This window comes from Lemur catta, chromosome 14 (genome assembly GCF_020740605.2).
Source record: "Lemur catta isolate mLemCat1 chromosome 14, mLemCat1.pri, whole genome shotgun sequence".
Classification (NCBI taxonomy): Eukaryota; Metazoa; Chordata; class Mammalia; order Primates; family Lemuridae; genus Lemur; species Lemur catta.
The window spans coordinates 56,649,689-56,771,568 of NC_059141.1; the positions used below are offsets into that span (position 1 = coordinate 56,649,689).

At 50.2% G+C, this 121,880-nt stretch overlaps 2 protein-coding genes and 1 non-coding gene across 3 annotated transcripts; 1 reads left to right on the plus strand and 2 right to left on the minus strand.

Annotated features, from left to right (window-relative positions):
* Positions 1-1,559: 1,559 nt before the first annotated feature.
* On the minus strand, positions 1,560-53,036 carry ANTXRL (ANTXR like). Its single transcript, XM_045569012.1, has 17 exons — positions 52,786-53,036; positions 47,909-47,980; positions 46,643-46,714; positions 44,670-44,751; positions 44,533-44,566; positions 43,494-43,573; positions 43,350-43,418; positions 42,910-42,990; positions 42,757-42,817; positions 39,266-39,364; positions 29,837-29,906; positions 29,175-29,256; positions 27,484-27,564; positions 26,619-26,654; positions 25,503-25,598; positions 23,909-23,989; positions 1,560-2,601 (listed from the first exon to the last, which is right to left on the minus strand). The coding sequence occupies exons 1-17, from the start codon at positions 53,034-53,036 to the stop codon at positions 2,332-2,334; spliced, it is 1,617 nt and encodes a 538-aa protein (XP_045424968.1). The 3' UTR covers positions 1,560-2,331.
* A 10,068-nt stretch (positions 53,037-63,104) lies between these two features.
* LOC123649745 (maestro heat-like repeat-containing protein family member 7) lies at positions 63,105-68,364 on the minus strand. The gene is made up of 6 exons (XM_045567919.1): positions 68,078-68,364; positions 67,524-67,664; positions 67,032-67,205; positions 64,433-64,591; positions 64,058-64,180; positions 63,105-63,256 (listed from the first exon to the last, which is right to left on the minus strand). The coding sequence occupies exons 1-6, from the start codon at positions 68,255-68,257 to the stop codon at positions 63,221-63,223; spliced, it is 813 nt and encodes a 270-aa protein (XP_045423875.1). The 5' UTR covers positions 68,258-68,364; the 3' UTR covers positions 63,105-63,220.
* A 46,539-nt stretch (positions 68,365-114,903) lies between these two features.
* On the plus strand, positions 114,904-115,008 carry LOC123650486. Its single transcript, XR_006739356.1, has one exon. It is a non-coding gene; the product is annotated as a U6 spliceosomal RNA (small nuclear RNA).
* Positions 115,009-121,880: the final 6,872 nt, after the last annotated feature.

Sequence of the window (121,880 nt, forward strand, 5' to 3'; positions counted from 1 at the left end):
AGTCTAGCCTGGGCAACAGAGTGAGACGACGTCTCTACAAAAAAAAATAAGCCAGGCATGGTGACACGCACCTGTAGCCCCAGCTACTTGGGAGGCTGAGGCAGGAGGATCACTTGAGCCAGAGTTGGAGGCTACAGTGAGCTATGATGACGCCACTGCACTCCAACCCAGGTAACAGAGCGAGACCCTGCTGCTAAAACAATAAAATAAAAAATAAACAGCTGTGTTGATTTTAGCCAGGATCACATCAAGCTCCTTATGAACTGAGTGTCTGTCTTGCCCTGCGGGGTTCAGAGAGGCAGAGATGGGCACCCACCACCTCCACGCTTACCCGTGGATGACCCAGGAGTGCAGCCCAGCTTCAGGAAGGTGGGCTTGAGCCCCTCAGGCCAGGAACAGAGCTGTCACCAGTCACGGACAGCCCAAATGTTCCAGCTGTGAGGAAAAGATGAAGTCTCTCCCCACACTGTCTGGTATTTTAACCCTCTGCTGCCCAGTGAAAGGTTTCCCAGGCTTCTCTTGGTGTCACGAGCACCATGAACTTTCACTCCTGAGCCGTGAAAGGCCCAGCGTTCCCGGCACCTGTGTGGCTGCCGGAGGCTGCCCAGGGCACAACTACACGTGACTGCTGGCGTCAGGCAGCTGGGCCTGGGCCACATAGGACCAGTGGGGGCTGCTGGGGGCTGCCCGTCGCACCCCACACCTGCAGGGGCCTGTGACCCGCCTCTCTGGACCCTGCCCCATGGGGCTGCAGGTGGGCCAGAGCCTGCCCTCCAGGTACCAGGCTCCCTTGCCATAAATCGCCACCTGTCCAGCAGTCGGGTGTAAATCCCTGTAGTTACAGGGCAGAGGTGGGTATCCTTTGTGGAACCAAAACTGTATAGAAACCAAATCAAAATGAAAAAGTGACTGAGCTGGGTGTCACATCCCAGGAAGAACGTCAGGAAGTGGGGTGTGCAGGGGCACTCGTTCTCTTCAGCACCCACGGTAGCTCTGGGAGTGAGTCTCCAAATGGGGCAAAACCAAACGGCTGAGTCCTCCCCGTCCCCAGGGGTTGCAGCTCTCTCTTCCATTTCCTGGACTTTGACCCGGCTGATGTCTCTGCAGTGCCTTGTGCCTGGCACCGTGGGCCTGGGAAAGCCTCTGGTGACCCGCTTGGGAGACGGATGTGCTTTTGGGGAGTGCAGAGTCCCAGGAACAGGCCCAGGTCCCATCCTGGCAGTGGGCGGGACCCTGCTGTGATCCAAGCCCTGGCAGGACAGGAAGGTGCAGGACAGAGAAGGGGGCCAGGAGGAGCAGCTCCCTGGGATGAATGCTTTGAAGGTCAATGTCACGTGACCTGGAGAAAGCCCCCAAACAATGCCCCCACACACATATGCAAGGCTTCGGTCAAACCTTTTTATTTTCTTTAAACATGAGGGACAGCGTGGTCACCACTATCCAACCTGATCTACCAATGCTGTTTAAAACCCAAAGCTGCCGTATCTTTAACTTGCAGTTGCCTTTCAAACATTCCACTGAAAAGCATAAATAGTACATTAAAAGAGACGGGGGGGGGGGTGTGGAGAGCTGTTCACTGTTAAGATGCATTAGGGACAACTGGGTGACCTTGGGCAAGTTCCCCCTGGGGTCCCTTCTTGACATATGCAGCAGTCCCAAGTTGGGTGCCTATGGCCTGAGAGCGGTGCCCTGGGCAGTCACACCGGCACTGTGTGCACAGGCGGCCGGGCAAGACACTGCGGCTAAACCCCGCCCCTGTCAGTAACGGGGTTTCTTCTATGGGGCAAATGGCTTACAAGGGGCGTTTATGTTCTCTAGTGACATGTGGAGGATTCCTTTGAATCCTCCTGGGCTTGGGGACACTGTGGGGTATCTGGAAAGAGAAGTCACATTTCCAGAAAGGGCCTTGCCTCCTTCTTCGACACGTGCAGAATTGGGGTAGCCAAAAAATGGAAACCAGGAAGGAGGAGTTCAGAGAATGAGAAATTTAAGGATTTCTCTTTGCAAAATCTAGGGAAGGAGACACAGCATCGTATTCATATTTCAATGAATTTATGAGCTTTTCTCTGCAGAAAATGTGGCGATAAGACCCCATGTGTTTGAGCCCTTGGGACCCGCCCACGCCCTACACGCACAGGACACCAGGCTGGCTGTCCCAGCAGGGGCAGTGTAGACACAGCTCACATGAGGTGCGGGCTCCCCAGGGACGAACTCTGTCTGATCAGCAACAAATTCCAACTCTTCTGACAGTAAACCAAGACTCAATGTATATGTCCAATTTGGCAGACAAAGGCCTGTTAATCGTGGGTGTTTGGTGCCTTAGAGGTCAGGTTATGGGGGTGGGAGGCAGAAATGGGGTCTGCGGGCAGGGCGACAGGGCAGCGGCAGCATCCTAGACGGAGGCCTTGAGCAGCTGGCGGGAAGGTAGTGGCACCTGGACGACCAGGTGAGGGGGCGGCACTCCTGGCTGGGTGGAAGGCAGAGCTTTGAGCTGCACGGTGCCTGCGCTAGCGGAAGGCACTCCTGGCTGGGTGGAAAGCAGATCTTTGGGCTGCACGGTGCACACTGGGGCTGCATCAGGGGTAAGCTGAGGCACCTGCCCTGTGAGGAAGAGAGGAGAGACAGGGTCACCGAGATGGCATTGGGATTGGGCCTGGAAGGCCGTGGCTGTCTGGCTCCAGGGGGTCGGGCTCAGGACCCGTCAGGACTGATGAGGGGGCCTTGCTGGTCCTCCTGCTCCCCCCGGGTGCTGGCCTCCAGCCTCGCTCCTCCTTCCAGACTCAGGTCAGGCATTGAATGTCCACCCTGCCTTCCCCAGGCTGCCCCGGGCATGGTGACTCTGGTTGCCTTTGCTCTGTGGTTGACCTTGTCTGCGTGCCACTGAGCTGGCAGCCTGGGGAGCAGGGAGCAGGAGGCCCCGTTCTCTCTGTGGCCCGGCATTGCCCAGAGGTTCTGGCGAGCGTGTGTGGCAGGGGGAGCCTCACCACAGCCCTTAGGCCTGGCTGCAGGGCCCTGGGCAAGGGCGGGTGGGGGCAGACTTGGGTGGCAGCAGCTCCACGGTTCCCTTGCTTTAGGAAGAGACTGATCCAGACCCCTGGGGAGGGCAAACTCTCTCTGCAGTTCCAAGTGCTTTGCTTTCACGCTGGGCACACACCAGCCAAGGTGGCCAGCACACCACCTGGACAGCCCCAGCCACACACAGGCTGTCTCCTCTGCGTGTCTGTCTGTGATGTCACTTTCTCTACTGTCTCTACAAGCCTGTCTGAAGATTTGATTTGGGCCTTTTAGAAAAGCCCTAAGTGTCACTCTAAGTAAGGGGTCTTAGGCGCTGGGGTCCAATCCTCTCTCTGACCTCAGGAAAGTCACTCAGTCTCTCGGGAATGGTTTTCCCATCTCTAAAATGGGTGCAGCAACACCAAACGCTGATCAGTCACCCCTTCCTGCCTTCCTTAATAATGGACACCTGATTTTGATTTTTGGGGAGCAGGCAATGTGCTCTCAGGTGTAAAATATTTCCCAGTGTGCCCTGCTGAGCAAAGTGGCCCCAGAATAAATGATGGCAAATGGACTATAGATAGGAATTGTTGGTCAGTGCTTTAGAGAGGGCTCCTTTGCCTTTTGCCTTGTTCTTGCTGCCTGGAATATGGATGTGATGACTGGAGTTCCAGAAGCCACCTTGTAAGCATGAAAAAAATTGAGACCTTGGCATGTTCAAGGAGAATTGTTATGTCCCCCCAAGGCTGCTCTCTAGGGGCTTAGTATGCAGTCAGACAAAGTCTTTCTCAGAGCGCCTGAGCACTCTCATTTCCAAGTTCATGTTCCTGGAGTGCCTCTCCTTGTCGTGTCCGCCCAGTGAACCCTGTTCAGCTTTTCAGTCTCAGCGCAAGCATGTCATCCTCCCTGAGGCCCGTAACCCTTATTCCCAGCTAAAGTGACTGCCCTGCCGGGCCACTCCAGTTGTGCTGTGCCATTGTCACGCTTCTCCTCCAGTCCTGTTCCTGAGTCTGAGGCTCTATCTTTCCTCCTCTGTCCCTAGGGACTGTGCCCTGGGGGCTGGGATGGCAGGGCTCCTGCCTCCTGGCCTGTATGACCTGCAGGGGGTCTAAGGAGAGGCCTGTCACACTGCCCAGGGTCACATTGCCCAGGGACACTGCCCCGGGGGTCACATGGGCCAGTCCAAACAAGATGGGACACAGACACAAACCAACCTCTTTCAGAATAATTGATAATTTCTTTCTTCTGTGTACTCTGAACACGTCTTGTGGCACAGGTTAGCGACCATGACATCTTATGCACGGTCTGGGCCTAGGTATGAAAGCTCCCAAATTACACTGGAGGGCTCAGGCCCAATGTGGGAATGACCAGCGTCCTCTAGGAGCGCCTGTCCCTGTTCTGCACACATCAGAGCTGTACCTGCATCACCTCCAGCATCTGCGGCTGTGGGGCTGAAAAGGGCTCCCAGGTTGCCCAGGGGCATGGTACTTTGCCTCGACCTCCCCGTCTGTGAAATGGGCCACCATGTGCACGGAGGGGACTGCAGCCCAGCACTGCCTGGGTTTCCCTGGCCCTGGCGCCTGCTGAGAGCCTTCTCTACTCAAGCCCACTCTCCCCGGGCTGCCGGGATCCCACCGGTGCCCTACTGGGCCAGCCTGGGCCTGTTGGTCCCCAGGAAACCCTCCATTCCCCTAGGTGCTCCATGGAGGGAGCAGACGTGGGGCTTGCCTGGGCCTGTCACTCATGCGCACAGCCTCACCTGGGGCATCTGGAGACAAAGGCCCCGATGCTGCTTTCTCTTACTGGACTCTCTCCATAGACACTGGCCCTTCCCCTCCAGACCCGCCCTGGCACCTGCGCTCACCGGCCCTGTCCTGCTGGCCCCAGGATGATGCTCACCTTCCCCTTGTGCCCCCTCAGACCGTGTCCTAGCCACCTGTGTCTGCAGCAGCCTGGCCACCCTCCTCCTGGCCCTCCTGGGTCAGGGCTTCAGGCTCCCTTCTTAGGACAACTCAAGTGTGTGCCCTGGCCTCCCTGGCTCCGCTCCCACCAATCCAGTCCTTCCAGAACCATCTTCACACCCAGCTCACATCCTTCAGAGATGTCCCCACTGTAGACATGATCCAGTCCCTGTGCCCAGCCCTGTACTCCCAGACCTTCCCCACCAGGCTCTGGGCTGTCCCCACCCTGCCCCCAGGCACCCACAGCCCCAGCTACTAGAAGACCTACCTCTCTAGGCTGTGAGGGTCCTCCTCCTTGCCCCTCCATTTTGCATGTCCAAACTGAGCCATCCCGAGCCCGGGTCTCAGCCCTGATGCTGCCTCTGCCAGGCTGCCTTCCCCAAAGCCCGAGTGTTGGGCTTTTTCCCCAGCAGTAAGGTAGGCATCCTCTCCCCCCACCCACTTCTGGCACAGGGTTGGGGACTCTCTCACCTTGCAGGACCTTGGCCCTCCCTGCCTGAGGTCACACACCAAGCTCAGGGCTGAGCCCAGAGCAAGAGTGACAGAGCATCTACAGGCATGGCCAAAGACCTCAGCCTGGAGGCACAGGGATGGCTCCCTCCACCTCTCCTCAGAGCTCAGAACAGGCTCAGCCACACCACCACCACCCCCTCCCGACCATGAGCTAGCTGTCCCCAGAGCCAGGACACGTCATCAGGATGTATGGGTCACAGTCCAGGCCTCACAGGGATGGCTCTGAAAGGGGGGCCCAGAAGCTCCCACCCCCCACCTCTACTAAGGCCTGGAGAAGGTTTTTACTGCTGGTCACACTCTCCTCTGTCCCTTGGGCCTGGTGCCCATCCCCCTTGCATCTCTGGGCTGTCCCGGTGGCCAGGCTGAGTCCAGTCTGCTTAAGCCCTCCTCAAACCCTGTCTGGCACGGTTGGGAGTCATGACGCGAACTCGAAAGGATGATGCCGTGCCCTGAAGAAGGTGGCCCCTTCTCTTCCTCTCCCTGCCCCCCGCCTGGAGGATCGGTGGCGTTGCTGGGAGGGCTGGCTGTGCTTCTTTCTGTGGGAGGAGGAGCTGCCAGTGACAGGGCCCAGGGTGCTCTCCTGACATCCCAGATAGCCACGTCGCCAGAACTGTCCCAATCAGTGCTGATGGTGGAGTGGGCAAACACTGCCAGGTGCAGGTGACCAGCAGCTGGGCCTGCATGGGATCTGGTGACAGAGCCCCAGGAGCTGCTGGTCATCTGCCTACACAGGGTCACCTGCCATGCCTGCAGCCTCATCATGGTGTGACCTGGCATTCTTTATAACTACATTTTTGGGATGGTGGAGTTTTATGTTATCCTTTTTCTTTTTGACATGAGAAAGATGATACTTGGAGAGGTTAAGCAACTCAACTTGACTGAGCCACGTTCTTCTGTGGCCACCCTCGAAAATACCAAAGGGACTTCTCATCCCTCCACAGATACCCCCAAGACAGATTCCTGTGCTTCGTACACATCAGATCTGAAGTGCTTCCTCGTGTCAGAGAAAAGACCAAAAGTCCATTCACAGAACCACGTCTGACCAGAAGTGATCACTCATTCATTCATTCATTCATTCATCAACAGAGAGCTCTGTACCTGTGAACCCAGACACAGGACAACAGCTGCTTCTGGAAAGATTACTTCTGTCAACACTCCAACCTGCAGGGCTGACACTCGTCTGTCTCTCACACCCCACAAGTGTGTGACACTATGACTACTGAATTGATGGAGACTGTATTTGATTTCCTGCCTCTTGGTTCACCAAGTCCAAGCCAAACCTGGACATTTGCACTGTCTGTTGGAAGGAATTCCCCCTAATTTGCACTCCACTGACTAATTCTTATCAATTTTTTCTGAGTTTAAATGTCACCCCCATCCCCTCGCAAAGCCCTTCTCCCTCAAGGGAGTCCTCTGTGGCCAACCAGGCATTTGCTCACATGCCCATGACTTTTAATTCTCTGGACAGCACTGTCACCATCTGACATTCTCCAGAGAAAATGTAAGCCCTGCTATGACAGGGGGACATTCTTCTTGTGGTTCATTCTGTCTCTCCAGCCTCTGATATAGAATAAATTTTTGCTGAGTTAATGAATATGAATAATCCATGAATATTTTCCTTTGTAAATTCCTTATACTACTTTTATGCTTACCTAGATGTTTATGCTGAAATCAAATATTTACTTGTATTTTATTGCAGTTATCATTAGTAATGCCATACACACACACACACACACACACACACACACACACGTACTTTCTAAACTATTTGGAATTTATTTTAGTATGTTGCGAGATAAGGTGTCAGAATTGGGATCCAAAATAGAACTCCATGAGGTTGGAGGGGCTTCGAGATGGCTGACTAGAGGCATCTGGCACTTACCTCCTCCACAGAGAAAAAACAAAATACCAAGTAGATAATCTCACTTCAAATAGAGCACCTAAGAGAGAATCCTGGAATTCAACAGAGAAATAATGGGAAACACCTGAGACACAGCAGTGGTGGGAAGGCAGCCAGCTGAGCCAGGATTGGTTGGGAACCCAGAGAGGCTCCCCAGTGTGGGAAAAGCGTAAGCGAGAGCTCCCCAGAGCTCCCCAGTGGTCTGCATTCCCACCACAGACTCCTGTAACCCTAGCCATGGGAGAACACCTCGACCCCAGTGGGCCCTGAGACTGACATACAGAACTGCCTGGAAATCATGCAATGACATTGCCCTGAAGAGAGAGCTCACACTGGGTCTCACACATCCCCAAAGTGCAGCTGTAGCACTTTGCCATGTTGAGAGCCCAGTCTCCACCGGACTGCATCCTGCCCTGGAGGCCAACAGCCCCTGTACCTCCACATCCTTGCAGCTTAATTTACATCCCCTTACATCCACCTGGAGGGCTGCAATGGCACAACACCAGTGGAACCACGGCAACAGCAGGGGCCCCAGAACTCTAGCACTCACAGCGTCCTGCACCGCAAGGAATGGGTGGTACAGCACACTGGGGAGGCTGCCTCTGGAACAAAAGCGGCCCAGGTGTGCACTCCTTAGAGTCCGAGAAACATCTGCTTGGGGTGGCTACTGCAGACAGCAACCCCACGCATCCAGCAGTAGGGCTGCCAACCTCTGCTGCTGCTCCTGCAGCTGCTGCCACTGCTGCCAGGGACAAAACATTTGCCACTGGCAGTGACCCTGCCCCCTTCAGCAGCAGAGCCACCATGTATTTGCATGTGCCCTATTACTGGCTTTCCTTGCTGCTGCTACCTATGCTGCTGCCATCACTGCCAGAGACCAAAGCTCATGCTCCCCAGAGCCTGAGAACCACCTCCCTATGGCTGCAACTACTGTTACCCCCCCACCTCCCCAAGCAGCAGGGCCACAAAGCACTTGCATGTGCCCTTAGCATATGCTTCCCACACCTACTGCTACAACTGCTGCAGCCACCCAAGCACTCCACTGGGGGACCTGGCAGTCCCCCAGCACCTGAGTACACTACAGAGGGCCTGAGGACAGGCCCACCCAGCCCAGCACCACCCACGCCAGTGCCCAAGCACATTCCCCAGGGACCAGAGGATTGCCCCACCCTGTCCACTACCATATCTGGGTACTCCTCGCAGGGCCCTGATGATGGAACCACCCAGCCTAGCCTACTACTGCCACCACAGCCTGCACCCATCTGCACACACCTTGGGGGCCTAGGGTCTGGCCCACCAACCCATTGCATCATTACTAACACCATTGCATGCTGCTTTGGAGTCTGAGGGTTGTCTGGCCACTGCTACTGCCATTTCACACTCCACATATGCTGCCAAGGGGACCAAGGACCTACCTACCCATCCAGTCTACCGCCAAAACTGCCAGTGCCTAAGCAAGTCACCTGGAGCCATCTAGAGGCCTAAGAATAAGCCTGTTTGGACCCACTGACATTGGTGCCTGTACACTCCCCAGGGCCTGCTTACCCTGCCACTGCCACCATTGGGGCCTGAGGACAGGCCCACCTGACATCCCTGTTCCAAGCAAAACTTCACCACAACCTCCCCTAACAACTGTAATCTCAGTACTGAGGAAATCATACACCTCTGATGCTGCTTATAGGTGAAGAAATCATGCAGACACTACATTACTTCTCACACCCAGAATCAAAGCTAAAGTGTCCTACCCAATCCATACCATAGATACATCATCAGGAAAAATGCTTCCCTATGAAAGCCAATCCAAACAATTTGAAGAAGCAACTGTAACACCTGATGCCTAGACATTAATATAAAGACACACAAAAAAATGACTAAACAAGGAAACATGACACTTCCAAAGGAACACAATAATTCTCCAGCAACAGATTCCTATGAAAAAGAAATGTACAAAACACAAGAAAAAGAATTCAAAATAATGACATTAAAGAGTCTCAGTGAAATACAAAAAGACAAAAATAAACAATACAAAAAATCAGAAAAGCAACTGAGGATATGAATGAGAAATTCAACAGAGATAATAGATATCTAAAAAAAGAATCAAACAGAAATCCTGGAACTAAAGAATTCAATGAATGAAATAAAATATTCATTCATTCAAGTGTTTTAACAATACACTAGAACAAAAAGAAGAAAGAATCTCAGAACTTGAAGGCAGGTCTTTGAAATAGCCCAGTCAGACAAAATTAAAAAAAGGATTAAAAACAATGAACAAAGCCTATGTAACATATGGGACACCATAAAGTGATCAAACACATGAATTTTGGGTGTTCCAGAAAGAAGATGAGACCAAAGGCATAGAAAATCTCTTTAATGAAATAGTGTCTGAAAATTTCCAAAGTTTAGCAAGAGATTTAGACATTGAGATATAGGAAGCTTAGGAATTCTCAAATAGTTACAACTCAAAAAGGTCTTCTCCACAACACATTATAGTCAAACTGTCAAAAATCAAAAACGAATAGAGAATTCTAAAAACAGCAAGAGAAAAGCATCTAGTCACATATAAGGGAACCCCCATCAGACTAATAGCAAACGTCTCAGCAGAAACCTTACAAGCCAGGAGAGAATGAGATGATATACTCACAGTGCTGAAAGAAAACAACTGTTAGCCAACAGTACTATACCCAGCAAAGTCATCCTTCATAAAAGAAAGAAAAATAACATCTTTCCAGACAAGCAAAAAATGAGGGAATTCATCACCATTAGACAAGCCTTACAAGAAGTACTTAAGGTGTCCTACACCTGGAGGCAAAAGGATGATATCTACCATCACGAAAACACATGAAATCATAAAACTCAACGGTAGAGCAAACACAGAAATGAGGAAGAAAAAGGACTTAAATGTTACCATTACAGAAAACCACCAAATCATAATGATATACAGCAAGAGAGAAAGAAAGGAACAAAGAACATATAAACAAATCAGAAAACAATTAACCAGATGATAAAAATAAGTCCTCATTATCAATAATAATTTTGAATATAAATGAATTAAATTTTCCACTTAAAAGATATAGACTGGCTGAATAGATTTAAACACTGACCCAGCTACATGCTGCCTACAATAAACTCACTTCACCCTTAAGGATACATTTAGAATGAAATTAAAGGGAAGGAAAAAGTTATTACACACAAACAGAAACCAAAAGCGAACAGAAGTAGCTATACATATATCAGATAAAGGACTTGAAGCCAAAATCATTAAAAAGTGACAGAGAAGCTCATATTATACAATGACAAAATAATCAATTCATCAGGAGGATGTAACAATTCTAAATATATATGCACCCAACACTACCACACTCAGATATTTAAAGCAAATATTATGAGATCTAAAGGGACAGATAGATACCAATACAATAATAGTTGGGGACTTCAACACGCCACTGTCACCATTAGTCAGATCATCTAGAAAGAAAATAAAGAAGGAAAAATTGTATTTAAACAACACTTTAGACCAAATAGAGCTAACAGACACCTACAGAACATTACTTCCAACACCTACAGAACACACATTCTCCTCATTGGCCCATAGAACATTCTCCAGGATAGACTATATGTTAGGCCACAAAACAAGTCTCAACAAAGTTTTAGAAAATCAAAATCATACCAAATGTCTTCTCAGACCACAATGGAATAAAACTAGAAATCAATAACAAGAGGAACTTTGAAAACTGTACAAGTACATGGAAAGCCAACAACATGATCCTGAGCAACCATTGTGTCAATGGAATTAAAAAGGAAATAAAAAATTTCTATATGAAAATGAAAACACAATATGTCAAAATATATGAGATATAGCAAAAGTAGTGCTAAGAGGGAAATTTGCCTATCTCAAGCACGTGGAAAGATTTCAAATGAACAATTTAATGGTGCACCTCCAGGAACTAGAAAAGTAAGAACAAACCAAACCCAAATTAGTATAAGGGAAGAAACAATGAAGATCGGAGCTGACTAAATGAAGTAACTAAAAATATACTAAAAAATGAAATGAAAAGTTGTTTTTTTGAAAAAATAAACAAAATCAATAAACCTGTATCTAGATTACACAAGAAAAAAAGAGAGAACCCAAATAAATTGAGAACTGAAAAAAGAGACATAACAACTGATACAATAGAAATACAAAAGACTATCAGAAACTACTATGAACAACTATACACTAACAAACTGGAAAATATAGAGCAAAAGGATAAATTCCTGGACTCCTATAACCTATCAAGATTGAATGAGGAAGAAATAGAAAATCTGAACAGACCAATAATGAGTAACAAGATCAAATCAGTAATAAAAAGTCTGCAAAGAAAAGCCCAGTACTGGATGGCACCACTGCCAAATTCTACAATACTTATAGAGAAGAGCTAACATCAATTCTCCTCAACTATTCCAAAACAGTGAAGCAAAGGGAACTCTCTCTAACTCCTTCTATGAGGTCAGGAAGGCCAGCATTACCCTAATAAGGAAACCAGACAAAAACACAACCAAAAAGGCAAACTACAGGCCGATAGCCCTGATGAACATAGACGCAAAAATACTCAGACAAATATTAGCAAATGGAATCCAACAGCACATCAAAAAATAATACACCGCAATCAAGTGGGATTTATCCTAGAATGCAAGAATGGTTGAACATACTCAAAACAATAAACCTGATACAACACATCAACAGAATGAAGGATGAAAACCATATGAACATCTTCAGTAGATGCAGAAAAAGCATTTGAAAAAATCCAACAATGCTTCATGATAAAAACTCTTAACAAACCAAGCATAGAAGGTACATACCTCAATGTAGCAAAGGCTGCATATGACAAACCCACAGCTAACATCATACAGAATGGAGAAAAGCTTAAAGCCTTTCCTCTAAGAACTGGAACAAGACAAGGATGTCCACTTTCACCATTTCTATTCAGCATACTAATAGATGTCTTAATAGAGCAACCAGGCAAGAGAAAGAAATAAAAGGCATCCAAAAACTCTTAGATCTGATAAACAAATTCAGCAAGTTGCACAATACAAAATAAGCATACAAGAATCAGTAGCATTTATACACACTAATAATAAAATATCTGAAAAAGAAATCAAGATGGCAATCTCATTTACATTAGCTACAAAAAAATGTCTAGGAATAAATTTAACCAAAGAGATGAAAAACCTCCACCAGGGAAACTATTATATAAAACATTGGTGAAAGAAATTGTTGATGACACAAACAATGGAAAAACATCCCATGCTCATGGATCAGAAGAATTAATATTATTAAAATGAGCATACCACCCAAAGCTATCTACTGATTCAATGTAACTCTATATAAAATACAATCCTAAAATTTGTATGGAACTGAAAAAGAGCCTGAAGAAGCAAAGCAATCTTGAGCAAAAAGAACAAAGCTGTACACATCACACTACCTGACTTCAAAATATATTACAAGGCTATAGGAACCAAAACAGCATTGTATTGGTATAAAAACAGACACACAGACCGATAGAACAGAACAGAGAACTCAGAAATAAACCCACATATTTATAGTCAACTGATTTTTGACAAAGGCACCACGCATATGTGTTGGGGAAAGGACACTTTCTCCAATAAATGGTGCTGGGAAAACTGGATATTCATATGCAAAAGAATGAAACTGGACCTCTATCTCTCACTACATACAAAAATCAGCTGACTGTGAATTACAGACTTAAACATAAGACCCAAAATTATAAAACTACTAAAAGAAAACATAGGAGAAACATTACAGTACATTGACCTAGGCAAAAATTTTATGGCTAAGACCTCAAAGGCACAGACAACAAAAACAAAAATAGCCAAGTAGGATTATATTAAACTAAAAGCCTCTGCACAGCAAAGGAAACAATCAACAGAGTGAAGAGACAACCTGTTGAATGAGAGAAAATATTTGCAAACATTCATCCCACAAGAGACTAAAATCCAGAATATATAAGGAACTTTAATAACTTAACATTAAAAGAATATAATCTCATTAAAAAGTGGGAAAAGGACATGAATAGGCAATTCTCAAAAGAAGACATACAAATGGCCAACAGGCACATGAAAAAATGCTCACCATTACCAACCATTAGATAAATGCAAATCAAAATGATGATGAGATATTATCTTATGGTTTTTATTGTTATTAATATTCTTAATATTAAAAGACAAAAAATATCAGTTACTGGCAAGGATGTAGAGAAAAAGGAACTCCTATACACTGTTGGTGGGAATGTAAATTAGTATAATACAGCCACTATGGAAAACAGTATGGAGATTTCTCAAAAAGCTAAAAATAGAACTACCATACAATCCAGTAACCCTACTACTGAGTATCTAACCAAACGAAAAGAAATCAATGTGTCAAAGGGAGTTTGGGTGTTTATCATAGCACTATTTACAGTAGCAAAGATACAGAATAAACCTAAGTGTTGACCAACACATGAATGAATAAAGATAATGTGGTACATATACACAGTGGAACACTATCTGGCCGTGAAAAAGAGTGAAATCATGTTGTTTGCAGCAAGATGGATGGAACTGGAGGTCATTATGTTAAGTGAAATAAGTCAGGCACAGAAAGAGAAATATTGCATGCTGTCATCCATATGTGGGAGCTAAAAAAATTAATTTCATGCATGTAGAGAGTAGAACAATGGTTACCAGAGCCTGGGAAAGGTGTTTGTGCTGGGGGGATGAAGAGAGGGTGGTTAATGGGTACGAAAATACACTTAGGCAGGAGGGGGATTTTGCAGTATTCGATAGTAGAGTAGGGTGACTCTAGTTAACAACAATGTATTGCATATTTTAAAATAGCTAGAAGAGAAGACTTGAAAGTTCCCAACACATGGAAATGACAAATATTTGAGGTGATGATATCCCAAATACCCTGACTTGATCATTACACATTCTATGCATGTGACAAAATACCACATGTACCCCATAAAAATGTACAAAAATTATATATCAATAAAAAATTTTAGAAGAAAAGGTAAAACTGCAGTGACTGACCTCCAGGAACACCAGGTGACCAGGCGAGGTATCTGTGGACTCAGTTGTGCTCACTTCTGTCTCCTTTGTAACTGGAGGTTGTGGGTGAATTTTTTCTTGGATCCTGAGCTCCACTGATTTGTGTTCTGAGCGCTCTGAGTTTATTTGAGCTATATTTAGACTGGACTGGTCTGGGATTGGATTTGATTTGATCATTAACTAAATTGGATACAATTAGAGGCCGTGGGCCTTGCGTAGGTACTTTTTTTAATAATGCATTGGTCTCAGTCAAAGGAGTCTAGGACTCCACCTTCTGGGACTCCAGATAATTTTATATATAAATCTTATGGCGCTGGGCGCCGGGGCTCACTCCTGTAAATCCCAGCCTTCTGGGAGTCTGAGGAGGGAGAATTGCTTGAGGCCAGAAGTTCAAGAACAGCCTGGGCAACATAACTGAGATCTTGGCTCTAAAACAAAGAAAATAAATTAGCATGCACCTGCAGTCCCAGATACTTGAGAGGCAGAGGCAGAGGCAGAGGCAGAGGCAGGAGGATCACCGGAGCCCAGGAGTTTGAGGTTGCAATGAGCTATGACGACGTCACTGCACTCTAGCCTGGGTGACAGAGTATGACTCTGTCTTAAAAAAAAAGGAAAAAGAAATTCAAACTTATGGGCCCAGAAGGATATGTGCATTTTTAGAAACATGAATTAACCTTACTGGAGACAGTTTAGAGCTAAGACGGCCACAGATGCAGAATTTTCTTTTTTAGAGACAGTCTCACTATGTCACCCAGGCTGGAGTGCAGTGGCTATTCACAGTTGTGACCGTAGTATACCACAGGCTTGAACTCCTGCCTCACCCTCCTGAGTAGCTGGGCTGATGGGTGCGCACTGCCGTGTCTGGCTCACAATGGGAAGTTTTAGTTTGGAAAAAATTATCTGTGAGGCATATTAGAAAAAAGGGTATCAAAACCCCACAAATACAATGGGATAGTTTCCTTCATTGGTATTCAAGTCACCTAAAAGACTAAATGAATCAATATATTGTGCCTTTAAAAGATTCTTTGCGAAAAGCAAATGAAAAGCTTTAGCAACAGACTAAGGACCTGACGAGAGAGGCCTGCACTCTGCACTGCCCCTGCCCGCCCCTTCTCCTCATGGTCCCTCTCTGCATCCTCTGAGGCCACTAACCATTTCGCTAAATTACCCTTTCACCCTAAAGATGACAATGCTTAGTTAGGCAGATGCCTTACAAAGTGAGACCTTGTGACCAGCCTTCCTGCCGTAACCACCTGCGCTCTGTGCTCTAAAACTGAGCTTGGAGCCATTGTAGGGGACTTTCCTAACCTCAAACACTTGCTGAGGACTTTAGAATCTCATAAGGGGTTGTGATATAGGACTCCACGACTTAACCCATTTATTCACATATTGGGACCTGGTGAACCTCAACAAAGGATGGCAGCAGCAGAAGCGACAAACCTGACAGGAATTAAAGACCTTCCAAACCAGCCATAAGCAGGCTAAAAGGAGCTAAAAAATGCTGAAAGCATTTTAGATTCAATTTGTAAAATTTTTTCCATAAAAAATTGATTGGTCCACCATTAATCCTGCAGACAAAAAAAGGATAAACCAGTTTCAGATCACAGAACTCGCTTAGAAACACTGTGTGAGACATTCTGGGCTCAAAGTACAGCAAGGACTGTGTCGCGCGGGGACTGAGGCGGCATTCATTGCTCTGAATACAAATGGATTCCATCCTGAACTTAGCAGCTTAATTAAAACTGTGCACCAGGATGGGAAGTTACAGACATGACTGAATTGGTGGCCTTAGCTGAGAATTCTGAGGGGACTTTAGAGCAAGAAAAAACCCAAAAGGCTGACAAGATTACAACTCTCCAATCACCACAGTTAGAGGGGCTGGGACCAAAGGGACCTTCTCGCTCCAGGAGATATTAACTCAGGATAAACACTGACAAGGTTCTGAGGGATCCCCTGGTAAACTGCTCCCTGCAATGCCTTTAAATAAACAGAAAGAAACAAGAGTTAAAAACAAATGGGGAATCTCGTCCAATGCTGGTGGAGACCAGAGCCGCCCTGTTTAAAGCCCACTATAATAAGACAACAAATCCCTGGGAGTATTAATAAAAAGGTCCTTTCTGTGGTGAGGATTTTGAATCAAGTTCCAGAAGTTCCCATATCTGAACCCATCCAATTGGCTACGGGGCTATTAGCAGACAGAGGTGCCTTTTCACTGCATGACACCAATTCAGTCGACTTGCTGGGGCTGGACTCACTTTCAAAGCTGAAAGGGCCTGCACAGTCCTCCTCGGAGGAAGAAATACTCTCAGAGCTCCTGGACTCTCCCGAAGCAGAACCGCTGGGCTCTCTACAGATCAACACTCAGGCCGGTAATATCCCTGACCTTTCTAAAACACCTGGATGTTCGTGGGTCTCTTCCTCATCCGATACAGGAAGCATTAAAAGTGCAGAATCCACAAAGATCCAATTGATCATTCTAAACCTTTACCTAAATTACTCCAATGTCCACTAAAACCTAAAGCAACCCAAGAGTCTCATTAATTGCAGAAGATTTCATTTAAAAAGGACTTACAATTCCATGTATGAGTCCTTATAACACTCTAATCCTACCAGTCAAAAAACCAAATGGATGAGGTTGGAGATTTGTTCAAACTTCATAGACAATTAATAAAATCTTAATAAAAAGTTTCCTGTAGTCCCAATCCTAATACTTTATGATCTAATAAACCCACTGATTCAAGGTGGTTCATGGTAATAGACCACTGCTCAGCTTTCGTTAGCATTCCAGCTCATAAAGAGAGTCAATGGCACAAGAACAGGGACACAGACCAGTGGAATGGAACTAAGAATCCAGATATAAAACCATCCTCATATAGCCATCTAATCTTTGACAAAGCAGACAAAAACATATACTGGGGAAAAGATTCCTTATTCAATAAATGACGCCGGGAAAACTGGACAGCCACATGTAGAAGACTGAAACAAGACCCGCACCTTTCACCTCTCACAAAAATCAAATCATGGTGGATAACAGACTTAAACCTAAGGTGTGAAACTATTAGAATTCTAGAAGAAAATGCGGGAAAAACTATTATAGATATTGGCCTAGGCAAAGAATTTATGAACAAGACCCCAAAAGCAATCACAGCAACAATAAAAATAAATAAATGGGACCTGATTAAATTAAAAAGCTTCTGCACAGCCAAAGAAACTGTCATGAGAGCAAATAGACAACCTACAGAATGGGAAAAAATTTTTGCATGCTACACATCCAATAAAGGGCTGATAACTAGAATCTATTTAGAACTCAGGAAAATCAGCAATAAAAAATCAAACAACCCTATCAAAAAGTGGGCAAAAGACACGAATAGAAATTTTTCAAAAGAAGACAGAAGTATGGCCAACAAACATATGAAAAAATGCTCAACATCTCTAATCATCAGGGAAATGCAAAGCAAAACCACAATGAGATATCACTTATCTCCAGTGAGAATGGCCTTTATCAAAAAGTCCCAAAACAGTAAATGTTGGCAGGGATGCGGAGAGGTAGGAACACTCCTGGCAGGACTGCAAACTAGTACAACCTCTGTGGAAAGCAATATGGAGATACCTTAAACAGATACAAGTAGACCTACTATTTGATCCAGCAATCCCATTATTGGGCATCTACCCAAAAGAACAAAAGACATGCTATAAAAAAAGACATCTGCACTCGAATGTTTATAGCAGCACAATTCACAATTGCAAAGATGTGGAAACAGCCCAAGTGCCCATCAATACATGAGCGGATTAATAAAATGTGGTATATGTATACCAAGGAGTACTACTCAGCTATAAGAAACAATGGTGATATAGTACCTCTTGTATTTTCCTGGATAAAGCTGGAACCCATTCTACTAAATGAAGTATCCCAAGAATGGAAAAATAAGCACCACATGTACTCACCATTAAATTGGTTTCACTGATCATCACCTAAGAGCACATTTAGGAATAACATTAATCGGGTGTCAGGCAGATGTGGGCGGGGGGGGGGGGGGGGGGATGGGTGTATACATACGTAATGAGTGCGATGCGCGCCATCTAGGGGATGGACACGCTTGAAGCTCTGATTCGGGAGTGGGGGGCAAGGGCAATTTAAATAACCTAAACTTTTATACCCCCATAATATGCTGAAACAAAAAAAAAAAAAAAAAGAGAGAGAGAGAGTTACCCTTTTGCTTTCACTTGGAAACATCAGCAGAACACCCAGACTGCAATGCCATAAAGATCTACTGCAGCCCCTTTGTGTTTCCCGGGCATTGCACCAGGACTTTGCACCCCTACAGTTTCCTCAGAATTCTACTATAATTCATCATGGCAATGACCTGCTGTTATGCTCTCCCACCAAAGAGTGTTCTGACATTGACTCAATTTACCTTTTACAGCAACTCTCACATAAAAGTCACAAGGCCTTATGGAAAAAGCTGAGTTTTCAGGGAAAAAATCCACTAGTTGAGACACGACTGATGAAGGAATTTCCTTCTTGCCTGAAAGAATAAAACCTATTCAAAGTTTTCCTTGGCCTGCAATCAAGAGACAATTTAGAGGTGTTTCTTGGACTTGCAGGAAGGATAGTACAGATCCTGGGTCCCAGAGTTTTCCCTCAATGGCCTCACCACTGTATGAGCTCACTAGAAATGCAGTCCCAGAGCCTTTACTTGGGGAAGACAGTCACAAGCAAGCTTTTAAACATGAAATTGGCCTCCAGCTTTAGGACCTCCAAACTACACTTAAATTTTACCTTGTTTATTCATGAGCATAACAATCAGACATTAGGAGTTCTCTCCAGAAAACAGGGGAAACCATAGGCCCATTGCATATTATAGCCTACAGCTAGACCCATTAGCTAGGGCATTCCCCACTTGTTTAAAAGCAGTAGCAGCAGCAGCAGCCTTGGTAGAAGCTTCATCTGAGTCGGTTTTAGGGAGTGAACTTAATTTGCAAATCCCACGTGCTGTGGAAAGTGTATTAAATTTCAACCAAACTCAGCATTTTCCAGCAAGCAGACTAGTATCTTAGGAAATTCTTCTCCTGTCTCCTTCTAATCTCCATCTGAAATGCTGCAACCTACTTAACCTGCTACATTATTACCTCTGCCTGATGGTGAGGAAGACCACAACGGTGTGAGTATAGTACTGGACATAGTGGCCCCTTGTGGTTTATAAGGTACTTGATTGGATAATTCTGAGTAACAACTTTTTTGTTGGTGGGTCCTATGGTAAAACTCAAAGGAAAATATCAGGCATGCTTTGCTGTTACCACCCAAAATGAGTTAATAACCTAACCAGCTTTTCTTCAAGTAAGTCAGCTCCACTTGCAGAGCTTTTTGCTCTCACCCGAGGCTGTCCTATAGCTAAGGATAAGTCAGTAAATATTTATACAGATAGCAGATATGCTTTTGAAGTACTGCATGATTTTGGTATGTTGTGGAAACAAGAGTTTCTCACTCCTAGTGGGACCCCCGTCAAAAAATGGACTCCAAGTAGATGAGCTGCTTTCTGCTATGCTGTTACCATCATAGATTTCCTTTTTTTTTTTTTTTTTTAAGAGACAGGTCTTGCTATGTTGCCCAGACTGATCCCAAACTCCTGGCCTCAAGGAATCCTCCCAACCCAGCCTCCCAAGTCACTAAGATTACAGGCGTGAGCTACCATGCCTGGCTACCATTATTAAGATCGAAGCTTATACCTGTGAAACTGTACTGGAATATCAAGAGAATGCCCTGGTATATTTTTATGCTAAATCAGCTGTTAGGATATTCAGTTTGAATGAACTTCATAAGATTTACCCAAATCAACTTCCTTACGATGACCTATTTAATAATCAGTACAATGCACCTGATTTGGAAAAAAAAAAAAAAAGACAAATTTGGCATCTAAAGAATGGAACTTCGACGTTAAGTATGGACTCACAGAGGCCTGGATGGTTGCCTGGTCCCTCTTGAGTCTCTAAAGCTTCCATTCTTAAAAGCTCCACAACTCATCATGGAGCAGAAAAAAAACGATCCAAATTATCAAAAAATATTGGTGGAGTCACTGTTCCCAAAATTGCTAAAATGATTTATAAGCAATGTTTGGCTTGTCAAACTCATAATGCCAGGAAAACAATTAGAACTTCAGGTGGTGTATTTCTTCTACCTGATGGACCATTTCAACATTTACAGGTGGATTCCATTTAGTTGCTACCCTCAATGGGATATCAGTATGTTCTTGCATGTTTTCCGGTTGGTTAGAGGCTTTCCCATGTACACATGTAGTGCCCTTGCAGTGACAGTAGTGAAGAAATTATGAGAAAATATGTTTCCTTTATGGGGCATCACTGGTGAAATCTCTAGTGATAGGGAAACTTATTTTATTGGGCAAGTTGTATACCAATTCAACAAGGTGTTACGAACATAATAATTGTCCTTATGAGCACTATCATTGTCCTTATCACACTCAGTCTTCTGGAAACGTTGAAAGAACATACGGCATCTTAAAACTAAAATTGGCAAAGTTAACTGAGTCCATTGGGTTGCCTTGGCCAAAGGTACTACCATTGGCTTTAAAGGCAAACAGCCCACTCCCATTGGAAAAATAAGTTGACCTCTTATAAAATAGTCACTGGAAGGTTTACATCCTTCCTTCCTTCAGTCCTTATGAAACATATCAGGGTTTAGGAGACCATCTCCCACTCTCCTAAGTACTGCTTACTTTTCTGCACTAGCTAGAAACACCCTAACTTTTCCAATTAATAATCTGATCATTACCAAATATAGAAAACCTATTTGAGAGATGCCTACAAGAAGTAGATTGTGTTTCCAGACATCACTTACTCAAGACCTGGAAATTACCTATGTGGGTACAAGTAATTGCTTGCATAATGTCACCAGATTAAATCCAGTAGGGCTGTTTTTACTAAACGTGGTTATACACCCTTACAACATGTTACAAGGGGACCACAAAAAAGCAAATTTCCAACTGGACTCTGTTCACAAGCTATGTAGATTTGTGGGCAAAGAAATTTAACTGACCATTCTCAAATGCAAGTAGGTGCCACCTCTTCCAACCCCAGAGGGCCTATAGTGGGGAACCTGCCTATTCTCTTCTGCCTCCCTGCTGGTACAGACCTTGTAGTTCGGCCTGGCTCACTTCTGCCTTTGGAATTGCTTCCCCTGAAAGTTCCCACGTCGGCTCCTATGATCAGGACCCAAAATGGTCAATAACCAAAATTAGCACCAAACTCGAAACAGATGGAGATAAGCTAGTTTCCACTGAGGAAAGATCCCACTAAGGGTGCCTGGGGGCTCACTCGTGGTGGTAGTGTGGTTCTGGTTGTATGAAATTTAGAGCTAATCCATAAAATGGGGAAAATCTTGGGTTTTGTAGCCAATTGGACCTCCTGTGGCTTCAGATGGGTAGAATCCGCTCTACAATTGGTGGATCGTTAATCGCATACGGGTTCAACAAAGCACTTAATGAACCATCATGCAACTCCAGGTCTCCTTTTTGCTCAAGTTGAAGCCTTATGTTTTGTATTGAACAAAACTGAATGCTGTACCTGTCTCTCCCCTTACTTTGTTACTACAGAAAGCTGATACTGCTGTTTCCATAGACACTGCCACCAAATACAGCAAGGAAATCTCTCAAGAGAAAGAAACACAGGATACATTTACAGGAGCAACTAACAGTTGGTTTGCTGGCATCCTAAATGGTGGATGACAAGCTTGGTTTTTCCAAGGTTTTCTAATCTTTCTATTTCTTCTCCAGGTTATTATGATGTGTGCTACCGGCTTAACAATAAAATCAGGCCATTTTGTCATCACACCCTGAACAAGGACTATGACCAATTGGACGCAAATGCTACTGAGCAGCCTGTATTGCCTGTACCTTGGCTTGTTTGATTTGGTTTGGTTCGTTTCATAAGAAATCTTGTTAGAGGACACTTTGGTCTTTCCATATGATCCTCTTGATGGTCATCATAACAGTCCCCCTGGTGCGCTGCACCCTCTGAAAGCTTAAATGTTTGCGTGCAGCCATCCCCATCCATCACTCGCTGAATGGCCTCACCTTGACTAGGTCACCAAGAACTGGCACCAGCGCCATAAGCAAGAAGACATAGCTTTGTTTTTTGTAGTTCTCTTACGTTTCAAGTTCCCAGGCCAGTAACATTTGCTGAGCAGAACTTTGTAACCCTGTTGCACTGACACATTCCCTTCTGAGTCTCTTTTACAGAAACTGTGGAGCCTCCTGTAGCCACGAGATAACTACAAAGCTCACGCAACCTGTTCAGAGAAGGCAAGATAAGTGACACCCCACCACAGATTGTGCCCGAGGACCCACTGAGCCTGCGCGCAAGGCTGAGAGACTGACCAATGTTAACCCCTAGCTCATTATGATATGAAAATCCAGCCCTGGGAGGGCCTTGTCTCCTATTTTTTGATCATGGCATGCATGTACTAGCATGATTTCTCCCTGTGCTTGCGTGCCCTGCACTCCACCCCAAAAACGTAATGACGCTCACTCCCCTCATGCATCGTTCATTTCACCTCCAGAAACACCCCTGACCCTGCTGACTGGGGAAGTGGATTTGAGGCAGTGTATACCTCCCCCACCCTCACGTAGGCACATCTGCTGTAACAGATCCTTTCTTCCGTGGCAGCCCCCCTTGGCTTTCCAGCTGGCTTTCTGTGCGGCCAGCAACAGTGAACCCCGCCTCATGGGTTCATCAACAGAACACAAAAAAGTATTCAACTGGTGGGACCTCATGACCTGTGAGTTCCATCCTGGGACCAAATAACTCATTTATGACAGTGACAGAGAAGGGAATCAACAAAATTGAGAGGCTGATTAAAGGGGTGAAATTGTTCAATTAAACTAAACTTTGGCCTGAGAAAGCCTCTGTACTCACACGCTTGAGTGTTCACGTATGAACCACAACCTACCTTAGTACACAAACAAACTGAAAACCTGATTTAGGAATGTGCTTCTGGAAGCATCTGAGCCCCAGCCAATCGCAGCAGCCAGGCTTCGACCACTCGCAGGCAGTCGAAGGTTTGAACTCAAGCCGTCCAAACCTGCCTGAATAAGGCAAACCCCGAGAACTGTTTCTATGCCTCCCTTCTCTGTTCTCTGCATGGCCCCAAGGCGATGACACAAGGAGGGACTCTGGCACCTTCTAGAACCAGTCAGTGTTGCCCAGACCGCACTGTTGACCACACCCACCAGCACTCCTGGCACCCAGGGACCAGGAAAGGAAATGCAGGATGCCTTATCCAGAAACGGTCGGGGGACCCACGGGCACCGTTTCCCCTGTCCTGGGCGTTCCTGCTTGGCGGGTGCCCTGACACGGCTCTCTGAGCCACAGTCCCAGAGGGCCACTGTCAAGGGCAAAAGCAGTGGCCTCCTGCCCATCAGGAGGGTCCCTGTGCCCGGCTCACCTGGACCCTGCGTGGACACCACATCAGTGGCACCTGGTTGCAGCTGGGCTGAGCGAGGCAGCACAAGGTATCCAGATTGTCCTGAAAAGCAACGTGGCCATGAGGAGGCAAGACGGCCTGGACGCTGCCCCAGAGGCGGCAGGACCCCACTCCCCACAGCTCTGTCCCCTGGAAGACAAAGCTCCAGGCTCCCCTGGGGAGGGGCCCTGGGGGCCTGGTGTGCTGAGGGGTGGTCACCGAGGGTCACAGGGAGGTTTGCAATGTGGCACAAAACAGTATTTTTGGTGTAGGAGGAGGAGAAGCCAGGGGCAGATTTAGAGGAAAAGTCCAAAGTTTGGAGGGACATGTGGTGGCCCAGCAGAGGTCCTGGAGGGGAACCTGGGCACAGGCCTTGGCAGGAACTCGGGGCGGGGGAAGGAGACTGCATTAGGGGGCACACGAGGGGAAGGGGGATGAAAGGACTGTGCCCTGCTTAGGGGGCCACGTGCCCGAGACCAGGGCAGAGAGAAGAGGACCGCAGAGTCTAGGCCGGAAGTGGCCCTAGGGGCACTGTATGTAGCCGTGGGCAGCAGCATGGCCCCAGGGCTCTGCAGTCCGGCCTTCCTGGAGGGGGTGGGGGAGGGGCCGTGCCCTACACGCCAGAACAAGCCGCTGGCGGGTGACTTCCTCCCACTGGATGGCACACTCAGGGGAGAGGCAGGCCTGGCCTCCCCACTGCCCTCTGGGGCGGCAGAGGAGCTGGAGGCTCCCAGCGGGAAGTGGTGGATGCAACCAGGGTCAGAGCCTGGCCCGGGAAGGAAAAGGGCAAAGCTAGGCTGGACGTCTGGAGTTCTCTCCCCCTCACCACTGGCCCCCCAGGGGCCTCTCCCTCCCCGTTTGGGGGCCCCATGGCTGCTGCTTGGCTGGTTCCCCCTCCCCAAGGACGCCAGGGGACTTCCTGGGCAAGGCAGGTTCCTCAGGGTGAATTGCTGTTGTTTGGGCCCCAGGGCTCAAACTCCTGCACAGCAACCTGTGAGGACCCCTGTGTCTCCAGCTCCACCCCTCCTCCCTGCAGCCCCTGTCACCCCATCTCAGCAGGTGACGAGGCCCTCTGGGTGAGCGCATTCCTCACTCTATGTGAATGACTTGCTGCCAGGCCAAGCAGGTGCCACCGTCCTTCCCAGAGAGCTTCCACGGGGGTAAGAATGTGGCTCAGGACTGGTTGTTTCTATTTTTTCCCTGACCTCTGCGAGCCTCTCTGTGGCTCAGTTTGTGGGCTCAGGCACCCACAGGCAGGTGGTTAGAAACCCAAGCCACTGCCCAAGCTGAGTGTGACCTCTGTGAGAACCAGGGACTGGCCAGTGTCACCATCTGCCACTGTCCAGAACTCTGGATGCTTCCAAAGGGGGAACCCCAGGTGCGGGACAGGCCTGGGGCTGGGGGGACAGGAGCCCTCATACTCGTTGCCCACTAGGGAGGGCTGGGCCTCTGGTTTTCCCTCAGCACCGAGTGCTCACGTCCAGCGCCAACAGACCACGCTGCCTCTGGGGCCGGGCTCTGTAATGTGACCCGGCTGCCCCCTGTCCGCCCCTCCTCCCCACTGGCCGCTTCTCACCTCCGACCCTCGCATCCCGCACACTCCGCACAGTCCTTGGCACCCGGAGCAACAGACAATCACTGTGGGGCACACAGGCGGTGGTTTCTCTGGCTGCTAGGAGAAAACAGCTGTCTGACTCCTTGTCTGGCAGACTCTGGGCAGCAGGGACGTGGGGTCCGTGGCCCCAGCACCCGGCACAGGGCTGGCTCCTCAGCAGACACTTGTCACTGAATGAAAGCACCAGGGAGGGGCACCCACCACAGGGGAGCATCCTCCCTGGGAGAAACACGCACACTCCTCCAGGTTTGCGAATATGGCTCTTCCCCTAAACGCCAGCAACTCCATCCTGTGCGCTTGGTGCTTCCTCGGCCACCCATGTTGGCGGAAGCCTGTCCTGGAGGCGGAGTGGCGTCCCCGCAGGTGCAGCGACCGCCCACGCCCACCGCTCTGCCCGTGCGGGCGCAGCTCCCCAGGCCCACGCCACGCCGCCCCACACAGAGGCAGCGCGGGCAGCCAGGCCTGTCTCCGCCACAGCCCAGGCCAGGGCCTCCTGCCTCAGCCACCCACCACGGCCACTCACGGCCCCTGGGGTGTCCCCCGCCCGGGCGAGCCACAGCCGGCTCCCACCCTTGGTCCCTGTGCTCACTGGGGCTGGGTGTCCCTCGCACCCCCTCAGCCCTGCAGTCCCTCGAGGCTGGGCCCAGCCAGCCCCCGGCCCTGCCGGGAGACGGTGATCAGACACCACTTGGAGCCAAACCTCCATGCAGAGCCTGGGCTGGGACCAGGTCCCCAAAACTGGAGGCTCCTTCTCCAAGGCTCATCTGTGTTCTCACATCCCACCACAGCCCTTTGGGGACGTATCTCAGCAGGGGCCCCGGCAGTTGCTGAACCTGGGGGCCCCAGGCGGCACATTCGGTGACAGAGGCTCATGGCAGGTGGTGCTGGGAGCGGGAGGGCCTTGTCTAGGTGACATCACCGAGAGTCCCGCGCCACCCCCGGCCCTGCCCCGCCCCTCTGTGACCCTCTTCTTTGCCCAGGAAGGTGGGAGCTCAGGGGCACAGGCTTCATGGAGCCTCCTGGTGAAGGGCAGCACCCTCCTTAGGCGACAGTGTCAGGACCAGAACCACGACTTACCTTTTCTAGCTTCTGCTCAGGTGGGGGCTTCTTGGTCTAGAATGTTCAAAAGAGATAAATGTGGGATGGGTGGGGGTGGGGTGGGCTCTGCCTGGGCCCTGAACACGGATGGGACCTATAAGGCTGGTGGCGGGCACCCCTCCCCTCCCTAATGGAAAACGAAGAAGCCCACGAGACCTGCCGAGAACAATGCCTGCAGGGCCCAGCTAAGTTAAAGTATGACCACACCTGGGTGGTTACCCTGATAAGGGTCTGGGTTCCTGGAGTCCACACATACCACCAGCCCCTCCTATTTCTCAATACCCGCCCTAAAACTGCAACAAAGAAATTCCTCACTGTTCGCACCAAAACTCTTCATGCCAAAGAAACCCCCATCCCCCAACTCTAAAAAACATATATAAGCCCACTCAAAACTTCTAGGCAATGCGACTTCTCAGGTCTCTCTCTCTCCCGGGACCTTCGGAGCCATCAGTGCTTCATGTGGGAACCTCCCTTCCTCCCTCAACAGGGAGCCCCCTCCTGGCCCGTTTTCCACCTGGGGCTTCCAGAAGACGGCCTTGTGTGAGGCAGCCCTGTTCCAGGTGCTGGGGTCACTTCTCTCAGGACCAGGGCAGGTCTTGGCCCCATGTCCAGGGCATCCTGGGCCACCATCTGTGGCAAGCTGGGGCTGAGGCCTGGCGGAAGTTCAGGCTCTCTGTGGCCTGCTAATGTGGGGACAGAAACTGCCCTCCCCTGGCTCAGGTGATGAGCTTGGAGCCGAAGGGAACCTGCCCAAAGGCAGGATCGTAGGGCCGTCGCATGTTCGTGTTCCTCAGAGGCTGGGCCTGTTTGGGGGCCCCAGGGCTGGCGGGCAGGGAGCACGCACCTTCCTGAAGCACAGATAGCAGAGCCCGCACAGCAGTGGCAGCAGCAGGAGCGGAATAAGCCAGTACCAGAGTCGGGAAAACTGGGGGAGGCGAACATCACCGACAATGCAGCAGATAAGGCTAATGTCAGCAGCTGGGGAGGGCCTGCGTGGCCTCTTCCCCACCAATTGCCCACCCATCTGCCCCTCTCCTTTATCCCCAGACAGCCCCACCTCAAGGAGCCACAGCGGGGCAGGAGCTGGGGCTGGTCCCCAGAGACCTGCAGGCCCCACCTCTGGCTCTGCTCAAAGGCTCTGCCCAGAAGGCCCGGGACACTCCCCGGTCTGACAAAGCCAGCCTCGCTGCACACCTTGGCTGACAGCACAGGGCTGAGGTGAGGACCACAGGACCTACAGTCGCAGAGGGGTGAGGGGCAGAGGCTGTGGCCAGGAGAGGTGCAGGCCATGAGCAGGGGCAGATGACCCCATGCACCTCCCCCAAGTCTCTCTCCCCATGGCCGGGCTCTGCCACCTTGGGCACACGGACTCATGGCTCTGAGCCTCAGTGTCCACAACTGTACAGAGGAAAGGAGCGTCCCCCCTGGTGGGCAGGTAAGAGGTGTAGAGAGGTCAGAGAGTGCTAACTCGGGGCCAGGTCCCTGTGGGGCGTGAGCAATGGGAACTATTTTCCTGGGTGTTCTTCCCCATAAAGGGAGCCTGGGCTGCACCCGTGGGAACACAGGCTGCCCAGTCCTCCCCTGAGTCCGAGGGGACAGGGGAGACAGGGCCTGTGCCGGCACAGGCTGCTGAAGGAGAGGCCCCTCTAGGCTGAGGCCGGGGGCCGCTGGCTGGGTGGAGCCCCAGGGCTGCTCCCCAGGTCCTGCCTACACGTGCCTGGCGTCACCGGGCTGCCAGCGCCCGGATTCCCCATGGCCCATGTGTGCTCCATCTGCTGATCTGCACGTGGATGTGCAGGGACAAGTGAAGGCAGGCCCAGAGGGAGGACTGTCAGCTCTGCTGGGTCCTCGCCAGCTGGGACTGGGCACAGGGCAGTGCAGGTAGGCTCAGGCCTCCCTCCCAGCCCCAGGCACATCCTCCTGTCATGCTGCCCTGGGCCAGGTGCACAAGTCACGTGGAGCTCTGACAAGCAGGCAGCGCCTTCGTGCCCAGGAGCCCCTTCCTGCGCTGAGCCCAGCCCACACACCTGACAGCTTCCCCTCCAAGGCAGGGGACACACTGCAGGGGTCAGAGGGTGAGCAGAGGGACAGCTCAGGAGCCCGAGAAAGCAGGAGAGGCAGAAATGAGCTGAGGCCCCTACACAGCGACAGCAGGTGGTCACCAGGTATTCACCAGGCAGGTTTGGGGGCCGGGAGTCATGAGTGGGCCAGGTTGGCAGTGGGGGCACCAACTCAGTCACACACACCCTGACTGCAGCCAGTGGAATCCTCCCAACGCCCTGTGCCTGGGACGCCCCCGTGGAGGCCCGGGCGCCCTAGAAGTCCTAGACTCTGGCTCCTAGCAGCCAGCCTCCCAGCCCCACTCCTGCTCCAGGTGGAAGCCAGGATGGAGCCGCTCCAGGGCCTGTGAGCTCAAGCTACTCTCTGAGAACACCTGGAAACCATCTGTTCTTTTTAGCTTCCCCAGCATGGGCTCTTTCCAGCGCAACCTCTCTAGACAGTCCCTGCAGGCGTCCAGCCCACTCCGTTACTCACGCAGCTGGTGGTGGTGTAGCTGGCCTCCTCGCTCGAGTGGAAGATGTTGCCATTGTCCAGGCTGACTTCAACAGAGACCTTTCTGATGCACAGAAAGGGCAGACAGTGAGAACCAGCCCTGAGAGATGCAGTTCTTGCCCTTGGCTCAAACCATCATCCACAGCTCTCCTCATGGTAATGACACTGAACGTCCGGCATTCAGGCGCCCAGAGAGTCACGGTCCCCAAGCACTCTGAGGTCAACCTCAGCACTGAAGGCCAAGGGTGTATGGGTCAGGCAGGGAGAGGCCCTGCATGGGGTCTGATGCCATTGTGAACATGGGCTATGTGACCAGGGAGGGCTGCTTGGTGTCACTATCCCAACTCTTCTGTATTTATACTGTGTGCTGGCTGAGATCAAAAAGTGACTTGGAGCAAAGGCACCATTCTTCGAGCACATTGTATGCTGCATCCTGCCTTCCTCAGTAGCCTCTGGGCCACCACATATCCCTGAACACCTTGGGGGCCGCAACAAGGACAGGTGAGGAGGGTGCCATTAACCCACCCACAGAGAGACACGTGCTGCCCCAGCAGAGGGGGCATCCCACATTCTGTACACGTCATGGTGGCAAGTGCTGACCACAGGATCCCCTGCCCACTAGGTCCCCTACCAGGGGCACTCACTCTCCAGCATTTTCTATCTTTGGTCCAGGGCAAGTGATGGTAGTCTTGTCCATACTGATCGGTTTTTCATCTAAAAGGCAATGACATGAGAAGGATGTCAATATTGTGCCCCTCCCCCACCTGCCTTCGGCAGGCAGAGCTGACACTTTGGGCTGTCACCAGCTTCTCCTCTCTGCCATCCCTGTGCAGAGACCCCTGCTGAGCACCCAGGATGCCCCAGGCCCTGTGCAGAGCTGTGGGGTTTGACAGGAGCGAGGCAGGCAGAGTCCCTGCTCTCAAGGGACTTACCTTTTAGGGACTGCAAGGGAGACAGAAAAGAAAACAAAAACAATGAGCAAAACACAGGGCAGAGAGTGCCAAGTGCTGTGCCTGAGCAGCAGGGAGAGGGGACGGAGGGGAGGGGCAGGTGCTTCATTACAGGTGAACTCTTCTATGTTTTAGAGACACAATTTCTGTTTTAGAGAAACTGAAATATTTACACATGAAATGATGTGATGTCAGCGATTTGCTTCAAAAGACTCTGTGGTGAGGGTCCCAGGGAAACCGGATGGTGTGGGTGGATATCGACCGACAGTAGGTGACGGGAGCTTCGAGTCCATTACAGAATTCTCACTCCTTTTTATACTATTCAAAGTTTCCATGAAAAACAAATTCTCTCTGAGGAGGTGACTTTTGAGCTGGGACCCCAAGGATGAGGAGCCAGCTGGGAAAGATCTGAGAGAAGAGTGCTCTGGGCTGTGACAGTGGCACGTGCCAAGGCCCTGGGGCGCTGACTGGCTGAGCTTGTCGAGGAAGGAAAGAGGTGACCCAGGAGAGGCGGCTGGGCCTGGTGGGCCCTGGGAGGGACCTGGGGCTTTGCTCCTATGCAATGAGTCTGTCGGGGGCTGGGCAGATCAGGGTGTATTCTGGACACACAGGCAGCAGGACTTGCAGGGGGACTGCACGTGCGCAGGAGGCTAAGAGGAACCCAGGATGGCATTCAGGTTTCCTACCAGAGTGACCAGGTAGGTGCTGATGCCATTTACTGAGATGGGGAAGCTGAGGAGGGAATAGGGTTTTTTATGTGTGTTTTCATTTTCCAATTTTTATGGTATTTATGTGTTCTCGTGGGAGCTGGGGAGGCTCAGGAGATCCCATGACCTGTAGAGGTGAAGCCTTGTCCCTCCTGAGCCCACACCCTTTGCTGCCTGCTGACCTGTGTAAAGGCCAGGGCCGAGCAGCGCCCCCTGCTGGTTTTGCTCCCAGGTCCCAGGCTTCACCTCTGGGGGAATGAATGGCCTGGGAGGGCCCAGGGGTTCTGAGAGCTGAGATTCTGGGAGAAGGTCCTGTCCCTGGCTTTCCTCATGACTTGGGCTTCCCAGGGCCCGAGCGGCCACAGTCTGTGCTTCCCAGAGGCCAGCCTCGCAGCTCTGCACCTACTGACCCCAGAGCACAGGTGCAGGACAGAGTGAGGCCCCCCCTGGCCTGCACCCCAGGGCTTGGGTCAGAGGGCAGGGAGGGAGCTCTGCTGTCTCAGCGGTGGGGGGGATGCCCAGCGGTGGGCCAACCGTCCAGGGACATTCGCAGGCAACCCCTTCCTAACAGAATAGGTTTAAAATGTGTTTTCAATTTTTTGAAAAATAAACTTGTTTTTCTAAGCCACCAATCAGCAGCAGAGTGTTTGTTTGCAGAGGCGCCCAGGACTGCAGCATGGGCTCCTGCGTGAGAGCTTGGTGGTGGCCCACGCATGTAGAGAAAGACTGGCAGTCTCCGGGATGGGGACCAGCACACCCGCAGAGGAAGTGTCCGAATGCCCTTTCTGGAGGTAGCCTGGGCCCCAACCGCCCCAGCACTGTCATCTCAGGGAGGCAGAAGACACTGACAGGGACACCTGCCCCGCAACTGCCTATCTAAACTTGGACTGGCATCACCCTTGTTATTTATCTTTTTATTCAAGGGCAATGACTTCAAAACAATTAAAGTAATTCTTCTCGTTTTTCCTTTAAAAACATTTAACTTTCTTTTCCTTTCTGAATATGCACATAGTTTACTATGGCATGTGTATTGCCATTGCAATGCTCTATTCCTGAATAAATGTTGTTTTCTTTCTTTCTTTTTATTTATTTATTTATTTATTTTATTTTGAGACAGAGTCTCTCTCTGTAGCCCTGGTGTAGTGGCATCATCATAGCTCACTGAGGCCTCAAATTCTGGGCTCAAGCAACTCTCCTGCCTCAGCCTCCCGAGTAGCTGGGACTACAGGCATGCGCCACCATGCCCAGCTAATTTTTTCTATATATATTTTTAGTTGGCCAGGTAATTTGTTTCTATTTTTAGTAGAGATAGGGTCTCACTCTTGCTCAGGCTGGTCTCCAACTCCTGACCTCAAGTGATCTGCCCGCCTCAGCCTCCCAGAGTGCTAGGATTACAGGTGTGAGCCACCGTGCCCGGCCTGAAAGAGGTTTTTAAAAATAAAACTGCTATGGAAACTGCTTTGCCCAAAATTTTGGTGAACAGCCTTCATTACATTACTGATCAGGGCAAATGAAATTTAGCCAAGTAAACAAGTCTTAATTTTGTCAGAAATATAATTTGGATCCAACTGTCTTTTATTAACTGGTGAGTTAGTATGTTTCACCGTCTCATGACTAACATTCTAAAGTGAAAGCCATAGATCTTTATTTATGTGTACATATGTTTAGGTGTGTTTATGCATTTGTACATGTATTATGTTGTATGTTGTATCTGCGTGGTAAAATCTGACATAGCCAGAAATCCCTTAAGTAATTCTATTTAGATTGGCTTAAATTAATGAGTACTCACATAAAATATATAGTAATTATATATATAATGCTCTTTAGTTCACTTAAGTATATCTTTAATAAATAAGCTGGTTTTAAAATTATTGGGAAAATAAAAATAAAAATGTCCTCAAAATTGCCAGCATACATTTTTGCCTGGGTTTACTGGTCAGACATTTTTATATTTACTAAATATTTTAAGGTGTCAGGGTTTGACACAAAAGTTATAAAACTCAGCCTAAAAATAGAATGATCTTTGTTCATGTAATTCTTTGATAAGTAAGACTAATTTAATATTGTTGATTTAATGAAACTATCTGTATCTTCTGTCAGCGAAATACCCATACATTTAACTTTAAAGTTCTTCCTTAGGTAAACACCTGATATTCGCAGGCTGTAAAAATGGTTGACAGGGAAATTACTTGGAAGGGCTCTAGCTTTGTCTAATATCTCAGTTTTCGTAGGTAATCTAGGTAAATTGTTAAAAATCAATCAGGTAAATGTCAATGAGATAAACACTTATAAATAAACTTTCCACGTAATTTGAAATCTTAAAGTTATGTTAAATTTAATTAATAATACTTATTAAATGTCTAAGTCATTTCCAAATAAGGGTTTTAAAAACTAAAACAAATTGCTGAACATAAATATAAGTTTGTTCCTGGCTTTTCATAAAAAGACTAAATATATTTGTGTCTATTAAAATACATAAAAATTATATTATGGGGAAACATGTTTTAAAATTAGGAAATGGTTCTCATCTATAAAATACTAATGTATGACGGAGTTCAAAATTGCTTACTAAAAATGGAGGTTACTAAGGAATAAAATTCTAAGTAATATACATGATTCTGTACATAAAGTATGCCAAAAAATAAGCTGTTTTTGATGAATAAAATTATCAAAAAGGCATCAAAATGGTTTTTTCCTCAGAAAAAAGAATAATTTTGTGTAATTCAATGGGTATTTAAAGGTTGTTTCAAAATATAGATTCAGAACAAAAAAAAAAAAGATAGAAAAGAACCAATAAGTGAGAGAGAGAGATGTATAGAAAGTTATGGGTATGAAGATGTATTTTTGGTAAGGAAGTTTAAAAAGAAGAGAATCATTTTGTATTATCAAGAATCTTGTGTGGTAAATTTTTGTCCTAAAATGAAATGACCAGTAAAAAAGAGAAAGTATAGGACAAAACAGAAAGTCCCAACACATTGTCAAAGATTTGTGTAAAGTCATGATAATGTTCTTCAAGGGTGAATTTATGAAAAAAAAAAGGATGTAATTAAGTTGGCAATATTTATAAGGGAAGTGTTTATAAGTCTTTCTAGAGATTGAGATTCGATATTAAAAATACAATGTTACAGTACTAAAAACATTGGTCTCCTACGTTAGAACAAGATTTTCTTGAAATACTGATTTGCTCTTAGTTACACTGGAAGAGGTTTTGATTTTGAATTCTGAAATCTGTTTAATAGCCACCTTCTAAACTGAAGACAGTTTCTATTTCTGGCACATTTCTTCCTGAGATCCATTTTATTTCCCTAATTTCAGGTTAAAAATGCTATCTTTTTCATTCAGCATGGTCATTTCATGTCTTGAGGGAGAGTTTTCCTCTTGAAGTTTTTCAGATTCGCATCTCACATGATTCCCAGGTCGTGCGTTCTGTTCTTCAGCGCTCCTGTCTTCCGTTGAGCAGGTCTATCTTTTTGGTCGGCTGGGATGATAACTCTCTCCTCCAACCTTTCATCACCTCCTATAATGTTTTCATCCAGTTTTAACTCTGCTTTTATGGCCTGGCACTGTAATGTTTATTTTTTATTTTATTTTTTTGAAATAGGGTCTCACTCTATTGCCTGGCTAGAGTGCAGTGGCATCATCACAGCTCACTGCAACCTCAAACTCCTGGGCTCAAGTGATCCTCCTTCCTCAGCCTCCCGAGTAGCTGGGACTACAGGTACATACCACCACATCCAGGTAATTTTTCTATTTTTTGTAGAGACAGGGTTTTGCCCTTGCTCAGGCTGTTCTCAAACTTCTGGCCTCAAGGAGTCTACCTACCTTGGCCTCCCAAAGTGCTAGGATTACAAGTGTGAGACACCCTGCCCAGCCTTGTAATGTTTATCCTGAAGGCCTAGAAAGGCAACGTTTTCCTCCAGCATGACTTGATTTTGTACTCTCAGCTTTTCTTGATTTGTCTGAATTGTTCCATGTAACCAGGAAACTTTACATTCTTTTACTTTTTCTCAGAGCCCTGTCTTCCCCCGCTCAAGGTACTAATTTTCTTGTTTACATTCCTCTACAATTTGGGAGTTTGCTCATAACCTTGGACACGGTCTTCACACATCTGATGAAATTTAAGTACCGTTTCAGCAGGTTCAACTTCGAGGTTATCTAAACAGGCTTCCCATAAGGAGAAGTAATTATGCTGCAAGAGGTTTTGCTTTACCTTTTTGGTAACTGACCTAAGAAAACCAACAGAGTTATGTTTTATAAAGATAACTTCCTCTGTCTTTATTAGGCTTTTGATTACTTAAGAAAACCTGAGCTTCGGAAGGGTTAAGGTTTTTAAATTCATGTAACTTTCTGTATTGCTTTTGAAGTCTTTTAATTATCCCTCTGATTAAATGAATAACCATTATTTCACAGTAACCTGTGGTTCTATTTTGAGCAAGTGTTTTGAACCTTTTGAAATCTTTGGCAGCCTTCTCCAGGATAAAAATCCTAAACTGAGTCTTTTGAACTAGAATTAACATTGAGATTTCCAGTTGGGCCCCTGGAGAACCTCAAGGAACCTATTTTTCATCTCGTAGAGATATTAAATGATTAGGCTTATTCGGTAAATTATATGACAAGCATTGTCAAATGACAAGCAAGGCTAGATCTCTTAGTTATATTTATGGGCATGTTATTTACTTGAATGTTTTGAAATTATATAAATTAATAAACATTTAATATATTATCAATCATAATTTTCGTTGTTAAGTCACGTCTTTTTTAAAGTTTTGTTTGCATTGCTGTTATTGATGTGAGTATTCTAAAGATTGTGTGAAATTTATAAAGGTCTGACGGTCCTGAGATGGTGCTGTCAGTCAAGATTCTGGTGGACATCTTAAAAACTTGCATCTAATAGACATAACTAAATATCCTTGTCAATTGTGAACTTTCATCAGACTTTTAACTGTGGCTATTTTAAGTTTTTGTCATCCACAGTTTTTGTTTTGAATTCTATTCTCTAACAGCTGTAGCCCAAAATTAATTTTCATGGAAAAAACTCTAATAAGTAGTCTTGAAGGCAGATTTTGTGATAACTTTAAGATCAATGGGCTAATTAAAAATTTCCAGAACTCTGATAAGGAAACTAACGAGTTCATGAAAATGCTAATCAAGACCCAGAAGAACCAAAATTAATTACCTGAGATTGAGTAACAGATGAAGATGATGTTTTTATGACTTTTATTTAAAACATTCTTGGTTCTTTACTTAAATGTTCTTTTTTTCCGATTTAAGGAAATTTTCTCTCTTAAGCTATGTGTAGTTTACAACAGTTTGGTAAAGTGTACTTCTGTGGACAAAAATGGAAGCTTTTGCTTTTTCTGTACTTGGTTCTTCCAGAATGTGGAAAATGTTTATGAGTATTCTTAATTTTCGTAACACTATGGTTATTTGTATAAGTTCAATAAACACCTGCTCTTTTTTATAACAGGATACAATTGAGACATTGGTTATATTACTAAGGATTTTCCTGAAATGTTATATTTGAGAATGTACATAAAATGCCTAGAGTCAAGGGTTTCTAGCCTGACAGTGAGTAAGTAAAAATTGTCACTTCCTGGCAGGCCCAGGACAGGCACCTTAAGCCTGTAGGTAAAATCTAAAGTCTGCCTTCATCGGGATTTCTAGCCTCAAGGGGTTTTAAATCTGAGATCCTTATGGAATCAGTGTAAAGATAAAAAGTTATGTTTCCTCAAAAAATCTATAATATACCTGTTATTATGTTGTATAGCCCTGTGCATTGTTTTGAAGTCCTTATCTACCTAGAGGCTAGACTAGATCCTGAACTCTTCTGTAGTCCTCCAATCTAACCTTCTTCCGTGGCATTACTAAAAATGAAAAACTGTTCCTAAAGCCCTCTAAGCTGAAACTGGATCAATCTTAAGAGCCCTCGTGCCTGATGTATGGGCCATAATAAAAGTTCACCGAACCACCTTAGGCCATAATCAGAGATAAACTCCAAACCAGAATAAGTGGACCTTTTCCACCGTAGACAGCTTTTCTCAAGACATCAGAACAAGACTCCACATCATAATCAGACTCTTACATTCCTTAATACTGCCTTTTTTTTACTAAGCAGGTTGATGTTGTAATTGAAATTTCACAACCAGTGCCTTTTGTTTGTAACTTCAACAGAACCTGACCTAAGAGATACTTTGGTATCCATTGGTTAACTAAGCAAATATCTGTGCTATTGCTAATACTACATGCTCTACCTGGATAAATTCCTATGGCACAGTTGAGACTCATATAAACCAAATAAGAAACCAGTCCACATGATTACAACAGATCTTACCTAATTCCCCGTGCTCATTTGATTCATTCAATTGGTTGTCTTTAAGCCTAGGTTCATGGTTCGAAACTAGTACACACACTGAGAATATAAGTTAACTTTGTATTTTCCCTTTTTAAAACTTTCCCTATGTTACTCATTAAATTTTTGCAGAAGTACAACTTGTAACAGAATAATGCTGGCCCAGCACTTTGAGATAATAGAAAAAGACTATGAGTCAGACAAAATTGAACTTAATATTGGACTCTAGGTAGATTTAGCCTGAGAGTCACTCTCTACAACCTCCCTTGGTGCCCAAATGTAGCTAGGAGAGTTTGACACTGACTCCGAGTTGCCAGTCATTCCCTCCAACATGGGACAAGACCAGCACCAGGACAGGTCCATCCCAGCACTGAAGGATAATCAAATCCTAGACACGGGATAATTGAGCAGTGATGCTGCCAGAGAAAGCTTTTAATCAAAAGGGAGAAATAGGAAAGTTGTCAGAATCAAAATGGAGTCATACGTGTTAAAAAACAAAAACAAAAAACCTGACAAATTGAGCTGAGGGAGTCTATGCAGAGAGGGTTCTCATGCTTGCATACCTAGTAACAAAACCATCACAAAAATTTTTGCAAAAACCACAAGCTTGCACAAAGCCCATTGCAAACCTTACACAAAAAATACTTCTGCAAGGACATGGGCCCAGCAACTGCCTGTTCAACACCACATTGGTGTCACCCATGTTATCGATCTTTGTAGACAAGAATGATGAGCTCAAAAATTTTGGTAACCCTCCTCATTTTTACTCTAAAAACCTCTTTCTCTATCTCCCTGAATGCGTGCATAGTTGATTATGGCATGCATGTTTCATTCCCACTGCAATGCTCTATTCCTGAATGAAGTTTTCTTTTAGAGAGCCTTTCTCTGTTTGTTATTTAGGTTGACTCATACAAAAACGTTACACTAAGGCTGTTTTGGGAATTCATGGAGACAATGTGTGTAGGGCACTGGGCACAGTGTCTGATACAAGAAGTGCTCAGTAAATGTTACTCTGTAGGAAGGGGTTGCTCAGTCCTTAAGCCACTCCTGAGAAAGTACATTCCAGTGAAAACCTAATTCCATGAGACCATCCACAGGCTCTGCCGAGTGAGCATGTGGCAATGACAGCCCCTGCCCCATTCTCTGCACTCATGGACAGGAGGGGAGATGGCCAACAAGCCTCCTGGGGGACAGGGGTCATTCTGGGGTCAGTAGACGGCCCTGGAATAAAACGTCATGGAACATAATTTAATCAGATCCCATGAGTGTATCAAGGGGCCAGGTGAGAAGGCTGAGGGGGGTGCCGGAAGTCCAGCTGTGCCCCAGACACTTGTGGGCAGCACTCCCACCTCAGCCACCGCTGCACTGTGTGCCTCCTCAGGCCACTGCCCTGTTGTAGAAGTACCCCTCATGCCTGATAGTTGCCAAATTATAGGAGATTTTTTAAAAAGTATTAAGCCCTTCCAACTGCTCGATGCCTGCAATGGTGCCTACTGCAACCACTGTATTGGCTCCATTTCACAGTAGAGAAAACAAGAGTCTCAGAACAGAACACTCCTCTGGTCGAGGTGACACATACAACGTGTGCCTGAGCCAGGGTTCCAGGGCCCAGGCCTGGTGGCTGGCATCCTCTCTCAATCCACAGTAATACCGGTCCCGGGCAAGCTACTGGTGCACCTGGCCAGGCCCAGATCCCGGGCTGCCGCCACTACGCAGGAGCAGACACACAGCCTTGGGGTCCTCAGTGCTCAAGGGGAGGGAGAGCTGGGAACAGGGTGGGCAGATGCGGCTGTGAGGCAGACCCAGCCCCCAACCCAGCCTCGCTGGGAGACAGCCCTGATCTGGGACTCTCTTGTGGCCCTGGGGGATTTATTCCTCTCTGATTCTGCAGATGAAGGGAGAGGTGGCCGGGCTTTCAGCCAGGTCCTCCTTCCACCTGTCCTGACTGCTGTCACCCCCAGTGTCCACAGGGAACCGGCAGCAAGTGCTGGAGGCTTGGCTGGCTGTGGGGGCAGGCAGCGTTGTGTGGGAAATGTGTGACTCAGAGGTACCAAGGGGACAACTTACCGACAACTTTGTCTTGACCAAACTTGAATCTGCAGATAACTTGGTCCTGCCCCTTCGTATTCTGGAAGCCAGTTCCATGAATAACCACTTCGTAGGATTCTGCAGGGCAGCAGGCAGAAGTCTGAGTGAGGGAGAGTGGAGGGCTGTGTGCACTCCCAGCCTGCCCTGCCTGGCAGTCCACCCCGTACCAGACCACCAGCGGCTCCGACAAGGAAGAAGCTGTGTCTCAACCAACATCTGTGTGTCCCCCAGGCCAAGTCCTCCTCTGGTGTCACTGAGGGTCCATGAGGAGGCGGCTGGCCCTCTCGCCACCCTCCCTGGCCCAAGAAGTCTGTGAAAGGCACCTGCACAGGGGCTGACTCAGCCGGGGCTTCCCCACCCTGGGGTCCCCCGGTGCGCCCTCAGCCAGGCCCTCCCTCTTGTAAGGCATGAGAGGAGCTGGGACAAGGCCGCTGAAGACACCCTGTCTCCTGCCTGAGCTGGGCACCGGGCCTGATGTCTGCTGGGCTGCTGCCCATGTGAGGTCTATCCTTCTGTCTTTCTGTGTGCCTGTGGCAGGCTGGGGACCCCAGGGGCAGGGCCAGGACTCAGGTGTGACAAGTGAGGCACCCAGGACGCTGCTCAGGAGAGCCCATCACAGAACAAGTGCTGTCTTAGCTGGGGTTCCAGAGACCTACAGGTGATTCCTCATCCCCTGCCTCTTCCTGGCCTGCCATACCGCACCCCGCCACCCTGGAGTTCAGCAAGCACTTCTTCCCCACAGGGGCTCCTGTCCCTGAGGCAGGCCCCACAGGGAAACAGGGAGGCAGTGAGAGCGCTGTCCGCCCGGGCTCCCGCGGGACTCCAGGCTGCTTGAGTGCACTGGCCTCTGCCCGGCCAGGGCTGGCTCATTCCCGTCCCTGATGAGGCCCGAGGCACGCCAGGTGGTCCCCAAGGAGCACTGCCTCTGGCCCCTGCGTCCAGTCTTCCTGCAGCACCATGCCTCACAGGACAGTCTGCAGAGCCTCTGGCCGTGGGCAGAGCTGGCCTACTGACATGCTCTGTCGGGCTTTCAGGTGTCTTCAGAAATGGGAGCGCACGTTGAAAGCCAGAACATTTTCCCTAACAATGCAGATTTCTAGCTCTTTTGGAAAATGGGAACAGCAGGCATCCATGGGTTTGTGTTCCTCCCTGTCAACCACTGGTTGGGGCCCAGGGGCACAACCCTCCTCAGATGGGGGAGCTCCCAGGGCCACCCTCACTCTAAGGCCCCACAAGGACATCTGACACTGTCCTGGCTGGGCCTGGCCTTCCTCTTGCTCATGGTGCCTGCCTGGCCCCATGGGGACCCAACCAATGGCCTGGACCCTGCCTTTGGTGGAGCCTGAGCCACGTGGAGCCTCGACATATGAGAGGGTCAGACCTACACTAAGGGCTGCAAGAAGTCAGAGGGCCCGTCAACCAGGGAAGGTTTCCAGGGTGAGGTGTCCTGTGAGGGGGGCCTCAAGGGAGGGGTGGGCTCAGCCCCTAAGCTGAGCAAGGGCTTGCAGAAAGCCTGGGACCCCTCAGCCCCGCCTCTGCACAGCGGGGGCCCAGAACACAGACTGGACCCTGGAGGGCCTGGTGGCCCTGCCAAGAGGCCTCAGACACCCCAGCCAGGCTGGGGTGAGGGAAATGGTCAGCTCAGACCCTCGGGCCCTGTGCGGAGGCTGGGCTGGAGGCCAGGCCTGAGGCAGGGAGGCCAGCGGAGGCCTCTGCCATGCTGGGTGCGGGCCCAGAGGCTGAGTGCTGGAGCCGGGATGGCCTGCCCTCCCCTGGCCTCCCTTCCTAGGCTCCCTGGCCTCCCTTCCTAGGCTCCCTGGCACACTCTTTGGTTCTCAGGGCTCCCTGGTGCAACAGCCCATTCTACTTCATGTGGGGTTAGAATGCTGCCTTGGGCTTTCCCTCCACGGGACTGTCCCCCTGTGCAGGGCAGCTTTGCATAAAGCTTTTGACAAGTCAGGGCTGGGACCACTGGCCATGCAGGCAGAGGCAGTGTGCTGAGCCGGTGGGCAGAGGGCACCTGTCAGCTTGACTCAGCTGCTGGGAGGGAGGAGTGACAACTCACATCATCACCTAGGCCTTGACAGGGCTGCTCCGAAGCCACGGCCTGTGTGTGTCCAGGGGACATGAGGGGCTGCAGCTGTCAGGCCGGTTGCACGGCCAGGCTGCTTTACAGCAGGAGCAGCAGGCAGAGACCCTTCGGGGCAGGAGGTCTCTCTACCCACCAGCACTGCAGCTCCTGCCCGGCCCCCACCCTTTGCACGGCACAGGGACGGGGACCAGAGCCCAGGACCAGTGAGGGAAATATCAGCACCAGCTACTGCTTCTCGGGCCCTACCAGCTGCCAGTCCTGCGCCAGCCTCTGCACAGCACACGGCCTGTACATCTCACGACACACCTGGCGGCAGCATCTCTGCTCGCGGGAGGCTCCGCTGGAGCTGGCAGGCGTTTGGCAATTGCTCCAGGTTGCGTGCCCACGGGTGCAGAGCTCGCACTTGAGCATGGTGTGTCTGTGCCCACAGCCTAGTGCAAGCACGCCTTCCAGTCAGGAACACTGAGGCCAGAGCCTGCGGCTGGTCTGGACCCAGCTGCACCCAGCTGAGTGCTGTCCCCACAGAGGAAGGTCGCCCAGGGCAGCCGCAGTCGTACAAACACCCCGCGGTGTGGGGGCCCCACCTGCACCCACAGAGCTCAGCACACAGGATGTCGCCACCTTACACCACACAGGACGTCCTCCCCACACTGGTGCAGGGGCCTCAGCTGGGGAGAGGGTGTCCTTGTCACTTTCCAGACCTCAGGGACAGGCCCTGGGTGTAACCACTGGGGGCTGTGAGCCCTGGTGCCTGTGTGATGCCTTTGTCAGGCCGCGCGGGTCCCTCCTGTTCCTAGTGTGCTGAAGACGTTGGACTGTGCTGATCCCTTTTCTTCACCCATTGAGACAAGTGCCTGGTTTCTCTCCCCCATGTCGTTGATGTGGTGAATGACAGAGACGCTCCAGGTCCCGCAGCAGCCTGGGCTTCTGGGACGGGCCCTGCTGCTCTCGTCTGTTTCTGTGTTGCACATGCACACGTGCACACACCACACACTTTCCCACACATGCACACGTGCACACACCACACACATTCCCACCTATGCACACGTGCACACACCACACACTTTCCCACCCATGCACACGTGCACACACCACACACTTTCCTACACATGCACACGTGCACACATCACACACTTTCCCACCCATGCACACGTGCACACACCACACACTTTCCCACACATGCACATGTGCACACACCACACACTTTCCCACACATGCCACACATGCTGCATCCATACACAGCATACTCACACTCTCCCCATGCATACCCTCCCTCCTATCATACCACACAAATACATACAAACCATACACACAGCATGCAAAGCCATGCCCCCCACACACACCTGTCAGTCCACAGCAGTGACTCCGGAGCTCTTACCTCCTGCACACACCGTGGAAGGCTTCACAGATGTGACTTGAGTGCAGACACTTTTAGTGAGCTGGAACAGAGGGAGGGGGGGGACCAGTGTAGAGGTGTGAGGCTCGCGGCACTGGTGCCCGGCCACGCCCCACTCCCAGTCGTCCTCCTCACCGGTCCAACGATGGATCTCAGGGCTTTGAAGCCATTGTCCACTGCAAACATGTGGGCTTTACTGTCTGCAATTGCTGTTATCTACAGAGAGAGGCGGGGGCTTGGACCTGCCAGCCAGGGCTGAGGATGCTGCGGGTCCCCAGGCCCAGGAGACAGTGTCTTGACCTCATGCCATGGGGACAGTAGGATGGCTGACTCTGAGGGCCGGCCCCTGGCTCTGCCAGCACTCTCAGGGAGTGCAGAGCTTTTCACCCTCCCCTCGCTGTGGGAGGATGAGCAAAACATGTTGCTGCTAGTCAGTTCTGCAGCGGCCATCGGTTGGCCCAAATCCCTTGGGAAGGATTACAAGGGCATCTTTTGGGTAGCCGTGAGAAAGCTGCCTGTGACACATTTCCCCAACAGGGCTCAAGACTGGCATGTGGTTACCTGCTCTGAATTACCTGCCGTTTGCTGAAATCGGCCACACCCACAGTGTAAACAGTTGCCCCCATCCTCCGAGACTTGTCAGCCTAAGAGGAAGAAATCACTGAGTATAAATCAGCAAATACGGAGAGCAAATGCCAGTAATGATGAACTGTACTCACTTCCTTCAAGGTCTCCTGAAATGCTTGTTCCACCAGCGTCCCATCAGTTATAGCGATAATCATGCTGGGAACCTTGTCGGCTGCAGGGGAGGCAAGCAGTGGCCTGGTCGGCTAAGGCACCAGAGTGACCTCCAGAAGCGCCAGGACTGCCCCAGGCTGCCAGGGTCACAGCACTGACACTTCAGGACTTGGCCGGGTGCTCCCCGCAGCTCATCCTCCTGGGCAGAGGCTGCGCAGACCCCAGCACCCACCACCCAGAGACTCCCAGAGTGACAAGGGCCTCAGCCCAGGACCCATTTTACAGATGGGGACGGAGGTGGTTCAGAGCCTTCCCAGCAGGCTGCCTGACCTCTCCCACCTGCCACACTGTACCCCTCTGCCTGAAGGGCAGTCTGGCCACAACCCCACAAGCAGAAGCCCGGGCCATGAGCAGAGGAGGTGAGCCAGACCCTGCTGTGAAAAGCAGGCTCAGGGGGTTTTGTGGGGGCGAGTCCTGCTCCGGCAGAGCCTGCGGGCCTGCTGCTGGCAGTGCTGGGCCCCGTGGGTCAGGACTCCAGGTCAGCTGCACCAGGCAGGGCCCCGACCCCTTCTCCAGCAGGCGCCTCCCTCCCAACAGGAGCTGCAGCCCCACAGTGGACGGACAGGGGTCGGCTGCGCCCTGCATGGCCTTTTGCACCATCTGAGACACAGTCGTGGGATGCAAGTCAGCTGGAGGGGACACTGGACGGGAGAAGGACAAAGGTGCCAGCGAGGGGAAGCGGCTGTTCTCGCAGGGCCCCCGGCTTCCTCCTTTCCTTCTCCCCCGGCCCCACTGCAGGGCCACACCGCCTGTTTACTCAGAACCGGGAAGGGACACACGCCTGAGCTCGGGAGTTCTCAGGGCACCCGGGACTGGCCACGCTCCCTGCACAGGAAGGAGCCTGGAGCTCAGAGCAGGGGCGCCACGTGCTCCACCAGCCACAGGGGTCTCCACACAGACCTCCCTGAGGCCCCGGTCTGTGCCCTGTCCCTGACCACCATGCAGAGAGCAGGCACTTACGTCCGGCATTGGCTTGTTCCATCTGCTCATTTGCCTGCAAGGAAATGAAGAAATATGGGGATGGACGGTGAGGTGAACCCAGTAACGGTAAGACCTTGTAAACTAGCATAGACTCTCTGAGATCTAGGGGTCTATACCCTTTTAAATCCTTCTTGCATGAATGTGTGTCCTTCAGGAACCACCTTCTCAAGTTTTGCAAGACCTTTCCTTATTTGTTCACTGAAAAAAAAAATTAACAAAGGGAGGTTGAAGTAGACAGAGTTGACTGCTAAAAACCAGCTCCCAACCTATGCCAGAGCCATTGTCTACTGTGCAGACCCAGTTGGACAGGGTAGGGGACCAGGCAAGTACTGTGATCTGCCCATTCTCACTGTGACTTGGACAGCAGATTTCACGGCCTTTTGAGCTCCTCCCTGTCTCAAAGCACTCAGGCCTCGGGGACATCACCAAGGGGACCATTCACGGTGAGTGTCAGAGCTTCCCAGGGACGTGCAGCTGTGAGCCAGGCCCTCCCAATGGACAAGCTTTCCGAACCCTGACCCAAACCCTAACCCTAACCCTAACCCAGAGATGTGTAACTGCCAGTCAGGGCCTGGCAATGGGGCCGGCCATCCTAACCCCCGCTCTAACCTAACCCTGTCCCCAGGGACCCTTAGGTTGGCCATGTATCTTTCACTTGAAAAGGCTGAGCGTGGGAAAGGTCACCTGCTAAGCCCCCAGGCCTGCACCCATCCCCCACGGCCTCAGACCCCTGGCCTGACTCCATCTCCCCTTCCCCTTCATCCTGCCAAGGAAGCAGCAAATCTTACTCAGCGCCCTCGGGCCCCTTGGCTGCCTGTGCTCCTGACGCACAAAGACCAGAGGCGGGGAGAGCACCCCGAAGGCTGTGCGTGTGGGCAGCTGAGCTGATCCCCAGGCTGGCTCTGGGATGAGGCCTGTCATCCGCTATTAGAGCGGACAGGACGGGTTGGGGCAGGTGGAGCTGGTTCTGGTGGCAGGACTGGGACAGGTGAGGGGAGCCCAGGGTCAGGCTAATGCAATGTGACGGGCTGAGGCAGCACAGCAAGGCTGAGCAGAGCGTGGACTCTGAGGGTCTCCCCATGCTGCAGGCAGAGACCCGCCAAGGGGGCAGCTCTGCGAGCCCTGCCCCACCCAGCCCAGGGGGGAGGCCGGGCCCTGCCATGCCCCAAGGGAGGCCACACCGGGCTCTGCCCAGCCCAGCTCCCACTGCTCTCTGGCCACCAGCCAGGGTCCTTCCTCTCGTCCTTGATTCTTCCCCCTCAGGCCCACTCAGGTCTCTCTCCCAAACCCACAGCACAGGACACCCCCCCAAGCCTCGCCCAGCCCTCGGAGTCCCACCCCCTCCCTACTCCCCTCGAAGCTGCCCTAGGGGCCTGGGCACCCATCCAGTGCTCAGCGTCCTCACCTCCCTTCTGTGCTGCACCCACTCTGCACCCAGCTCCACATATGGGCCTCTCAAGGGATCCTTCAGCTCCTAGCATATCTGGAATCCTCAGGACACCCACCCCCAGGCCAGGGTCCCCTACTGGGACCTTCCAGGCCCCTGGATACTTGCTTGTCCTGCCTCGTTCTAGCACCCCAGCCTGGCCTGGGGCTCTGGATCCACCCATGGGCTCCCCTGTCAGGACGCACCCAGGACCAAGCTCCCCTGCACTAAATTTCCCAGCACTGCCCTGGGCTCAGACCCTGTCTCCTGTCCCCACTGGCCAGGGCAGAGAGGGACAGGCACAGAGCAGTGCCCAGCACAGGCCGTGTTCGCCAGGACCCACACACCAGCCCCCTGGGCCCGGGGATCCTCACAGCCACCGCCCAGGGGAGGAGGCAGGACAGAGGGAGGGCAGGGACAGAGGGTGGGAGGCCGAGAACTCTGGGGCACAGGACTCTGCAGGTCCAGTGCAGCCAGGGGTCAGAGGGCACGGGGGAGCCGGAGCTAGCGTCAGGGTGCACACTGAGGGACGCCCTGGCCAACTCACCCTGTTCACTGGAAGGTTCTCCACTGTAGTCTTGGGGAACCCCTCAGCTGTCTGGAGCTCCCTGCAGCCCAGCCTACCAGGACTCCCTTGGGAAGTTCAAAGTCAAAGACTCTTACCTGTCTGCGGTGAGTGGCATAATGGTTTCACCGTAAGTGGAGTAGGTGATCAAGGACATTTTCAGATATTGGCTGAGGAGGAAATAGGTGCCGGTGAGAAGCCACAGGCACAGGCCCCAGTGGGCATCAGTGAGCTGCCCGGGAGCGGGTGAGCACCAACCCCCTGCTCCCCACCCCAGCTCTTCTGCGCTGGGGCCCGTGTGGGACGCAGGGAGGCCAGGTGAATTAGTGAAGGAATCTGAGGCCTATGGAGGTGTGGGGCCCCCAGGAGAGAGCGTCAGGACAGCGTCCTGCTCTGTCCCCACACTCCCAGCACCCAGATGCACACATGCACCCACACGACCCATGCCTCCACGAGGGCCTCCCGCCCACTGGCCTCCTTTCTACTGGGAAACTCCTCATCTCTTCACCCCATCTCGGAGAAATCATCCTCCCTCTTGGCAGCCACGCACATCTCCTCCCTGTCCTCCCCTGACCACTGCCTTCCTGCCCGCTGACCCCCGGTGGCCCTCAGAGAAGCTGCTGCCACAGGTCTCCACTGAGCTCCCCACGACTCCTGCTCTTGTCACCACCCACGTCACCCACAGTTATCAGACTTTTCTCCCTGGAGCACAACCCTGATGATGTCACTCCCCTTCTCTGGCTCCCTGTGGCTCCCAGCAGGAATCAGAGGCCCTGGGCTGGCACCACGAGCCCTTACGTCCCTGACCCCAAGCTGACCTGCCCAGCCTCAGGCTCCAGCCCTCCCCTGAGTTGGTCCCAGGCCCCAGCCAAGCCAGACCCCTCACTGCACCACAGGTCACCTGCATGGCTCCTGCTGCTGTGTCTTTTCCAGCCTACAAGACCCAGTGCAAAGTTCCACATCCCCTGGGAAGCCATCCTTGGCTTTGTCCCTAGGAATTCTCTGTTTCCTTTAACCTTCCTTGGCAACTTCTTTGTCCCTTTCCTTGGGCCCTCAGCACGGTGTACCCAGGGTTGTTACTGAGCCACTGGTCTGCCTAACTTCCCTCCCCGGCCTGCGAGGTCCTCGAGGGCAGGCGGTGGCCTCTGCAGTTGGCCCTGGCCCGTAGGCAGGGGCCGGCCAAGGCTGCCGAGACCCGATGGAACCAGTGGGCGCTGGCCTGCTCCTGCTTCGGAATGCCAGCCCGGGCTCTGTGCCCCCGACGAGGGACTCCCCTGCCCACCACATCTAATCAGATGCGCCCTCTGCCTGCCGGAGGGAAAGCTCCCTGCAGCGCAGAGGAGACGGCAGCATGGAGATCGTACTTTTGGAGCCGCTTCACAGTGTCCTCCACAAACCCATAAAGGTCACCCCAGTTGTTGTTCACGCTGCCCGACCTGAAAACAGACAAGACATAAGTCAGAGTGATGACGTGCTGCCACCAGGTGGCAGAGTTTCTGCTGTCCCCAGCCACACAGCAGGCTCTTTACCAAGCCCGTCCCCACCCCAACACAGCTGAGGGCTGGGCACACCCTCAGTGATCACCCCTGTCATCCTGGGTGGGGACTTCCATCCGTTGAGTGGTCTGCCTAACGTGATGGTCCAGACCTGCCTTCCTGAGACTGAGGAGCTCCCTGGGATGAGGGACATTTGGTGGCTAACCAGGATAGCCGGTCAAGCTATGTGGGGCTGTGTGGACAAGAAATGGGTGAGGATTATTTGACTGGAAAAGGCCCTAATAAATAATCCAAACCTAAATTAAGAAACAAATTCCATTTACAAAAGCATCAAACAGAAGAAAATATTTAAGAATAAATTTAACCTAAGAGACAAAAAAAAAAATGTATACTGAAAACTATAGGACATTGCTGAAAGAATTTAAAGACACAAATAAATTAAAAGATATTACATGTTTATGAATTGGAAGACATAATATTGTTTGGATGACAATGTAATCTGTATCAAAATCACAACAGTATTTTCTTGCAGAAACAGAAAATCTATCCTAAATTTCATATGGAATCACAAGGGACCTTAAATAGCCATATAAACAAAAAATCTCAAAAAAGATAACAGAGCTGGTGAACTCACATTTCCTGATTTCAGAATTTATTACAAAGCTACAGTAATCAGAACTGTGTGGTACTGTAACAAGTACTGTCACATGCACCAATGAACAGAATAGAGGGCCCGGAAATAAACCCTCACATCTATGCTCCATTGACTTTCCATCATTGTCCTTCGAGTAATCAGTGTGCAAAAGGACTGTAGTTTCAACCAATGGTGCTGAGAAAACTTGATGTCTGCATGTGAAAGAACGAAGTTGGACTGTTTGCTACATCATCACAGAAATCAACTCAAAATGAACCAAAGTCCTAAATATAAAGCCTAAAACTTTTTTTTTTTTTTTAATTTGAGACAGTCTCATTCTGTTGCCTGGGCTAGAGTGCCGTGGCGTCAGCCTAGCTCACAGCAACCTGGGCTCAAGCAATCCTCCTGCCTCAGCCTCCTGAGTAGCTGGGACTACAGGCATGCGCCACCATGCCTGGCTAATTTTTCTATATATATTTTTAGCTGTCTGTATAATTTCTTTCTAATTTTAGTAGAGACGGGGTCTTGCTCTTGCTCAGGCTGGTCTCGAACTCCTGAGCTCAAACAATCCTCCCGCCTTGGCCTCCCAGATTGCTAGGATTACAGGCGTAAGCCACCACGCCTGGCCTAAAACTTTTAAACTCTTAGTAGAAACTAAAGGGGAAAGCCGTAACATTGGATTTACTAATGATTTTTTTTTTGATATGACACCATAACCACAGGCAACAAAAGAAAAAATAGAAAAATTGGACTTCATCCAAATTAAAAACTTTTGTGCATCAACAGACACTACAGAGAGAGTGAGACACACCTGCAGAGCGGGAGACAGCATTTGCAAATCAGGCATCTGCCAGGGAATTAATATCCAGAATATACAAAGAACTCTTACACCAAGAACAAAAAAGAAACAACAAACAAAAATGTGGAACAAAAAATGGGCAAAAGACATTTCTCCAAAGAAGATATACAAATGGCCAATGAGCACATATGCTCAAAAGGAAAGATGCAACATCACTAGTCATTGAAGAAGTGCAAATCAAAGCTACCCTGAGATAGCACTCTGTACCCATTGGGATGACTATTATAAAAAAAACTGGAAAATAACAAGTGTTGAAGACACTGTGAAGAAATTGGACCCATTGTACTTTGATGGTAGGAATGTAAAGCAGTGCATCCACTGTGGGAAACAGTTCAGAAGTTCCTCAGAAGGCTAAACACAGCCAGATGATCATTAATCCCATTCCTAGGAATGTTCCCAAAAGAAGTGACAGCAGGGACTCAAACAAATAGATGTATGTCAGTGTTCACGGCAGTGTTATTCACAATAGCCAAACGGTAGAAACAAGATTATAAAAATGTGGTGTATCATGTACAGTGGAATATTACTCAGCCATAAAAGAAATGAAATTCTGATAGATGCTACAACACAGACGAATCTTGAAAACATCATGTTAAGTGAAATCAGCCAGACACAAAAGGCCAAATATTGTATAATTCCAATTACAAGAGATACTTACACTAGGCAAATTCATAGATACAGAAAACAGAATAGAGGTTACCAGGGGTTGGAGAGAGAGGAATGGTGAATTACTGTTCAATGGGAACAGAATTTCAGTATTTAATGATGAGAAAGTTCTACAGATGGATGGTGGGAGTTACACTACACTGTGAATGTACTTAATGCCACTGAATTGTACACTTAAAAGTGGTTAAAATGGTAAATTTCTGTTATGTATATTCTACCATAATTTTTAAAGTTGCTAAAAGAAAAATAGCATGGACTCGTTCATTTTCTTCCAGTTCAGTGCAATGAGTGAACAACTCAGTAAGAAATCTCATGAATAAGATGGGCTCGAATGGCCAAAGAGCCTTCCTGCAGGTAACAGCTTGTTTCTGCCCAGAGGACCCCCGCAGGGATCCTCAGAGACCCACCCAGCTGCGGGGTCTTTGGGTGGGCTCTGGAATCAGACAGTCCAGAGTTCCAATCCCAGCTCCACAGCTGCCTGTCGGGGCTGCAGGGGGTCATTCCTGGCTGTGAGCTGCCTCATCTCCTCGTCTCTGCAATGGGGGCGACAATAGCTACCCAGCTTGTTAGGGACACTCACTGAGTAAGGTGCTTTCCTCTCCTCCCTGTACCCCCAGTCCCGGCCGCCCACCCCACATCCCCCCCTCCAACCTGTCTGGGATCCTGTGGCCTCCACCATCACCACAGACCCAGATTCTGGCCACTCCTCACCTCAGCCCTGCCCGCTGGCCCACGCCACTGTCGTCCCCTCCCTGGGTGCCGCACCGGCCTCCTGCCAGCTCTGCCTGCGCCCCCTCAACTGTTGTCCTTTCTGAACAGGAGCCCAATCACACTCCTCCTCTGCCAGCAGACACTGCCATGGGCGGGCACTTAACCTGGCAGTGCAGGCAGCTCCCTCCTCTGACTGCCTCTCTAGAAGGCCCCGCCCTCAGCTCTTCCCACCCTCCTGCCCTGATTTTATCCCCAAGTGACACATGACTTTCCTCTTTATTTATTGCCTGTCTCTCCACTCAAGTGCAAGGTCCAGGAGGGCAGGGACTTGGTCTAGTTTTGTTTGCTGCCTTATCCTCACCGTCCCAAACAGTGACCAGCACTTAGGAGCAGAAATTCTTCCTGAGCTAATGAATCAGCAAGGGAAAGAGCAAACAGCCAAGACGGGCTCTTCACATGGGTGAAAGACCGCAGAGCACCTCGGGAGTGCCTGGCCCGGGTCCAGGCCTAATTGCCCCGCAACGCCCCCAGAGGAGCACTGACCCAGCCAGCCAGAGGCAGAGGGCTCAGGGAGACAGACAGCTGCAACCCTGCAGCCCAGAAGCCAGGCCTGGGGCAGGCCCCTGCAGTGCCGAAAGTTCCCAGCCTGTGACTCTGCCTTGCCTGGCAGTTCACGTCACACACACCCTCGGCTATTGCCTCTGACCTAGGAACTCTCCCTTCTTCCTCATCACACCTGGCAAGGTGGGTATGAAGACACCCTTTTCACAGATGGGGACACTGAGGCACAGAGACATGAAGCAACTTGCCCAAGGCCAGGGGGCTGGTGAGTGGGGTCTGCCTGCCTCCGACACCAGGCTGCCCCTTCCCCAAGGGCAGCCGAGCAGTGGCCAAGCATCAGCGTCCAGGGGAAAGAGAACGTCAGAGGGAGCTCCACCTGGGATGGCGGGAAGAGTGCAGTGCAGGACGCCCAAGTCTTGTCACAACACCTGCCTCTGGGCTTCACCAACCTCCAGGAGCGCCCTCTTGGCCAGGAAATAGGATAGAAAAATGCCTGCGCTCCTCCACAGCCCAGGGGGGATTTGAGGCTGCAGGAGCACAGGCAGGGGCAGGGCTCTGGGTACAGCGAAGCGCTTCAGCACCACTGACAACCGCTCCACTGCTACTGGAGAGTAACCACCAAGTCTGTCCAGCCCAACAGCTGAAACGCAACCAAGACAACGTCGCCAGGGCTGAAGACCCGCCCCCTTTCCTTCCTTGAGAGCTGGAAGGCACCCAATGCACAGCCCGGCTGTCCCAGGGCCACACTGAGACAGACCAAGCTGTTCCTGAAAGTGCAGGAACTGCCACGGGCTCTCCAGGGCGTGGACGAAAGAAGCAAAACTCCTAGAAGCAGCGCAGCAAGGGACTTTCTAAGAGTGACACTATTAGAAGGCCCAACAGAGGCGACAAAGCAATCTCTCTGGGCCTAGTAGAACAGAAATCATTTGGGGACAAAAAACAAACAAAACAACACAAAAAACCAAAAATTCACAGTGAGCTTGTGACAACTGCTGAAAGGCAGCCCCTGGTAATCAGCTATTGAGGGGGCATGAGCGCCACCACAGGGGCCTGGATGGCTCTCTGTTGGCACATCGGGACATGATGACATATGACAGGTGTATTTCCCCCATTCAAGAGACAACGTACCAGGGAATAAATACCTGGGACCTTCGTTCTGCCTCAGGAAAGAAGGCAGCCTAGCTCTGGTCGTCTGACAAAAGATTGCCCTGTTCTCTGGCAGAAGCTCTGGGCTCCAGGCCCTGTCCTGCCCCCAGTGAAAAGGGGATGGCAGCCCCTATGGCCACGCAGAGCCAGGCCTGGAGGGACACTCACTTGTCCACGATGTAGTAGACATCAAACTTGCCCTTGCAAAATGGCTGGGCTTGCCCTTGGCGCCAGTGATGCCTGGTGCCTGGGCCGCGGCGGTGATGGGCCCGTCTGGAGCCCAGGCCCAGGTGGTGGAAGATCCTCCAGTCAGGTCTTGGGTGCTGGAAACTTCCTGCTCTAAAAAGTGGGGGAGGCAGCAGCAGCAGCAGCAGCAGGAATAGCGCCGAGCAGGGTCCCTGGACACCATGGCTCCCCATTTTCCTGGATGTCCCTGTGACCTCAGCTTGCTCTTGGGTTTTTGGGCCAGGGCCCAGGTTCTCTGAGCGCCAGCCACCTCTGGCCACCCTCTTCTGCCTCTGCCTGTGCCCAGGGGCCACACCCCTCCTGCCCTACCACCAGTGCACACTGCGGCCCAATACCAGGTACCTGCCCAGACTGTAGTGAGCAGGGTCAGTGTCTGGCTCTCGGGACACCTGCCTCAGCTACCTGCCTGCCCTTCCCCCACCCTGGGGGCAGAGTTCCCTGTTGTTATGATTGACAGGAAGGTTGACATGGTGACTTTGTGACCTGCAGCTCTGCCCAATGTTCTGCTTGCTGACCATCCCAAAGGGGACTCATAGGACCTTAGAGGGGTGTAAGAAGAAGCCTCCATGTTCCTTGATGCCCTCACAGGTGTCCCTTCAAATCCCCACAGAGCCTGCCTTTTTGTTAAGTGACAGAGCTGCCTGAGGTGGCTTAGGTAAGGAGGTCACTGTGGGTGAGGGGGTCCAGGAACTGGGAGGCCGGAGGGTTGGAGATGGAGAGGGCATTTGTGTGGACACTGATGTCCCCCAGGGGAGGGCGGGACCTAGGAGGTGGAGACTGTGGGACGTCGTCAACATCCTTGTGAATAAGGGACGTGCCAGTTCTCTGCTGCCGTGTACCAAACCACCCCAAGAACCGTTTTACTGTGCTCACAGGTTCTGAGGATCAGACACGCGGAGAGGGCAGGGTGGGGAGGGCTCCACGTGTCAGGGCCCCCAATGGGCAGACTGAGCAGCCGACATGGCTTGAGTGATTGAAGACTGCAATTATCTGGAGGCTTCTCCACTCACGAGTGCCGCACCTGGGTAAGAGGACACAAAAGCTGGGCTCAGCGGGGACTGTTAATGGAGACCCTGCATGTAGCGTCTCCATGTGACTTGGACTTCCTCACAGCATGGTGGCTTCAGGGTACTCAGACTTTTTACGTGGTGGCTCAGAGTTCCAAGAGTGAGTATTTCTAGTGAGCAAAGCAGAAGTTGTAGATCCTTTTATGGTATCACCTTGGAAGTCACATACTGTCACTTCCACTGCACTCTATTTGTCAGAGCAGTCATAAGCTGGTCAATATTCAGTGGGAGGGAACACAGACCCAACCTCTCCGTGGGAGGAATACAGATGAGTTTACTTGCACCCGTGCTTGAAACTGCTGCCTGACCGATGCTTTGAATGGCAGAGTTATACTGTGTGGAGAACACAAGCGTAGACCTGTGGTCCCCAACCTCGGGCCTCAGACCCATACTGGTTGGCAGCCTGTTAGCAGCTGGGTCGCACAGGCTCTGCAGGTACTCCCTCCCCCCTCCGGCCCCCCCCATGGGTGGTAAGACTGGTTTTCCATGAAACTTAGTAACAGGGCCAGGCAGCAGGAGGTGAGCAGTGAGGGAGTGAGCAAAGCTTTGTTTGTATTTGCAGCTGCTCCCCATCTATCGCATCATCACCGCCTGAGCTCTGCCTCCAGCCCCCCACCACCGTCAGTGGAAAAATTGTCTTCCGTGAAACCAGTCCCTGGTGCCAAAAAGGTTGGGGACTGCTGGCATAGGCAACTCTGATTCAATAGGAATTTGGAAAATCAATTGTGCTAACAAATCCATGAGGGGGTTCACTGCTGCTGGCTACACAGAAAACCAATTACTGAGACAAGGGGATTGTCCAGGAAGATAGGATTTATTATAGTGGATGTGTCTACTGGGAGGGGAAGGTATGAACTGTCTCAAATCTGAGTCCCCAATCAACAGGGTCAGGGATGTCTCTGGAGGTGAAATGAACAATGTACAAGGGGAGTGAGCATCATTACATGTTTGGGGCAGAGTGCAGGGCATGGAAGCACAGTGAGGAATCATGCTAGTTCATACATGCCATGGTAAAAAATGGTGGACAAGTGCCTCCCAGGGTGGAGACTTTAGTATTATAATGAGCTAGAGATTAACACTGGTCATTCTTTCAGCCTTGTGCGCAGGCTCAGTGGGTACTTGGGCACAGTCTGTGGTGGTCTGTGGTTTATCCGGTCTTCTCTGGACACACAGGTGGTGTGAGGCTGAGTAGTGATCTCGAGCCTGCAGGGAGGCTCCACGGTTTCTGGGAAGGAAACAGAAGGGAATGTGTCGGTGCAACAGAGTTACAAAGTTCTGCTCAGCAAATCTTACTGGCCTGGGAACTTGAAATATAAGAGAACTACAAGAAAAACAACTATAAAAAACATGTCCTTGCTTATGGCACTGGTTACAATTGTAAAACATTTTTAGACACACCTGGATCAATTTCATTTTCTTTATTTTTCTATGCACTAGAGTGGCCTCTGATTAAACACCTTTTAGTAAGTGTGAAATAGATCTTCCAATATATATAACATAAAAATTGCAAATGATAAGTATTGAGCTGGTGAGGTTTTTTGGTCCTTTTTTTTGTTTGTTTGTTTCTTTGTTTTGTTTTCTCTTTTGGAGTTGTATTTTAAAGTAATGGAATATTTTAAATTATTAGCATTTTATAATCATTGAAATCTGGTATTCTCCCAACAGCATATTAGGGTTCTCTTGCTTCATGTCTTTCATGACACTTGTTATTGTTATATTTTTATATTTTTGCCTACTGGTTAGATATCTCCTTGTTGTCTTAATTGACCATTTCCTAATTACTGTTGGAACTGGGCATGTACTTACATGATTTTTGGTTATTCACATTTCCTCCTTTTCAGAGTGTCTATTCATGCCTGTGTGTGCATTTTCCACTGGGATGTTTATCTTTTTCAGATTGACTCATTAACATTCTTTATATTATATTCTGGATACTATTCGTATATTAATAGTTGCAAATATCTTCTCCTAGTGCGTGGCTTATTTTTTTCACTCCATTTATTCTTTTTTAATAAAGCAGAAGGTGTTAATTTTAACAGAGTTGAACTGTCATTTTCCACCCTCGCCCTATCGCACACTCCAGAGGCGAGTCCTTGGGCATTTCACAGCTGGGGAGCTGGGAAGCGCAGACAGGCAGCGGGACTGTGCCAGCTGGGGGTGGTCCGGGAGCTGAGCCCCCAGAGAGCAGGGCACTGCCCAGCAGATCTGGAGGGGGCTTAAGCCTGGGCAGTGGGTCCCCGGCCTGGGGCACCCCTCTCTGCCCCACCCTGAAGGCCCCCAGGACCGTGGTGAGGGGGGGAGTGGAGGCAGTGCACTTTATCAGTCTCCTATTACCTAAAACCTGGTGAAGACTGCACAAAAGCAAAAAAAATACAGGCTCATCTATCTCCTGATCATAGGTTAAAAAAAAAGATTCTAAATTATTCACAAACTTGATTTAGCATGTTTAAGAAATATCATAGCCAAATTTGGTTTATTTATAACATTTTAAAATTGATTTTACATACATTAAGGTAACTAACCATATGAATAGATTACTGGACAAAAAAATGTGTTCACCACAAAATATGCAGAAAAAAACATTTAGGTAAAATTCAACACTCATTCATGACTTCTAGCAAATCAAGATTAGTAGAGAAACTTCTAATCTGATAAAGGATTTTTACCAAATATCTTCAATAAATACCATTCTTTATAATAACTTGTTAGAAACTATCCATTTAAAATCAAGAATGCCTCCATCATAGCTGCTAATCAACATTTTAGTGGAGAAATAGCATAATTCTTACTCTTTTTAAAAAGAAATTATATTTCACATAGAAACTGAAATGATTCTACTGATAAAATTTTAGAATAACAGAGTTTAGCAATTTAAGTCAATATATCAACATGTATGTACATTTCTTTATAACAACAATACAGAGTGAAAGACTTAATTTAAACTGTACTATTTACAATAGTAGCAAAAATATAGGGTACCAAGTGAAGGCACTGGACCAAAGAGGTCAAGATCTGCACAGGAAAATGCATACGAAAGGCATTGTGAAAGACCTAAAAAGAAAAAGACACATGCCATGTTCACTGAGAGGAGAATTCCACAGTGCAGATTCCAGTTTCCTACAAGTGTATCTGTACGTTTAATGTTGTTGTAATGAAATATCAAGAGGGTTTGTGGGGAGAGGAAACTTGATGAGATGATTTTACAATTTATATGAAACAGTAAATACCCAACAATCACCAGGAGAAAATTAGGTGCTCATTTACCCTATCCCGTGAGACTTGCTCTACAGATTTGTGTATGTGTCAGATCCAGCTGGGTTATCTTCTGGTAACCACCCCCCCCCCAACACACACACACACACACATGATCTTGTAACTGGATCCATAAACTAGAAAACTTTATAGTTTCTTTTAAGTTCTCTCATGTTTCAAATGAATTTTCAATGTTCACACTGTGGCTAGAGCTGGGTGCTCTAAGTAACCTTGAATTAGTGATACCATAGACAATGAGTTTGTCTCAGTGCCAAAGTAGGCAGAAAGAAAAGACAGAGAGCTTAACAGACTCAGTAGGATTTGGTGACCAGAACTTTGTGATTTTCTGTTGCCCAGGCCAGGATGTAACAGAGGCAAGGGCCTGAAAAAGAACAAAAATGTCTTACAAACTGTCTCTTTAAAACCCCTCACTCTTTCTGGGAATTAGAACCTGCATCCCTGCCCAAGGTCAGTAATCAGAAGGGCAGAGAAGTGTTTTTTTTTTTTTTTTCTTTGTTTCTAGTGTCTTAAACCACAGGAGAAGGCTCAACAGAATTGTCTAGAGAGAGGTCACAGGATCATCTTTGCAGGAGATGCTACAGTTAAACAGCTGAAAATCTTCTTTAATCACTCTATATTGCTGACTAAAAGGAGGACAATGGTTCTTTAAGATGAGAGTCTACCGTCCTCCTCTTTTGGCAGCAAATTAAAAAAACTTCTCTTTCCTTCTCCTCAAACCATTTGGCCTCATTTTTTCTTTGGCTGTGAGGACAAATACTAAACTTTCGGCAACAAAATTTGGCATCCCTAAGTGATGTTTCGAGTCCAGGATTCAGGTGACAAATGAGGGGGCCCCGGGCTCCATGCCTCACTAGTGGCTCCAATCTAAATAGACCCACAGAAGCCTTTGGTACAATTGACAGTGTGGACGCAATCAGTGGACTTTTAAATAGACACAGGAGTGCCACCGCCACCAAGCCACATGGGCAGAAATAGTCTGAGGCCTTCCCCTTGGCCACCAGCCTGGCCTCCAGCGCCAGCTGTGCACGGAACTCCACGAGCGGGGCCAGGCACAGGGACCAGGAAGTGACGAGGCAGCCATACTCATCACTGTGGGCCCAGGAGGTGAGGCCCAGGGAGTCACTGCCAGAATTAGCACTGCTCCCGCCACTGCCCCTGCCACTGCCTCCACCAACTCCAGCATTCTCAGTGGCCATACTGGACCTGGGCAAGCAGCAGGAGTGCCAGGAGCTGTTCCATTCTTCAAAATAGTAAAGCCATATATGACAAACCCACAGCCAACCTCATACTGAATAGGGTAAAGTTGAAAGGCATTCCCCCTACAAACTGGATCAGTACAAGGGTTCCACTTTCACCACTTCTATGCAAGATTATATGGGAAGTCCTACCTGAAGCAATCAGGCAAGGTAAAGAAATAAAGAACATCCAAGCCAGAAAAGAAGAGATCAAACTGTCCCTAGTTGCCAATGGTATCATCTTGTATCTAGAAAACCCTAAAGACTCCATCAAAAGACTCCTAGAAGTGGTAAATAAATTCAGTAAAGTCTCAGATGACAAAATTTATATATACACAGTAGCATTTCTATATACTAATAACAGCCAACATGAGAATCAAATCAAGAACTCAATAACATTTCCATATAGCTGCAAAAGGAAAAATAAAGTACCTAGAAATATACTTACCCAGGGAGGCGAATGATCTCTACAAGGAGAACTATGGAACACTGATGAAAGAAATTGTTGATGACACAAACAAATGGAAAAATATCCCATGCACATGGACTGGAAAAAACAATCTTGTTAAAATTCCATGCTGCCCAAAGTGTTCTACAGACTCCATGCAATTCCCATCAAAATACCAATGTCACTTTTCACATAATTAGAAAAAAAAATCATAACTTTCATATGAATCCAAAATGAGCTTGAATATCCAAAGCAATGCTAAAAAAAAAAAAAAAAGAACAAATCTGGAAGTGACATATTACCTAATTTCAAGTGATACTACAAGGCTATAGTAACCAAAACAGAATGGTACCAGTATAAAAGTAGGTACATAAATCAACAGAAGAGAATAGAGAACCCGGAAATATAACCATTTACCTACAACCAACTGATCTTTGACAAAGCAGACAAAAGCATACACTGGAGAAAACATGCCCTATTCAACAAATCATCCTGGGAAAATTGGAGAGCCATGTGTAGAAGAACAAAACTTGATTCCTACCTTTCACCACACCTAAAAATTAACTCAAAATACATTAAAGACTTAAATGGAAGACCTGACACCAAAAAATTTCCAGAAGGAGACATAGAAAAAATTCTTCCAGATATTGGCTTGGCAAACAATTTATGACTAAGACCCAAAAGCAAATGTAACCAAAACAAAAATAAATGGAGGGGACTTAATTAAACTATAAAGGTTTTTCACAGCCAAAGATATAATCCACAGAGTAGACAACCTTAAGAATGGGAGACAATATTTGCACACTCTACTTCCAACAAAGGACTCATGTCCAGAATCTAAAGAGAATTTAAACAAATGAGCAAGAAAAAAACCTCAAATAACCCCACCAAAAAGTGGGCAAATTATATGAACATATATTTTTCAGAAAAAGAGGGAAAATGGCCAACAAAATGTTAAAAAATGTTCAACATCACTAGGCATCAGGGAAATGCAAATTAAAACCACAATGAGAGACCACCTTACCCCTGGCAGAATGGCCATTTTTAAAAAGTCAAAAAACAATAGATATTGGTGTGGATGTGGGAAAGGGGAATGCCTATTCACTGTTGATCAAAATGTAAATTAGTACAAGCTCTATAGGAAACAGTATGGAGAGCCCTCAAAGAATTAAAAGTAGACCTACCATTCAGTCCAGCAATCCCACTACTGTCTACCCAAAGCAAAAGACACATGCACTCCGTGTTTATTGCAGTAAAATTCACGATTGCAAAGATATGGAATCAATCTAAGTGCCCATCAACCAATGAGGGGATAACAACAAGATATATACACACACCCCCTATAGAATACTATTCAGCCGTAACACAGAATGGAAGAACGACGTTCACAGCAACTTGGATGGAACTGGAAGTCATAATCCTAAGGGAAGTATCTCAAGCATGGAAAAAGAAATATTGCCAATATTCCCTTACAAGTAAGAGATGAATGATGGGCATACCTGGTCACACACAGTGCTCTAAGGGACTCTGGAGACTAAGAAGGAGGGAGGGTGGGAAGATGGTGAGGGATCAAAAACTGCCTATCCAGTACAAGGCTACAATTCGGGTGACCGGTACACTGAAAGCCCTGACTTTGCCACTGTACAATTCACCCGTGTAAGGAAGAAACCACTTATACCCCATAAATCTACTTACATAAAAAGTGAAAAAAAGAATGAGAGTAAGATAACATCATTACAAACAAAATCCATAGAGCACACCTCAAGATACCAGCACCGAAGAATCTTCTAAAATATATTCTCCAGGATGAAGACAAATGGCCCCCAAAGGATGTTCAGAAACACACAACAGGATATTGAGGGATGTATGTAAGTCTAGAGCGTTTGTATATAAGAACAGCAACAATCATAGCATCTCAATTCTGAGTTAACAAATGGAACTAAAATACCAGTGAACAAAAGCCTATAAGTTGGAGAGGACAGGGGTTGGAATGAATGTCAAGACAAGAGGGAAGTTTAAAGTGTGGTTTTACTTTACACTCTGTTAAGCTTAATATACATGACAACAGTTTATGGTTTGGTATGTAGCCTGTAGAAACTTTTCCATATATATATATGCTTCTGGTGGTGGTGTTTTAATAGCAAAACATTGGTGACACCTTAAATGTTCATGAACACGGGAGATGATTAATGAATGATAGTATATTAATAGCATGGAAGATTGCACTGAAGTTTAGGGAATGCAGTAGATCTGGATTCCCTAAATACCCACCTAATAGTGGGGAAAAGAGCAAGTTTCAGAAACTGTTCACATATGTACAGAATGTATACACAGAAAAAGAATACGAAAGTCTACAGCGAACAGGTGGGGAAGGGGAGATGGGCAAGACATGGCAGGGCGTGTAAATGGGACTTTACATTTACTGATAATGTCTCTTTTTTTTTTTAACAAAAAGACTTTATTTGTGTATTTCTCCTATAAAACATAAATTAGTGTTTAAAGAAGTTTAATATAATAAAAACAAAAACTACAAGATTTTTAGGGGCGGGGACTGTGTCTGTCTTGAGCACCATCGCAGTGTAAGCTCCTACAGCACACGGTAAGTGTTCACTGACTGACAGGATCTATCCCCAAATATTAGCAGTGTTTTCTCTGATGAGTGGGACAATGGAAAAATGTGTCTCTTTCTACTACTTTTCTTCATTTTCTACTTTTCAATATTACGTCAATCTTGGTAAAAATAAAAGTATAAAACATGTCCTTGGGAAATGTCCCCACCCTGCATTCTCTCCCACCCAGCCCCCATTGCCATGCAGACCCCTGGCACCAGGCCCAGACTCACCAGTCCTGATCACCTGCACGTCCTCCTCAAGGACGAGGCTCATGTCAATGTTTCTCAGTGTGCATCCTAAAGACAAGACACACGTAAAATCATGCCAGAGCTCCCAGACCTTTGGGCTGCCCCTTTCCCACATTCAGTAGTCAATAAGGAAATGTTTAAAGAAGTCCGAGCAGGGAGTGTGCCTCAGAGATGACTTGCAGCCTAGACAGCAGCGTCTTAGTAAAATAACAACGCTCAGAGTGGCTGTGACCCAAACATTGTTGTGAGCACGTGACAAATAGAGCATGGGCCCAGGATGCAAATCTGCATGGGGCTCCCACACCCATAGGAAGATGGGCAAAGGGCACAAGGCTATTAATTAGAAAAAAGGAAATACACATTGACAACAAAAGGAAAAAGATTGAACCTCACTGCTGACAACAAATATTAACAATCAAAACAACTATTTTCACCTATTGAATTGGTAATGATTTTTAAAATACTACCCAGGGTTGGCAGATGTCTGCAGAAATGGATGCTCATGTACAGCAGTGTGGGAGTAGGACATGAGTCAACTACTGTAGAGAGCATTTGGCAATAAGCATCAGGAGCCTTAAAATTGTGCATACCCTTTGGTTCCAGCAATTCTACTTGAAATTTAACTTAACAAAATAATCATGATGTCATGCAGAGACCTAACCACTGCATCCCTGCCTATAAAAATAAGAAACGACACAGTCTGCATATTCAACATTATGATCTGATTTAATAAATTGTCTCATAAATCCAGCCATAAAAATGGATTTAATAACATGTAGTCATTAACAATAATGTTGAAGAATATATCCTGGTATATATTTGTGATCCAGCAAGGGTAAGAAACAGTACACCAAACCACAGTGTTACAAAGTGCTCACGTAGACGTGTGTGTGTGTGTGTGTGTGTGTGTGTGTGTGTGTGTGTGTGGTATAGTCTTAGGAAAAACTCCAGAATAGTAGCAGTGCTTACATCCAAATGGTGAAATTGTGGCATTCTTTATTTTCTTCTTTTTGCAAATCAGATTTTTTTAGTTTTTCTAACATTAACACTCACTACTACTGTAATTCAAATAAAAATATTTTGGAACGCCTATAGGACCCCAGTTAAAGCAATAGTTTTTTTCCCATTTCCAATGCTTATGGCTGTCGGCCCCACCAAGCAGAGCCCAGACAGTGGGGAGACCCCCATGGAGCTGGGGTAAGGACACGCAGCTTCCTCTCCCTCCCCTGAGCCTGTCCAAAGCAGAATTGGAGGCCTGGCCACAGGTCAACCTCCCTCATCAGGTCAATGCTGGGACAGGAGGTGACCTGCGTCATCATGCCATGACCTGGCCTGTAGCGGAAGGTCACGGAGGGTCCCCCTGCTGCAGAGAGGAGGGAGGAGTCACCAGGAGCCCCCGCCTTACCTATGAAATTGAGGGCAGCTGCCTGAGGGAGGTCTGCGGGCTCTCCAGGAACTCAAGGCTCTGGGACAGTCACTGCCCCACCAGCTGGTATTCGCCCTCGTGGACCTGTGGAGCCAAAGAGGGTGGTGCTGACACGGAGAGGGGGCCACTGGGGACTCTACTAAAGACCTTCTAGCAGCCACACCCCACCCTGAGCACAGCAGCAGCAGTCCGTCTCCAGGCATGACTGCGCGACCTGCAGGCTGACCCCAGCCCCTCCCAGCCCAGCAGCAGCACAGACTCAGCGGGACGTTCACAGAGACAAGGCTGTCCCTGCCCCTGACAGCAGAGACGACACAACAGCTGTGCAGCCGGAGACCCAGGTGTCAGTACCGGCCCTGGCACTTCCTGGCTTCACTCTTGTGTCTGGAGACTTGAGGGAAACCCGCCCAACCGCCCTCAGGTAATTGCGAGGCGTCAGTGGGAAATGGCTGTAAAGTGCTGTGTCCAGGGCTCTACCTGTGGGAGGGATTCATAACGTGGGGATTACTGTGTCACCTCCTCACCTGCTTGCTTGGCCCTTAAATGGCTACTTTTCACCCGGGATTCCTGCCCTCTGGCCGGTTCCTGACTGCAGGAGCCTCAGCCCCACGTCTCCCGCCTGCAGGGCTTCCCGCCCCTCTAACCAGAAGACCTCTGTCCTCTGTCCCTCCAGTAACCCGGCACGGTGGCCCTAGGCTCTGAGGAAGGGATCGGGATGCCTTGAGGTTCAAACACAGAGAACCAGGGCCAGGTGAGGGTCCTCAGAGGCAGCTGATGCTAAACAATGAGAATCAGGGAACTGAAGGAACATATCTGTCACCTGCCCCCTCTATCCACTGAGCCCACTGTTCTGTCCCCGGGATGAACGTTGAGACTCTCGCTCACCAGGTACGCGCATGTGTCCAGTAGCACCTGCGGGGGGTCACTGAGGGTGGTGTGCCGCAAGCTGTGGGTCAGAGACGCCCAGCCAGTCAGCTCTGCCCATTCAGCAAGGGCCCCTCCACAGGCCTGTGGGTGGAGAGAGGGAACCCCCGAAGCCCACTCTTAGGACTGCCCAGGCCAGGGGCTGAGTGGGAGCCCACATCACAAAGAGGGTGACAGTGCTCAGGGCCAGCCCAGAGGACGATGCCAGAGGTGGCGGTAGAGCACACAGCCACAGCCAGGCTCCTGAACAAAGAGCCGAAGGGAAGGGGCTCTGCTCTGGCACAAAGGGGACATGAAGCGGGCCTGGGGTTGGCAGGACAGAGACAACCGGTGTACCTTGACCATCTCGCTGTTTCCCTCCTGCATGTTCAGCAGCAACGGGAGCAGAAATGTATACAGTTCCCTTTTCATGGTGGCTCCAGGCTTGTATTTGCTGTCCCGGCTCAGCATGTGGCCCAGGGCAGAGGTGGCTGAGATCCTCACTGGCTCCCTCTCCTGCCAGGGAGCACAAAATGGAGATGAGGAGGCCGTGGTTTCTCTGACCCTGCCTGGCCAGGCTTCCTTCCATCCCCGTCTCAGCGAGGCTGTCCAGAGCGCACTGGCCGCGCCGCGTCCTGCCTGTGGAGACCACGCTGCCTGTGTCTCCGAGGGACTCTCTTTAGATCCCCAGAGCCGAGAAGTCAGTTCATGAAGGCACAGTGCCAGGGAAACCAGCACCAGAGCTTGAATGCTGCCATGGACCATATCAACAGCTCGTAGCTTTCATCCTTCTAAGGATTTAGCTCAAGCATGCCACATTTTAAAAAATGCATATTTTTACCCTAGTTATGCAGTAAATAAAACTGTTGAAGTCTATATTAGCCTATGTGAATTCATAATGACCACAAAGAGCAAAGCTTTGTACACTTTCAGGAGGAAGCTATATATTAGTTGAACTAATATTTCTTGAGCACCTAACCCCAGCTAGGCTCAGCGCCAAGTGACAGAGGCACAGCAGCACAAGACAGACGGTTCCTGAACACAGAGGGAGACTTTCCAGCCAGTGGGATGTGCATGTTACAGCATGATGGCTAAACAGATGATTCCTTATTAGTACTTTAATGACAAAAACAAAGAGAATAATGTCCCATGCACAGTAGCTCACAACGGGCACTTGAGCATTGCTGCAGTCATCCCATCCCTAGCAGAAAGAGTGCAAATGTGTTTTTACAATTCATAATAGACTTGAAATATTAGATAGGGGTTTTCCATTCCCCTCCAGAGGACTAGGGTATCCCTGAAAGGTGAACAGTAGACAGAATTGGAATTAAGGTAGAAATTATAGCCCAGGGTGTGGACAAGAAAATACTACTGCAGGAGGTGGCAGCGGTTCCGGGGGTGCCGTAAGTTTAGGGGCTGTGAACACAGGGAGGGAGGGATGATCCCGGGAAGGCAACAGCTGGTGGTTTGGGGGTGTAGTCAGCCACCTCCTTCGGTTTCTCCCTCCTGATATCCCCCTTATCAATGACCAAGGAGCAGGGGCACGGAACACCCCAGCAGAGCAGGGAGTGTGGTGTCTACACCAGAGAGAGGGGACAGTACCCTGGGTGTCTCATATCCCCCAGGGAGGGTAGGGAGCCCTAGAGTCGAAAGACTGGCTATTGGCACATCCGACTGTCCACTTATCCCGGGATGCTCCCCACGATCCCTGAAGTCGGGCTGCAGTGATGGGCGTTGCTTCCACAGAGGGCCCCCGAGAACCTCTAGCCTAAAAATGGACCCCCAAACATTGAGGAAAACCAACGCTACAAAAGAAAGGGACCACATTCGAGAAATATCATGATGTTTACATCATAAACTACTAACAACTTAAGACAATTATGAGGGAAAATAAAGACATTTTCATACAAAGACTGAAAATGTTTACTGTTTCAGACCCTCACTCAAGGAACCCGAGAGGGAGGGAAAGCAGACCCCAGGAGGGAGGAAAGAGCTGTAAGAAGGGAAGGTGAGCAAGGAGATCTGCAAACATGTGGGTAATTCTAAATAAGTATTGACTGTATACATAAGAATAATCATGATCTTGATGATGATATAAAGACCTCATTTGGAGATCTAATAAGCAGGTGGAATTAAATGCTACACGACATTCATATCTAGCATGGGAAGGTGTGATCAGAATTAAAGCATTCCCATCTTTCTGTTGTTTGGATGGAGGGAAAAGATGTTACCTTTAGGCCTGCTTAGGTCCAGAAAAGTGCGCATGGTGAATTTTAAAAGTCATCGAAATATGGACGAGTGAGACATTGACCCAGCCAATCAGGAGTTTCCAGGGTCATAGCGGAGATGAGACCCATATCAAAATTATTCCAGCACAAGTTTCCAAAGCCAAAAAAGTTACAAATGCCACAACAGGACTACCGTCAGCATGTGTCTCAGGGACATGGAGTTCCCTCCTGCTCTAAGATGCCATGATCTATAAGGAGGATGACAGATGGGGAGGGTTGGTATTGGTCCATTAGTGCAAATTTCTGAGTCTCAGATTTCTCTTGCCACAAGGACCGTGGCATTCTAAAGTCCTGTGTGATGTGGGAGAAGGGTAGAGCCATAAGTTCTCTCCCCTCTTCACTCTGTACGTGGAGTCTGGGTCCTCAGAGAAAAACCCGGCTTCATATCAGAGTGTGAGCTTGCAATTGTTGGTCCAGTGGCTCCGCTGGGGAATTCTCAGGGCAGAGTAAGTGGAGGCGTGTGCTGCGTCTGGATGTAGTGGGAACGCACTTGGGACATGTCCTGTGCACTGCTCCCTGTGGCCAGGTCTCCTTTCGTCTGCCCCTCCATTATCTCAGCCTTGGGCCACAGGCCCTTGGCCTAGGCCAACCCTTAGTTCAGCCCCAAGGTTCACCCCCAGCCCCAGCCCATATTGTTCCCAAGGGCTCCTAGGGCTGCAGGCACATACATCATTGATGAGGGGACGCAGGTGCTGGCAGATGCTGCAGAACATTCCCTGGATGTCCTTGTCCCGCGCGTGCTGCACGATGTTCTGCAGGCTCTCCAGCGCCCGCACGGCCACCCGCGCCTCAGCACTCAGGAAGCCACGTAAGTACGGAACCAGCCTCCTGAGAGCCTTTGACTGATGGGAAGAAGGCAGAGGTCACTCACCACCTGGGGGTCATGCAGCACTCTGGGCACAGGGTTTAGAGCACACAGGTGGTGCCTAAGAAAAACAGACGTGGGAGACCTAGGGGCTGGACCTGCCAAGGAAATGAGGGCTCAGGGGGCTCAGGCAGCTTGAGGACGCACCTAGTGAGGCCCACAAATTGGATGTTGTGATGCCCTCAGATGAGGGTGGGGGATGTACTAACCCTGGGACAACTGAGGGACCCAGGGAGGAAAAGCAAATGCTTGAGGGACTCCCAGGTGGTCCCCCTGGGCCCTCCCCCACTCTTACCTGTCCTGGGTGCAGGGCCAGGTTGCTGATGCCCTGCAGGCCGATTCCCACCATGCTGATGTCACGGTCATTGACCCACTGGGTGACAATACCCAGAGATTTGTGCATCAGGCTCTGGGCCACCGATGGGTGACAGAGGAGCTGCAGGGCAGGACACCACGGTTATGGATGGAGGAGAGGTCACGGGGACCCTGTGCTCACCCAGCCCTCCCTCAGGCCCCTGCTCAGGCAAGGACTGTGTGTAAGGGAGAACAGTGGCAGATCCGGTCACATGGGGTGGACACTACAGGGAAGGGCTTGGCTGGTAATGCTGGTGAGACTTGAATTTGGAGCCCAGTCATTCTGGGAGGACTAGAACTGCTAACCCCTTCCCAGCTATCCTGGCCTCCTTAAACCAGTCCCCTGACATGCCAGGGAAAGGACTCCCATTTGAGATGGCTTGATTCTCTTTTGTCTCCTTCCTGGGACAAGTAAGTTAACATCCCATTAAATAGTCGGTCCCTCAGCTACAGGAAGAGGACGGCTACAGCTGCTGGGCTCTCCCCCGCTCTCACCTGCGCATAGATGGCCCTGGCCAGGATTTTCCGACCCTCATTGATGCAGTGGAGGGAATTCTGCACAAGGGCCATCATTTCATGAAGGAGGGAGGGGTCGCACGTCTTTCCCATTGCTCTGGGATGGGCCACAGGAAGCAAGCAGTTGCCGGGGGTGGGGGAAGTGGCCAGGGCCAGCATGCACACGACAGGGAAGACATGAGGGCTGAGGACTAGGAAGTGTAGAGGGCTGGGAGGTGGGAGAGGGAGGGTGGAAGGCTACTATATTCGAGTGCTGGGACCTGGGAGACTAGGGTCAGGGGTCAGAGTGGTGCCAGGAACACTGGAGAAGTGGTTCCACCTTGTCAGTTCCATGACCCAAGTATGGAAAGACGTGGAGCTGGAAAGAAGCTCCCAGAAGTGGAGGTCATCTGCATGGGACACCACTGCCCCGACCGCTGCTGCCAATACCAACTTGACAACCTTCAGGGCACAACTGAGTTTGTGAAAAGAAAAAAAACAAAAACAAAAAGATGGACAATGCGTTACGCCCTGGGGTGCATTCCTGTGTTGGCAAGTTGGAGACAGTTCTCAGACCTGGTAGCTGGTTCTGCTCTGCAGCTGACAAGAGGTCATGACTTCATGGCCCCGTCTCCAATTGCCTGTCCACTCAGCCCTTTACCCCTGCCCTCCCCGAACCACAGAGTCCTCCGAAAGACACTTCCCTGGGGGTTCCCAAATTCTGTTCTCACACTTCACCGCCACACCCACCTAACCACAGTGTCTCTCCTCCCTTGGTTTCATCTGTTTGCATTCTCATTTCAGATTTCATTGGAATAAAATGTGCTGAGATTAATAAAAAAATACTTCAACCACCTATTTAGGAGTCCAACCCCCATGTCACAGGTGAGAAAACTGAATTCCAGTAGGGACTTGCACAAGATGGGGCAGCTAGTGAGGAAGTCAAGGCAGAGGCCAACAGGGTGATTCAAATGGCCAACCCTGAGTGAAGAGGGTGACACAGTCTTGGCGCTGTCATCTACCATCTAACTGAACCTCTTCACACGTAGAATTATGAACATGGGGACGAGGCGGGGTATAAGTCAGTAGAAGAGTGCACAGGATGAAAGGAGTAATGAGCAATCCGAGAACCGGAGAGACTATTCCAGTGCACAGTGCTGCAGCCCCACACCATGTCCCACCCTTCTCTTCCTGCGTCCCTAAGAGATCAGTGTCTAGTTGTCCAGGGCTCTCAGGAATCGACTCGTTGCATTTCTCCACCACCTGGAGGTGAGGCTTACCTAGTGGGGTCAAAGGACTTGCTCTCGCTGTCCGGAGCCCCCTCTTGGCTGGACACCACCATCTTCTGGGGAGCATTTTGCCACAGCGATGCCCTGTAACAAGGACAGCCCCCGCCCCACCACACAGCTGAGGGTGAGCTGGCCCCTGCTGTGCTTCCAGAACCAGAGACTCAGACAGGGGGAGGAAAGGGCAAGAAAAGACATGGAGGGGATTTTGGCTCTGGGGCCTGAACTGTGTGAAATCCAGATGGAGAAGCAAACATCTGTGCAAGAGCAGATTTAAAAAGCAAGTGATTCCAGATGATGAAAATCAGAGTGACAGATGTGGTAACCTTGGGGGTGCGAGTCGTCGGCTCAGCGGAGAGAACCCTGACTCGCATCAGGAACCCAGGGGAGGGCTGAGGGGGAACGGAAGAGAAGCACACACCCGAGGTGCGTTCTCCCCAGGACCAGACGCCTCAGAGAGAGGAGGGGAGATGCCAAAGGGAAGACTCCAAACAGCGCCAGTGACTCTGGTCTAGGAGGACAGGGCACAGCAGGAGCTCTGATCATGGGGGTGGAGTACAGGGGGACTGTCAGGGGTGGGGGAGAGAACAAGGAGAGTTCTGGGTGTGCCATGTGAGATGCAGGGACAGGACACATCAGTGGCTGACGGGTCTGAAGGTTGGGGCTCCAAAGGCAGATGTGGGAATCAACAACCTGGCAGGAGGCAGGAGAGCAAAGGGAAGCTCGGGGATGGGCTGGCCCCTGCCAGGATCAGCCTTTAACTCAAGCCCCGCCGCCTCCTGCCAGGTGCTCTGGCCTCTTTGTCAGCCAAGTGTGCCTGGAGCTCCGTGCACAGGGGAGCTGAGCACGCAGCTAAAGGATGCTCAGGGCAGAGATGCGGCACCAGGTGTTGGCCACCAGATGGTGTCTTCTTCCCATGGGAGGGGTCACCATGAAGACTGCAGCAGGAGGAGGCAGCGTGGTGACAATGGGGATGGCAATAAGTGGCCCAGGGCACAGGCCTTCAGGATGGGACGAGGTGCCCCTGGGACTTGGAATCTTTTGTCCTCCAAGTAGATTAAGGGAAGGTTTTGCCTAGTTAGGAAGCAAGAACTAGTGGAGCATCAGACGGGGTTCTACTCTGTCCACCTTCTCACAGCCTGCCTTAGCCACGGGCTTCCACGCAGCATGGCTGTCACCATCATAATAACTCGCCATGTGAGTGCTGGCTTTGTGCCACCCTCGCACATGTGATCTCACTGATCCTCTCACTAAGGCTTTGAGGGGACGTTTTCATCCCCATGTCACAGACAGGGAAAATACCGTGGTTCCCAAGTCTAGACGTCCACCTCCATCTGAGATCCACCACGGCGATGGGTAGCTCCCCCTGGCTGTCCCAGGCGACCCCAACCCCTCCTGTCCAAAACTGAAGGCATCATCCTCCTGCCCCCTTTCTCCTCGATTCCCTCACTCAGGGAGAGACACGATGTCCTCCCAACAGAGAAGGCCAGAAACCCAGGACCCATCTCGACACCTCCTCCCTCTTATCTTCATTCCTGCATGCAGTCTGTCCCCAAGTGCTGGCAGAGGAGTCACTGTGACTTCCCCCACAGAACTCTGCATTCCAGTCCAAGCAGACCATGGACTCCCCCCTAGGCACACCCCAAACTTTCGTGCTACTCAGTCTTGGCTCAGAGTGGCACTGTCACAAAGGAATACCTGTTTCCCTCCTTCTCCTACACGACCTGGACCAGCCCAGGCAGCTCTGCATCTCAGTGACTCCCTGGACCCTTCAGTGAGACTCTTCTGAAGGCTGGTGGAGCTGTCCCATGAGAAGAATTAGGAGAATCAAGACTCCGTACGGTGACCCCTCTCCTACTGCCTGATCCTCTTCTCACACAAACTCTCCCATCACAGGGTCCAGACCTGGGCACAGACTGAGTTGCTCCAGTGCCAGCAGCAGGCTCCTTGGGGGCATTCTGTCATCCTTGATGTCATACAACAGCATATGGACAATGATTTCTATGCTGTGTGACCCCAGAGCCAGGAGGAGTGATGTACATGCATCCTCCAGTTCTCCCTGTGGCTTCTGGAAAGAGAAGGACTAGCTGTTCCCAGGCTCATCCCCAAGATGAGTCCCCAGGCTTCTGAGAATCAGCTTTCATCAATAAGTGATTCTCTTCTCTCAAGAAGGCAGGAGCTCACTCACCTCAACCCCACCCATCCAACATTCACCTTCCCGGTGCTGGAGGGCAAGAGCTTCCTTGAGTGTGCAAGGGGATGAGAAGACAAGAAGGGACAAGTTCTCAGCCTGCAATGTCTCTGGCTTGTGTGTTGGGGTGAGGGTGGGTGGGGACTGGCGGTTCCAAAGCACAGAGTGTCCCCTGTAGCTGCCAGTGAACCATCAGGAGGGTCGACAAAAGTGTTGAAAGCAACTTCTGCAAGTCCCTGGGAGGTCAGAGGTCTAGGTCACAAGACAACTGTGCCAAGGGAAGGCAGGTTAACTGGAAGGAGGATACCTCCCAGGTAGTAGTTAACCAAGAAAATAAGATGGCAGATTAAGCCAGCATCAGGAAAGGAACCACAAAACTATGTGGGTAGATAGACAAGTTGATCGCATGAACATTCAGTGTGGAGGTGGGCCAGCACACTGGTGAATGGATTTATATAGGTTAGAAAACTGAGTGGGACAACTAGTTGAGTCACAATAACAAAGGTGACTGCCTATGGTATCCCAAAAGGAAGTGGTGGACTCAGGCTGAGGATCCGGGCAGGTGCTGAAGCAACCAGTCAAAGTGAGCAAGACTGCCTCTCAGTTGCTGTAATCACAGTCTCTCTCTAGTCACACTCATAGTGGCAGCTGGACTCTCAAATATCCCCATTTGGCCCACCTGCAAAGCCTGGAATGGCAGCTCTGCCGGGAAGTCTTTCTGGATGGAATAGGGCACGAAGGGAAATGCAAAATGGATGGCATGAACTTTCTGGGTTCTATCAACCACGGTCCTGGGAAAAAAATCAATAAATAATGTAGCTCTCTCGTGAGTGAGGAAGAATGGCATTGAAGTCAAGAGCAGTCTCTGTACTTGTTACAGAATTTCTCCTTGGTTGTAAATTTCCTTGCAAGCAGAGACCATGTCCTCTCCGTCCGTTGCATGCCCATGTGAAACTACACCAGAACCCTGCAATGCATCCAGGGGACAATAGGTGGCTATAGCAGGATGCAGCCTAGGAGAATCCCCAAACCAAATCTCCACTACCATCTACCACTGCTTGGATACTACTCTAATGCCTCTGTCAAAGGCTTGCAGATGTCCTCTTGAAGGTTTGCACCCCTGGGGTCAGGGAGGGTATCTGTGAGGGCCTTTGCAGCATTCTGCTCCCACGTGTCTGCAGTGCAGCCTTTGCAGCATTCTGCTCCCACGTGTCTGCAGTGCAGCCTTTGCAGCATTCTGCTCCCACGTGTCTGCAGTGCAGCCTTTGCAGCATTCTGCTCCCACGTGTCTGCAGTGCAGCCTTTGCAGCATTCTGCTCCCACGTGTCTGCAGTGCAGCCTTTGCAGCATTCTGCTCCCACGTGTCTGCAGTGCAGCCTTTGCAGCATTCTGCTCCCACGTGTCTGCAGTGCAGCCTTTGCAGCATTCTGCTCCCACGTGTCTGCAGTGCAGCGTTTGCAGCATTCTGCTCCCACGTGTCTGCAGTGCAGCGTTTGCAGCATTCTGCTCCCACGTGTCTGCAGTGCAGCCTTTGCAGCATTCTGCTCCCACGTGTCTGCAGTGCAGCCTTGGCAGCATTCTGCTCCCATGTGTCTGCAGTGCAGCGTTTGCATGCCACGGCTGCTCCACTTCACCCTGCTGTGGACACGTGGACATCATGGCACTCAGGCAGACAAGTATGAGCACAGGTTGTGGGAGTGGCACAGGTGAGCATACACACTGACACCTTACAGGTACCTTTAGTTTGCTTCTTGGTTCACCCTGGCCTCCATTTCCAGTACAGATAAGAGCCCCTCCCGTATTGTTCTGGCCTGAAGAAATAACAGCTTTCTCTTTGGCTCCAGACTGCAGAGTTCTCTTCAAAGACACTGACCTCTGCCTGGAGCAGCTTCCCGATACTGAGATGACCTTATTTCTATTTTCCTGCTAGACCAAGGTCTACAGAGAACTTCTGCTCCATGTTTATATCATATTTTGTCTCCTCTTCTGAACCTATTTTCTCCGAGATGGCTTTTACCTACCCCTTTCCTCCTTCAGCCACCATCTGGAGGACACACTCTACCATCCTGGTCCCCACACCTCTCTCACTGCAAGCTATGTCCAGGTCCATCTAAGCACAAATGCTCACAAGTCTGAAACCAATTTTGTTAATATTAATAGATCCAACACCCATCCTTACTACTCCAGCCACATGAAGACAAGTGACAGTGTCGATCCATTTAGAAGGGGGAAGGTAGTTGCCATTGTGTTCTTCTAATTATAGTTTAGGGGCCACTGAAATGACACGGGTGGAGGGATAACCATAAGAAGGATGACTCCATAAAACTAGGAGAATTCAATACTGAGAGGGGGATATGCCATTGAAAAGCCACTAAAGCACGAGAGAAAGGGGAAGAAGAAAGGGATGGCACACACCCTGAGCACCTGCCGGATGTTAAACCCTCTGCAGGCCCTTTTCCTTTTAGGCTCTCTTTTACTCTCTACAACAAACACCACAAGGATACAGCTGCGTACTGATGCTTAAGCTGCGCTCAAAGTCACAGCTAATACGGGCAAAGCCAGGGATTCAAACCCAGGTCCACATGGCTCTGCTCCAGTCAAGTTCTCTGGTTGTGAGAGAACTAGCAGAAGGAAAACGGAGGTGTGCCGAAAGTATACATGGCATTATTCCTTTTTTATATGAGCAAGGTCTAGTAAAAACCATACAGAACTGCAGCGTGTTTACTAAGTGTGGCTTTCAAAGGCCGGGACTCAGAATTTCCAGGCTGTGTAACAGCCACAGTCCAAACATTGAGCCCTGAGTGGCGTAATTCCGCAGTGCAGACCCAGGCAGGGCCTGGGCAGGGCCTGGGAGCTGCAGGAGGGGCCCGGAGGGAAGGGGCGGAGGGCGGGGTGGCTCTGGGTGAGGCCTGGGGCCTGTTCTCAGCGCCACACCCCACTGAGCAGCCTGCTGCAGCGGCCAGACGCGTGGAGTCTCTGCGTGGAGGTTGATCTGTGTCTCTCCGTCTCCCTGAGAAAGGTGGGCCACAAGGTGAACGAGATGGCCTGGTGGAAAGCTTGGGTAAGTGGGAGCTGGGGGGAAGGCAGGTTCCAGCACGCTGTTTGGTGTCACTCACTCAGGAGGCCCGAGAGAGCATAAAGGCAGACCTCGGCTGTCCCAGGCCTAGACACGCTCACCACAGGGACAGGACCTGAGCTGGGGAGACAGGCAGACGCAGAAAGCTTGAAATGCAACAGGGGAAGCTGAGGGGCAGGAAGATCCAGAGGAAGGGCCCCTACAGGAGTCCTGCCACTTGAAGGAGGGGGTGTCAGGTGGAGCTGTGTGTGCTGCGCGAGTGCGCACGTGCGTTTGGGGAGCATCAGGCAGACTGCTCCTTGCAGGGGAACAGTGTGTGCAAAGGCACAGAGGGTGGGGAGCTGCTCTGGAGGGAAGTGGCTCTGCACAACTTGAGGATCCTGGGTGGGCCAGACACGGACCTGGGGAAGCAGGCAAGGCTGAGTCCTAAAGGCGTTTGCATGGCAGGCTAAGGAGTTGGGGCTTTACCTTAAGGGCAATGGGGAGCCATTGAAGGGCTTTGAGCTCCAGAGTAACCTGATGGAATATACTAATGTTGGGGGCCATCCATGCCCACGCCTCAGAGTATGGGAGTGCTGTGGCCTCCAGGGGTCAGAGGTGCTCATTTGTCAAGACTGAGGAGAGAGGAGAGTGAGCAGGAGGACCTGGCCGGCTGGGGCCTGCAAGGAGAGCCCAGTGCTGGGCAGTTTCCACAGCTGGGCACTGGCCAAGGCAATCTGATACTGGGCCTTGCACCGGTGGAGCAGGGGCAAAGGGGCCTCCTTAGGGGGACCTGGCCAAACTGGCAGGATCACGACAGCATTCACTGACCCCCACCGTGGGCCAGACACGCCTCTGAGCACGTCACATTCAGTGTCTACCTTGAGCCTCACCACAAGCCTGTGACATACTAGATACCAGTACCCTTATCCACAGATGAGGAAACTGAGGCACACGTAGGCTACACAGCTGCCCGAGGTTGCCACACTAGTAAGCGTCAGGGGCTGGGTTAGAATCTGAGCAGCCTGGCTGCAGAGCCCGCACTGTGGCCGGGGCCAGCTACCACCCACGCCGGAGCCGGCTCGGGGCAGCAAGTGCACAGAGAAACCTCACCTGCGACTGCTGAGCTGCCAGGGAAGACCAAACGTCCCCTGGGCACAAAGCCAGGCCAGGAGCAGGACTGGGGGGATGGAAGAGCCACACCCTCCATCTTCAGGCACCCCCCCACACACACTCCATGCCTCTCTTGTAGAGACAAACTCTGTCTCCCGGCTTCTCTGGCAGCCCTGTGACAGGGAAGGCAAAGGAGTGGCGGCTCCAATGTGCCATCACAGAATGTGTTTGAGATGCAGAATCACAGGCTGTCTGGGTCACCTTTTCAGTGAAAATGTGCCTGTCTGGATGGGCCCAGCCCTGGGCAAGACCCAGCTGGAACCTGAGGCTCCTCCAATAGCAGGCGGCTGTGATAGAAACCTCTGGGGCTTCCTTCCCACTCCAGGCTGACATCCAGGGCTCTGATTCCAAGAATATTGCTCCCCGACTTTTTCCTAAGACCTTAGAGTGGGAAGTGGGCCTGAGGCTTCTTGATGTGGGGAGATCAGAACCACCCAGGGAACTGCTTACACACAGTGTCACCTCGGTGACTTGGCCACACGGCCTGGCCAGTGGCTGCTGCACCACAGCCCCCTATGGCCACTTGGGTGCAGAGGGAAGCCCCTCTGGGGGGTCCCCAGAGCCAGGCACTGAGAGCTGGGATGCCCCCACATTCCCAGATGACCCGCGTCCCTGTGGGTAGGGCTTCCGTCCGTGAAGCGTTCCAGGAACACTCATTCCCGGGGAAAGGTTGGGTCCTCGGTAGCGTGGGGACGGTCAACAGAGCTCAGCTCTGAGCCAGGCGTGGGGGAGGTGCCGGCATTACCTCGTGCCAGCTGTGTCACCTGGGCAAGCTCACCGAGCCCTGCGCTCTTGCTTGTAAAACGGGCGTCAGTACTCACCTAGCACAGCAGCTGGAGACGTCCAGGGGACAAGCATTGCACCTAAAGCACCTGGCACATACGATGTACCAAACCACTAACAGGAGGAGCAGCACCGAATGACTCCACAGGCGAGGGGTAGCATGAGTCTGCCCACGTTGGGCAGCATCTGGGAACACGTGGGTTCTCTTTGGATGGAATTTCCACAGGAACTACTTCTAACTATTTCTGCTGTGAAACACGCTGCTAAGAAATTGTAGAGTAGGACTAAAACAATATTTTAGTTTGTTTGATGGTGACTTGTTTTTGCTCTTAGCTAACAGCCAAATTCCGCTTCTGTACACAAAGCTTGCTTGCTTATTGCTTGGTTACGATAAAGAGCTAAAACCATGCTCAAATGCAGTTAAAAAAAAAAAAACAAATGCACCGCAGGTGGCTTCCTGATAGGGAGGCCGGCTGTGCAGGGCGAGTGTCCTTGGGGAGAGAATCTCCTGGGAGGGAATCTCTTGGGAGGGAATCTCTTGGCAAAGAGTCTCTTATCGGAAATAACTAGCAACAGACTCCAGCAAAAAAAAAAGTATAAAAGCTTTGTTTTTATCCCAGGGCGTGGTCCTGGTTCGTACAGAGACCACTGCTTTGGTGCTCTGGGACTTGGACCCTAGCTCGAGCTAGTAAATAAAACTCCTTTGCCTTTGCAGCCTCAGTGACTCTGTCTTTCTGTTCCCGGGCCGAGGGAAACCGGCTCTAACAAAATGAGTCAGGAAGCCATGCCACCAGACATTTGAAAGTCCAGTGAACGGGACAGGGTACAAAAGGTATTTAGCTCTTACTCAAAGGAAAGATCCTTACAGATAGATCATAGATGGGAATCTGTTCTGTATTTCAGGATGTAACCTGGGGCTTGGCTGGCTGGATGGGTGGATGGGTGGATGGACAGATGGACCAGTGAGCAGGTGGATGGGTGCGTGGGTCTGTGGGAAAGTAGATGGTTCATGGGGGTGACGGAGCTGATAGGTGAACAGGTGAGTGGAAGACCAGACTCCATGTGACTATAAATTCCTTTCCATTTGAGGATCTCTGAGTCTTTCTCTAATTCAGTGCCCATGTCCAATCTCTGTCTACTCGCTACCATCCCTCCTCCAAAACGTACTTACAAGGGGTCACCCATATAAGCATCTGAGACATTGCGCAGGTCACAAGTTTAAAGATTCCTCGGGCAAGCCTTGAATTGCAGGCTTGGAAGTCAAAGACCCAGGTACTCCAGCATCTGGTTTATGTCACAATCTGCAGAGCATCCTGCGGTTCTTTCCAAACCTAATCCTCTGCGCCCCATGAGCCCCCCTTGCAAACACCCTGAGCTGTCAGGATGCTCAGCTGAGCCTCCCACCCCCCGAGGTCCTGTAAGCCCGCACTCCTCAGGAGGAGGGCAGGCTGGGCTCAAAGCATTCCTGAGGAGAGAACCGTGCTGGCCTCCCAACTCGTCTGTCGGCTCTGTCTCACGGCAGCCCAGACCAGTGCCCTGGGTGTAGGGGGTGGTCACACTGTGTACCCCTGCAGTGACCAATGAGCAGGCCATCACCGATGTGGTCACCAGGAGAAGCAACATGCAGAGGCAACAGATGGCCAAGTCCTTCAAGGCTCCAAAAGTTTGGCAAGGTAAGGGGGGCTGGGGCATGCCTGGGTGGGGAGAGGGCTGGGGAAACAGCCTGGGATGCAGCTGCACCTGGAGCAGGCCTTTCTCTGAGCCAGCCCACTGGAAACAGGGGCACAGGGGACCCGCTTACACCAAAACCGGTCTCCTTTATTTATCAGAAATTCCAATCTAATTGGCTGCCCTGTGTTTCACCTGGCAGCCCTGTTGATAGCTGCCCAGAGCCCTGGCCTGGCATCAGCCCCCTGGCCTGGCCCCACCTTCCTTTCCCACCTCTCCCCCTCCCTCCCTGAGCTCCCTCATGCTGCCCCAGGGGCCCCAGTGGGAGCTGCTTCCTGCCCCAGGCTTTGCTTGTCCTGCTCCCTGAGCCTTGTCCTCCCTTCTCTTTCCCCAGCCCAGACGTGCAGGCTGGCTCCGTCCTGTGCTGTGGCTTGGGCGCTCTCACGTTGGCGCTGCTTGTGCCCATGCCCCGTCCCTTCTGCCACCATGAGGGGAACTGTAAGGGCAGGGAGCAAGCAGGCCAGACCCTTTGTCTCTCCTCCCAACTGCCCCAGCCCTAGGACAGAGCCTGACACGTGGGGACTCAGCTAGCACAGGAGTGAACATGCGCACAGCCACCGTTGCCTGGAAGCCTCTGCGGGCTCAAATCGTTAGTTTGGAGATTTAACGAAGGAAGGTCAGTGATGAAGCCCAAATATCCCCTTGGAGAAAGCCACCGGCATTTTAGTTTCTCTCTCAGTCCTCGCAGCTTGAGGACACTGATGTTCAGAGAGGTTGAAAGTTGCCCGAGATCCCAGAGCCTGCAGCAGCAAGGTTGGGATTTAAACCCGGGCCTGGCAAAGCCCTTGACCTTGCTGCTGCTCTGTGCAGACCAGCTGGGCTGCGGCTCCTCGGAGGCCACGTGCTCTCCGGAGACACACGTGAGATGGATTCTTTCATTCGTCCTTGCATTCACTCACTGAGTGCCTGTGGGCCAGTGACAGGCACATAATGGCGATGCCACCTCAGAGCTTGCAGTCTGGTGAGCAATGGCAATTCTATTTTACTGGGGGCTGATGGCGTGCCCAGCACTGTGTCGAGTGCTGAGCTGAGTCACACACGTCTCCCCATCAGCCCCGGAGCAGCGGTAGAAGCAGGGGAGCCCTTGTCGCTGTTGAACAGGGGAGGGTGTTGATGCTCAAAGGGAGGAAAGAGCGAGCACGTGGCAGGGCCCACTCGGGATCCAGCCCGAGCCCTGGGCCCGGCCGCTGCCCTGCTGCCTGCACTCAGATGTGCCTGGCTTACGACCGGTCCCCACCTTTCCTTTTTCCTGCATCAGGATCTCACCGAGACCTTGAAGCCAGAGCTGAGTGGCCAGTCTGAGAGGCTCATCGTGGCCCTCACGTACCCGCCACACAGATACGAGGCCAAGGAGCTGCAGGATGCCATGAAGGTAAGTAGGCCAGTGGGGCGGGGGCAGGGCAGAAACGCTCCCAGTGGCTTGGGGGTCGGGGGCCAGGCACTGGCAGCTCTGGGCTCCCCTGAGTGACATCTGGCACAGCCTCCTGGGCCCTGCCCTGCTGCTGAGACTGCCACCCAACACCAGGACGTAGTGGCCCCCGACTGACACCTCCAATGGCCGTGATACCGCCAAAACCCTAACTCCCCAGAACCTCACCAGCCCAGGTCTACAGTGGAATCGGGACCCAGCCCTGTAGTCCTGTGCGCCCCCTCAGGCTCCCCTTTACTTCCTGCCACTCCTTTTGCTTCTGCAGATTAAGGGGAATGGGGACCTAGTAACAGCAATCAGGTCCGTGGAAAGGACACGTCCCGTGTGGACATCCGTGATCTCCAGTCACAATCTCCAAGGCTCCCTCAGGGTGGGGGCGGCTTCTTATCCCCATCCCGGGTGAGGCTGCTTAGGCTCCGGGAGGTGGAGCGACCTGTCCGAGACCACCCAGCTGCGGAGGGGGAGCAGGCACAGAGCTCCTGTGCCACGGCACTTGCCCGCAGCGCCCATCGCCGAAGACCACCCTGTGATTTCCCCCGTAACGCCCTCCAGCCGAGGCCCCCATCAGAGTAGGGCAGAGCAGGGATGGTCCTCCCTGAGGCTCAGGCCTCTTGAGGAAAGAGGGTGTGGACAGCACAGGGCCGCGACAAGGCGCTCCGGCACGCAGAGGTTCCTGTCCACAGGGCTCAGGAACCAAAGAGGCGCCATCATTGAGATCCTGGCCTCTCGGACCAAGACCAGCTGTGGGAGACAATGAAGGCGTAGGAGAAGGGTAAGGGGGCTGCCAAGGGGGAGGGACACAGGGCCTGAGGTAAAGCTCCCCTTGGGGGTGGCCACGAGCGCTGGCAGCCTGGCAGGGAACAAGGGTCATGCACTGATCTGGGCCACATCAGCAAGGACCGTTTGGGGTCCATGGTGCTGAGTGCCCACTGAGTGCTGAGACCTGTGCCTGACAGTGAGGTTGGGCGTGACTCAGACCCCATCTGGAGCTTGGTTTGGGGCCTCTGAATATGCCCCAGTTTGCAAACTTCCTCCTAAATTGCAGCCCTGAGGCGAGAGGACATACCCAGGAGCCAGGCCCATCGGGGGATGGGAGCAGTGAGGGCTCTGAGCTCCCGCAGATGGGAGCAGGTTCTGGGTCTGCCCTGTGTGGGCTCAGTGACCCTGTCCTAGTCACTTGCGCTCTCTCTCCCGAAGCCTCAGTTTCCTTACCTTCCCATGCAGAGTGGGGTCCCAGCAATAATTGCTGCATTTCAAACCACCCCCGAGCTAGTGGTGTAAAACCATCACTTTACAATGCTCACAGGTCCTGTAGGTCAGGAACTCACCCAGGCACCGTGGGGATGGCTTGTCTCTGCTCCAGTAGGTCTGGGGGCTCTGTTGAGAAGACCTGAAGGTTGGGGTGACTCTGCGTCAGGGGCTTGGAATTATCTGGATGCTCCTTCACTCACATGTTGGGTCCCCAGAGGAGACGGCTGGGCTCAGCTGGGACTGTCCCTGGAGTTCCTACATGTGGCATCACCAGCATGGCGGCCTCAGGGTAGCAGGACTCCTCATGCAGCAGCTCAGGGCTCCATGGTCTTCCAGTGGACAAGGAGGACACGGCTTTGCCTTCTTCGAGTGTCAGGAGTCACGTGGCATCACCTCCACTGTGCCCTATTGGTTGAAGACATCACGCGCCACCTCAGCTTCAAAGAAAGGACACACAGACCCCATCTGTCAATGAGAAGAGTGTCAAAGAATTTGGAGGCTATTGTTTTTTAATCCACCACAGCATTACTCAAAATATTTAACAACTGGTGCAGCCCCACCAGCTCATCTGCTGTCTGCAGGGCTGCGGCACTAGGCCTCAGCCCTTGGTGCTGGATTGTGGGGCTTCTGTGGGACCCCAGGGGAGGCTCCTGGGTTTTGGTGGGGCAGCAGCTACATACCAGCATGTCTCAGTCTGCCCGGGCTGCCATGACAAAATACCATAAATAGGTGGCTTCAACAACAGACATTCATTTCTCACAGTTTTGGAGGCTGGGAGGTCAAAGGTCAAGGTGCTGCCAATTCAGTCTCAGGTGAGGGCTCTCACAGACAGCTGCCTTCTCCATGTGGCCTTTCCTCTGTGCTCACATGGAGGGTGGGGAGAGAGAATTCTCGTTCCCTCTTCCTCTTTTTATAAGGGCACTAACCCCATCATGGGGGCCCCACCCTCATGACCTCATCTAACTCCAATTACGTCCCAAAGGCCCATCTCCAATTACTATCACACTGGGCCTTGGGGCTTCAACGACGCACATTCCATCCGTAACACAACAGTGCTGAGGCTTCCCAGCAGTTCGATAACAACCGTTCAGCAAGCACATCAGTGCACATCTCCTGGATGCCAGCCCTGGGTGATGACTCCGTTTCTCTTCTTCTTTTTTTGTTTTTCTTTTTAGTTTCAGTCATCTCTGGACTTCCCTGCAGTGCTGAGTCACCGTCTAACCACTCACTGCTTTCTGCCCACACCCTTTAGGAAGGACTCAGAGGATCCCTGTGCCCTGCAAGCCCTTTCTGACCACCGCTTTGCTGGGCACAGGATTATTTTGCAGCCCACCCCAAAACCTGATGTGGCCAAACAGGAGCTTCAAGAAAAACTGCAGCCAAGGAGACTGCCCAGGAAGTGTCATGCCCAAGTACTTGCTCCACAAGGAAATCTGAGCGGAATCATAAAGTATATTTATCACTACTGATGGGGCAGAATGGACACTGTCCCCTGTCCCCAGCAGAGAAAGCAGGGACAGGGTGGAAGTTATGGGCTCTGGCTCTGGGAAGACTTTCTGGGCCTCCCCAGGCTGCCTGTGGAAGGAGGCCCACCTGGCCAGCCCTAGTCAGCACAGTGTGAGGATCTAACAGGAGAAGGTGGTTTCTCGCAACCCCTTTGGCACCTACTTAACCCCAGGCGCAGTTTCAGGTTCTGATGCTGCAATGACAGACAAGCCCAGCAGAACTGGTCCCTGTTGAAGCCCCTCTGTGAGGGCTTGTGACCCCTGACTGCCAGTCCAGGGGGACCCCAGGTCAATGGCCAGAACGGGGCACATGTCCACCAGTATCGGTCTTATGCTGTCAGGAGGGCAGAGCTAGCAAGTTGGACTTCGCCTATATGGGGTCACCTTCCTGAGGGTTGACTACTTGGGCAAAATCAGAATTCTCCTGGCAAAGAATAAAGGGGGGTGAGTGGATTTGTGGTCAGCAACCCACATTGTCTGTTGCCAGGGCCAGGCGCTCTACCTGCAACAGGCTCCGCAGGGAAGGTCACACTTGAGCAGGATGACTCAGTGCTTATCAGGTGGGCAGGATAGAGAAGAACATTCCAGGCAGAGGGAGGAACTTAGCAGTGAGGGATCTGGTCTGTACCAGACACGCCAAAGGAATGCTATGTTCTCACCAAGGCAGGAGAGAGAGTCAAAAGTTGAAGATGCTGGCAGGGGCCAAGTCAGGGAGGGCTCATGCTGTTGGGCTGAGAAGCTCAAAGGATTTCCAGGGACAAGGGGAGCCTTTACAGGGGACAGGCAGGGGAGTGTCCTGCCTGGGCTTCAGTGAACTTTCTGGCAGCAGTCTGGAAGGTGAGCCTGGAGGCAGGGAACCCAGCTGGCCCAAGTGCTGCAACACTCTAGCAAGACACACGCGCCGATTCCCTCCAGCCTAGCGCTTTGTGGTCCTGGCTTAATTTCCTAGGAGGAGGCTGGCCTCGCCCACCTTCTGTCCTGGTCCTGGAAAGTCTTTCTAAATACTTGCGGTTTATCCCAGGTCACTGCATCTCTGTCCCTGTAGTGAGGAACAGATACAACTCCCACAGCTCCTACCGTGAGATCATAAATATCTGAAATACCCCCATGGGCCCCAGGCCTGGGTGTGAGGTTCTGGCACTTCCATGGCCCCATGCAGGTGTCCACGTTCTCTCGTGGTATTTGGCCAAGGTGGGCCCTGTCTGACGCCCCTGTGGCCCATGACTACCTTTGTTCCTGGCCCTGGCGCTGTCCTCTGCTGGGGTTCTGGGGCCACGGCTTGGTGAGTAAGGCCTGCACTATCTCTGCCATAGCTGTGGGGCTGGACTCCCCTCCGAGTCCCGCAGGCCCAAATCCCTGGGGTGCCTGATACTCAGCCTTGGCTGGCTACTGTCAGCAGAAAAGAAGCCAAACTCTGTAAAGTAATTAAAGAGCTTTATTCTGAACCAAATTTGAGGACCGTGGCCCAGGGCCACACCCAAGAAGCCTTGGGCAAGTGGACTAGCTGTGGCTGGTCACAGTTTGGTTTTACACATTTCAGGGAGACAGAAGTTACAGGTAAGGTCATAAATCAATACGTGGAAGGCATACATTGGTTTGGCCCCAAAACGTGGGCCATCTCAAAGGCGGGGCTTACAGGTTATAGGGGGGCTTAAAGACTCTTTGACTTGTAATTAGTTAAAAAAAAGTGAAACTTTGTATAAAGGCCTGGAATGTTTTGTGTTAAGAAAGTCTGCCAATGGGTGATAAGCTACCAGCCATGTATTTGTTGTGTCAATTGAGGACCTGCAAGTTTGTCTTGCATAGCCTCAGGCCTGTCAAGGAGTTACAAAGGACATCTCCAAGAACAGAGGGGTCATGATGAGGCAGGTCTGACCTCCCTGTCTTGGCCAGCAACTCAGTTTTAGGGTATCCCCTTGGCCAGGAGGGGCTCCATTCAGTCCGCCAGTTGGGCGGGGTGCTGGAGTCTTAGTATTTTATTTTAGTTCACACTGTGCTGGGCTCAGCGTGTGGGCCAGTCAGCTCCTCCTCAGGCCACAGCTCCGAAAGCCAGTCTTCCTGCCCGTGCCGCGCTGCAGGTGACCAGGAGAGCACGGGAACCGCGGCCTCGCCCACAGCCACCCGCCTCTGCTGTCCCTGCTCCTCGCAGATCGCTTCCCCATCCCAACCCCCACCCATCCCACGTCCTGAGTCGATCCTAATTGCAACAGGAAGGGGCCGGTCAGCTCAGCTCTGCCCCTGGCCTGGTGGGGCACAGGTCATCGCCCCCCCAACCTGGGGCCAGGTGACCCATCCCGGATGCCAGACCCCGCTGCGTCCTCACATCTCCCTGTGCCAATCTAACCCCGGACTTGCTGCCGCGGGGACACCTGGGCCCATGTTGCTTTCAGCACCCCCTCCTCTTCCTGGGCTGCCTTTGTTCTGATCGTCCCACTCCCGAGCAGTGTTCTGAGGAAGCACCCTGGCTTTGCAGGGCCCCTAGCAGATCGAGGTCGCCCTCCGCCCGGCCTCCCCGTGCCGCTGGGTGGCGCCAGGCGGGCCTGGAACCCTGCTCCCACAGCGCCCTCTCGTGGCGGCCTGCAGAAAGGCGCCGGGCGGGCAGAGGTGGCCGCGGGCCTTGAGGGAGAGCCCGGCCCTCCTCGGCGTCTGATGCGTTTTCTTCGACAGCAGCTTTCGGGAGTGCCGGGTGTTCTCGCAGCTGAGCAGGTCGTTTCTCCCATCAGGTTTCAGAGCCACTTCACTGTACTGGCCTTCGTGGGTCACTGCTGCATGGCCGTGGCCCACGTTGATCCCTGAGGAGTGACCTGCCCGGACCACCTGGCTGGACACAACCAAGACACACCTGGGGCTTGGAAGCCGGTGCTGTGTCCGCCGCCCCACCTCCTGCTGTGTCTGTGTAATTAGTGCCTGTGTTAAATATAAAGTGTAACATATGCCTCTGGTTAAATTTTTTTTTTTTTCAGAATTAGATCATAGATGTAAACTTAAAAACTTACAGAATACAACAATAACTTCACCACCTTGGAGGAGGAAAAGACATCTTAGGACACAAAAAGCAGTAACTACAATAGAAAAACATTGATAAATTGGACCTCGTGGAAATTTTAAACAACATTACTAAGAAAATCAATAGACTAGGAGAAAATATTCACACAACATATCAAACAAGGGACTCAATTCTAGAATTCCTATAACAATAATAAAAAGCCTAGGTTTTTTAAAAAAACTGGACGAAAGACTTGAGCAGACACTTCATAAAGCAATATATACAAATGCCTATGTGCACCTGAAAATTGAATGTGCATTTAAAAACTTCAAAAGGGCCTCTCTCACGTATTGCTGGTGAGAAAGTAAAATGATATAAACTCTTTCAAAAATGGTTTGGTTGTTTCTTGTAAATTTAAACAAATACCCTAATGTATGATCCAGCAATTTCATGCTAGACTTTTATCCAGAAGAGATGAAAATTTATATGTAACAAAGAAACTTATATGACACTGTTAATAGAAGCTTTATTTATAAAACCCCAAAACTAGAAATAACCCAAATATCCATTAACAAGAGAACAAATAAATTGAGGTGAATCCATACAATGGACGTATGGTAACGGGAAGGAAACGCACTACTGACACACACCGCAACACAGAGAATCTCAGAATCCTGTTGCTGAACAAAAGCAGCCAGACATCAAGGAATATGTACCGTATGTTTCCATTTACATGGAAACTGATACAAGGTGACAGAAATCAGACTAGTAGTTGCCTTGGGGTTTGTCAGTGGAGCAGCAAGGCACAAATTAACTGGAAGGGACACAGAGAAATTTTTGGGGGGGGTGTTAGAAATGTTCTAAACCTTACAACGGGTGGGTTGCAGCATGCATTTGACAAAACACATTGACTTATAAAATTTAAGATTTGTGCATTTCATTGTATGTAAATTACCAATCAAAATATTATAAATTGAGCAGCTGTGAACATTCACGTTAAAGGCCACTCTTTTGTGTGGCCTTAAATTTTAATTTCTCTAATAAATGCACAGGAATGTGATTGCCGGGTAATATGATAAGTGCATGTTTTTAAAGAAACTGCTATCTTTAAGAAATTTTCCAGAGTGGCAGCATGTACCATTTTATATTCCCACACACAAGGTATGGAAACCTGGTTTCTCCACATCCTGGCTAGCACTTGGTTTTATCATTACTTTTTTTTTTTTTTTTGAGACAGAGTCTCGCTCTGTTGCCCGGGCTAGAGTGAGTGCCATGGCATCAACTCCTGGGCTTAAGCGATCCTCCTGCCTCAGCCTCCGGAGTAGCTGGGACTACAGGCATGCGCCACCATGCCCAGCTAATTTTTTCTATATATATTTTTAGTTGGCCAGATAATTTCTTTCTATTTTTAGTAGAGACAGGGTCTCACTCTTGCTCAGGTTGGTCTCAAACTCCTGACCTAGAGTGATCCACCCTCCTCAGCCTCCTAGAGTGCTAGGATTACAGGCATGAGCCACTGCGCCCGGCCTATCATTACTTTTTAAATTTCAGCTTCTGAAATAAGTATACAGTGATTTCTCATAATGATCTTAATTTGCATTTCCCCAAAGGCAAGTGCTTTCCTTGTGATTTGCCTCTGCCATGAAAGGTCTCTTCAGGTCTATTGCCCATTTTCTAATTGGATTATTTTTTACTGTTGAGTTTGGATAGTTCTTTTTTTATTCTAGATATGAGTTCTTTGTCAGGTATGTGGTTTACAAGTATTTTCTCTTTTCATTCTCTTAACGGAATCTTTTGCAGAACCAAAGTTTTTAATTTTGAAGTCCAATTCATCAATTTTTTTCTTGTATGGCTGATGCTTTTAGTACAATGTCTACGAACTCTTCAGGACTCCCAGGGTCCAGATGATTTCTCCTATGTCTTCTTGTAATACACAAAAGCTGGAAAACAATCAAAATGCCCCTCAATAGGAGAATGGTTAAACAAACTGATACACCCATGCCAATCTGCCCAACAAAAAGAAACAAATTATTGATGCACATAATGAAATGTATGGATCTCAAGAGGATTAGGCTAAGTGAAAAAAAATCAGTCTCAAAAGATCACACATCCTATATGATTCCATTTATATAACATTCTTCAGGGAACAAAATTGTGAAAATGGAAACCAAATTAGTGGTTGCCAGGCATGGGGGCTGGGGTTGGTGGGGGTGACTTGACTACAGAGAAATAGTACAAGGGCGATCTTGAGGTGATGATCCAGTTCCACATCTTGGTGGTTACAGGAACCTACACACTTGATACAATGGCACAGAATGATACACGTACCAATGTCAATTTCTTGCTTTGGACATGGTACTATAGAATGTGAAAGATAAACAGTGGTGGAAACTGAGTGAAGGATATTAGTACTTCACAATTTCTGGGAATCTATAATCATTTGAAAACTTAAAAACATAAGAAAAAATATTAAAAGGCAAAAAAAGTTGTGCACACACTTGATAAAAATCAAATAGTGAATGGTGAAAACAAATCTCTATACCACTGCAGGCCCCCAGCCAAAGTCGTCTCCAAACACTCCCACAGTTAGTAAGTTTCCTGTGTATACTTCCAGAAATTCTCTAGGAACATGCAAAGTCGTATGTACTTTCCCCGCTTTAGCTTTTGGCTCACACTTGTCTTGTCTTTATTTTATTTTTACATGTATTTAATATAGTTTAAGAAAAAATCAGTACTTTTTAACAGCAGCATAAGATTTTATTGTGAATATACCATAATTTTTTAACCAGTCTCTGCTCTTTTAGGCTGTTTTTGGTCATTTGGGCTGGTTTTTGGTAATTTTTTATTGGAAATTGCTGTAATAAACATCTTTATATGACTGTATACATATAGTCATAGGATACACTCCAAAAAAATATAGAGTGTGGATCAAAGGGCACGTGGAATTGTAATTGAGATAACTTTTGCCAAATTATCCCCAAAATAACATTCTTATCAGTAATGAAGGAAAGTACCAATTTCCTAACCCTCTCACTAACACAGTGAATTTTCAAAATTTGATCATTGCTAATCTGGTGGATAAAGTATAGTAGTTCAATGTTTTAAATTGTCTTTCTATGATGGCAAATGAAGTTTTAAACATGTGATAATTTTCCTATATTTAAAACTGTTGTATTTGTTTTCCTGTGAATTATTGGCTCAGGTCCCTCCTTTAGTAGAGTTTAGTGAACCTGCCAAGTTTCTCTAATCAATTCTCTCTCCCACGACTAGAATTGAACGCCATGGTTGTTTTTCCATTCATCAGTTGAGGACATTTGAGTTGTTTCTACTTTTTCTGCCAGTATTAATAATGCTGCTACTAACACACCTGCACAAGATTTCGTGCGGACATATGTTTCAATTCTCTTGCGTATATATTAATATCTAGGAGTGGAATTGCTTGGCCATATGATAACACTACACTTCACTTTTTCAGGAAATGCCAAACTGACTGTTTGGCAAAGTGACTGCACCATTTTACATTCACACCAGCAATGTGTGAGGTTGCCAGTTTCTCTACATCCTTGCCAACACTTCTTGTCTGTCTTTTTTATTAAAGCCATCCTAGTGGGTATGTAGTGGTATCTTACTGTGGCTTTATTTGCATTTCCTAATGACGAAGATGTTGAGCATCTTGTCATGTGCTTTGGATTACGTGTAGATCTTCTTTGGAGAAATATTATTTCAAATTCTTTGTCCATGTTTTAATTAGGTTATTTGTCTTTCGTTGTTGATTGATAAGAGTTCCTTCTAGACCCAGTTTTTGAGGCAGCCACCAATTTATTGGTACTGACATGAAGCTGAAAAATATTTCCTTTCCCTCATCACCATAGTTCATAAGATGAGGAGGCTACACTGTGGAACAAATGTAGTCCATCAGAGGTTTCTAGAAAAAAAAATTCTCAATAGTTCTTGAATTTTGGAAATGAGTATGAATCCCAGAACAATCCAGAAACTTCTGGTCTTACGGTCTGATGCTCAGCAGTGTGGCCTTATCTGATAGCACATTTGCAGTTTCATACGGATGAAGTTGATTAAATTTCTTTAGGGTCTGCTGTGTATGTTGTTAAAAATCCTCACGTCTGGTTTTCTGTCAGTCTCTGACTCAGCCTTTGTCACCCGTGAGTAACCCAGGCAGCCTTGCACTGACTGGCTGTCCCACCGGGTGAGCTTTGAAAGTGCCCAGGACCTCTAAGACCAGTGGGATCCGAGTTATCAAAGTGCTTCCACTCACTAAAAGCCTGAAATTGTCCTGAGCGCCCCAGTCCCAGGGACCAAGAAGAGCCCGTCCCTTCAAGCTGTGATCCCAACACGTGTGGCTGCTGTGAGGATGAGGAGAGCAGCCCAGCCCCAGTGGGAGGGTCAGAGTTTGCCCTTCAGACCTCGGGGAGCCTTCAGCCAAGAAAGATGGGTGGAGGGGCGCAGTGGAAGGCAGCACGAGGAATGAGGGATGACGCAGCCCCAGCCCTAATTGGATTCCGGGTTTCCGTGAGGTGTGCCGTCACTGCTTACAAATGGGCCCGCTGCAGAATTGAGTTATCAACAGAGCAGATTCCTGAGGCACAGATCATCCTGTCCCCACAACGTGATTAAAGACTGAGTGCTGCCCAGGAAGGCCTCCGCAGCGGTGGGCTTAGAGGAACGCTTTGTTCCTGCTAAAGCATGAGAAAAAGGAGACCAACAAGTATCATCTCAGGTCTTGCAACATCCTTACTAGCTCCACAAGTATGAAAAGTCAGGTGAGCACGCACACGCGTGTGTGTGTGTGTGTGTGTGTGTGCACACGCCCACGTGCACCATCACATAATGAGGGTGGGTAGGTGAAAGCTGGTTCCCTCTATGTGCCCCCACCCCCTGCCAGGTGTATAAAGAGTGTTCTTTGAGGATGAGAAAGCAGGAAGGAGCCCATCCCCACACCTCAGCTGTCATGCAGTCAATTAGCAAACTCTGGCAGAGCTCCAATGACAAGCTAGGCCCCGGGCTCAGCAGTGCTCAGACGTCATGTCCCAAACCAGGTGGTGGAAGGGGAGGGGAGCAATTGCTCATGGAGGCTCACCATGTGCCGGGCGTGCGCTAGCACTCAGGTTGTGACATTAGTAGGCTGTGTCCGCACCACACACATCCCTCACTGCCACCTTCCACCACATCGGTGATTCCACCGTAAATGATGCGTTCCTTTGGGTCCGTGTGTGTTCCCTTGGAGGAGGGGTGGGAACCCTGTGGCCTTGGGGCCACATGTGGCCTTCTGGAATCCAAATTTTACAGAAGAAATTCTTTTAATAAAGGATTTGTCATTCCTTTGAAGGCTGAGCCCAGAAGGCTGGGGCTCCAGCCCACATGGGGCCTCTTAGCCTTTGCTGGGGCCCCCCAAACCCCCACACCCCCGACTCGGTGCCATAGGGTAGTGTCTCCCCTTAGACCCTCATCCCAACAGGCTGACATAATGAGGAGGGAACGGAGGAGGGGGACAGCCCAGCAGCTCTGCCAGGACCAGCAGGCAGCCTTGGCAAATGTGTCACCTCCCTGAGCCTGGCTTCCTCCTCCTCACTCCCTTGCAGAGACCACTCCTCATTTACCTTACCGAAGGCTGCCCGGCTCCACCACTGTTACTCTCTCTCCATCCCCTGGTTTTCCTCTTTAGGATGGCTACTGCATTCTGTGTTCTTTGTTTATCAAGGGCGGGGGGGGGGCTGTCTCCCTCCCTAGAAGCTCATAAGGGAAGGGACCTCACCTGTATTTCAGGTTTGAGCTCCAGTGCCCAGCACGTAGCGTTCAACGTGCCTTTTCAACACTAGCAGGGATAGAACAGCAGGAACAACAGCCACGTTTCTGCACCACGCCGCATCCTGACCACACAGCAAGGCCTTGCTTTCAGAAGAGAAGCCGTCCCCAGCTTGGACCCACCCGGCTGGGAGGGGCACCCAGGCGTGGCCACTCTGCCACCTTGGACCCAGGCTCATGGCTCTGTGCCAGCCTCACCTTTTCCCTGGGCTGAGCGCTGGCAGCCTGGGCATTTCCCAGCCAGTGTCCAGCACGTCCCTCCCACGCCATTGCCCCCAAATCCCGGCTGGGCCCGCCTGGAACAGACACAAGCAGAAGCAGCTCGAATCCCACCTCTGCCGTCTCTACTGGGTCCCCTAAAGCACTCTCTGGCTGTCACCTGCTCCTCTCGGGCCCCACAGTGGGACGCTGAGCAGGACTTTCCTTGCCACTGGCCCAAGGAGCACCTCGGTCTCACTCGCTCCCGTCAGCATGGAGGCAGGCACGGGGCCAGCCTGGCATCAGCGACTCAGGAGTTGCAGCAGGAGAGAGAAAGGGCCTCGGATGTCTTCAGTCAGAGAAAAAGTCCACGAGCCTCACCCTCCCTGACCAGAGCGCTATCTCCTCTCTCCCTCTCCCTTTGCCGACATGAGAAGGACAATTGCAGCACAAGCTTCCCTCAGTCCTTCTGCACAGTGAGGAGTCAGCGACAAAGTCAGCCTGAGGAGTGTGTACAGAATGCTCCACTTTAAGCAAGACCCGTTGCCCATGTTTGAGTTAAGTAAGAGGTAGCAACCAACAAGCCAGAGCCTGTGGTCACTCTAATTCTAGAAGTCAAAGGACCTTGGCGTGTTTGAGGATCAGAGAGGGCAAGTAACTTGGCTGATGTCACACAGTCTGAAGGCAGCATGGCCAAGATTTCACCTGCTGGGCCCCCAGATGCCTTTCCTGTTGGACCCCACTCACTGGCTACTACCTGTTGTCCTGTGGGGTCATTCTTGCCACTAGTGTGTGCAACAAACAGAGTTGTGGCCCTGTCTCTGTGGCTGGCATCCTAGCTGACACCTCCCTCAGCCAGCCCAGCCTCCACCATCCTCCCAAGAACACTTCCCGGGGCTGTTTTCTCCATTATGGGCCCAGAATGCAGGGCCTTTTGGTTTTTTCAGGGCCTGAAAAATGTTTGAAACATGAAAAAACCGTTGGAGCTCCAAAATACTCAAATAAAATTATATAAATGGCTTGTGAATTAACCGCCTTACAATTTGCAAGCATTTCATTCCATGCCTGCAATTAGTCCAAGGCCTACCATATGTAACACGTCAGCTAGTGAACTAGCTGTTATATAGCAGTTGCATATGCAACTTATGTCATGTATAAATTGCATTTAGTGATGTTGGATATGTGATGTTGAGTATGTGTGTTTTATTGTTCCAAGTGGGGTGGGTAGAGCCTCCAAAAGATACAGGGTGGGGCAGATGACTCTTAAAGTGGCCCTGACCACCCCATACCCTCAGCTCAGCCAGCAGGAAGCTGTTCCCTCTCCAGAGGATGCCCCTCCTTTCCTAAGACACTCCTTGTTGTCACAGGAGGCTCAGTCGGACCTGCTTCCAGAGGCAGCACATCACAGAGCCACCTGGTGGGCCCTGCTCACCGCCCAGCAGCCCCATGTACCCCTCAGGGTGCTGCTGGGGCCCAGCGTGAGCACCCACCCACCTGAGGCCACACGGCCAGTGAGTGAGTGTAAACCCACCACGCACCGGGTCTTCCCAGAGCCAAAGTCCAGGCTCTTGCCACTGCACATTTTTTTTTTTTTGGCAGAGTCCCGCTCTGTCACCCTGCTAGAGTGCCGTGACTTCAGCCTAGCTCACAGAAACCTCAAACTCCTGGGCTCAAGCGATCCTCCTGCCTCGGCCTCCTGAGTAGCTGGGACTACAGGCATGCGCCACCATGCCCAGTTAATTTTTTCTATATATTTTTAGTTGTCCAGCTAATTTATTTCTATTTTTAGTAGAGACGGGGTCTCGATCTTGCTCAGGCTGGTCTCGAACTCCTGACTTCGAGCGATCCACCCGCCTTGGCCTCCCAGAGTGCTAGGATTACAGGTGTGAGCCACCGCGCCCGGCTGCCACTGCACATTTTTAAAACGGTCCTTTGAGCTTTGCGTTCAAGAGGTTTACTCCTTCATTACTCACTTCTTGTTCTTCCTAAGAGATCACTGAAATTTAAGTTTCTAAATTTAAAATGCAATAAATCCATAAGAGAAATGCAAAAAAAAAAAAAAAAGAAGAAGAAAAAGAAGAAGAAGGGAGGGCTATTAATGGATAAGAGCCCACCACATTTCTGGAAGGCAGAAGGTTCCTGGGAGAGTGTGGCAAGAGGGTCCTGGCTGACCCAGGCGGGCAGTGTCACCACAAGGGCCCTGGCGTGGAGGAGGAGCCGCGGGGCGGAGCTCAGCCCGCCGTGGCGGCCACAGTTCACAGGCCAGAAAGGCAGGGACAGGCTTCTCCCCTGGAGCCCCCCGATGGTCACAGCCACCACCTTGATTTTAGCCCAGGGAGACCCATTTCTGGCCTCCAGACCTGGAAGATTTGTGATGTCTTAAGCCAGTGAGTTTGTGGTAATTTGTCACAGTAGCAACAGAAAACCAGTCGGGCAGCCCAGGTGCCAACTGTCCTTCCTACGCAAGGCGATGTGCACAATGTTAGCCCCGTGTTAGTGAGAAAGCCAGTGCTATTCACCGAGGCTGATAGTGACACAGGCTTGTGTCCCTGTGAAGGTCCAGGAGCAACCTCGGCTTCAGTGAGGCGGGACAGCAGCCTTTCTTACCGAGCAACTCAGGCTCTCGTGAACGTCCCCTCCCACCCTGCTGGCCTCTCTCTGCTTTCTCAGGCAGGATCACTCCACAGAGCAGGGCCCGGAGGGACCCCGCAAGAGCCAACTTTGCGTTTCCCTCCTAGAGGTAATCCCAGAGAAAAGGGAGCAGTTCTAGTAGCGAACGTCCTGGAAGGATCCTTGGAGCGTGCGCAGTGCTCAGCTGTCACCGTGGTGCACTGACTGGCAGGCGGGGGGCCCAGGTGCCCGGGAGAGAGGGAAGAGTCCTGCCAGGGAGAGGAGGGTCCGTGTGGGCACAGGCCACGACCCCCACGGAGGTCGGCAAAATGACTAGTTTAAAGTTTAGAAAGTAAATAACAGAAGAACAAAAAGTAATTACAGTAAAATGATAAAACTTTGGGAGGATGAAGGAAAGCAGAGGTGTCTACATGAAGCCATTTCTTATTTTCCATCCTAGGAGGTCAATATGTTTTTACAGAGGAACCCGAGTGCATATACACACTGCTTAGAGTTATGGAGCCACCCCCAGAAGGACTAAAAATGGAAATGTTTGCAAGTAGTTGCCTCTGGAGAGTGAGGCCAGGACTGGGGTGGGGGGAGGCTGGAAACTGTTTTCCTCCACCATAAATCCTCTCTCTTATTTGATTTGTTACTATGTGTTTGCCTTATGTTTATTGCAAGACATACCCTGCCAGTGAAAGATTTTTAAATGTTTGGATGAATGTCCTGAGCTTTGAATAGGAAGTGCCGATCTGATCCATACCTAATACTGGAACTACATTTGGGATGAAATTTTAGGATCATGGAAAAAAAAATTTGGAATCATCTTTATTAATATTTAAGTTCTGCTTTTTAAGGAGGAAATTTCCTTGTTTCCCATTTGCTGGGCTGAACCTCTAGGAGTTTAACCTGCTGGGTCACAGGTTTCAATAAAAGAGAGAGGTCCCAAGCCTGCTGAACAGCAGCAACAAACTTGCCTGCTATAATCAAAAAGCACTTGTGAATGAATGAATGAATGAATGAATGAATGAAACTCTCACCATTGGGCCGGGCGCGGTGGCTCACGTCTGTAATCCTAGCTCTGGGAGGCCGAGGCGAGTGGATCGCTCGAGGTCAGGAGTTCGAGACCAGCCTGAGCAAGAGTGAGACCTCGTCTCTACTAAAAATAGAAAGAAATTATCTGGCCAACTAAAAATATATATACAAAAAAATTAGCCGGGCATGGTGGCTCATGCCTGTAGTCCCAGCTACTCGGGAGGCTGAGGCAGTAGGATCGCTTAAGCCCAGGAGTTTGAGGTTGCTGTGAGCTAGGCTGATGCCACGGCACTCACTCTAGCCCGGGTAACAAAGTGAGACTCTGTCTCAAAAAAAAAAAAAAAAAAAAAAAAAGAAAAAAAAAAAAAGAAACTCTCACCATCGCCTCTCTCTGGGAGACAGCAAGCTGCCTTCTCACAAGACGACCTGCTCTGCCCCGTTTCTCTTTCCCAGGCACGAGGCTCACGCGTCTCCAGTGTTTGTTTGCCCAGAGTGCTGGACACGTCCTGCTTGGCGGCTGTCTGGCCTGCCAGCTCCGGCCCTGGCGGATGACTGACCCCTCCAAGAGAGCAGCCGGCCAGGATCCCACTCGCCTTTCCTTCTCTGGGGACTGGGCTGGAGCTCAGACTCTTGGCCTAGTGCCCAACCTCCACTTGCCCAGAAGTCCTGGGCTGGCTTCCTGGTACCCGAATTTCCCATTGACTTGCAAGTCACAGCCACCCAGAGCCCCAAGGCCAGGAAGCTCCCAAATGCCCTCTGCCCGCATCTGTATCCATCCCTGATGTCTGTATCCTGTCTTTATCTGTCCCGGCCCTCCAGGTGGTCTCGAGCACCTGCAGCGATACCATCCTCAGACACCTCCAGGTAAATCACTCCCTGCCAGGCTTTCCTCCAGTGCTCCCAGGGGCAGCTGCAGAAGCCGCTGGGGCAGACCTCGGCCTGCCTTCCTGTTGACCCCGGGCAGCCGCCAGGCCCGGGCCTGGCACTCAGTGCAGAGCGCCTCTCCAGGCCCAGCTCTCCCACGCAGGGCTGCCGACCAGGCGTTCAGAGTGCGACTCTCCTCTTCCCAGGGGCCTGGAAAGCATTGGCTTAGACTGACACCAAAGCTGGGTGTAAGTCATAAATAACTCAGGAGCCAGAAATAACCCTCGTTGATCCCACTCCTGACCCCACCCCTGCAACATTTGCTCACGGCCCCGAAGGCAAGCCCTGGTCACCCACAGTCTCCCTGCCACTCCCTCCATCCTGCTCTGGGACTCCTTTCCTTCCAGCTCTTACACCACGGCTGACTCCACATCCTTGTCACTGTACCCTTGGGAGCCCCATTTCAGAACAAACAAGCCCTCTGTGTCTGCCATCAGCCTCCGTCCCTCCCAGGGGCTCTCTGAGGACACACTCCTTTGCCTGGGTCAGGGGCTTCTCACTCTTTGGCATCCAGCTGGAATGAAGGAGCCGCTCCCTCGTTCCCTTTGCTTTTCTCCCCTTCTCCGACATCGTCTTCCGCTCTCTGGAGGCCAGGCGAGGCAGCCACCTCCCCAGCTCCTCACTTCCAGGGCCTCCTGCACAGTCACAGCCTCCCTCTCTGCCTGAGGCCTGGCAGTGCCCACGGGGACAGCCCCTCCCTGGCTGGACCTCGAAGCTCCTGGACCTCCCCAGCGGGTGGCCAGTCTCCCAGACCAGGACTGCCATTGGTCCCAGCTGCATCCCCCTCCTTGGGGGACCCTCCATGGAAAACCCCAGTCGAAAGGTGGATTTGGTATCTGTATTATTCGGGGTCTTGGCAGGAAATGGCATTCATTCTAGGCGGTTAAATGATGAGACTTCAGTGAAGAGGGTCCTTGCAGAAGTGTGGCAGGTGACGAGAACACACAAGGGATGCCGAGGAACACAAAGACAGGCAACTCCAGGATGCTGTCGCCACCCATGGGGTTGACGGGACACAGAAGAAACAGTGTCACCAGAGCCAGGAAGAGCTGGGGATGTGAAGGGGCTTACAGGCCCTGGTCTCTCGGAAGGACACAGCCCTGGAGATGGGGGAGGGTGCCTGAGCTCTCTCTTCCTACACTTTTGCCTGCCAGCCGGAGCCTCCCACTGGCTAATTCCAACCTCTGACCAGCCAGCCAGGGAGCACCAGAGACAGCCTGAAGAAGTCAGGTCCCCAGGGCCAAACAGGACAAAGACTGCTGGGAGGGGAAGGAGAGTGGGCGGGCACACAGGCACAAAAGGAGACCAGCAGCGCAGAATCCAGGGCTCCTGAGACAGTTCTTGGAGTCCAACTCCCTCATTTTGCAAATGGGGAAACTGAGGCTGGGAAAGCTGGGTAGTTTGCCTGAGTCACACAGAGAGTCAGCGGCCAAGCTGAGCCCAGCCCTCTGGTCGCCATGTCCCCTGCTGACTCCAACACCCCCAGCTCTGTAGTCTCTCGGAGTGTTTATGCACTAAAAATAATTTTTAAACCATTCTAATCAGGCAAATTGCTTTGAATCCCTTCCCCAACAGGAAATGTGCTGGCTGGTGGGCGGGAGGCCGGGCAGCTGGCCTTGAACTCCCTTGACCTCCGTGCGTCCAGGCTGAGGTTTTCCATCCTGTGCTGTTACTGGAGCCCACGCTGAGTGGAGGCTGGAATTAGACGATAATGGCCCCTCCAGTTATTGCTCTGTAGCCAGCAGCTGGATTGATATTCGGAGACGATTGGAGGAGAAATCTAATTGAATTCAAAACATAATAAATTGAGGCCAACTCATTCGATTTATGGCAGTGTCTTCTGGCATCTTTTAATTCTGCGTCACATTCATTTGGGGCCAATCAAATTAGGGCGCTCATTAGCAGCCAAGGTAGGGAGGCTGGAGCCACACTCCCGGCGGTAATGAGGTCTCTGCAGAGAGATAACTCAGGAGTCAGTAGTGGGGTGGAGGCCACGAGGGCACAGTGGTCACGGCCTTGTTATCAGGGAAGTTGGAGGGAGGAGTGGGAGGTTGATTATGGGACGGGGCAAGGGTGGAGTCCAGCCCGGGCTATTTACTTACGGGGTGACCTTGGCCTTTGCCTCCCTCACTGTCAGACTCGTCGTGGAGATCATAGCAGCTGCAGTGCCTACTTCTGATGGCTGGGTGAGTACAAAACGAGAGGAAGAGGTAGAAACCATCTCTCCCCCAGCCCTCAGAGCCCAGGTTCTGCCCTGTCCCATCACGTCCCACAGCCCCACTGACAAGGTCTTGGCACCAATTCTCACCCACAGACCTCTGGCTTGGAAGGCCACCTTGGACACGGTGCCTGGCTCATCTGGGCAGCCTGGCCAGCTGTGGCCTTTCAGGCAGAGCCAATCCAGGCATCCCTACCCCAGCCCAGGGAACTGGCCCAGGAGACCTGATCTGGAACCTGAGGAGGACCTCAGGCAGCACCCAAAGAAGTGCCTGACACAAATAGGCACCCAGGAAATGTGGGCTCCCTTGCCCACCCCCAGCCCCTGCACAGGGCCGAAGAGGGCAGGCAGCTGTCTTGTCTCAGACACAACCAAACATTTATTTACTAAATACTTCGTACACCCGTGATGCCATGTAGAACGCAGAATGTCACCTCATTTCATCATCTTCACCCTAAGGGAGCAATGAACACCTTCCACTTTGCAGATGAGGAAACTGAGGCCCAGAGAGAATAGGCACTTGCCCATGGCCACACAGCAGGTAAGAGATGGAGCCAGCGGTCAAACCCAGGTCAGGATAATCCCAGAGCCTGCACGATCTCTGATCAGCAGCTGCACAGAACCATGGCTGCCCACACAGGTGACTCCACAACGATCCTGGAGGTTCTGGGACCTGGGCGGGAAGCAGACTGCGGTCCTAGTGACAGTTACGCCCATGTGAATGAGGGCTTTCTGATCCCACAGCCCACAAAGGGAATCACTGTCAGAGCTGAGCAAAGCCGGGGCCTCGTCCTGTTTTTCCAGGCAGGGTCTCCTGGACCAGGGTGGTCAGCCTCCCAGCGGCCCCAGTGGAGCATGGACGTGTGCCCCTAGTCCTGACTGCTCCCTCCCAGGAGGGCTGCATCAGAGTGCCAGGCCAGAGTGCCAGGTGCCCTGTAAGGCATGTGTGTGTGTGCATGCACGTATGTGAGTGTGCATGCATGCACGTGTGAGTGGAAGTGTGCGTGGATGTGTATGCACACGTGTGCACAGGACTGTGTGTCTGTAAGTGTGTGTCTCCATGAGTGTATGAGTATGTGGGTGTGTGAGAGATGCCACGCAATTCCAATCACTAATGTGCTGAAATATCCTCAGATCCATCCAGGTGAAAGAACCTACATAAATGTGTCATCATAATCGCATTTTCTGCTGTTAATATACGTCTTGATCATATTTGCAACAATGATGGTTCACTTTGCCCAACACAGTAGGTGATTCAATTAAACCTCTCCCCATCTGTCCTCAGACAGCCAGACAGGCTGGTGTTTCCAAGTGCAGGGAGAAGAGAAGGCCAAGGTGAGACTCCCCACTGCCGTGTACTCTCTCATCTCTGAGAGCTTTATGAGGCACCCAGGGCTCAGCCAGGTCTCTGCTCATTAGCGTATTAGGCCTGGGTTCAAAGCAAGAGACCCCCAAACTGAAATGGACTCCAGAGACCCCCTTCCCACTCCACAGAGCCATGAACCTGAAACATAGACCTGACCGTGTACTCTGAGTCTTGACACGAACCACCTGCTGTTAGCACAGGTGTCACAGGTTAAGGGCTTTGTTCCCAGGCCACCTGCACTTCTGATCAACGGGGTACAAATTTGGGGCTTCCCACTCAAGACTGTAGGTTCAGTAGTTCACTAGAATGACTCACCAAACCCCAGCCTTGCAATCGCAGTTTTACTGTAAAGGGTAGAAACCAGGACCAGATAAATGAAGAGACGCATAGGAGAGGTGTGGGGGGAATCCCAAATGTGAAGCTTTCATGTCCTCAGGGTGTGTCACCCTCCTGGCATATGGGTAAATAATTACCAGCCAGGGAGGCTCAACCGAGCTACCACGCTCAGAGTATTTGCTGGGGTTTGTTACGTAGGCATGACTGATGAGATCACTGCTCATGTCGCTGTGCTCAATCTCCAGCACCCACTCCTTGCCCCAGAGTGAGGCTAATATCATGTGGCTCAAAGTCCTGACCCTTGATTCACAAAGTTGGTCTTTCCATGGTTGGTCAACCCCCATCCTGAAACTCTCTAGGGTCCCACCATGAGTCACTTTCTCTCATAAATCCAGGTGTGGTCCCAGGGAGCTACTATGAATAGCAAGGACACTCCTACCACTCTGGAAACTCCCAGGGTGTAGAAGCTCCCTATCACGACCTGGAACAAAGACCAGAAAATTTTTCATTTACAACACTGTGGGACCCCTGAGATGTCTAACGGCTTCGCGTTGCCCTCTGGGTACATGCAAACTTCAGCCTTGCCCAGAACGCCCCTTCCTCCTTATCTGCCCCCACCTCCAACCTCTCTGGCCTGCACCTTTTGCTCCAGCCACACTGGACTTCTTCCCTCCAGCACACCAGGTCCTGTCCCCTCCCTTTGGTTGGTGTGAGATCCTCCCTCCTTTCTCCTTTCTTCAAGCTTCCACCATCTGGGCACATGTGGTATCTGCTCACCTCTCCCTCTCCCTAATGAAGCTGTGAGTACCTCAAGGACACCAAGGTACCGCAAGGCACGCTCAGGACCCAGTCTTTTTTGCTCCCCTGGCTGACCTGACACACAACCGACATGTCTGTTAGTCCATCCTCAGGCTCACAGCCCTGAAATCGTTCTCCTCTGGGAAAAGAAAGGAAGTTCATGTTAGAATCAAAGCACAGAGAGATTCATGAATATTCATAAGCTGATGTCAATGGCCTGTTCATTGAAAACCTTTCTCCTCTGAGCACCACCAGACCCAATTAAAGCACGAAAAATCAATTAATCTGATGTTCTAGAACCACTCTTGGTACCAAAATCTGTATTTGTCAGGGTTCTCCAGAGAAACAGAACCTATAGGCTCTACAGGTTATATGGGAGATATATGTCTATATAGATATATATTATACATATATAATATACAATTACATGAATATAATTTTTATATAGCATCTTATATATGTATATATGTGTGTGTATGTATATCTGTGTGCGTGTGTGTGTGTGTGTGTGTGTGTGTATATACACAGAGAGAGAAAATGTATAAAATAAGGAATTGGCTCACATGACAGTGGAGGCTGACAAGTCCCCAAATCTGCAGTCAGTAAGCAGGAAACAGGAGAACCAACGGTGTAGTTCCAGTCTGAGAACGGGCAGGGTCAAGACCCAGAAAGAACTGACATTTCAGTTTGAGTTCAAAAGCAGGAAAAAGGCTATGTCCCAGCTCAAAGCAGGCAGGCAGCAGGAAATTCCCACTTCCTTGCAGGAGGGCCAGCCTTTCTGTTCCACTCCGGTCAACTGATTGGCCAAGGCCCACACATATTAGAGAGGGAGGTCTGCTTTACTCAGCCTACCACTTTGAATGCTAATCTCATCCAGAAACATCCTCACAGTCACATCCAGAATGAGGTTTGACCAAATGTCTCAGCACCCCATAGCCCATTCCAGCTGGCACATAAAATTAAGCATCATGCATAGTTTCTGACAAGAATCTTCAATTACTTTTATCCTCTGTCCTTTGTACATGCTTTTTTTCCCTCTGGTAGCATTTGGATCTCCTTATAACCATTGGTATTTAGCAATTTGATTCTACTTTTCCTTGGTAGTTTTCTTTGTGCTTATTTTGCTTGGGATTCATTGAGCATCACAGATAAGTGATTCTATCAGTTTCATCAAATTTGGGACATTTTGACCATTATTTCTTCAAGTATTTTTTTGTTCCCTCCTTCCTCTCCTTCTCAGCCTCCAATTACAACTATGTGGACTGCTTGATATTTCCCCACAGATTACTAAAGAGTTTTTTAAATTTTTTTAAGTCTCTTTTGACTTGAGTTTTAGTTTTGAGAGTTTCTATTGCTATATTCAAGTTCACTGATCTTTTCTTCTTCACTATCTAATGTTATTCATTTCATCTAAGAAATTTTTGGTTTTCCACTCTAGTATTTCCTTTTTTTTAATTTTTCTCCTTCTTTAATTATTACTTGCATATTTCCTTTAAATATATGAACATATTTATAATATTAATAGATTTTCTCAATTCTGTTATGGTATTTCCAACATCCATCATGTCTGAGTTTGTTTCTATTGACTGGTTTTTCTCTTGGTTAGAAGTTGCCTTTTTGTCCATCTTTACATGTCCAAATTTGTATTTGATGCTGAACATTGTTAATTATATATTGTTTAATGCTGGATTTTGTTGTACTCCTCTAAAGAATGTTAGACATTGTTTTGGCAGGCAACTGTCAGGGTTTTTGCAAATTACCCTGATCCTTTGAGGCTTGTTTTTAAGCTTTGACTGGAGGAGAGAGGCCACAGGGCTCCAGAGTGGTGGACAGGAAACCTCAGCTCCCAAATACCCAGTCCCTGCTTCCCTTATTCATGAGGCCGTTATACACTTCTCACCCTTTGGTGCCATGGGAGGACTTCTTAATTTTTGGTGTCATGAGAAGACACTGCCCTCTTCTAATAAATGTCCCTTTCTTGTAACCAAGAGACCCCTGATTAAGGCAGATACCCAAGGAGCTCCCAAGCTCAGGCCTCACCCAGCATGACACTTGGAAGACTTCTGGATAATGACCCGGGACTCACTGACACTGACTAGAATGGGCAATCACTGTCCCCTCACTCTGCTTCAATCTCCAGTGTCCGTGAAGCCAATCAATAGGATCTGGCCTCAGCTCCCACCTCACAAACCTGGGGACTTAGAAAGAACACTCAGGTGGCTGGAGAAAAGGCTCTCTGGGCTTCTCCACACTGTTCCAGATCAGCTGGGCATCTTCTGCGTTTCCTCCACCTCTTGCTCCAGACCATCTGCCCAAAGAGCACTCATGTGTCCTCTTCCTCACAGGCTCTCTGTCCCTGCTCCTGTGCCACACCTTCTCAAAGTGTCCTTAAAGCATAGTCTTCATCAGTGTGTTCCTAGAGCAGCTTCCCCTCATCATCCCTCCCACCCTGTCTTAGTCCGTTTTGTGCTGCTATCACAGAATACCTGAGACTGGGTGGTGTATAAAGAACAGAGGTTTATATCTTGCAGTTGTGGAGACTGGGGAGTCCAAGGTTACGGGGCCCACATCAGCACCGTATTTCTATAGCATCCCATGAGAGAAGGCAGAAGAGCAAGAGAGCACATAACAGAGAGCAAGAGGGGGCGAGACTCACTTTTAGTTATTCTCACAATAACTAACTCACTCCTGTGAGGATGGCATTAACCCTTTCATGAGGGCAGAGCCCACATAGCCTGCTCACCATTTAAAGTTCCCTCCTCTCACTACTGTTGCACTGGGAGATGAAGTTTCCAACACATAATCTTTAGGGGAACATTCAAACCATAGTAAAGAGACCTGCCACTGATTTCCCATTGCATGGAAATGATATCTCATCTATTTTGCAGGGCCCTGTAGTTTTTCCATCTTTACCTACCCTGAGTGTTGAGATGAGAGTTGCACACCTGCTGACAGGGGCAAGCAGGTGCCACGACTTATTGAAGTGGGCCTGGGGAACTGAAGGGCAACATGCCCACCCACAGAGGCAGCTGTGACCCAGCGCCTGCAAAGGTAGCCATGCACAAATGCAGGCCAGGGGTGCTGGACTTCAAATTGTTCAAAAGAACCTGGAAGTCCAGATTTATATGACAAATCTCCTGTGTTCAAAGTTAGCAACTGTGGGAAGGCAAACAAAGCAGGCTGACCCTGACTTTCAGACTCCTACTTGGATGGAAGGGGCATGAGACCCAAAGACTTTGGCTTGAGAAAACTCCGCTGGGTCACGTCAAAGCTAAATGTGGCTTCTCTCGTGACTTTTCCTGTGTGTTGGTGCTAAACACACCCTCTGGGTCTAGCAATTCATGTCAACTTAACAAATGCTTATTGAGCAATAGCTGCATGCCAGGCTCTAGCCTCGATGTTGGGAATAAGATTGGGCCAGTCACTCATGTCTCTGCCCTCATGGAGGGTAAACACTAGGAGTCCAATATTAATCCAGTTGCCACAAAAATATGTAATTACAAACTGGGATGAATGCCATGAAGAAAAATTCAACGAAGCTAAGACAGTTTATTATAGCAGAGTTTGGGTAGTATGGCTATGATATGTGAACTGAAAGTTGAAGGATGGCTAGGAGTCAAATAATTAAAGCGATTGGGTGAGATTGGGAGTAAAACTTCCCACACAGTGAGCACAAAACATGCAAAGGCCCTCAGGTAGAGCAAAACATAGGCATTCTACAAACTAGAAGAAGGTACGTGTGGCTGAAATGTAGGAAGAAAGGAAGAGAGTGCACTCAGATCTTCAACACCTAAAAAAACTGGTTAGCCACCATGGTTTTCCCCAATGTGACTAAAAATTCATTGGTAAAGAGAGACTCAGATCAAAGCAAGCCCAGGTGTTTCTGACCCCACTGTCTGATGTGGTGGCCCCTGCCCTACTACTCATTCCAAAACGACAGAGCAAAACCAGGGGCTACAGCTTTGATTCTTCAATTTTCATCACAGGTCCTCCAAGTATGAGGACCCTTCCCCATCCATCCCTGGATACTGCTGACGTCATTCCCTGATCGACTTCCCTCTGGCCGACCTTTCTTAGCCATTGAGGATAAGTCTCTCTGCTCTCGGTCCGGTGGTCTGTGCCTGTCACTTGTTGTGCGTCTACCTGGGGCCGAGCCCAGAGTCACAGACCTGGGCTAGAACCCTCCCTAGGGTCTGAAGAGCCCTGGTGTCATCACCCAGCAAGAGGCAGGTCTTCACACAGAAGCAGGGCCAGTGGGAAGGCAGCCTGGTTGCCCTCTCTGGAGCTGACACAGGCTTCTCCTCACCTCAGTTTTGACTTCAAGGAATTTAGATATGCCTGAGGTCAGGGGAGGTTACTGGGGCAGAAGAGGGTGGGCAGAGGAGACCCCAACATAGTGAAGGCACCTTAAGTGGGGTCACCACAGGGGAAGCCTCTCTGAAGAGGCATGAGCTGTTCCCCTGGAGCCCATAACATGGAGTCACCTGGTGCCTCTTGGTCCAATCATTCAGTCAATATTACAGTGTCCACAGCTGAGCCCATTCTCTGTGCTGGAGCTGGGATACCTGGGGGACAAACAGGCCCAGGTGCTGAGGAGCAGACACTCCAGGAGAGACGGATAAAAGGCAAATAACCCCGTGACATGTAAGTACAAACCAGGTTACAGCTGTACCAGAGAATGCAAGGAGCCATGAGAGTCAGACGAGGGACTGAAGCCAGCCCTGGGGGTCAGCAAAGGCGTGGCAGAGGGAGTGCTGTAGGAGCTGTCTGCTCCAGGTTAGCTGGGAATTGGGGGCAGAGGGGTAGAACATTCCAGGCAGAGGAAACAGCATTTATAAATTCCTGGGAGAAGGAGGGAGCACAGAGAGTTTAAGGAGGGAAGAAGTCACATGGAGCCACAATGCGGCTAGAGGAGAGTGAAACCCACACTGGGAGAGACCAGGGAGGAGGGCCCCAGGCCATCAGAAGACTGGGGGACCCTTCCAGCCCAGTCTCTCCTGAACAAAGAGAACTAACTCAGAGCCCTGCATGGGCACTCAGATGGGAGCAGAGCCCCAGAGGCCAGCATGGGGGTCGGGGGATGCTACAGACTGAATGTAGCTCCCCAGAATGTGTGTGTTAAAATCCTAACCTCCAAGGTGATGCTATTGGGAGGCAGGGCCTTCAGGAGGTGAGTAGGTCATGAGGGCAGAACTCTCACGAATGAGATTAGTGCCCTTATAAAAGGGACCCTGGGGAGCTCCCTTGCTCCCTCTGCCATGTGAGGCCACAGCAAGTAGACGCCATCCATGAACCAGGAAGAGGGCCCTCACCAGACACCAAATCTGCCAGCACCTTGATCTTAGACTTCCCAGCCTTCAGAACTCTGGGAAGTAAACTTGTGTTGCTTATACACCACCCAGTCGATGGCATTCTGTCACAGCGGCCTGAGCAGACCAAGGCAGGGAAGGAGCCATGATTAGCGAGGTGCCCAGGACTGTCTGCCACCAGGGGCTGCAGGTCCAGGCACTGCTTCAGGGGGAGGCCTCCGGCCTTTGCCAGTTATGAAGGACGCAGCCTTGGGGCTGCAGAGCAGGCCGGCAGGCTGCCTCGGGGCAGGCAGGAGCCCCCCTGCTACACAGGAGCCGAGTGAGGACGACGGGGCAGATACGCAGCTGGAGAAGCTGCACCCCACGGCCCATTTTGTGGCTCAAGATGCAACTCATATTCTCAGAAACAGGCGGCAGGTCCCCTGCCTGACTCAGGCAGCCTGACTTGCTACAAAAGTATGGAGAGAAACCCACCCTAAAGCCTGCTCATAGCTCAGTGGCCTCCTCCCGGGACACTCCAGGAGCTGCATCAGGGCCTCAGTGACAGGCACAGGGCAGACACAGTAGGGCTGGACAGGCCATCACTGCCCCGTTCCTTCCCCACTTCCTGCTGTATAAGCAGCCATGACTCTCTCTTCCTGGAGAGTCTGGCAGGGCCCGGGAAGGGGGAGTCCCCTTCTCTCCTTTCTTACAAAGTCCTGGGCTTTCTCCCCCTCGGCCTTTGCACTTGGAGGCAGGAAGCACCTTGCCCCACCGTGCCCCCTCGGCCTCCTACGGATGGCCTGCTGGTCCTCGAGTGCATGAGGAAATCATGCTCAAAGTCTGAGCAAGTCGTGACCAAGAACTTGGATTCAGCTCCCAGATTGCTCTTGACGTTGAGGGGAGCAGGCAGGTGCGAGGGCCCCCGTGCAAGGACTGGGGTGTGGCCAGTCTCCTCCCAGCTGGCCTCCAGATGACCCTTGGGCTTTGGGCAAGACTCTCTGTCCTTCTGGGTCTGTTTCTAATCTCTAATTTGAGATGCCCGAACTAGACAGATCCCAATCCTAACACTTTGAGCTCAATCTATGATCCTAAGACCAAAACTAAAGAAAAATTGGAACCCTCAAATGACACTGAGCAAGCCCCGAGGAGTTTTTCCAGATGCTGGGGTCTCCTGGAGCGTTCACGTGGCATCTCCTTATACCAGGACATGCAGAATGGCTGGATGTCCAAGTGGGCAGGACATGAGAACGCATGTCACAGGTAAGGAAGCTGTGGCCGAGGGTCCCCAGGCTGCCCGGCTTCCCACTCAGGGCTCCCTCTGCTGTAGCCTTTGCTTCCTGCCACCCGTATTCTTAGCACCGTCTCAGTGGCAGCAGTGACACCGAGAGTGAGTAGGCCTCCTGCAAAAAACTCCATGTCACCCTGGAGGTAGCAGACTGTGTAGACCCAGACGCTTCCAACCGAGGCAGAGGAGGGTCACCCGCAACGAAAAGACTCGTTTGCTCTCAGAGATCATGCTGCTGAGAGCTGGCTGAAATGTACTTAAGCCTCTTCCCCAAACACATGTAGTTCTCGTCTCTAAACCAGGCCTGCGTGTTTGGAGACAAGTCCTGAGCAGGAGCCTTGGCAACTAGATCAGCCAGCGTGCCGTGGGACAGAAATGCACTGCCACTGAGTGTCACCAGACAGAACGAACGCCTGTCCCCTCAAGACCCAGCTGTCTGCTCTGAACCCTGTGCCTGTCACACCGGCTGGTGGGGGAGAAGGTGAAGCAGCACAGCTTGCAGGAAAGCAATTTTGCAAAAACTGTCAGAGGCTTAGGCACTGACCTGCATCTCCTACGACTAGAACCAGGCGCTATGACAGAAGAGCAAGAACCCAGGGGACCCCAAACAGCTTCCTGGACAGGCTTTTCCACCCAGGCACAAAGAAATTTTTTAAATATCTTTTTTCTGTTTCTGATTATGAATGTAATGTCTGCTTATTGTAGAAAACTGAGAATATGTAAAAAATATTTTAAAAACAAAAAATATTACTACAATGTCCCAATCACTAGGGTATTTCCTTCCAAGTTATTGATATCATCATTTCTGTGAAAGTGCAAGTGCACGTCCAAACACTGGGGGGCATACTCTATGGCTTCACTTCCTAATTTAAAAATATTTAACAGTAATACGTGAGCATTTCCCAATGCTATTAAAAAGTCTTCAGTAGCAGCCCAGTAGCCTGTCATATCAGACTATGTAGCCTTTTCTGATTGTTGGACATGTGATTATTTCTTGTGTTTCACTGCATGCAACAGCGCACAGAAGGGCATTTCTGTGCAGAGATCTTACAATCAGATGTCAATCTCCCCCATAAGCCCTGAGCTCCACCAGGCACCTTTTCCTTCTTTGCAGGGCTGCCTTACACCACCCAGGGCCTGGCACGTAGTAGGTGGCATTTGATGATGTCTACTGAATGCCCCTCACTCACTGACGACACACGTAGTCCATTCCCCGTCATTGCTAAGGGAGGGAGTACATGTCTCTGCCGCGTCCTAAGCACTAAAGAAAATGCCCGCTTCAATGAAGAATGACCCAAAGACGAGGACCAGCCAGTGCTCAAAGCACAGCAGAGAAAACAGAAAAACAGATGGTCCTGGGCACCTGGCCTCCCAGAAGAGGGCACAGCAGCCTGCATCTCATCTGGACTGTGTTTGCTAAATATTTCTAAAAACACTGCCAAATGTCTGCTTACCCTTTTTTGCAGGAGGAAGTTTGCATGTTTGCACAGGAACTCAAGCATTTGTTAATTGGCTTCTGTGTTGACATACACAAAAGTTGTAGATCTGCGTGTCAACAGTTCTGCCTGGGGAAAAGTGGAGGAATTGTGATCAGGTGATAAAGTACTGAGCCCAAGAAAGAGAACTTGCTTCCACCATTGCCCAGAGGATTGGCTGGGGGCAGTGGCCTGCCTCCCTCCCTGCCTTCCTCCTTCTCTCTCTCTCTCTTTTTATTGAGCTTAACTTGTATTATACCATCCTGCTTTCTTAAATACAGGCAGACAAGCCCCATTCTTCTAGACCCCAAAGTGCAATTTAAATGCTCTGTATGGAGAGTTGTTTTCTCCATGCTGCTGCTGGAGACTGCTGGAACCTTGCTTTGCTGCCCCGTAGAGAAGACAGGGTTGTCAGCCTGATTTCTCCCTGGTCCCATCACAGAGGCCAGCTCCACCCCAGGCTTCAACATGTACTTGTCTGTTCTCCACTGTGGAAACCAGCGTACTGTTCCCTCACGGGGCATTGTTCCGGGCCAGGCACTGTGCTGGCTGTCCAGGAGGTAATGGCCCAATCCCTCTGCTTGTGGGGCTACAGCCAGGTGGAAAGACAGAAACACCCTTTCTTCCTTCCAGCTCTGAGACTCCTTAAGTGCCCACAGGGACATGGCAAAGTGCTCCGGGGCTGCAGACCAGAAACAAGGGAGTCAGGGAACATTTCAGAGAAGGCAAACTTGGAATAGGCAAGTGCACAGGGATTCAGCCGGCATCAGGCTGGGCAAAGTGTGGTAGCTGTGAGGGACCAAAAATAAAGAGACTGGCGGATGGGAGCACGGAGGGTATGAGGGGCAGGGAAAACAGGATGGAAAGCTGGCTGGGAGTGAGTCACATGTGGCCAAGGGCCATGCAAAAGCACTGGGACTCGATCCTGTAGACAGCAGGAACTGCCAAGTGACAGTCAAGGTCAGACCTCTGACCGGCACAGAGAGCAGGACTGGAGACAGAGATGCCGTTGAGAGGGGCTCTTATAAGAGTCCAAGCAAAAGGAACAAAAATGAATCAGATGCTCCTAACTAGGCAGTTAGGTGGTTCATGATAGAATAACCATGATGGGAAATCCAGCAGGAATCCAAGAGAGAGGCCCGCATTTTGTTTTGTACTTGAACTTGAGGTATGTGTAAGACACCCAGTGGAGATGTCCAGATGGCAGACAGAGAAGGTGTGAGTTTGGAAACTGCCAACTTTTCAGTGGCAGCCGAAGCCACAGGCACAGTTGCAATTGTTCGCAGGAAAGGTGTGGGGTGGGACACAAAACAAGACAGAGCCAGGAAAAGCCTGACATATGAGCGATGGAGGTGTCTGGGAAGAGCAGCCAGAGTCAGGAGAACCAGGTGCCGTGTCACGGAAGCTGATAGAAGAGGGAATTTCAGTGACATAATGTCAGAAATGAAATGCTGCAAAGATCAAGCAGGACAAGGACCCACACCATATGGCAATGATCATGCCATGCATGGTCGGACAGAGAGCAATTTCAGTGGTGGTGGATGTCTAACTGCCTGTCAGTTGAGAGGCAGGGAGAGAGTGAGAGTGCCAGCCAGGGCCTAGCTCTGCTGCGAAGAAGGTCCAAATGAGGTGTTGGCCAAGCCATGGGAAGGATTTTCCTAACATGGGACTTCACCGAGTTTATAGGCTGCGGTGACAGAGCCTGGAGAGGAAGAGAGAATGAAGATGACTTTGAGGATGCGAAGCTGGGAGGCAACGTCATTAATTATGGGATAAACTCTCCCCGAGGAGGAATGCTCATGTGCTCTGGATTTGTCACTTCCCCACAGGCTCAGATCCTTTGACACTCCCCAGTCCAGTCGAGGCAGAGGGAGGAGACTCGGAGCCCCGCAGAGAAGCTGTCTGGGAAGGCTCAAGCCTGACCCTAGGAGATGGGGCGGCGTCAGGGAACGCAAGGCTGGACCCAGGCCCAGCGCAGGTGCAGGCCCCGGTGGCAATCTGGCAATGCTGTGACCTGGGTCTCCGACCTCAGTCATCCCACATTTTTTCTCAACATTTTGGACATTTATGACTTGTTATCTAGGACCACATGCCCACTGCGCTCAGCAATAATTGAGAGCAATGAGGCTGTTGTCTGGCTTTTAATAGCACAGCTCTGGCATGGCTAATTGCATGGCCTGGAAATGGCTAATGTTAACTTAGATGAATAAAATAACTAACCGAACCATGGAATCAAGCTCTGGCCTGCGTGTGCAGGGCCAGAAGAATCGGGACAGTTCTCATGAAAACGAGACTATGAATTTAACAAAAATCACGCAACCCCCACCACGTATTGTGCTCGTTGGTCCTGATGCTGGCTCTGCCGGCGAGGGCTTCTGCTTCAAAATCACTCTCTTTGCCGCAAAGATAAAGAAATCATGGGCTCTTAGGAGAGCACGGATTCCTGAAAATATTCTGGTCCAAACCCCACATTTGACTAACATGGAAAATGGGACTCAGAGTTAGTGACGTCCAAACCGTTCTCAGTCAGTAGGTGACACAGACTCCATTGAACAACAAGAGGACAGCTGCCATCACCTGGCAAGGCTTCTGTGACCCCCAGTCACCCCTTCTGGACACAGAGCCCTCATAGCTTCGGGGCTAGGCAGACCTGGGGAGGGCATTGTGGGGAGGGGATCTGGCCCCGAGAGAAGGACTAGAACAATGCAGCTCCATCGAGGTGCCCTGCACAGCCCTGTCACCCTGCCATCTGTCACAAACGTCTGCATTCATCAGGACCATGCCGGGGAGTGAGAGCAGCCTCCCTTTCTCAAACTGAAGCAAAGGCTGTGGACTGGCTGCAGGGCCCCCGACTCCTGGAGCAAACACGGGAAAACTACTTGGCACCCCACACACTGCCTGCTGGGTCAAGGTTCACTGGGGGAAACCTACAGAGATAAGCTCAGGAACAAGCATGTTGACCTATTCCAGGGCCGATGTCAGACTCCAGGAAAGCGAGCCTGTACCTTACGCTTACATGATCAGGGCGCAGAGCCCCTCACCTGGTGGGGTCAGAACTTGGGATCCAGTCGTAGTACAGTGTGGCAGAACGAGGGCCGTCTGCCCTGCTCTTCCAGCTCAGCACGGGTGGGTGGGGAGCAGCAGCCCCACTCCGGCATGGTCAAGGGCTGGAGTTCCCACCTGTGACATGGCAGAGTCCTACGAGGACTGATCATCTTCCCGATTCAGCCACAGCCAGCTTCGTTGGAGCTCTTCCGGAAACCAGCTTCCCTGTGTGGCCACCCTGCGGAGAAGAGGGAAACCAGGAATCAGCTGAAGTTTGGCAGTGGCTCACAAAACTAAACAGACTCGTACCATATGATCCAGCAAGGGCTCTCCTTGATATTTGCCCAAAGGAGTTGAAAGCTGTGCCCACACAGAAACCTGCACATGGATGTTTATAGCAGCTCTATTCATAACTGCCAAAACTTGGAAGCCACCAAGATGTCCATCAGTAGGTGAATGCACAAATAAACCATGGCACATCCAGAGAATGGAATATCATTCAGCACTTAGAAGAAATGAGCTATCAAGCCATGAAAAAACATGGAGGAAACTTTTACTTGTCCAGAAGTGAGAAAAGCCAACCTGAAAAGGCTGCACACTGCATGATCCCAACTATACGACACTCTGGAAAAGGCAAAGGCAAAAGGAGACAGTAAAAATGTCAGTGGTTGCCAGCAGTTGGGGAGACAGAGGGCTGGACAAGCAGAGCACAGAGGATTTTTAGGGCAGTGAAACAACTCCGTGTGATACTGTAATGGCAGATTCATGTCATTATACATTTGTCAAAACCCATAGAATGTAGAATACCAAGAGTGAACCCTGCTGTAAACTGTAGGCTTGGGGTGATACAATCTGTCAATGTAGCTTCACCAGTGAAAACAAATGTACCCCTATAGTGGGGGATGTTGACATGCAAAGGCTACACATGTCTGGGACTAGTGTATATGGGAAATCTCTGTACTTTCCACTCAGTTTTGCCGTGAATCTCAAGCCTCTCTAAAAAATAAAGTCTATTTTTTTAAGTAAAAAGAAAAAGGTGATATCAATTTTCAGACTTCATTTAGCCCAGTGTGTCTAAAATATTACCATTTCAACATATAATCAATATAAAATTATTAATGAGATACTTCACATTCTTTTTGGGGGGTTGTCTCTGAAATTCGATGTGTGATTTGCATTTAGCACATCTCAGTTTGGACTAGCCACATTTCAAGAGCTCAGTAGCCACAAGTGGCCAGTGGCTGCCGTACTGGACAGCTCTAGAGCTGATGTTGGTTCAAAGACACACCCCCACGGAGGTCCGAGGGCCCAGCTCCTGGCCGTGTCCGAAGGAGAGAGCTTATGTGGCAAACTGCAGCCACGCAGAGAAGGACGGCTCATCCCAGGAGCCTCTAGACGCTAACAGGTGCGGCCCGCATGGTACATCACAAGGTTAAGGTGAGAGTCCAGATGGATAGAGCTCAGGTGAGAAATACATTTCCTCTCCCGAAGTCACAGAAGTCTCCAGAAATTTCAGAGTGCTCCCACAGCCCAAGGAAATACATTGTTTGACTGAGACTGCCATGTGGGACGCAGATGCCCACCCCAGATGTGAGATGGATTTACCAAGAAAGCAACACATCCCGGCTTCCCCTGAGCCCTGAGTCTAATGGCCCGGCCGCCAGGTGTCTTCAGCAAACCTGACGTGGGGAGGTGCAGGGGGGAGGCCGCAGGGCAGAGGCTTCAGTGTAAGGCAGCACCCCACACCGGCTCCGTGGCCCTGGGCCGAGTGCTTAGGCAAGGTCTCCTCTGAGCTGTGCCCTGCCGCAGGCGAGCTATTGTCCTCCAGCCCCAGCAGTCCCTTCTATGTATTACGCTTCATGACTTGGGGGCCAGGACTCTGCAAACCCCATTTCTGTGTGGCCAGCTGTGCTGCGTCCTGGAAGAGTCTGCCCATGTGGGGCACTGGAGGGAACTGCAGTGGGAGTGGGGCTCACCCCTTTTTGTCGCTGCCTCTTCCGGGGGACATCACCTGGCCATGTGGCACCACCCAGTAGGGCAGTTCCCACCCACGGCAGTAGAGAAATCCGGTTTGCAGCTTTCCCAGCAGCTCCCAGCCAGCCTCGCTGTGCTCCCCCAGAGACGTCAGGCTGTCCTCTAAGCCTCCCAATTTTCAAAGTGCCAACCTCCCACCTCTGTTCCCAGCCCTAGTACCCGAGCTGCATCTTGCAGTTGCTCCTCCATGACACCTTACTGTTCCCTCTTTGCTTTTTGTGGTTACCTATCAACAATTTGACACTGAGTTAACAAGTTTGTTAAATGCTCTGTTGAAACGACAGGTGTGGTTTCTGTTTCCTGACTGATAAAGTGCTGGCGCACTAGTACCATTATTGTTATTATTATTAGGCACGGGCAAGTGGCTCCTGCGTGCACCGCGATAAACTGCCAGACGCTAAGATATGACCTCGTTTAACCCTCTCAGCTTTCCCGTGAGCTCTCTATGGCTTTTCTGCCAAATCTCAACCTCCTCCTGGGAATAACCTCCTCCCTTGTGACACCCTTGGGCCACTTGCCAAAGAGGGGTTGCCATGTCCTTCCGGGACCCCACCTCTCCCCTGCTCCAGTCGACTAACCCAGCATCTGAAACAAACAGGATCACTCAGGGCCCTTCCCAGGACATTTAAAACTGGAACCAAGAAGAAAGTCAGCTCTTCCTCAGTGGTGGAAATTATTAAAAGTCCAACTCTAGGATGGTTTGTGGCCACTCCTCCCTTCCTGGGATACCGGCCAGCCTTTGATGAAAATGTGTCCACACCAAGGAAAGTTCCTTGTGACCTGGGAGCCCTGGTTTCTTCCCCAACTTTCCCTTCCCACAGTTTCATTGTCCAACCCTTTCTTGGATTCTAGGAACCTAAGTGAGCGCTCCTTTTGTTCTGAACCAGCCTGCGAGGGCCATCTGTCTAGTCCTAATGCTGTCTCGTTATCCTCATTCTACAAACACAGAAACTGAGACTGAAAAATTATGAGACAGACATCATAAGAATTCTGGTCTGTCTGTGCTCACTTAGGCAGCACATATACTAAAATTGGAATGATATGGAGGTTAGCATGGACCTCTGCACAAGGATGACATGCAAATCTGTGACGTGTTCCTTATTTTTCAGAATGGCCACTAGATGCTGGCGTGAATGCAGAGAGAAAGGAACATAAGACTTATACACTGTTGGTGGGACTGCAAATTAGTACGACCTCCATGGAAAACAGTATGGAGAGTCCCCAAAGAAATAAATGTAGACTTACCGTTCGATCCAGCAGTCCCACTACTGGGTATCTGCCCATAGGAAAAGAAGTCATTTTATAAAAGAAGATGTCTGCACTTGAATGTTTGCTGCAGCACAATTCACAACTGTAAAGATGTGCCCATCAATTCATGAGTGGATAAAGAAAATGTGGTGTGTGTGTGTGTGCATGTATACATATATGTACACACACATTAATGCACACACACACACCATGGAGTACTATTCATCCATAAAAAGGAATGAAATAATGTCTTTTGCAGCAACTTGGACGGAGCTGGAGACCATTATCCTGAGTGAAGTATCTCAGGAATGGAAAAACAAATACCATACGTTCTTACTAACAAGTGGGAGCTAAACGATGGGTACACGTGGGCACAAAGCGATGTAAAAGACATGAGAAACAAGAAGGGGAGTGGAGAAAGGGGTGAGGGTAGAACCTTTCCTATGGGTACAATGAGCACTACTCCAGTGATGGGCACACCAAAACCCTGACTGAAGCATTATATAAGGTACCCATGTAACAAAAACACATGTACCTTTTTAATACTTTGAAATTTAAAAAAAAGAAAAGAATTCTGGTCTGTTCAACTGCAAAGCCTAAGCTCTTCCCACTAGTTCACACGGCCCCCTTTACACCCAAAAATGAAAGACTTCAGCAGAGCTGAATGGGGCCCATCCTGACACTTGCCCAGAAGTGACTCCACACCCTCCAGTGCAGTGGGAGGCCCAGTGGAAATGTCAGCTCAGGAAAAGGAAGAAACTTTAATTATGAAGAGAACATTGTTTGTTGCTTGTTCCTCCAGAGAGATGAAAAGGTAGGTCATGAGTCCAGTTTCTGCAGGGCCAGGTGTCAAGGTGGTGGGATGGAGCAGCTTGCCAGGCAGGCAGGATGCTGGATGCAGGGAGAAGAATTAAGGGTTAGGGAGTCTAACGCCATATCCAAGGGATATTATCCTTTATATCTTGCCGTGTAAGTCTCTCTCATTCCATATGGTACTCTTCCACCCTGTCTGAGAGCTACACAGTGGACAAAAAGTGGAACAGACCATTGCCTGTGAATAGTTAAATACACTAATGAGCAACCTCACTATTTCCTCCACCAGGGTGTGGCTGAGGCCCCACCACCCACGGTGGCATGCTCTGACAGCGCCCTGGAACCTGGGGGAACCTCGCAGCTGCCCAGGTGAGGCACAAGTCTCCTACCTGCTGCAGGCACATGAGTTGAAGAGGTGGGTCAGTTTGTAAAACAAAAGGTATTTAAAGGAAGCCCTCTCTTTGGGAAATACTTTGTAAATCCACCACCCACACCTTAGAACCCTAAACCCCAGAAGGGGCTGCAAGGCCCATTTACAAGGCGGCACAGGCTGCTGGCCATTGCCAAGCACACTACCTGGTGGGGGAGATACGGCTATCGCAGGGTTCTCACCAGTGACTTGGAGTTCTTTGTTCTGAATCCATGACCTGGTTGGCGTGGTTTCCTTGGCAGTCAAAAGAATGGCTAATTGAATGCCCCACTAACAGCTTTAGGACTGAAAGGATATGTATTTTAACAGAGCTTTGTGCCGGCACCCAATAACACTGATAAACTGTTTTCCAACAGGAATTAGTTTCAAGTAAGTGGTGACATTTAAACAACCAGAAACCTTAAGGCCATGATTACAAAGCCACACTCACAAGCACCCTTGGGCTCTGTGGCCATTGACAAGTTCACCTTGCAGACACCTGCTGGCTGCCCAGGGTGGGACGTGCCCGGCTGCCGCTGGCTAAGAAGGCACCTTACTGTGCACTGCGGACCCTTCCCCAGTGTCTGCTCTCACCCGGGAGCTCCAAAATGGTCTATGCCTGCATGTTTGTAGCAGTCGTAAGATACATCCAAACCTTGAAGAGATACTCTGGAGAGAAGGGCCTTGTCACTAGAGAATGTCTGTCCAAGCCACCATGACCCATTTTAAGATAAGACATGACAGCCCCGCTCATTCCTCCACCCGAGATCGTCTCTCAGCGAGGCTATAAAAATCAAAGGTTTCTTTGGGGGGAACTTCCAGGTCTTTTCAGCATTTTCTCAGTCATCATTGTATCCATGCAAAGCAGTAAACACAGTAATAACTCCCAACTTCCAGCCAAGAAGCTTGACCTTGAAGCTGGCCTTGATTCTCTAAAGAAGTGAGGCCACAGAACACAGGTGAAGGGCAACTTACCTGGTGTCATCTCTGGTCTCAGTTCTAGAGAAATAGCACCCCCGCCGGCTACCCCACCCTATCTAGCAAGGCCTCCTTGCTGGACACTGCTCCACCCCATCTCAGGGCCCCAATTTGGTGACCTCAGTGTCCTATCACCAGATTAAGCTCTGGGGAGCTGGACTTCCTCTGGCCCACTGCCCAGCTCCTAACCAGCCCATATCCCAGCCAGCTGCAGCCCTGCCCTGCCTCTCAGCACAGCTGGGCTGGGTCTTGGCCAAAGCTCTCTCCAGAGCTCCAGACTCCAGGGACTGACTGTCTTAGCCTGTTCAAAAGTCTGCTGTAACAAAACTCCTTAAACTGGGGAGCTTATAAACAATAGGAATTTATTTCACACAGTTCTGGAGGCTGGAAGTCCTACAATCTGGGGTATCGGTGATTTGTTTCAGGGAGAGGGTTCTCTTCCCAGCTGGCAGATGGCTGCCTTCTTCTTGTAGCTTCACATGGCAGAGACAGCGAGCACGCTCTTTGGTCTCCATGTGAAGGCACCCCCACCATAACCTCATTTAAATCTAATAGCCTCTTAAACGCTCCACCTCCAAATACCATCGCATTGGAGGTTAGGGCTTCAACATATGAATTTTGACACAAATATTCTGCCCAACAGGTAGAGACAAGGGGGCAAGGACAGAGAGCCCTAATGTCATCATTTGAACCCCTGAATCCAGCTCAAAGTCAAAGAGTTTCCTTTGGACAGATGCATTACATGAGTGAATAAATTCCCCCATTTTGCCATGACCCATTGAGTTGGAGTTTTTCTCCAGCAACTGAGTGCCTGGCTTACACCACACCTCACGTGGACGGGTCCCACCTCCTCTGTTAGTTTTCCAGGGTGCTGTAATGAAGTATCACAAAATGGATGGCTTAAACCACGGAAATGTATTGTCTCACAGTTCTAGAGGCTGGAAGTCCAAGACCAAGGTGTCAGCAGGGCTGGTTCCTTCCAAGGCTGTGAGGGGTCCTGTTCCACGCTCTCTCCTGGCTTCTCGCGGTTTGCTTCGAAGTTCCTTGGCTTGTAGAAGCATCGCCCTGGTCTGCCTTCATCTTCACATGGCGTTCTCCCTGTTTGTGTCTCTGTGTCCAAGTTTCCTCTCTTTACAAGGACACCAGTCACACTGGATGGTGGGGCCAACTACACTCCAGTAGGACCTCGTCCTAACTAACCACATCTGCAATGAGCCCACTTCCCAATAAAGTCCCATGTTGAAATACTGGGGATTGGGACTTCCACATACTTACTTGGGGGGGACGGGATCCAACCCATAACATCTCCCCTCCCACCCCCAGCTCCGACCCTGAGTCAGACGCTGCTGATACCCGACTTCCTATTCTCTTGGCCCCCAGCTCTGAGAGGAGCAGACCCACGGCACACAGGTGCGAGCTTAACGGGGCTTCCCCTCATCCCCTCAACACCCTTCTCGCCTCTGCAAGAGCCGCGCTGCTCACATCTAACTGTGTTTAGTGTCTACGAGCATCCCCGGAACACTGTGATCACCCCGTAGGCCAGACCTTTGCCAAGTGGAATACAAGACCCAATTCTTGTATCTTATTTGGATAAATTCTTATCTCTTTCTCCTTCCAGACAGAATGTCCTGCGATAGTTATCCAAGAGATTGCATAACCAGCGCCCTCTCAGAAGCAGCCAGCTCAGTAACACGTCTTCAGATTGGCCCTCCCTCCTTCCCTGTCTCATTCCTCGTGTCCCCCATTCTGTGCCCTGGGATCCTACGCCCTAGTAAAGGAAAAACCCATAAGCCTCTGCCCCAGCTTCTGGGTTTTGGGGAGACAAGGCCAATCCAGCCACACTGTTCTCTTTACCTGTAACCTGACTGTGCTAAAAACCCTTCAGTGCCTCTCATTGCCCACAAACTCAAACGCTCTAGCTAAGAGCTGGAAAGCCACTGGGAGGTCATCTGGCCAGGCATCTTCAGGCTACAATAGCCCAAGCCATGGATTCGGAACGTAGCCAATTGAGTTTCAAGTGTGGCTCCTGTTGAAAATGTGGCCAAAATTATTTCACATCTATCAGCCTCAGTCTCCTCATCTACCTAATCTCAGGGTTGAGGGGAGGCAATATATGTTGAGGATCTAGCACAGGGTTTGGGACACTAAATACAGGGCAGCCAGTGCTATTACAGGTGACGAACCAGACACCAACATGCACGTGAGCTGCTCAAAGTCAGGGAACAACAGCTGTCAAACCAGGGACCAAACACCTACAAAACCAGATGCCTCATCTCCATACGTAAGAGACTGAAGCATGGTTCTCTGGTGATCAACTGTAAAAGTTTTATGTTCATTTACATCACAGCCATTTCCTCTGTGCTGCCCGTGGACAGCACTCTGCTGACAGCTGGGCAGTAAATAAGACAGACACAGTCCCTGCCGTCATGGGCGATACCCTAATGAGGGAGTGAGCCACTGGGCGGCAGGTCAGAGGCTGCCAGGGGAGGGGCTGGAGAGGAAGGAGAGTTTTACTTTCACAGGATAGTTGAGGAAGTAGTCTTCTGATAAAGGGAGCAAGGGAGAGAGAAATTGCCATCGCGGTAGCATTCCAAGCCACAAGAGTAGGAGGAACAAAGCACCAAGACTACAGAGAAACCAGTGCTGCCAAAGGGCAGTGGGTGAGGGAGCAGTGGTGGGGAGTGAGGCCAGAGAGGGGTGGAAGGTTTGGGGACACAGGTGCAGGCTGTGACTGTGAAATTTGCCCTGAGCATGACAGAAAGCCACTGGAGGGTTCTGAACAGAGGTGTGACAGGGTCTGACTTTGGTTTTAAAGGATCGCTCAGGCTGAGTGAGGCCAGAGAGGAGGCCGCTGTCATGATCTCAGCAGAGGTGATGGTGGCTCAGACCAGGGGGCAGAGCCGGGGGTTGGGGGAGTGAGAAGTGGTCATTCCGAGCACATTGAAGGCAGCGCTTACAGAACTCACTGGTGGATTCCATGTGGGGTGTGAATGGGGGGTTCATCCCAAAGACTGTGTCCCAAGCAAATGAAACGCAAGGCTTGCCATTTCCTGAAAGGGGGGCACTGAGGAAGAAGGAGGTGGGGGAGGCAAGTCAGGAGTTGGCTTTTGAACGTGCCAAGTTTGCGACGCCAACTGGATGTCCAGTAAACACAAAGCACGCCTGGATGCCCTGATCTGGAGGTCAGGGGGGCCACACCCGGGGCTCACATTGGGGGCATTCCTATGTTGGTGGTGTTCACTGCCAGAAGACTGGGTGAGCTCACCTAGGGAACGAGAGCACCTCCGTGACACCCTGGGGATGCCCCATGTTCCAAGGTCAGGGTGACGAGAGTCCAGGGAGGGAGACAGAGCAGGAGTGACCAGTGAGGCGGGGAGAGCCACGAGTGTGGTGCCCTGAAAAAGCCACACGCGGAAAGAGTCTCAAGGAGAAGAGAGCGGCCACCTGCCCGATGCTGCTGACGACCACATCTGACAAGACTGGGGATTGGCCGTGGAGTCGGCAGGTCACTGGCGACCTTGGCAAGAGCTATCTGGATGGACTGATGGGTACAGAAGAGCATGAGGAGGAGAGGAACTGGACGCTTCAGGAGGAGACAAGGCTTTGGGGGAGCTCGTGCGGAGGGCAGCAGAGAAAACGGAAGATGCTGGAGAGATGCTCTTGAGCAGAAGAGAGGGGGTGGGGTCTGGGGAATGACAGGGGTCTATACGGGCTTCTTGTTCTCCTCTGGACACGCCAGCTAAGTGTCACCTCCCTCGTCCTGATGCCCTCCACTCCAGTGACTCCCTTGGTGGTTTATCCAGTCATGAAATTCTCTTTCCTGTGTCACTCCAACCCCTTCAGTGGCTCAGTCACTATCTAGCTGTGTGACCTGGGAGGGGTCACTTAACCTCAAGAGAAGCAGCACAGCGGTGAACCAGGGGACTTCAGTTCCCTCCCAGCAGCAGAGTCGCATGAGAGTCACGGCTGTAGGGCCCGGGGTGTTCCCTAACGTCAGTGGAAATTCAGGCTCCCCTGTGGTCTCAGATTCACGGAGAACCCAGAACTAGTAGTTAGAAAATTCTGTTCAGACTAAGTGTCTTTAATATTAATTCTTCAGGCAGCAAATGTTTGTTGAGTGCCTGCTCTAGCCAAGGGCGTGTGAGAGGTTCCGCAGGGGTGGCAGCCCCTCGGGGTACCTTGCGGGGTGGTGGGTGTGTCTGTGCAAAACCGTAACAGGGTTGACCCTCCGGCACATCGCTGTGTGTCCATCCTTAGGACACACAAATCAAACTTCTGAGAGCTGGAATTTTTTCTGTCTTGTTCTGCCTGTGCCTGACACACGATGAGCAGTCAGTGCCTGTTTGCCGGGTGAGTGCAGTGATGAATGGTGCTATTAGCTTCGTGTTTGGAAGGAAGGGACTCGTGGGGGTGGGAGGGGTGGAGGGGGAGGGCAGGAGTGAATGTACCCAGACAGTGAGGCCCAGGTGAGGCCCAGGCCAGCTGTGATCGGGCCTGTGATGTGGTCAGGCTGCAAAAAGGCTAGAAAGG

Bases quoted from the DNA above. Each gene is read 5' to 3' on its own strand.
- ANTXRL (XM_045569012.1), bottom strand. From the start codon at position 53,036: ATGGGGAGCCATGGTGTCCAGGGACCCTGCTCGGCGCTATTCCTGCTG. The intron at 43,419-43,493 runs GTGAGTACAGTT...TCTTCCTCTTAG, and splicing joins TTCAGGAGACCTTGAAGGAA to GCTGACAAGTCTCGGAGGAT. The intron at 42,818-42,909 runs GTGAGGAGGACG...CCTCTGTTCCAG, and splicing joins TGAGATCCATCGTTGGACCG to CTCACTAAAAGTGTCTGCAC.
- LOC123649745 (XM_045567919.1), bottom strand. From the start codon at position 68,257: ATGCTGGCCCTGGCCACTTCCCCCACCCCCGGCAACTGCTTGCTTCCT. The intron at 64,592-67,031 runs GTATGTGCCTGC...GCTCCCTGGCAG, and splicing joins TGCGTCCCCTCATCAATGAT to GAGAGGGAGCCAGTGAGGAT. The intron at 63,257-64,057 runs GTGAGCGAGAGT...TTGGCTCCACAG, and splicing joins TGGACACATGCGCGTACCTG to GTCCACGAGGGCGAATACCA.